Below are 141,854 nucleotides of genomic sequence, written 5' to 3' on the forward strand. Positions count from 1 at the left end.
TTCAACATATTTGTGAGCTATTCCCTCTAAGTTTTATTGAAAACAGTGTGGTGGAAATTGAATTTTAAAAAATAATATTTATAACAGCAATCCCTTGCCATTTTACCACCTTGAACCCAAATTCTGGAATTTCCAAAACCAATTAAAAGTTAGTTCTAGTCAAGTAGAAACTTTGTACTTGAGGCAATAAACTCAATCCTTCCTCTTTAAACCAATCTAGACTCCCATGTGTCATCTCTTGCCACCTGTCAAGAAACAGATATAATCCTTGTTTTCATATGGCTTTCTCCATCCTGCTCCTCCCTCCCTCTTTTTCTTCCTCCAATAACTTAGGCTTATGATCATTAATGGGGTTAGATACAGTTTACTCCCATTGGAAGACCCATGACCTCCTACTTTCTGGAGCCCTTTGGAATCTCTGATTAACCAATCCCAGGCACCAGGCTTCCAGGGCTCTGCCTCGTTGCCCCATTCCAGGTCCAAACCTCCAGCCCCACTGGCCACGTACCACCTACAGATACCCAGCAAGGCAGTGTGGTGTTAGCGAAAAGCATCTACACCAGAGAGACCAGTCCAAGCACCTGTAGATGGTGCCCCTCACAGCCCAATGCTGAAGGAGGGGTGGTCCTTGAGGAGGGACTGAGGAAGTATATGAGTTTGAAGATAAAAGGAGATGGGCTCTGTCAGGGGAGCAGCCAGGATGGTTGCACAGCCACAGGCCCAGGTTCCCTGATGCTGACATGGGTGACCCAGCCTCAGTGCCTCTTCTGGGTAGCTCACAGGGTCAGAAGATATTTGTTGTTTTGGTTATTCTTATTACTGTAGGCAGCTGACAAAAAGTAAAATTTAAAACTTCAGAGGGACCTCATATGATCATGCACTACAACAGACAATTTTGGATCCAGGGTTTCTAGTTTTTTAAAAACAGACATGTGCTGCCTGACCTATGGAATCTGTGAGGAAACCACTCTGTGCTGCTTGGAGGAAGGGCCCAGAACAAGCAAGGCTTCCTGTCTGCCAAGTATTAGCATTTGTTTTACTGCCTCCTTCCCCTCTTCCCCCCTCCCCAAAAAAATTGGAGGTAGGAAATCAAAAACCTTTCTCAGATGAAATCATTCAAGCTAAACTTTCCTGATGGCATTAAATAATTGAGGCTTGTTCTGCATCTGCAACACATTGTCCCCAACGTCCTAGGAGCCATCTGCCCACAAATGATCCCCTTCCTCCCACCTACAGACACGTTGAGTGTAACCACCTCTTACTTTGTTTTTCCAGCACTAATAATAAGCTACAGCAGCCAGAGGCAGCTGCTGGGGTGTTAGAAAATGACTTGAAACACTTTGGAGAGTTGGTAAGTGCCTCCTTGCTTAGAAAAGCAAGAGGTGGGTGAACAGCTGGCAAGGAAGACACTTGGCCCCTACCTCAAAAAAATTATTTCCTTTTCTGGTTTTTAATAATCACTCACAGTCTGGCTCTTATAATCTATATCATCTCTCTCTCTCTCTCCCTCTCTCTCTCTCTCTTGCTCTCTCTATCTTTGGACAGAAAAATCATGCACAATTACAGAGTTCCCATATATCCCCTCACACAAATAGTTTTCCTTATAACACTTTTTATTAGTATGGTAGCTTTGTTAACAATTGATGAAACATTATTTTAATTGTACTATTAACCATAGCCCATAGTTTACATTAGGGTTCACTCTTTGTGTTGTACAATTCTATGGCTTTTTAAAAGTTGAGTTCTGATAACATATATACAACAGAAAATATCCCTTTTTAACCACATTCAAATATATAATTCAGTGGTGTTAATTACTTTCACAATATTATGCTACCATCACCACCATCCATGACCAAAACATTTCTGTCACCCCAAACAGAAACTCTGTACTCATGAAGCATTAACTCCACATTCCATACTCACCCCAGCCCCTGATACCATGTAAACTTCATTGTCTCTATTAATTTGCATATTCTAGTTATTTCATATCAGTGAGATCCTATGATATTTCTTCTTTTGTGTCTGGGTTATTTCACTCAACATGAGGTCTTCAGGATTCTTCTATGTTGTCACGTGTTTCAGAACTTCACTTCTTTTTATGGCTGAATAATATTACATTGTACGTATTTACCATATTTCATCCTGTTGATAGAAGCTTGGGTTCCTTCCATCTTTTGACAATTATGAATAATGTCAGTATAAGCATTGGTGTGTAAGTCAGTGTGAAAGTCCCTGCTTTCAATTCTTTGGGGTAATTCTATACTTAACTTTCTGAGGAGCCTCCAAACTGTTTCCAACTACAGTGTACTATTTTCAATTCCCAACAATAAAGAATGACTGTTCCTATTTCTCCACGTCTTCTCCAAAAATTGTCATTTTCTTTCTTTCTTTTTTTTTTTAATATTAGCCATTCTAGTGTGGGTGAAATGGTATGTCTTGATTTTTATTTGCATTTCCCTAATGACTAATGATGCTAAGCATCTTTTCATTCACTTATAGACTATTCGTATTTCTTCTTTGGAGAAGTGTCAATTCAAGTCTTTTGCCATTTTTAAATAGGGTTGTTTTTTTTGTTGTTGTGGAATTGTAGGATTTCTTTATATACTCTGGATATTAAACCCTTACCAGTATGTGGTTTCCAAAGATTTTCTCCGATTCTATAGGTTATCTTTTTACTTTCATGATGAAGTCCCTTGATACACAAAAGATTTTAATTTTGATAAAGTCCCATTTATCTATTTTTTCTTTTGTTATTCATGCTTTACATGCCTAAGAAACCATTGCCTAACACAAGGTCCTGATGATGCTTCCCTATGTTTTCTTCTATGAGTTTTATAGTTTTGGTTCTTATATTTAGATCTTTGATCCATTTTGAGTTAATTTTTGAATATTTTATGAGGCAAGGATCCACCTTCATTCTTTTGCATGTGGATATCCAGTTTTCTCAGCAGAATTTTTTGAAGAGACTAGTCTTTCTCCATTGCGTGGACTTGGCACTGTTGTCAAAATCATTGGCTATGAATTCACTGCCTTCCCTCCTACATGGGACCTGATTCCCAGGTGTGTAAATCTCCCTGGCAATGCAAGGTATGACTCAAGGGGATGAAACTGGACCCAGCATCGTGGGACTGAAAACATCTTCTTGACCAAAAGGGGGAAGCAAAATGAATCAAAATAAAGTTTAAATTGTTGAGAGATTTTAAATGGAGTCGAGTCATCACTCTGGTGGGCATTCTTATGCACTATATAGATATCCCTTTCTAGGTTTTAGTGAAGTAGAATAGCTAGAAATAAATACCTGAAACTATCAAACTCCAACGCAGTGGCCTTGACTCTTGAAGATGATTGTTTAACTATGTAGCTTACAAGGGGTGACAGTGTGATGGTGAAAACTCACACACTCCCTTTACCCAGTGTATGAATAGAAGAGTAGAAAAATGGGGACAGGGACTAAATGAAGATTGGGGTGGGATGGGGGGGATGATTTGGGTGTTCTTTTTTACTTTTGTTTTTTATTCTTATTTTTATTCTTTATGGTGTAAAGAAAATGTTCTAAATGGATTGGGGTGATGAAGGCACAACTATATGATGGTACTGTGAACAGCTGATTGTACACCATGGATGATTGTATGGTATGTGAATATATCTCAATAAAACTGAATTTTAAAAAATCAATTGGCTGTTGATTCTTGAAGATGACTGCATAACTATGTAGCTTACTTGATGTGACTGTGTGATTGTGAAACCTTGTGGCTGACACTCCCTTTATCTAGTATATGGACAGATGAGTAGAAAAATGGGGACAAAAATAAATGAAAAATGGGGGGGTGGATGGAGGGGATGGAATCCTTTGGGTATACTTTTTTACTTTTATTTTTATTCTTATTTTTATTTTTATTTTTATTTTGGAGTAGGGAAAATGTTCAAAAATGGATTGTGTTGAATGCACAACTATATGATGGTACTGTGAATAGTTGATTGTACACTGGGGATGATTGTAGGGTTTGTGGATATATCTCAATAAAACTGAATTTTAAAAACAATAGTAAAAAAAAAATCAATTGGCTGCTTGTGCACTACTGAAGTTTTGTCCTTTGAGAAAAACTATACACCTACAAAAATTGCCTTGACAAAAACAGTTCTGGTTTTACTAATCATTTTATTTTATTAAGTAATGTGTGTATGCAAGGTGGACCCTTGAAGAGCCAACATTCCACTGTGGATACATACTGATGTTTATGCCCTATTAGAACAGAAGGCGCTGTATATAGAAAACGTTGCTTTGAAGCAATATTTTAGAAACATGCAAACTTCTGTATATGAATTTGGAAAAGATAAAACAGGTTTTCATTGTGAAAACAAAGTCAATTGACTGTAGTTGTGTGGGTTTATTTCTGGACTCTCAATTCAATTCCATTGGTCTGTCTGTCCTTGTGCCAGTACCATACTGTTTTGGTTACTATAGCTTTCTAATATGTTTAAAAATTGAACATTGTGGGTCCTCCAATTTTTTTTTTCAAGATGTTTTTTGCTATTTGGGGCCCCTTACTATTTCATATAAGTTTGATGATGGGCTTTTATATTTCTGCAAAGAAAACTGTTAGAATTTTGATCAATTGTGTTGAATCTGTCAATCGCTTTAGGTAGAATTGATATATTAACAATATTAGTGTCTCAATGCATGCACATGGGATTCCTTCCATTTATTTATGTCCTCTTTGAATTATTCCAGCCATATTTTCTAGTTTTCTGGGTACAGATACTTTACATCCTTGGTTAGAGTAATTCCTATATATGTGATTTATTAAGTTGCTATTGCAAATGGAATTTTTTTAATATCCTCTTCCGATTGGTCATTTCTAGTGTACAGAAATACTTCTGTTTCCTGTATATAATTTTGTACCCTGCCAACTGGGTACTTTGCTGAATTTGTTTTTTAGCATGGGTATCTTTCTTGTGGATTTCTCAGGATTTTCTATATATGGGATCCTGTCATTTACATATAGGGAAAGCTTTACTTCTTTTCCAATTTGGGTGCCTTTTTTTTTCTTGCCTAATTGCTCTGGCTAGCAATTCCAGTACAATGTTGAGTAACAGTGGTGACAGTGGGCAGCCTTGTCTTGTTCCTGATCTGAGAGAGTAAGCTTTCAGTCTTTCACCATTGAGTATGATGCTAGCTGTGGGTTTTTCAAATATGCCCTTTGTCATGTTGAGGAAGTTTCCTTCTAGTCTTAGTTTTCTAAGTGTTTTTTTTCAAGAAGGGTTGCTGAATTTTGCCAAATGCCTTTACTGTGTCAATTGAGAGGATGATGGGTTTTTTCCCCTTCGTTCAATTAATGTGATGTACTACATTAATTGATTTTCTTTTGTTGCACCATCCTTGCACACCAAGGACTAACCTCACTTGATTGTATTGTATAATTCTTTTAATGTGGTGTTGGATTTGGCTTGGTGGTATTTTGTTGAGGATTTTGTATGAGTAATATTCATAAGGGATATTACTCTGTAATTTTCTCATGGCATCTTTATTGGGCATTGGTTTTTAGGTGAGGTGGACCTCATAGAATGAATTTTGAAAGTGTTCCCATTTCTTTGATTTCTGTGGAAGTTAATTCTTCTCGGATTGTTTGGTAAAATTCACCAGGAAGCCATCTGGTCCTGGTCTTTTCTTTTCTGGGGAGGTTTCTGATGACATATTCAATCTCCTTACTTGTTATTTATCTATTGAGGTCTTCTATTTCTTCTTGAGTTGGGATAGGTAGTTTCTGTGTTTCTAGGAATGTGTCCATTGCATCTAAGTTATCTAATCTGTTGGCAAAAGTTATTCTTCATATTTTCTTATAATGCTTTTGATTTCTGTGGTATCTATAGTAATGACCCCCTTTCATTTGTGATTTCAGTTATTTGCATCCTCTCTTTTTTCTTTGTCAGTCTAGCTAAAGGTTTGTCAATTTTATTGACCTTTTCAAAAAATCTTTGAATTTTTAATTCTATTTATTTTAGTTCTCTGTTTCATTTATCTCCACTCTAATCTTTGTTATATACTTCCTTCCGCTCACTTTGGGTTTAGTCTGCTCTTCTTTTCCTAGTTCCTACAGTAATGATGTTAGGTCTGTGATTTGAGACCTATCTTTTTTAATGTAGGCATTGAGAGCTATAAATGTCCTTCCCAGCACTGCCTTTGATACACCCCACAAGTTTTGGGATGTGTGTTTTTGTTTTGATTCCCCTGAAGATATTTCCTAATTTCCCTTTTGATTTCTTCTTTGATCCATTTATTGTTTAGGAGTGCATTGTTGTTAGAAAGCGGGACATTTGGCTTCCGAGCGGGGTCCTTCATGATGTGCATGAGAAGAGAGCGGATTCATACTGGGTGATGTTGAGAAGGACAAGAAGATTTTTGTTCAGAAGGGTGCCCAGGGCCACACCATGGAAAAGGGAGGCAGGCACAAGACTGGGCAAAACCTGCATGGTCTGTCAGGCTGAAGACAGGTTAGGCCCCTGGATGCTCTTACGCAGATGCCAACATGAACAAAGGCATCACTTATGAACAGGAGACACTGAGTATTTGGAGAATCCCAAGAAGTACATTCCTGGAACAAGAATGATCTCTGCTGGCATTAAGAAGAAGGCAGAAAGGGCAGACTTGATAGTGTATCTCAAAAAAGATACTAATGAGTAATAGTTGGCCACTCTGTTATTTATTACAAAATAGAAATACCTTGTGACTTTTTTACATGTACCATTTTTAATGCATTTCTTTATTGTGAACTTTATCATGTATACATAACAGTGATAACTTTCAAAGTATGATTTAACAAGTAGTTAGAGGGCAAATTTCAAAGAATGTCATGGATCACAGTTCCACAACTTCGGCTATTTCCATTATTGTAAAATATATCATACATACAGAAAGGTGTTAACTTTCGATGTACAGCTCAACAAGCAGTTATATAGGTAATTTCAAAAATTGTTAAGGATTATAGTTCCACAGTTTCAATTCTTTCCTTATTATGCAATATAAGGTATATACAGAAAGGTGAAGACCTTCAAGGCACAATTCAATGAGCAGCTATAGAGCAAATGTCAAAGAATGTTATAGGTTACTGTTCCACCATGTCATTTACCTCCTTCTAGCTATTCCAGCACCCCAGCATCTAAAAAATATATATAAAGTTTCAGTATTCATAGGCCTTTGTTAAATCTTACCTTGTTTGTTACTACCCCTTGCTCTCAATCTTTCTCCATCTTCACAGATGTCTAGGCAGTGAGCACCCTAACTTGTTCATATTGAAAGGGGGTGTTGACAGTATGGGGAAGGGAACTGCATCTGGTTGTTTTTCTTTTTCTTTTAATTAAATTCAGTTTTATTGAAATATATTCACATACCATATGATCATCCATAGTGTACAATCAACTGTTCACAGTACCATCATATAGTTATGCATTCATCACCCCAATCTATTTTTGAACATTTTCCTTACACCAGAAAGAATCAGAATCAGAATAAAAAATAAAAGTAAAAAAGAACACCCAAATCATCGTCCCCATCTCATCCTATTTTTCATTTAGTTTTTGTCCCCATTTTTCTACTCATCCATCCATATAGTAAATAAAGGGAGTGTGATCCACAAGGCTTTCACAATCACACTGTCACCACTTGTAATCTACATTGTTATACAGTCATCTTCAGGAGTCCAGACTACTGGGTTGGAGTTTGATAGTTTCAGGTATTTACTTCTAGTTATTCCAGTAGATTAAAACCTAAGAGGTGTTATCTATACAGTGCATAAGAATGTCCACCAGAGTGACCTCTTGACTCCATTTGAAATCTGTCAGCCACTGAAACTTTATTTCACTTCATTTTGCATCCCCCTTTTGGTCAAGAAGATATTCTCAATCCCATGATGCTGGGTCCAGATTCATCCCCGGGAGTCATATCCTGTGTTGTCAGGGAGATTTACACCCCTGGGAGTCAGGTCCCATGTAGTGGGGAGAGCAGTGAGTTCACCTGCTGAGGTGGCTCAGTTAGAGAGAGAGAGAAGGCCACATCTGAGCAAAAAAAGAGGTACTCAGGGGGAGACTCTTAGGCACAATTACATGCAAGTTTAGCCTCTCCTTTACACTAATGAGCTTCATAAGGGCAAGCCCCATGATAGAGGGCTCGGCACATCAAACTGCCAGCCTCAATGTTTGTGACAACATCAGCATCAGTCCAGGTGAGGAAGTCCAACACTTCTGCATTTTCCCCCAGCACCTCAGGGAAGCCCTGCAAATATATTTTTATTCTCTGCCCAACATCTACCATTTTTAAATGTTCTCATACACCAGAATTCAGATCATGAATGGCTGACAGGATATTTTTGTTGGGCAGTCCTGAGTTAAATAAGATTAGCTTATAGTTAAATGAATATGATCAAGCTTTTCAAATTTTGGTAGTAATTCTGGTTCAGCAAGTGCTATCACCATTTCCCCTTTCTAAAAGTTTAATTGGACTTCAGGCTAGGTTAAATTGGTAATGTTCAACTTTTCTTAAACCTATAAGAGATTGGTTTTATATTTAGATTTATATAAGTGGTTTTATGAATATATTTAAATACTAGGAAATCCCTTCACTATCTCATAGAACAGAGTAAGACTCACTTGGTTTCACTTGGCGTTCATCAGCCTGTTTAAAATCAGGTGCTAAAAATAAGCTAGCTTTGTCCACTTTATCTTTCTGAACTTAACAGTGTCAATCTAATTAAAATTCCCTGTATCTGACCTGTTGCCTTTTAAATAACAAAAGGCATTTTGGTGTCATTCGTGTACAATACCAAATAAAGAATGCTGAACACTTCTCATTTAAAAAAAAAGAGTGCATTGTTTCATTTCCACATATTTGTGAATATTCTAGTTCTCCCTCTGTTACTGATTTCTAACTTCATGCAATTGTGGTCAAAGAAGATACATGCTATGATTTCAATACTTTTAAATTTATTTAAACTTGTTTTTGTGACCTAACATATGGCCTGTTCTGGAGAATGATCCATGTGCACTTGAGAAGAATGTGTATTCTGCTGCTGTTTGGGTCAAGTGTTCTATCTGTCTGTTAGTGCTAGTTGTGTATATTGGGACTCTTGATGGTGCGCCATGGGTTTCATAGGCTCTGTTCACTTTTTTTCAAGTTTTTTTTTTTCTTTCTGTTCCTCTGCCTGAATCATTTCCATGTCTTGCCTTTGGGTTCACTATTCTTTTCTTTGCAGTTCCAATCTGCTATTGAAACCCTCTAGGGAATTTTTCATTTCAGTGATTGTGATCCTCACCTCCAGTGTTTTCACTTGATTCCTTTCTAATGTTTCTCTTTATTGAAATTCTCATATTGTTCATGCATTGTTTTCTTGATGTCCTCAAGTTCTTTCTCTGTGTTTTCCTTTATCTCCTTGAGCCTATTAAGGATCATTTTTTTAAAGTGTTTGTCTAGTATGTCCAAATTCTTGTATTTTTCTTTGATGGTTTCTGGATTTTATCTTGTTCCTTTGGATGGAACATCATTTCCTGTTTGTTTGTCTTGAAATTTTTTGTTGCACATTGTATATTTTAATATATTTAAATGTTAACTTTGGGACTTAGTCCCTGAGCTGTGTATTCTATAAGTTTGTATCCAGCTAGTGATATGACATAGATGTCCATGAGTGCCAGGACTAACAAAAACAAACCAACCAATGCAAAATATACCACTCAGCATTTGAGCAAATTACTCAGAAGGACTGATACACCAGTGATATCGGTGACATATTGCTTGAGGGTTCTCACCAATAAACTGCATTCCAAGATGCCAAGCAGACTGCATGTCTGCTAGGAAAAACAAAACAAACCAACTAGAATCCCGAGGTGGCCTTGGGCAGTCAAGGATATCTTCCTGTGGGAGGCAGTGCCGCAGGGTAAGCCTTGAAGATAGGAAGGCTCGGTCTGGATAGAGAAGATGAATCATGTGATTCTGTCTTTTTTCATAGCAAACAACAGAACTGATGGATCTAATCTGAGTTGTTCCATATGACCATCTGCCAAGTTCTCCAGAGCTGCCTTCCTACTCCCCAGGGACTGGCCTATGTCAGCGGCCCATACTTCCAGGGCTTCCAGGTAGCTCTGCCTCCTCACCCCCTGCTCCCCCCCAAAAAAATATATTGCCAGGCCCTGCCACGGTCCTCTACCTCATTGAGTCAAACAGAAGAAGGGGATTGCGGCACAGAGAGATCAGCAATTCACAGCTACATTTTGGAAATGTTTAATAATTCAATGCCAGAGTTGGCTCAAAGCTGTTCCCAGTTAACCCATGGGAAATCCTCTAGAAGGAAGCAGTAGTGGCATTTGCAACAGCAGCAAATGCTGCTCTGAGCGGGCTGTGGACTGGCGCTGGGTTGGAGACTTTGAATTATATAATGTCATTTAACCCTCCTAACAGTGACTCCCAGGAAGGTACTACTATGAGAGAGAGGTTAAGTGACATGTCTAGTGTCATACACCTATCAAGAGGGAGCTGGGATTTTAACTCTGGCTGTTTCACACAATGTCAAAGTCCAGGAGTTGGGGGGATGGGGGCAAGGAGCAGCAACAATCCTGGAGGGACCAGACATTCTTTGCCCCTTCATATAAGTTGAGCCAGAAGCAAGTTTCCACCTCGTTCTAATGTGGCATCCTGAATGGCAGAGGCCATACAACTAAAGAGCATATTTCCCAGACTCCCTTGCAGCTAGGGTTCTGAGAGCACTTGAGTGAGATCTGGAAGCCGGTGAGGCAGAGCTCAGCTTCCAGCCACCTTTGGCTGATTCTGCCAGCAACAAGGCTGTGGGGACACTGTGTGTGTGTCAGCCAGTATGCCCTGTGCTGAGGTTCCAGCTTTGGGAGGCATTGCAGTGGTAACTTCCTTCTCCTTGGGTAGGAACTATAGCACCACTTCCTTGAACTTGACAGTGGGAGTGAAAGCAGCTCCCTGGGATTAGGCACCATCTCTGGACAGGTCATCACATTTGGGGATGTGGGTATGTCACATATAGTTCTCACACCCTCCTCCCTGCAAGGTGGCTGGTTTCCTCACAGAGTGATGCCCAGAGGGGCACAGCTGGTGAGCAGTGGACACCAGAGATGAACCCAGACTTGATGGCCCCACATTGCCTCTCCATGGGGCATACCGGGGGCTCAGGGAGCCTGTGCAGAGATGCAGGCTCCTTGGCACAAGAGAACTCATGGCTTCATCCCTCCCTAAGCCAATATCAAATGGGGACCCCCAACTCACTGCCCTCTGACATTGCAGATTCCTGACTGGAAGTCAGGGTCCCGCCTCTGACCACTGGTTATGTCTCAATCTCTGCCCCAGTCCAGCCTCCTATTGATTCATCTGGCAGGCCCTGCTGTTCGAGTCACAGCCATCAGGCCGAGGGAGACTGGCCCTTCCTGGGAGAGGGTACAGAGCATGGTGGGACTCTACCCACCAGGCCTAAGGAAACTATTACACTTGCACTTCATTTGGAGTTGAGACAACTGCTGCTGTGGGCTGAAGACACACCAACTGATTACCAGAAACACATGTGTGTGAGAGGAATCACTCATTAGCAGGAGTTGCAACTCCTGTTCATTGAATGCAGACATCCAGGCAGCTGTTGGTGGGTGCACTCCATCTTCTTGCCTTTTGGAGTTGGGGTTGCTGCCCAGAAGTCATTGCTTAGGAAAATGAGTCTCCAGGGTGGGGCTAAGGGACTCAGGTCACTCCTTTCTCAACTTTGCTTTCCTTCTCTGTAATGGGGGCAATAGAACCCATCTCATAGGGCCAGCTGAGTTCACCAACAGTAAGTCAACAAACACTCAGTGAGCACCCACTGAGAGCAAGATGCTGGGTCTGAAGATGCCAGCAGGAAGTCTTGCACAAAAGGCTTGCCTAATGTGCTGTTTCGAAAGAAGTGGAATTTTCTAACATTCACTAGCTATTAGGGAGATGCAAATTAAGACCCCAAAGAAATATCCTCTCACACCAATAAAAATGGCTGCCATCAAACAAACAGGAAATTCCAAATGCTAGAGAGGATGCAGAGAAATTGGAATTCTTATTTATTGCTGGCGGGACTGTATAATGGTACAGCCAGTCTGGAAGACAGTTTGGGGGTTTCTCAGAAAACTAGACATTAAATTACTCTATGATCTAGCAATTCCTCTTCTCGGTATATACCCAGAAGATTGAAAGCAGTGACACAAACAGACATTTAATACTGGTCTTCATGGCAGCATTATTCATAATTGCCAAGAGTTGAAAACAATCCAAGTGTCCTTCAGCAGACCAGATGATAAACAAAATGTGGTGTATATAAATGATGGATTACTAACAGGGTCCTGAAACGTATGGCAACATGGATGAAACCTGAAGACATAATTCTGACTGAAACAAGTCAGACACGAAAGTAAATGTATTGTATGTTACCATTTCTATGAACTCTCTGAATAATGTAAAATCAATGTCTTATTAATATAGAATATTAGGCAGCTAATGATAGCAGCTTGTGATGGGGGATGATAAACTAATATGTTCAAATACATTAATGATGGTGAATTCAAATGTATGATAATGGATAGGGGTGACGATTGTTTGTTAATTAGATTATAAGTACCAGAGCTGTACTAAAGGCAAATAGGATTGAAAGGGGTCATTTAAAGGCATGTTTCCCACAGATCAGCATCACAAATACAGATAGGGGCTTGCATGATATACTTCTAAGGTATGACACTAGCGAGTTGACAACAGAAGGGTATATAGGAAAAATCTACATATTGCATACTAGGGACTATACTTAATAGGAATACCATATTAGCATTACACAATTACTAGGGACAAATAAAATGAGCACTGACAAGAGCTACAAGATGTTTTTGTTCATAGGATTGTTTAAAATGGAGAGTGATGAGAATTGTACCATTAAGCAATGATGTGAGATGTGGATGGATGATCGTGGACATAACATATGCTCTGTGCATTTAGGAACCCCCTACTTTATAAGTAAAGCCCTCGACATTGAGGCTTGCTCAGATGAAACTTATGGTTGTAAAGGGAAGGCTCAGCCAACCTATAACTATGCCTAGGAGTTACCTCCAGAGAACCTCTTTTGATGCTCAAATGTGGACTTTCTCTCTCTAAGCCTAATTCTGCAAGTAAATTCATCACCCTCCCCTCAAAGTGGGACAGGACCCTCAAGATGAATGAGCATCCCTGGTGATGTGGGACATAGATTCTGGGAATGAGCCTGTCCCTGGCATTGAGAGATCGAGAATGCCTTTTTGACCAAAAGGGGGAAAAGAAAGGCAACAAAATAAGGTTGTAGTGGCTAAGAGAGTTCAAATAGAGTTAAGAGGCTGTCCTGCAGGTTACCCCTAAGCAAGCTTCACCAAGATATGCCAAATGGCCAATAGTATGATAAGCCCAACTCAACAATAGTCCCGAAAACCTTAAAGAATATCCGGATCCCTATCTGGGACTCTATGAAAGTTTCACTCACTTAGTTTACTCCTCAGAAACTTAAATCCTTCAGAGAGCTCCTATGTGAGCTAAGTCCCAAAACCCAGAGGCAATAGCCTCCTCTTTGCTCATAAAGTTGACACCCCTTTTCAATATGAACAGGTTAGGGTGGTCACTGTCTAGACATCCCTGGAGATCAGGAAAGTGATTAAATGAGAGGAAGGGGTAGCAACAGACAAGATGGGATTTAACAAAGGATTATGAACACTGAATCTTTATATAATTTTCCTTTTCTTAGTTGCTAGGGTATTAGAATAGCTAGAAGGAAAGAATTGAAATGGTGGAACTGTAACCCATAGCATCCTTTGAAATTCCTTCTATAGCCACTTGTTAAATTGTAATTTGAAAATACACATTTTGTGTATTTGTTGTCTTTCACAATAAGGAAATAACTGAAACTTTGGTACTATAACTCATAACAGCTTTGGAAATTTCCTATATATCTGCTTGTTAAATCACACTTTGAAAGATATTACCTTTTTGTACACATTATATTATAATAAGGAAATAACAGAAGCTGTGGAACTGTAACCTATCATATTCTTTGAAATTTGCTAACTACTTTTTAAATTGCACTTGGAAGTTTATCCCTTCAATGTATATGTTTTATTCTTAAAAAAAAAATAAAAAATAAAAAAAAAAGCTGTGGTTCCCATTTCTATACTGAGACACACAAAATCCAAGCCATGACTGTTACCAATATGTAAACACATTTGACATAGAAATAAAGCCTATTGAACTATAATTTCAGCCATTCCCCATTTCCCATCATGTTCTTGAATGCCTTGCTGAAATCCAAACATACTATATCTACAACCAGCTCTTGATCTATCACCACATTGACTCCATTAAGTCAAAAGAGAAAATGAAAGAAGGTGCCCAGAACTGCATCCAGCCCTCCACGTGGGGTCTGCCAGCGCTGGGATGGGCAGGACTTCTGCCTTCCTTGTCCTGGACACTGCCCTGTAAATTCCACCTCAGCTCACATTAACCTTTGAGTGGTCAGAGCCCAGAACTACCACAAAGTGAACTTTGGACCAAGTCACAGGCACAGATTTTTGTGGATATTTGAATACTGGTGTGATGGAAGGGTTAGTGCGACAATTCACGACTTGCTGGCATCTTGTTTCCTCACCCCACTCCAGGAGAGGCAAGTATTGAGCTTCAAAGGCCCCTGGGTGGGATTCTGTGCAAAGGTCCTGCAATGGGAGGGAAGGAGGGAAGTGCTCTGAGTAGACCAAGGTAGACAATGGAGAGAATGGACACCCCTCAGCCTGGAGTGGAGATGGGGCTGGGGTGGCAGGGATGGGTGCCCTGCAGGATGCCACATCTGTGAACAGCAGGGAGGGCTGCTATCAGGGGAACTTTGAACTCTCCCAGGGCAGCAGGGCCAGAGCCCAGCATCCAGTAGCAGAGAAGTGACCATAGAAATGGAGAATGAGTGGAGCAAGCGCCCAGCCACACCATGGCTCCTGGATGATCTGAGACGGAGGGTAAGGAGCTCCCAAGATGACTGAGATTCAATTTCCAGCCACCCACTGGGGAGCAGAATAAATCTGACTTTGAGAACTAAAGGCATGTGATGTTGAATGCCAGAATCATGGATAAAATTCATTCCCACCCCATCTACTGCAGTCTCTGTGGCCATCCTCCTCCCCGCTGTTATACAGTTGATGTGGGGGATCTGAGGATGTTACTTTACATTTATTCATACTGACTCCTTCCTTTAACTCATCAAAGCAGCCTTTTGATGTATGAGGATCTTAATTGTCATTTTATAACCTCTTCTCTGAAGTTCATGAAACCTGTAATTCTGGCCACCACACCATCAGAGGCCTCATTTCAGTCACTGATTCGTGGTGAACACTGCCAAGCCGAGTGTGGGGTTCTTGCTTCCGGAGCCTTCCTTCCCAGTTGACTCTGACACTGCCAAGCAGTTCGCTCTCTCTGGCAGCTCGTTCAGCCTCTTAGAAATTCATCTAACTATTCTATTTCCCATTCCACATCTCTCGGCCTTGTTCATAGGATATATTGTCAAATGCCTAGCTGAAACCCAAATGGACTTGTTCTACAACATGTTCTCAGTCTATCAGCACAGCGACCCTATCAAGAGAAAGGAAAAATGAAAGGAGAGGACAGAAAGAAACAAGGTTCACCTGGGCTGACTGGCTCTTGGCGAGTCTACGCCAGCTCTAAGAGGTCCCGACCACCTTTTCTAAGGGCTCTTCAAATCTGGTCTAGAAGACATAAATCTAACCTTATGCAAATTCCATATCCTGGTCCCCCAGAGGTTTATGAGAGTTTACAATCAGACAAGAGAAGCAGGAGGAAAGCAAAGAAGAACTGGAAGCCGGACCACTGAAGAATTTTCATTCCTTTTATTTACTGTTTTATTAACAAGTCTAAAGAAAAGGTTCACTGCATCAGAGGATGTAATACCAATTGTGGTGATCTGTGTATAAAACCTGGCACCAACTCTGGCCTTTTGGAAATGTGTATATAAATAAATGTACATTAAAATCTGCACCAGAACCGAGCAGCGGCTGAACAGGCAAGTCTGTCTGTGGACTCAGGGTGCCCTCGGTCCTACAGGCTCAGGGGTAAGCCCTGCTTGAGCTGGAACCAGGAGAGCTTGTATTTGCAGGTGGGACCCTGTGAGCACTGAAATGCCACAAGCATGTCATAAAACAAAAATGGTGCTGGGAGGAAGGGCAGGGGAGAGAAGGGTCCTCTCCCTTCCCTACTCCTTGACACTGACTGCTACTGAAAGATCCTGGGTCTCTGGTTGGTAGACAACACACCTGAAACTTACAAGAACTTCTCCAATTTCCAAATATGTGTTTTCCAAGTAAGCTGACCAAATCTCAAGTAGCCAAATCATAATTATTCTGATTTGAAGGATTAACAACTAGCTCTGATGTCATTTTCCACAGGCCAAGACCTTGAAACACCTACCAGAATGGCTATAACCTCCCGGAAAGAATGCCGATGGTGCTCGCAACCTAGTCCAGCCTGGGATCCAGTGCGACTGGGCAGTTCCAGCCCAGAAATCAGGCTTCCCGGGCAGTGACAGGAAAACCAGCGATGATCAATGCTGGACGTCCCCCTGTGCGTAGTGTGACCTCACCAAAGCCCTCAGTCTCAGTCTCTCTGCACAGGCAGCAGAAGCCACCAGGAAAGGCAGAGTCAATATCATACATTCGTCTTCAAGGATGAAAACAAAGCTCCTCCCAGGCCAGGCCTGCTGTTCAGGCTGAACGGGGCTCAGGGCCATGTGTCCGGTGGCTTATACGTTCATCAGGGGAGCGGATGTCCCTGGTCTGCCATCTTGCGGCTGTGGAAAGTGACAATCACACAACTCAGCCCCAGGGTCTGGCTCCACTATGGGGGTCAAACAAATGGGGACATGACAAAAATAGAGGGTTGAGGCAGGGGAGCATTAGGAGAGGTGAGCAGGAGGAAAAAGCCACGTGGGCTTTGAATAGCCCAAGAGGGTGATGGTGCTTCTATAATCCTGGGGTTCCCAACAGTTACTGAAAGGGCTGGGAGTCCTTGCTGTCATTCTAGTGGATTCTACAAAGGGAAAACAATTTCTATCCAAAACCAGAGTGATTTTCTTGGCTGCCTCCAGGGTGTGTTTTTTTAATTTTCCTTCCTAGTCCCAGGCTTGACTGTCTTGCTGCAGGGGGATCTGACACTTTTCCTTAACTGTGGCAATAAGTGAGAGGCAAGATGAAGGACAAGAGCTTCTGAATGGCACTTGAAGCATAAAGCTGGGAGCCACTCTAGGCTGTTATGAGGGACTGTCTCTCTCAAGCAACATGTTTTAGGACCTGGGTGCCAAGAGTAAGAGACAGGTGCCCCCGTGTTATTGGGGCCTGGCACCCATCACAACACACACTATAAGGTCCAGATAACAGAAGGACACTTCCCCTAGCTACTCTGGCTCCTTCAGGATAAGGGGCTGAGAGGGCAGCTCCTTCACAAAGTCTTAGGACATTTTGTGTGGAAGAGGAGGGGGAAAATCTCTGCCCATTTTGAAGCGAACTGACAACACCCTTTAGTGGAAATTATAAATAAAAAAGGACTGTGCATCCAATTCACCTTCTTCCAATACAGAGTGGTTTCAAGATTCCCCATAAAATGGAAAACATTTTAAAGCAGACATCTTTAAAACCAGAATGCTAAAAAACACGTGGGTTCACATTCCATCCTTAGAAACCTTACTCAAAGCACATTCCCTTCTTTGGAACTCTGACTTCAACACCTCCCAAGAAGGGAGGCACATTGTGGAGGGAGCTACTTGTCCCCTCAAAGCTTGGGCAGACTGCCTGCTGGGCCAGGATGATGCCAAAGACATAGAGAATTCCCAGGAGGAGGTTGAACTTGGCAGTCCTCAGGGGCAGTTTGCGGAAAGTCTGGCTTCGGAACTGTCTCTCAAGGGAAAAGGCCATGGGAATGGTGAGCAGAGGGAGCACCAGGCTGATGCTGCAGCGCGTGGCCAGGATGCTGGAGATCAGGTAGGGCAGGAAGAGCAGCGTGTTGTAGAGCACGTGGGAGAGGGTGGGCCCGATGAGGATGGCGAGCGTGACGATGCCAGCCTCCTGGTCAACTCCATGTCCCTGGTATTGTTGGAATGGAGGATGGCCTCGGTGCTAAGGGCCAGGGGTACGGCGTAGAGGAGCGGGAAGACCGCCAGGGACCCCACCTGGACAGCGTAGGCAAACATCACAGCCAGGGGGCCAAAGGTGATGAGGATGACAAGGTCTCCCAGAGCCACATACTTGAAGCCAATTCCTACAGCCAGAAAACCAGAGAACTGCGGTGAGACTATGGGCTGGAAGCGTAAGGACTGTTCCTCAGTGAAACGGCAGGCCCCCATGGTCCGGAAACAGCAAATTCAAGACTGTGGGTTCGGGAAGTCACTCAGCTCCCTGCCCCACAGAGGGAAGCCTGGTTGACTGCCTGCCCCACCAGGTGTCCAGCTCTGTCTCCACTACCTGCCTTCTGGAAGCTTATGGTCTGTGGTATGGCTGTTCTGACTCGCTGGGGCCAATAGTTAAATTTTTCAGAATTTTGTGAGCCAGTCCATTAAACACAGCTATTAATAAAAAGTAATTTATGCAAACCTCCAATTAAATAAACAATAAAGGTAACAAATACTCAAAACCCATTACTTCCTAATTATTTCGCTAATTTTTTTTTTTTTTTTTTTTTACCACTTATACTCTTCAGGTTCTTTACATCCATTGTAACCATATGATGGAAACACTTATAAGGATGTGCTACTGCACATCTTTTCTCTCCTATTCATCCAGTGACATCCATCAGTGGCTTGAAATCTGCCATGGTGGGAATACTTACCACCACACAAATCAGCAAATGCTTGATAAATGTTTTGTTGATTATATAGATTTAAGAAAGTGGTGGAGAAAATGTAAATAATGTCTGTTAAACTTACAGGTATCAATTCTGTAGTAATTACATAATGAAAACCACTGTGTTAGTTTCCCATCTGTTAAAACAAATTGGCTCCACATTGCATAGGCTAGAAGGCTTGCTTCTTCCTGGGTTGGTACTTTCAGACTGGCAGGCAATCTTTGGGGTTCCTTGGCTTTTCTGTTGCATGGCAGTGCACAGGGTAGCCTTGTCTTCTGGGTACTGATGACTTCCAGCTTCTGGCTGCTTACGGTGGCCTCTTGTTCTGTGTGCAATTTCTTTATAAGGGCGTCAGCCCTGTTTGATGAAGGCCCACCCTCATCCAGTCTGGGCACACCTTAGCTAAGAACATCTCCAGAGGTCCTGTTTACAAATAGGTTCACACCCACAGGACCAGGGGCTGGGACCTGAACACGGCTTGTGTGGGGGATAGGATTCAATCCCCAACAACCACCAAAAATTTGAGGAAATAGTCTTCCAGTATTGGAAGGCTGTTATCTGATTCAGCAAAAAATTACTCATGTCACTGACAAAGGAGTGAAGGTCCAATATATTTCCTGATTGTTTCACATTCTTCTTGTTAACATAAAAGGAAACATTGACCAACATTCATGTCAGAGCTACACTCATTCATCAAATTCAGCCATAAGTAGGCTACAGTATATCAAGGAAATCCATCTGTGGGAATCAATTGGCTATATGGAATTTACAATAGAGAGTTCTGTATATTTTATTATTTTCAAATTATGCATGTTTTTTATATCAGTAAAATTTATAATACACATAATGTATATGCACCAGGACAGATTACATAATTTGCAGCACCCAGTGTTCAAAAGGTGAGGCCCCTTGTTAAAAATCATTAAGAATTTCAAGTCAGTGCATTATGACATCACAGGTCCTATGCCCACGAAGCTGGCTTTATAGATGCATACATCGCCCCCACCCCCACGAACCCTCACACAGACACAAACACATACACACACATACCAAAAACCAAAAAAACAAGTGTTAAACATTTACAAGTTCTCCTCTGACAAATCTTAGTGTCTGATGCAGTGCACTGCTGCATCAGACAAGGGAAAGAAGCTGATATATTCAAATCCTGTCTCCGTCACTTATGAACTCTATGACTCAATCTCTCTATATTTCAGACTACTAATGTATAAAGTAGGAACATAGTCATGTTCAGGGATAACAATCCAGCATTTGTGAACTGCTAACATGACCAGATACTGTTGTAGGCAGTTTTCAGGTATTATCTCTAACCCCGATGACACTGTCTACAGAGGTAGGAAATATAATCATCCCTATTTTACAGACAAAGAAGTAGGCACTTAGGGAGTATTTGTGCCTAGCTTCAAATAGTAGGTTTTGGAGCCAAGTTGCAGATTCAGTTTGACTCCAAGCCCCTTTCAACCACTGTCCTATAATGCCTACATCTTAAGTGCTCAATAAATATTAGTTATTATTTTACATAATATATGAGAAAGTTCCTTGTAAACTGAGCAGAAATCTACAAATGTGCAAATACTGTTACTATAAAACCATCTTTGTTAATTAAAAAACAGACTTGTCACATCTTAAGAGTGGCAAAAATCTCAAATAGTGCTGGTGGGAGTGACAATTTGTACAAATCTGGCAATATCCATCGAAATTACACATGCATGTACCCTGTGACCCTGCAATCACATTTCTGAGAATTTATCTTGGTACACCTGCTCAGGAAGAAAATGATATATGTACAAGGGCATTCACTGCAGCTTCATTTGTAAGAGCAAAAAATTGGAACAACAGAAACATCTATCAATAGAAGACTGAGAAAATAAATCATGGTACATTCATGTAATAGAATAGTATGTGGCTAAAAACAAACAGGGAAGCTTTCTGTATACTGACATGGTAAGACTTCCATGATATAAAGTGCAGAACAATGTATATAGTGTAAGAAAGGAGTAAAATAAAAAATATATTCATTCTGGCTTGTATTTGTATAAAGATACTCTAGAAAGATACACAAGAAATTGCGAGAATAAATAGTAAAGGGACAGGAGTGAGTGAATGACTTTTCATGATACATTTGACTTTTGTTTATTTTGATATTTGAACAGTGAATATCTTTTTTACTTAAAATGTTTTATTGTGATATATATATTATATATATAACAAAATCTGCCATTTTGGGCATTTTTAAGCATGCAATTCAGTGACATTCGTTATCTACAATGTTGTCTCACCATCACTACCATCCATGAGCAAAACTTTTTCATCACCCCAAACAGAAACTCTGCACCTATTAAGCATTAACTCCCACTTCCCCCACAAGCAGCCCCTGGTAACCTTTAATCTACTTTCTGTCTCCATGAATTTTATTCTTGATACAGATATTTGCTTATCTCATATAAGATATTTCAGTAAGTGAAAGCATACGATATTTGTGTCTGGCTATTTCACTTAGCATAATGTTTTCAAAGTTCATCCATCTCATAGCATGTATCACAAATTCTTTCCTTTTGATGGCAGAATAATATCCCATTGCATGCATACACAGAGACTATATTACCTACTCGGAAATGTTTAATGATTAAAAATGTAGTCAAATTCCATTTTTACTGCTGAATTTTGAAAGGATCTTTAAACGATAAAGCTGCTTTGACATTACGAGTAGCTCATTTAATTAGAAAGTGGTTATGATTTCTCCAGAATGATCTTGTGAGCGCAAAAATATTTGAACGCTGAGAAAACTCTAACTCTAAAAATACTTTCAAACGCAAATTAAATTTAACAAAAGAGAATTCGCGGGGACAAAAGTAGAGCCAGCCGAAGATACCCAGTGAGATTGCTGCGCTCGGATTTCTCCCAGCCGCGGTCTCGAACCTTTATCTACCGCAGCTCCCTCTGGTCCTGCAGAACCGAAGAAAACTGATTCAGCGCCGCCGCATCCCCAATGCAGAGGGGAATTTTAGCAGTGACACAGGATGTGTGAGTGAGAAGGCCTGAAGTCGACCCGCGTGGACCGCAGACTCCTTTCGCCTGCCAATGGCCGCCTGGTTTGTCTATTTGAACAGTCCCCGCCCCTGGAGAAGCCGGGTCCTGAGGCTTCATTTCTCCTTCATTACTATTGGACAGTGTTCCAGCCTATCTTCTTCTTCCACCTGTCGATTGGTCTTCAGGGCTGGGAGCTCACCCACCCACCCCCCACCCGCCCGGCTTAGAGGACCGCGGGGAAGGCGGGTGGCGGGTTCGGGGCGTGAAGCGGCGGGAGTGGCGCTGGCGGCGGCAACTGAGGCCGTGGCCGAAGCCGTGCGGTGAGTCTGGGGCCCGGCACCGACCCCTTCAGGGCCGCAGAATGTCCGGACCCACGGCCAGCCTGGTCCGTGTGGGGTCCCGGGAAGCCGCCTGTCGGGGACGCAGGAACCCCTTAGTACCGGCGACTCGCCTCTGGGCGCCCCCTGGGCCCTTGACCGCCCCCGGCGGGGCAGCGCCCACCTCCCGCGCGACCCCCAGCGCCCTCTGTCCCGCTGTGACTCCCAGGCGCCCGCCAGGCCTGCCGTCAACCCCGGTCCCGCTGAGGCGTCTGCGGGGCTCCTTGCCCTGTCACAGGCTCCCCTGCGGAGCCACCTACAAATCCGGGACCCTCCGCCTCGGAGAGGACGCCCTCAGTGTCAGCCGCTTGTCCCCACCCTGGGGTCTTCTCAGGGACTCGGACCCGGAGCTGAGCTCGGTTCCTCCTGGGGTTTCATCCCCTCTGCCTTTACCCCCTGCATCCCTAGTTTCATCCACCCAACTTTGACGGGCTTCTTTAAGCCCACACCAAGACCCTTGGGACATTTGACTTCAAGTAGTTTAACAATTCCGCCTGGAGCCGACGGACTGTGGGCCTTAGACCTTATAAAGAAACACTGGTCCTTTCCTGAGAATGGGAAATCTTTGCCAACCACCACTGCCACATGGGCGCGCGCACACATACTGTGCCGTACTTTCTCTGGAGGGATCCTTGGGGTTTCTTTCCTATAAAAGTTGGCGTTTCCTTCTGCAGTCTTCTTGGCACTGGAGTATTTGAAAGCTTTCCTATGCAATTATTCTCTTTTTTTTACCCCTCGTGTCACAAATGGGCTCAAAAATAAGACTTTTGAGTAATTGGTTTTATAGCATAATCTGGACATAACAAGATAGGTATATGTGTTATTCCCAAAGCAGTCTGTACTGAGTCCCACTGTGGCCCCTCTGTTTGGTTGCCTGATCATTTGTCTGTATTTGCCACTGGATAGTAGGCCCATTGAGGGAAGGGGCAGTAAATAATTAAGGAATGAATGAATGATCTCAAGAATTAATCACTCTTTTAGCTTACATCTGAAAGGCTGGTGTTCCATAGAACTGAACTGTCCTGTACAATAGCCACCAGCCACAGGTGACTTCTGAAATCTTGAAATAGGCTAGTAAAAATTAAGATCACTGTAAGTGTAAAATCCGGCTAGAATTTGAAGACTTACTACAGAAAAGAATGGAAAACATATCAATTATTTTTTATAATGATAAATTGTTGAAGTGAAATTTGGGGTATATTGAGTTAAATAAAATGTATTAATAAAATTAATTTCATTGGTTTCTTTTCACATTTTTTAAATATGCTGCTAGGAAATTTATAATTACATTTGTGAATCATATTATCTTTCTGTTGCACAATGCTGCTATAGAATAATAATCTCTCACTTTAGATTAAACTCCTTGAGGAAAGGGGCAGTCAGTCATTTTTTATTCTCTCCCATCCTCCCGACCTCTAGTACCTGGCACTGTGCCAAGTATTTGGTGGTACTAGTAAAAGTACCTAACACTAGTGGAGAACTCACTGTGTTTGGCACTGTTTTAAGAACTTTTTTTTTTTTTTTAACATATTAACTAACCTGATCTTCACATCAACCATATGAGTTAAGTACTATTAGCCTCATATTGTGGTTGAAGAAACAGATGCAGAAATTTTAAGTGTTTTCCTCAAGGTATATAACTTTGGAACTGGATTCAAATCCAAGTAGTCTGGCTCCACAGCCCACACTTTGATTCACTTGCTATGCTCCTTCGTTTAAACATCAATCACTGTTAAGTGAATGTTTTCTAGGTTTTCTGCAGTTTCCTCAGTGAAGTCTCCCAATCTTCTTAAACTCCCCAACCTGACCTGGGTATGGTGGAGATCTCTGTTGTGGAACCAGGGCCAGTAAATTCATTGCCATAGTTCATTCTTCAGAAAACTAAAGGAGTCTTACTTCCAAAGAACCTCAGGGCAAGATGCTTGGAACCAGTCCTGCTGCCACCACAGCTACCACCACATCCAGCAATGTGAGCATTTTGCAGCAGTTTGCCAGTGGCCTGAAGAGCCAGAATGAGGAGACCAGGGCTAAAGCTGCCAAGGAGCTCCAACCCTCTGTCACCATGGAGCTCTGAGAGGTTGGAGACTTCTGTGATTAGGGGCAAGTGAGCCTGGGGTGTTTGGGCTAAACTGCCATCACTGTTTTAGATTCCTTTTGATAGCTAAGGAGGATTTGGAAAATGCCAAGATTCTGTTTTGGAAAAACTACCAACTTTGAAAGTCCATAGAGTGTGCAGGTTCCTTTGCAGTGGTTGCACATTTCTGTGGCATTTCTTGTCTTTGTGGTAACATTTTTGGAGTCAGAGTAGAGGCTGTTTCTTTTAATTTCTTCTTTTTCCCACCACATAGCAGACCCTCACTTCTTTCCTCCTGATTACAGTGGTTGGGATGGGTTGAGGAAGTTGATAGTCTGGGGCTGTCTAAGTAGAGACTTTACGTGAAGTCAAGGACAATGTCCTTGTACCCCAAGCACTAGGTAAAACCTAGGACAGGATGTTTCCTACCATAAAGTAGATACTTAGTAAAGATTTGTTAAATGATTGGATCAATTATGAGTTCCGTTGTTGCAGTTTAAAGTTGTAGAAATGGGCAGTAGCTTTGTCTTCTTTGCCTTGAACTGTACCTGCCGACAACCTCTCAGGTCCTACTCTTTGGAAGAGCTCACCCCTTACCAGGGAGACATTAGAAATAGTTCTTCTGCAAATGAGTCAGGAGGAGTCTACTCGCTTCTGTGATCAGCTGAACCATCCCATTTTGAATTGGTCTCCAGCTCAGACAACAATGAGAGGAAAGGTGGCATCTTGGCCATAGGTAAGCATGGAGCCTCTGGGAACAGTCACGACCAGGAATAAAGGTCTCCTCGTCTGTGTCTACTGCACCCTGTGCCTGCCACTTAATACATGCTAGTTCCTATTTGTTTAATGAACATTACGGAACCATGTGACTTTCAGTGCTCTTATGGTATATGTGTCTTCATTCTAGCAACAGTCCTGAGACATAGGCAAAGCAGGTATTTTCAGATCTGAAAACTGAGTCTCAGGACTGTTAAGTCGCTTTTCTAGGACAAGACAATTTGCCAGAACTGGGCTTAGTAGCCAGCTTCCTTTCCACTCCTCCATGTTGCTTTTCACGGACTCTCGTTTCTTTGTAGAGCAGGGTTTAGCAGAGTGAGGCTCTCAAATGGAGAGCTATCAGAATGGCTCTCTTTGTGAAGTTAGGGGCATAGTTAATCAAGGTAGGTAATTTTCAACTTCCAAGGACAGCTAGTCCATTCTGTGACCTAGTTTGTATTCCTATTTTATTGGGAAAATAAATTATACTAAAATGAGGCCTCTTTGTTTCATGAAAGTAGTTCTGACACAGACATCAAATCTGTTGGTTAAAATGAAAATTTGCTGCTTCTTTACTATGTGGAAATTGAAGTCTGTACTCAAAGGAAAATGAAAGTATAACTCACCAACTTTCATTTCTAGGCAGTGTGCTTTTCTGGAGATCATGTGCCCCATCCTCACCTTTGCCTTCCTCTCTTTTCTAACCAGCCTCCTAGGAGTGGAAGGAGGGAATGCCACCCGAATCGGCAGGTTCACTAACTACCTTTGGAACTTCTTCCTCTCCAATGACCCTGTTGTCATGGAAATGACATCCAAGGCTATTGGCCACCTCACCATGGCAGGGGACACTTTCACTGCTGAGTAGGTGAAGTGTGAGGTGAAGCAAGCCCTGGAGTGGCTGGGTGCTGACCACAACGAGGGCCGGAGACATGCAGCCGTGAGTGCCTGCAAGGAAGGGGTACAGCTAGGCCTGGGGACCAATGTAGAGATGTTGGGGTCCCTCATGCATGTGCTTAGGTCCCTGAAAGGCAAAGAATGGGAAGGGGCACTTCAGGCAAAGGCACTGTGTTTCTTGGTGGATTTAGGTTCTGTTGTGAATCCAGGTCTCTCTTTTAACCTGAGCTTAGTACCTTAAGAGGAAACTTATAAGTTCTCTTCTTTATTGTCATTTGAGAGGCAGCCTTAAATTCAGTGCTTATTCTGACCTCTAGTTTTCTGAACTCAAAATTGCCTCCGAAGCAGAAGGTACCCTCAGCCGTAGGGGAGAGAAATCACAAACCAAATTGTTTACAAATCCCCAGAACACTGTATCTTTTTTTTTTTAAGTTTTTTACTTGAGATGGTTCACATGCTATACAATTATCCAAAGAACAAAGTGTACAGTTGCCCATGGTACCATCATGCAGTGTGCACACATCACCACAATTATTTTTTTTTAATTCTTAGAACATTTTCATTACTCCAGAAAATAAATAAAGACAATAAAAAAGGAAACTCAAATCCTCCCATACCCCTAACTACCCCCATATCCATTATTGGCTCATAGTATTAGTATAGTACATTTGTTACTGTTGATGAAAGAATGTTAAAGTACTACTAACTATAGTACATAGTTTGCAATAGGTATACTTTTTCCCTATATGCCCTGCTGTTATTACCTTCTAGTTATAGTGTCACACATTTGTTCTAGTTCATGAGAGGGATTTCTAGTATTTGTATAGTTAATCACGGACATTGCCCACCACAGGATTCACCATTTTATACATTCCCATCTTTAACTTCCAACTTTCCTTCTGGTGACATACGTGACTCTGAGCTTCCCCTTTCCACCACATTCACACACCATTCAACACTGTTGGTTATTCTCGCAGCGTGCTACCGTCACCTCTGTCCATTTCTAAACACTTAAGTTCAACTTAGTTGAACATTCTGCTCATAATAACCAACCACTCCCCATTATTTAGCCTTGTTTTGTATCCTGGTAACTGGTATTTCATGTCTATAAGTTTACATTTTATAATTAGTTCATATCAGTGAGACACTGCAATATTTGTCTTATGTGTCTGACTTATTTCACTCAATATAGTGTCCTCAAGTCTTCTTCATCAATCCATTTTTTTTAAGATGGTTCTGCTTACCCACCATACATTCTGTCCTAAGTAAATGATAGATGGTTCCCTGTATAGTCATGTATTTATGTATTCACCACCATCACCACCATAAGGACCTCTCCACTGCTTCCACAAAGAAAGAGGAAGAGTCAAAGAAAGTAGAGAGACAAAAGAAAGAGAAAAAAAATGAAAAAAAAAAAATAAACGACAGCTCGGAAGCACCAAAAGGAAAGATAGCATTAAGCTAAAGTAGAATAAAGAGTCAGACAATATCACCAATGCTAAGAGTCTATACCCCTCCCTTATGTCTCTCTCTTATAGGCATTTAGCTTTGATATATTGCATTTGTTACATTAAAGGAAGCATAATACAATGTTTCTGTTATAGTCTCTAGTTTGCATTCATTATATTTTTCCCCCAATACCACCTTATTTTTTAACACCTTGCAAGGTTGACATTCATTTGTTCTCCCTCATGTAAAAACATATTTGTACATTTTATCACAATTTTTGAGCACTGTAGGTTTCATTGCGTTATACAATCACAGTCTTTATCTTTCCTTGTTCCTTCTGGTGTCTGACATGCTCCAAACCTTCCTCTTTCAACCATACTCACAGTCATCTTTGTTCAGTGTACGTACATTGCTGTACTACCATCACCCAAAATTGTGCTCCAAACCTCTCACTCCTCTCTTTTCCTATCTGTCTGTCGTGCTCCGTGCAGTATTTTCTGTAGGACAGGTATCTTGTTCACAAACTCTCTCACTGTCTGTTTGTCAGAGAATATTTTAAACTCTTCCTCATATTTGAAGGACAGTTTTGCCAGATATAGGATTCTTGATTGGTGGTTTTACTCTTTTAGTGTCTTAAATATATCACACTATTTCTTCTTGCCTCCATGGTTTCTACTGAGAAATCTGCACATAATTTATCAGGCTTCCTTTGAATGTGATGGATTGCTTTTCTCTTGCTGCTTTCAGGATTCTCTCTTTGTCTCTGACGTTTGATAATCTGATTATTAAGTGTCTTGGCATAGGCCTATTCAGACCTATTCTGTTTGGGGTAGGCTGCACTTCTTGGATCTGTAATTTTATGTCTTTCATAAGAGATTGGAAATTTTCATTGATTATTTCCTCTATTATTGCTTCTGCCCCTTTTCCCTGCTCTTTTCCTTCTCAGACACCCATGACACATACATTCATGGGTTTCATGTTGTCATTCAATTCCCTGAGACGTTGCTTGTATTTTTCCATACTTTTCCTTGTTTTTTTCTGTGTGTAGGATTTCAGGTGTCGTGTTCTCCAGTTCCTGAGGTTTTCTTCTGCCTCTTGAGATCTGCTGTTGTATGTCTCCATTGTATCTTTCATCTCTTGTGTTGTGCCTTTCATTTCCATAGATTCTGCCAGTTGTTTTTTTGAACTTTCGATTTCTACCTTATGTACACCAGCATTTTCATTATATGCTTCATCTCTTTTGCCATATCTTCCCTAAGCTTTTTGATTTGATTTAGTGTTAGTTGTTTCAATTCCTGTTTTTCAGTTGAAGTGTTAGTTTGTTCCTTTTACTGGGCCATAACTTCATTTTTCTTAGTGTAGGTTGTAGTTTTCTGTTGTCTAGGCATCTTGGTTTCCTTGGTTACGCCAATCAGGTTTTCTTAGAGGAGAACAGGCTCAGATCTCAGAAGGGGGTAATACTCAGTATCAGGTTTCCCTGAATGTGTGTCTTAGAAGATTGACACACCCTGTGAAGCCTCAATCTACTGTGCTTTTCCTAACCTGCCCAGCAGGTATCATCTGTCAGCCTGTTGCTCCTGACTGGTGTAAGGAGGTGTGTCCCGCAGTTTCTATTTGGCCATTTTCCCTCAGGCTCTGGGGTCTGGTTCTGAATGGGAGGCTGGTAGTAGGGCTGGGCAACATCTCCTTTCTCTTAGGGAAGACACACCCCTTAGGGAGTGATCATCAGCATTTAAATAGGTTCTTTGTCTCTCTGACTCTGCTGTCTCCACCCTTGTCTGGGTCAGAGTGCTATGAACTGAAAATGACTGTGCTTTCTCCACTGAGCCGCCCAGGTTGAGAGAGAGAAAAGAGGACAGAAATCCCCCCTTTAGGGCCAATCCACAGCCTCCCCCCCCCCCAGCTTCACCTGCCAGCCAGAGATAGTACCTGGTCCTCTAGGCTCCCAGTCCCGGTACAGAGAAGTGTTCCAGTTCTTTAAGGTCAGTCATCACTAGAAGCCTCCCTCTACTTGTTGGGGATTTGTAGCGTGTATTGAGCAGTCCACGTTTCTTAATTAAAACCCCAGTTGGAGCTGGACTGAGGTATATTCACTTGTTCAGAGAGTGCTGCTCTCTATCATAGCAAGGTTTTGCAGTTTGAGCTGCCATGGGGGTGGTGGTTCCTGGCTTGGGTCCACAGTTTTTATTTACAGATTTTATACTGCAATCTCAGGCATTCCTCCCAATCCAGGTTGTTGTATGATATCTGGACAGTCACAGTTGTCCCCCAGCAGTTATTCCAGATTATTTACTACTTTTTCCTGGTTGTTTATTAGTTGTTCCAGGGGGACTAACTAACTTCCACTCCTCTCTATGCTACCATCTTCTTCCGTCTCCTAGACAGCTGTATCTTTATCTTTCCCAAGATGTTTATCAGAGTTCCTCACATATACTGTGATGGGAATATGAAAGTACTAGGAGCAGGAGAAGTGGGTACCTTCCCTGTCCCCACTAGCAGACTTGGTGTCCCTTTCTTCCAGCCTTTTCTGTTTATTTTTGATCAGTTCGTACTTGCCAGATCCTCCTCTTTCTCCTTTGGCTGCTCTGCATTTGAGGGAGTGGGGGCTTCTTATCCCCTTCTTTCAGTGGCACATCCTTGCCTCTTTTAGGGGCTCATCCATGCAAAGGGCTGGTTTGTTGGGCTAGGATTCCAGACCAAGACATGGGGTAGAGTTTATCCTTAAGAGAGAGAATCTAGTAGTGAGTGTGGTGGGGTTAGGAACTTTGATCAGATCCTGTCCTCTCAGCTTCCTTTTCAGGGGGTAGAATATGAGGAAGGAGCATGGTTCAGGGGAAGGACACACTTGGACTTGGGTTCAAGTTTTGTTTTGTCACTTACTAACTCTGTACTCAGGGCAACATCTCTGATAGCAGGATTAACATTGAACAGGATTATTCATTCATTCAACAAATATTGATTAAACACTTGCTGTATTCCAGGCAAAGCTCTAGGATGTCATCATAGCAGTATACGAAACTCAAAAGCTGTCTGCATTTCCAGAGTTTATGTTCTAATATTACAAGCATTCGATATTTGTAAATCACCTAGGATAATGAACATGAGACGTTTGATCAATTTTACTTTCCTTTCTCTGTCCCAAGAACTTCCCTCGCAAGAGATTAAGCTCTGACTTTATTAGGTGGGCAAGTCTTCTCTTTTCCTAGTGTATAAAGGCTCTAGGATGAAAAGAGACTGTTCTCCTGAGAGAGCAAAAGTCTCTAATATGGATGACAATCCTTAGTTTGCCTTTCTCTTCCAGGTTCTGGTTCTCTGTGAGCTGGTCATCAGTGTCCCCACCTCCTTCTTCCAGCAAGTGCAGCCCTCCTTTTATAATGTTATCTTGGCTGTGTGGGACCCCAAACAGGCTGTCCATGAGGGAGCTGTAGCTGCCCTTCATGCCTGTCTGATTCTCACCACCCATCGTGAGCCGAAGGAGATGCAGAAGCCTCAGTGGTACAGGGTGAGGAGAGAGTTACCTTCCAACCACCTGGAAAGCACATTTACATAGATTGTCACCTAGTCTATAGAGGCAGAATAGGCCCCTAGCCATGGAGCAAGTATAACATTTGTTTTAGCCTCAACAGTTAATTTTACTGTATTTCATCAAGCCAAAGCCCATTCATAGGTACATCATTATTTTGTGTACACCTAAGAATGAAAATATGATGCCAGTTGAACTGTGACTTAGTGCTTTCTTATCAGCAATTCTTACAATACATCTCTTTCTTCAGAGATGCTAAAATATAGAAACATGGATGTCTTAGAATCAATGAAATACAGTTGCTGCTAGTTTAAGGAAGTGCCAGTTCCCTCTCCCCTAGGATTATGAGTCCTGTGTTGACTGTTGCTGCCAAGGGAACTTACTAATGACCCTTGTGTTGCAAAAGGAGCCCCCACCATGGGAACTGGAGTCCTAGGTTCCATCTTCGCTTGCAGCGTGACCTTGGATAAGTTACCTAATATCTTTGAGCCTCTGTTTTAATATGTCAAATAGGGGATGGTAATGGTATCTGCCTCATGGTGTTGGTTGTTTTGAGAACTGAAGCTAAACTAAATGAGAGAGAAAGCTACAAAAATTAGTTTGATTGATGACACTGATGAAAAGTGCCCATATGATAGGAGAAGGCACAGGCTTGTGGTAACTCCACCACTGAGCAGGCACTGCCCCTTCTCAGCACCCCCAATGGAGGGTCGGGCCTATGCTCTTCCTAACTTTGGACACCGGGTCATTATGGCGTCGTGACATTTCTACACAGCACACATTTGAAGAAGCAGAGAGAGAATTTGATGAGCTCTTGGACGAGGAGAAGGGCATGAATCGGGATGATCGGATCCACAGAGCCTTGCTGATCCTCAGCGAGCTGGTCTGAATCAGCAGCATGGAGGGAGAGGTGAGACGCGACTCCGGAGGGGAGTCCAGAATGCTGCAGCTGGGTCCATCCACACGTCATTCTGTGTGCCAGGCCCTTGTTAGAAGTGAGCAAGACAAAGCAAGGTCCTTGTCCTCATGCAGCTGACATTTTGTAGGAGGAAAAAAACAGTAAACAAGTAAATAAGATAATTTTAGAGAGCAACAATTTCTATGAAAGAGAATAAAACAGTAATGGGATAGAGGGAACCGGGAGCCAGGGGTCTCTGGGTAATTAGGGAAGACCCTCCCTTAGATGGTACCATTGAGCTCAGACCCACATGACATGAAGGAGCCAGCCCTGCAGAGGGTTGGGGCAGTGTTTGGGCTGCAGCTTTGGGATGGGAGAGAATGTGATAAGCTGCAGGAACAGAAAGAAGGGAAGTGCTGCTGGTGCAGAGTGACCAGGGGAGAGGGAGGGAGGTAAAGTCAGAGGGAGGATGGGGCCAAATGAATAGGCCTCTGAGGCCCAGGTAAGCACTGCCATCTATTCCAGTTGCAGAGGAAGCATTGAAATTAGCACACAGGGCAATGCTGTGACACCTTGTGGTTTGAACCGTTTCCTGTGAAATGGAAGTATCTGTATCTGTGCCAGGGGTAGTTTGGAACGCTTTTATTTCCTCAAATGGGACTTTTGGAGGATGAATTGTTAAGGAGCCCTTTGTAAAAGGAATAGATGTGAGTTCTCACTGGTCAGTTTATTCCGTGCCTCCTGTGGAGTTCTAGAGTCTGAGAAAATTCCCTAAGTATTGTTTCTTCCCAGTTTTCTGGGGAGAAGAAAGAGACCAGTATATCCTTAGCAAGATGCCGGCATGTGGCTGCCCATGACCATCACTGCTGTGATCTTAGATGTCCTCTAGTCCCAGCAATTTGCCTGTTAGCTTTCCTGGGCCAAGCAGGGAAAAGGAGCCCTGGGCAGCCAGTCCCTTGCTGTTTCTTGTTTCAGTAAGTGGTGCTCTTCTACCTCAATTAGAACAAAACCAGGCCTCCCCCAACCCCTGCAAGGTCCTAGGAAACCATGATCCTAGAGATGAAGAGTGACCACCCTCCACTTTGAAATTGTTGCATTTCAGGGTTGGACAAATTCATTGCTCTAGAGACTCCACAGAGCCCAGATTGAAGGTGCTCGTAAGTAAAGGTGTTTTCCCCCCATTTATGTAGCGTCTGAGGGAAGAAATGGAAGAAATCAAACAGCAGCAGCTGGTACATGACAAGTACTGCAAGGACTCATGGGCTTCAGGGTGAAACTTCGTCACATTACCCCCTTCACCAGTTTCCAGGCTGTACAGCCCCAGCAGTCAGATGCCTTGGTGGAGCTGCTGGGGTACACCTCCCATCAAGGCATCTGGGGATTTGCAACCTCCCCCAGCCCAGCTAAACCTACCCTGGTGGAGAGCCAGTGTTGCAGAGACTTGATGGTGGAGAAATTTGATCAGGTAAATGGTGAGAGGACCTCCTCCTCTGCTCCCAGGCTCTAAACCTCAGTTTCCTCTGCCAACCCGTTTTCTTTCATCTCAGGTGTGCCAGTGAGTGCTGAGATACAGGAATAGCAAGAATTCGCTGATCCAAATGACAATTCTTAATTTGTTGCCCCACTTGGCTGCATTCCGACCTTCTGCCTTCACAGGTGATGATATCCATGGAAGACACCTTTACCATTTAAGTATACACTTAAATGGAGAAGAGGTGATTTCAGAAAGTTATGTCTGCTGATTTGAAGCAATGTCAACTAAGAGATTATTCTCTAATTTCTTTGCCTCATGCTGAATTGCAGTGGTACCTAGCTCAGGTTTTCTGTTAATGTCTGAGGCAGCTGACACAGGAACGATCTGAATGTGTGGACAGAGTGGCAGTTCTCAGCCGAGCAAGTTCTCATGTATCTAAGCCAACAGGCTCATGTACGGATTTAAAGGAGATGAAAGAGAGGACGGTTAGGAGACTGTGCCGCATCCTCTGTGATAAAGTTCCTCATCTTTCTTTCTCCTAGTTGTTTTAGGGTCCATTCATGACACTTTCCAAGATTCATTATTTCATTAGGGACTATAACATCATGATGTTCTAATTCTCTCATAGCTTCTGGATTTATTAGCTAGAAAGCATGTATAACAACCTTTGTGTCATCAACTAGTTAACTTGAAGTACAGTTCATGCAGGAAAAGCAGAACAAATGCATGGTTCTTTCCCTTTATCAGCTTTTGAAAGTAGGGAGTCATAACTCTAGCAACCTCTCAAAGGTGACGAAGGCACACACACACTCCCCCCCCCTTTTTTTTTATCATTATTAACTCATGGACTTATGTATGTCTGGTATGTTTCACTTTGTTGCAGGTATGTTCACTTTATTCTTTTTCACAGCCTAATGACCACTACCAATCTAACTTATTATGCCCTCTCTAAAGAGCACAGTAATCTTAGTCTTCGATTACTTTCTTTCTTACTGTCAAGAAAAAAGATATTCCAAGCTTATCAAATACATGTCACTTAAACATGGGCACAGCCACTTCTCCAATGAGCTCTGGTTTCTTTTAGTGAGTGATGGTATTTTGAGTTCACAATTTTTGTTGGGGTGTTCATTGCTATTGGGGAATCATTATTTCTAGATCTTTTCAGTGCAGAATGAGAAAGATAAATCACAATAATATTGATATTTCTAATTCAAATTTAAGACTAAAGAATTTTTACTTCTTTGATTTTAACTTGTATCTCTTTTCTGTTACACTAAAAATTTGGTTCCTTGGTTCTGACATTTCAAACTTTCTTATTTGCTTTCACGAAAGTCCCACATTTAACTTGTATCTCTTTTATGTTACACTAAAAATTTGGTTCCTTGGATCGGACATTTCCATAATTTCTTACATAAGCTTCGCCTTATAACCTGTGCTCCCAGATTCAATTCTCAGTGTTTGGACATTACTATTAATCCATATTAGTGTATTTATAATGTTCGTCTTTTCATTTCTGGCTTATTTCACTCAACCTACTCTCCTCAACCTGCGTTCACTTTGTTGCATACCTCACAACTTCATTCCTTCTTGCTGCTCCCTCATGCAAAAACATTCTTATATTTGTACATTTAATCACACTCATTGACCACTTTAGGTTTCCCTAAGTTACACAGTCTCAGTCTTTATTTTCTTTCTTTCTTTCTGGTGTCATACATACCCCTAACCTTCCTTTTACAGTTGTATTCACAGCCATCTTTTTTCAGTGTACTTACAGTATTGTGCTACCATCTCACAATATTGTGTTATCCATTTCTAGATCTACACAATCAGTCCTCTATAACATTCTATACTCCTTCAACATCAAATGACCAATCTCTATCCTCTTTCTATCTCCTGATATCTTCATTTCTACACTCTTCTCCAAACCTCTCTCTCCTGTCTTTTCCTATCTGATTGTAGCATACCCTTTAGTATTTCCTGTAGAGGAGGTCTCCTGTTCACAAACTATGTCTGTTTATCTGTAAATATTTTAAGCTCTCCCTAATTTTTGAAGAACAGTTTTGCTGGATATAGGATTCTTGGTTGGCAGTTTTTCTCTTTCAGTATCTTGAATATATCATACCACTGCCTTCTCACCTGCATGGTTTCTGCTGAGAGATTTGCACTTAGTCTTATCAGAATTCCCTTGTGTTCTAAAGAATTGGGGTGGCTGGTGGTGGATACCTGAAACTATCAAACTACAACCCAGAACCCGTGAATCTCGAAGACAATTGTATAAAAATGTAGCTTATGAGGGGTGACAATGGGATTGGGAAAGCCATAAGGACCACACTCCACTTTGTCTAGTTTATGGATGGATGAGTAGAAAAATAGGGGAAGGAAACAAACAGACAAAGGTACCCAGTGTTCTTTTTTACTTCAATTGCTCTTTTTCACTCTAATTATTATTATTGTTATTTTTGTGTGTGTGCTAATGAAGGTGTCAGGGATTGATTTAGGTGATGAATGTACAACTATGTAATGGTACTGTAAACAATCGAAAGTACGATTTGTTTTGTATGACTGCGTGGTATGTGAATATATCTCAATAAAATGAAGATAAAAAAAAATTCCCTTGTATGTGATGGATTGCTGTTCTCTTGCTGCTTTCTGAATTCTCTCTTTGTCTTTGACATTTGAAAATCTGATTAGTAAGTGTCTTGGAGTAGGTCTATTTGGATCAGTTCTGTTGGGGTATGCTGTGCTTCTTGGACCTGTAATTTTATGCCTTTCATAAGAGTTGGTAAATTTTCATTGATTATTTCCTCTGTTATTCTTTCTGCTGCTTTTCCCTTCTCTTCTCCTTCTGGGACACATATAACACACATATTCATGTGCTTCATGTTGTCATTGAGTTCCCTGAGACCCTGCTCATATTTTTCCATTCTTTTCCCTATCTGTTCTTTTGTGTGCAGGATTTCAGATTTCTTGTCTTCCAGCTCACTGATCCTTTCTTCTGCCTCTCCACGTCTGCTAGTGTATGTCTCCAGTGTGTTTTTTCATCTCTTCTATTGTGCCTTTCATTCTGGTAAGTTCTGCCATTTGTTTTTTCAAGCCTACAAATTCTTCCTTATGATCACCCAGTGTCTTCATTATATCTTTCATCTCTTTTGTCACATTCTCTCTCACTTTGTTTATTTGATTTAAAAGATTTGTTTGAACATCTATAGTTAGTTGTTTCAACTCCTGAAACTCAGTTGAGATATTAGTTTCTTCCTTTGACTGGGCCATATCTTCCCATTTCCTGATGTGGCTCTTGATTTTTTGCTGTCTAGGCATCTTATTTTTTTGACTGGTTTATTCTGGATGTTGTTTTCTCTCTTTTGCCTAAGGTTTACTTGTTGGTTTACTTTGATCTCTGTCTTTTCTTTGTTTCTCTTCCTGGCCAGTAGTCAGATTGGCTCTGCCTCCAGTCTTTCCCCCACAATGAGACTCCCACTGTGGCCTGCCACAGGGGTGGAAGGTAGGCACTGGGCACCCTAGCAAGTTCACTGTGTTTGGTAATACAAATCTGTTGACTTCCGGTGGTGCTCCATTTTCCACTGACTAGCAAGACCTGGGTTTGTTTCAGAGCTCTGCTTTAACAGTTGGGTCTTCCCCATTTCTCAGCCAAAAAACAGGGCTGGGTTTCCTTATAGGGCATGTGCTCCTAAGAAAGGAGCATCTTTTAAAGTCTTTTCTTCCCTTGCACTTTCTGGAATGTCCAGCAGATTGCAGTGTTCGGTAAGTTAATTGTCCTCAGGCTGCTTTTCCTCCAAGCACAGGCTGTGTCTTTCCCAGCCTGGTGAAACTGTGGGATTCCTATGCCCTCACTTTGCCAGCCAAAATCTGGCTTAATGTGGGGCTTCACCTGTGGCAAAGTACTCCTTCAGCTGACCCAGCACTCCAGCTGTCTCCCAGGCAAGGAAACGGCCACCAACTGCTGCTTCACTCAAGGATGGGGGCAGGGCTTTCGGACCCAGGGCTGGAAACAGACTCTGCCCACATTTTTTCTGTCTCTGTGTCCCTCACTGATCTGTGCCTTGAAATGTCCTCCACTGTCTACCGGGTCTTCAAACAGTGGAGGTATTTTTCACTGCTGTGATACCTTAAAATCTTTATCCCTGGTGGGAGGGTTCTGGTCTGCTGATTCTGTGCCTTTCCCAGGTGAGACCAAGTGAGGGGGAGGGGAGGGGACCAACTGGTCTGGGACAGAAGATTCCTACCTGATACTTGTTCGCTTTCTTCAATTCAGTATTTGCAGGGTCTTTCTCCAGTCTATATCCTCCTCCAGAGTTTCAAACAATTCAGAATTGTCCTTTTTTTCATTGAATCTCTGGATAGAAGTTTTCAGTAGCTATTTACATCGCCATGTTGATGACGTCACTCAACATATTGTTCTTTATCCATAGTTTTTATTTCCACTTTTATTTCTTTATGCATTTTAAACAAATTTATATTTATCCATTAATTCCAATATGTGTAAAATCCTTGGTGGGTCTAATTCTGTTGTTTATTGTTTCTGTTGAGTCACACTTGCAGTTGTGTATTTCCTCATGTTTTTTTAATTATAGATTGTGTAAATTATATTCAGTTGGGCTTTACCTCTGACAGTAGTAGAAAATCTGCTATGAAATTGTATCCCTACAGAGACGATTTCCTTTTACTTCTGCTTGGTGATCCAGGGTATTTTTAAAGAAAGCTTTAATTTAATTTCTTGGCCATACAAACAGTTAAAATAAACCCCTAAACCCATAGGAGGGTAGGCCTGAGATGACAAACATTTATGGGAAACTTTTGTTTCTACCTATTACCATCATCAAGGCTGACAGATTTGTCCCCTTTTGCCTGTAAACAGATTTTTCTTTTCTTTTTTTCTTTTTAATCACCGTTTCTCAAGATGTAGCTATGTGAAGGTCTGGCTTTATGTGAGAAGTTCAGTTTGAATAACATTTGTTGCTTTTAGGTTTTTCATAGCAAGAGGGTTTGGTAGGGTATCTGGTCCAACATAGTTACAGAAACAAAACTATGTGTTTTTTTAGTATATTAATGCTAATGGGGAAGAAAAGAGAGAAAAGCTCTAAGGGAGAAGAAGTGCAGTGGATACTTGAACTATTCACATATGAATGAAGCACTGGCCTGTCTGTCCCCACTGTGTTGCCAGGTCTTCTGAAATTAGCCACCACCACCAGAGAGGCCTCCCTGATTGTGTCTGTTGAAATGACAGCGAGGATCAGCTGACTCTTTTCCTCTTTCTGCCTTGTAGTTTTCTCCGACCTCCCTGCTATCCAATGACCTGCTTTTTTATCCAGCCAAAATTTTCTACTTTCTTTCAAATTCATTTTTATTGAGATATATTCACATACCATGCAGTCATACAAAACAAAGCATACATTCAGTTGTTCACAGTACCATAAAATAGTTGTGCATTCATCACCAAAATTGATTTTTGACATTTTCATTACCACACACACAAAAATAATATGATTAACAATTAAAGTGAAAAGGCACAATTAAAGTAAAAAGGAACACTGGGTGCTTTTTTTTTTCTTCCTCCATTTTTCTACTCATCCATCCATAAACTAGACAAAGGGGAGTGTGGTCCATATGGCTTTCCCAACCACATTGTCACCCCTCATAAGCTACATTTTTATACAATCGTCTTCAAGATTCATGGGTTCTGGGTTATATTTGATAGTTTCAGGTATTTACTGCTAGCTATTCCAATTCATCAGAACCTAAAAAGGGTTGTGTATATTGTGCATAAGAGTGCCCAACAGAGTGACCTCTTGGTTCCTTTTGGAATCTCTCTGCCACTGAAGCTTATTTCATTTCCTTTCACATCACCCTTTTGGTCAAGATGTTCTCCATCCCACGATGTCGGGTCTAGATTCCTCCCCAGGGGTCATATTCCATGTTGCCAGGAAGATTCACTCCCCTGGGTGTCAGAACCCACATGAGGGGAGGGCAGTGATTTCACCTGCCAAGTTGGCGTAGCTAGAGAGAGAGGGCGACATCTGAGCAACAAAGAGACATTCAGGAGGAGGCTCTTGGGCACAATTATAGGGAGGCCTACCCTCTCCTTTGCAGCAACAGTCTTCCCAAGGAAAAGTCCTGTGGTAGAGGGCTCAGCCCATCAAATCACGAGTCCCCTGTGTCTGTGAGCACATCAGCGACCATCAAGGTGGGGAAGCCCAACACCCTTGCATTCTCGACCAGCTCCTCAAGGGGGCTCTGCATATTTTTTTCATTGTTTTTTTGTTGTTCTTAATTAACTTTTTTTTTTAATCAACTATATAAAAAATTTTTTTAAATACAATAAAAAAATTTTCAAACAAACCATAACAAGGGAGTAAGAAAAAGACAAATAACCTAAGATAACTACTTTACTTCCAACATGTTCCTAGTCTACCCCAAGAAAATAACCTAGTATAGCAACACTTCTGTGAACTTGTTCCTACTATACCCATCAGAAATTAACAGACCATAGTCATTTCTGGGCATTCCCAGAACGTTAAATTTACCCATGATAGCATATCTGTGACACCCCCCTTTTCTTGGGAAGTTGTGGTGTTTAGTGAATTTTCTCAGCCACTGGATTATTGCCTTTTGTCTCAGAGCTCTCTTAGTTCTGCTCTTGACTTGACCTGCCCAAATTGCAAGTCTTTGAAGCTTTCTGTATTGGGCTTCTTAGAGTAATTGTTTTAGAAAAAGAAAAAAGGATTAAAAAAAAAAAAAAAGGGCCATCCTCAGAGATCTAATGGGTTATTGAAATGCTAAGAGACAAAGCAACCAGGGCCATTAAGGAAAGGTCCACAGGGCAGAGAGATCAGCTTTTCTTCGGGATTTGCATATGCACCTCAGGGCCTGAACTCTGCCCTTCCCCTTTCTATGTTCACCAGAACTCCAAAAATCCTCCGCTTTTATTTTGGAGTTTTTCGTGTTGTTTTTTTTTTCTATGCCTGTCTCCTCTCTGCTGGGCTGGCTGCTCTCAGACTCTCTGGTGTCTGGTCTCAGTCTATCTATGGTTGGAGTTTGGATCAGTAGAATGAGTTTCCGATAAGGGCTGCCACTGCAGTTCTCCCTTCTCCTTCCCGGAGCTGACAGCCCCTCCTCCCACGGGACTGAGCCTGGCAGGGAGGGGCGTGGGTCCCCTGGCCGCAAAAACTTACAGATTTCGCTGATCTCAGCAGTTCCACGTTTTCATGAGTGTTGTATGAAGTATGCCCAAAGTCAGATTGCTCTGTGGTGTCCAGTCCACGCAGTTCCTGGCTTTCTACCTACTTTCCTGGAGGAGTAACTAAAACATACAGCTCACCAGTCCGCCATCTTGCCCCGCCTCTGCTCCTTCAATTTGCTTGCTATTTTGGTTCATAATTTCTTAGAGATGCAGAGTTAATTAAATATTTGTTTTTTTAAATAGCAATCTCAAACCTCTAAAAAGAAATGTTTAATGATATTAAAAAAGAGGAAATTGTACTGTCATTAAAGTTGAAAAGCAATATTATTATAAATGAGCTACAATACCCAGTATAGAGAGTTAGCTATATTTATATTAGAAAGTAAGTGCTAATGAATTAGGGAAGAATAAGCTAAAGAAACATTTACAGTTGGTTAAAAATTTAATGTCCATTTTTAAGTCCAGAAATCCTTTTGAAGTCCTGTGAATAATAGATAGCAGTTGATAACGATAGCACTTAGAGGAGTCGTATCCCTGTTCTAGTGCTTTACATGTATTATCCTATTTAATCCTTACAACCAGTCAATGAGTTAACTAGTATCTCCATTTTCCTGAAGAAGAGGCTAAACACAGAGATGTTAATGAAGGTCACTAAGCTAGTTGGAGGTGACACAGTGGCTCAGAACAGCTCATCTGGCTCCAGAGCCCCTGCTATACTGCTGGTGGCCCACCTGGCAGCTGTTTTTAACCCCCACTGCCATCAACACCACAGGTTTTAAGTCTGATTCTTTGAAACATATTCTCAGTAGTTGGAGTGATGCAGAAACCCAATTCTGTAATTCTCTTTATTCCCATAGACTTAGGATAAGCCTGGGAGTTTCACATCCTTCATGGTGCCAACTTACTGCTCTTTTCTCTGTTTTGGTTCCTGTTCTCAGCAGCTGGGAATGTTGGTGTCCTTTGTGAAGAGCCACATCAGACCTTATATGGATGAAATAGTCACCCTCGTGAGAGTCAGTAGAAGTCAGGGCTTTGGCTTATTCAACAGTATTTGGTTCTAGGAAAGCCAGGAGCAAGTGTGAGCAACATAGACATTTTTTTCACGGATCAATGTCAAGCTGTTAGAATCCAAGTATACAAAATGGAGCAAGTTATCCCACTGGATTACGAAATGGTGGAGTACAATGTGTGAAGTCTGAAGAAGAGTCCTGAAATAATTGTTCTGCCAGAAATAGATTCTTGAGTTATTTGCCTCACACACAGCAAAGCAATTTTACTTTAATATTACAACAGTGCTTTATTATTCCTCCCTAAAGCACACTTCCTTACTGCCCATAAAACCATGGCCTTAAGAGGACTTTCAATATTGGATTTCCCAGGGCTTATATTAAATGCAATGGACTCCTGCAGACACTGAGAAAGAAGGTGATGTTCTATCCTGCTACCTTCAAAAATGTAAATGTCACCTTCTGACTGCAGTGGCATAGGAGAAAAAACTCTCTTCCCAGAATTTGGTAACATGAATTAAGCAGGTGCTGGAGGATTCCCCATTGACGGCAATACTGTTTTTCTGTTTTCGGGGAAGGGCTTACTTCCTACTCTTCTGTATAATTTAAATGTCTCTTAAGAAGGTGCTTTGCAGAGGTGGCTGTGTCCTCAAACCTTTTATCAAAGGTTTGCTAAAGCTTCCAGAATGCAGTATACCAGAAATGGGTTGTATTTTACAATGGGGATTTATTAGCTTATAAATTTACAGTATTAGGCCATGAAAATGTCCAAATTAAGGCATCAACAGGATGATATCTTCTCTGAAGAAAGGCCACCAGCATCTAGGACATCTCTGACACATGGGAAGGCACATGGCAGGCGTCTGCTGGTCCTACTCTCCTGGCTTTCGTTGCTTTCAGCTTCTGGCTTCAGTGGCTCCCTCTCTCAGCAACTCCAGGGGCTTTTTCTCTAAGCTCTTTGGGCTTTTCCTGTCTTTTACCCTCTTATAAGCAAAAGGATAAAGACCCACCTTGAATGGGCTGGATCACATCTCAACTGAAATTACCTAACCAAAAGGCCCCACCCACAATAGGTCTGCACCCACAGGAATGGATTAAAGGAACGTGGCCTTTTCTGGGGTACATAACAGCTCCAAACTACCACAAGGTGGAAGGTGATTTCTGTTCTTCTACGCTAGACCTTTGTGGTTAGCTTGGAGGAGGCAGCAGGACCAAAATCAAAATAGCTGACTTTAGAAATGTAACTTCCCAGCATCTGGGTCTCAGAACTGAAAAACTCATACATATATAAGCAACTGAAAGCTTCTCTATTTCCTGACTCCTCCCACAGAGGCCTCTGTACAAGGAACTTTTAGGCAGAATGTGACAGAGCCCAGAGAATGCTGTTGGAGGGGACGGGCTAGGAAGGAGAACAGTGTCCTTGTGGTCTGAAGCTAAAGTAATCTATGAGTTACTCCCCCAAAAGAGAACACAGAGGGTTTTTTTATTGTAGAAATTGTAGGTTTGCAGAAAAATCATGCAGAAAATTTAGAGTTCCTATACCTCCTCTCATACACATGGTTTTCTCTATCATAGCACTTTGCTTTGATGTGATAGCTTTCCTGTAACAGATGAAACATTATTATAATTATACTGTTAACCATAATCTGTAGTTTACATTAGTGTCCACTGTTTTTATTATACAGTCCTATGGTTACTTTTTAAATTTTATTCTAGTAACATATATATAACCTAAAATTTTCCCTTTTAACCACATTCAAATATATAATTCAGTGGTGTTAATTACACTCACAATAATGTGCTACCATCCCCACCATCTGTTACTAAAACATTTCCATCTCCCCAAACAGAAGCTCTGCACCAATTAAGCATTAATTCCCCATGCCCTCCTGAATTCTAGTTTCTAACTATGGATTTGCTTGTTCTAATTATTTCATATTGGTGAGACCATAAAATATTTGTCCTTTGTGTCTGACTTATTTCACTCAATATGATGCCTTTAAAGTTCATCCATGCTATCCCATGTATCTGAACTTCATTCCTTTTTATGGCTGAACAATATTCTATCACATGTATACATACCATGTTTTGTTTCTCCATTCAGTCTATTGATGGACACTTGGGAAGCTTCCATCTTTTGGCAATTGTGAATAATGCCGCTGTGAGCTTTGGTGTGCAAATATCTGAGCCCTTGCTTTGAGTCCTTGCTTTGAGTTCTTTGGGGTATATACCTAGGAGTGAGATTGCTGGGTCATTTGGTAACTCTTTGTTTAATTTTCTGTGGAACTAACTGTCAAACTGTTTTCCACAGCGGCTGCACCATTTTACATTTCCACCAATAACGTACACGTTTTCCTACTTCTCCACATCCTTTCCAACACTTGTATTCCTTATTATTTTTTTTTCTTTAATAGTAGCCATTCTGGTGGGTGTGAAATGGTATCTCATTGTGGTTGTGATTTGCATTTTCCTAATGGCTAATGATTTGTGCATGTTTTCATGTGTTTATTAGTCCTTTATACATCTTCTTTGGAGAAATGTCTATTCAAGTCTTTTGCTCATTTTTAAATGCAATTTTATTGAGATATATTCACATAACATACAGTCCTTCAAAGTGTACAGTCAGTTGTTCACAGTATCATATAGTTGTGCATTCATCATCACAATCAATCTGAACATTTTCATTACTCCAAAAAATAAAATAAAAAAAGAACATCCAAAACATTCCATTCCCCCCCTCCCCATTGTTGATTTACTTTTTTTTAAATTAAATTCAGTTTTATTGAGATATATTCACATACCATACAATCATCTATGGTGTACAATCAGCTGTTCACAGTGCCATCATATAGTTACGCATTCATCACCCCAATCTATTTTTGACCACTTTCCTTACACCAGAAAGAATCAGAATAAGAATAAGAAATAAAAGTAAAAGAGAACACCCAAATCATCCCCCCCAACCCACCCGATTTTTCATTCAGTCTTTGTCCCCATTCTTCTACTCATCCATCCATACATTGGTTAAAGGGAGTGTGATCAACAAGGTTTTCGTAATCACACTGTCACTCCTTGTAAGCTACCCTGATATACAATCATCTTCGAGAGTCAAGGCTACTGGGTTGGAGTTTGATAATTTTAGGTATTTACTTCTAGCTATTCCAATACATTAAAACCTAAAAAGTGTTACCTATATAGTGCGTAAGAGTGTCCATCAGAGTGACCTCTCAACTCCATCTGAAATCTCTCAGCCACTGAAGTTTTATTTTGTTTCATTTCACATCCCCTTTTTGGTCAAGAAGATGTTCTTAATCCCATGATGCTGGGTCCAGATTCATCCCCGGGAGTCATATCCTGTGTTGCCAGGGAGATTTATGCCCCTGGGAGTCAGGTCCCACGTAGGGGGGAGAGCAAGGAGATCACCCACTGAGTTGGCTTAGCTAGAGAGAGAGGGCCACATCTGTTTTGCTCATTTTTCAATTGGATTGCTTGTCTTTATAGCATTAAGTTGTAGGAGTTTTTTATGTATTCTGATTATTAAACCCTTGTTGGATATGTGGTTTCCAGAGATTTTCTCCCATTCTACAGGTTGTCTTTTTATTTTCATGATGAAGTCCTTTGATGCACAGAAGCTTTTAATTTTGATGAAATCCCATTTATCAGAAGGTCATTACTTGTGCTTTTGGTGTATAGTCTTAAGAAACTATTGCCTAACAGAAGGTATGGAAGTTGCTTCCCTTTGTTTTCTTCTAGAAGTTTTATAGTTCTGGATCTTATATTTAGGCCTTTGATCCATTTTGAGTTAATTTTTGTATATAGTGTGAAGTAGGAGTCCACTTTTGTTCTTTTGCTTATGAATATCCAGTTTTCCCGGCATCATTTGTTGAAGAGGCTGAACCCACGGATTTGAGGCATGGAGCCTCATGGCTTCAAGATACAGTTTTCATTTCATCTAACATAGAGAATGTGCAGTGGGGGGAATCTTTATCTGTTGATCCTGGGCATTTTAATGAGCTCTTGTGAGCCTGGGAAGAGAACAGTCTTTGTGAACAGTGATCTGACTGACATCCCTGGGCAGGCCACCTGGCTTCTTTGAGGTAGAGAAACCCCTGTGAGAGCAAATGGTAACAGAGCTGGGAAGACTAGCCTTTCTCTAAAGAAAGCAGAGTGTGGTCCAAGTGAATGAACATCAGAGAATCTTTGGAGGCCATAAAATCTGTGGTTTTCTTTGGCAAAGCTTTTTTTACTAGAGAAAATAGATTTTTTTGGAGGGAATATTTCCCTCCAAGGAGAGAGAAAGAAGTGTTTACCAGCAGTCCCTAGTATGATTTTTTACTTTCTAAACAATTAGGCTTCTTTAAAAAAAAAAAATAGGAATACCTTATACTTCTGCAAGGCCTTTCATCTGAGAATTTCCTTTTCTCATTGACTTCCACTCAGAATTATTTAGGGGTCTCAAGAGTATGAATGCCCAGTTATTGCCATCCTTATTAGAGTTTCTATTATCATCAAATCTCCTACTTTGGAAATTTTAAAGAACGTGGTAGTGCAATAGTATCAAGGCAGGATCAGTGGCCAGTTGGCCAACTTATTTATTTTAGTAATTTATGTGGCATTTTGTGGCCCTATCCACAGCTGAAAATGGATTTTCAAAAATCATTGACTGATTAAAGACATAGAAGAGGCTCTAGTAGGCTTTCTTTTTTTTTTTTTTTTTAGGTAGCATCATTTAATTAATAATTCCTCTATGTTGAACATTTTGGTTTTTGCTGTGATATATATATATATAGGACTGCAGTAAACATCTTCCTACATTCAATCTTTTCTTTCACTGATTTTTTTAAACTGTGGTAACATATATGCAATACAAATTTTCCCATTTCTACAATTTTCAAGCATAACAATTTAGTTGCATTAATTATATTTACAATGTTATGCTACCATCACTGCCATCCATTACTAAAACTTTTCCATCACCCCAAACAGAAACTCTGCACCCAGTAACCATTGACTTCCCATTTTCCCTACACACACACATACCCGTAACATGTAATCTACTTTTCCAGTAGACTTTTAACATCCTCTCCTGTGTATTATACAGTACATATTTCATTATCTGCATTAACCTAAAGTGTAGTCATTCAGCCACATCTTCCATTATATTAAACAGTATCTTTCTTATAATATTTTTCATTTATAAATTACTTTGTAGTTTTCTAAATTCTTTCCCATTCCATATCTCATTTGTTGCCCACAGCAGTCCTGTGAAATTAGGAAGTCAAATGTCAGCCCTGTTTTGCAGATGAGGAAAGGAGAGCCCAGAATAAAGTCACTTACCCCTGGCTTATTATTCACCTATAGAAAGTAGAGCCAGATCTACAACTCCAGGCATTTGATTCAGTCTGTTGATGTGGTTAAGTACTATGGCATGTCTAGTTTTTCTTCTGGGACTGTACCAGTGAGTGCCTAGCACAGCATCCCCACCCCACCCCAAGATAGACACTTGGTGGATGTTTGTTGATGGAAAGACTATATTCACTTAAAACCCATGTTCCAGTCCTGCTAATATAGTTGAGCAGTGATAGATGATGACCAGGAATGTTACATATTGTGTTCCATTTTTGTAGCTCATTTAGCATGGCTTCGGTCTTCTTAACCAATTGGGACAGATATCAGATGCTATCTAGCAAAGCCTAAATCCAGAAAAGACAAGAAATCTTGATAGCTTTGGAGTTACACTCTAATAGAGGTCAGGTGGCACCCAAAGAGAAGCATCCACTTTGGACAAGTTCAGAACTCTTAGACTGATTAAGTTAGTCATTTTTTTTTCATTCTGTAAACATTTGTTTGGATGGCTAGAGTGTGCCAGGTGCTTTGATAGATTCTGGGGATTCAGAGCTGAGTCAGAGGGGTTTCTTGCCCTTAAATAGCTTACAATCTAGTAGAGGAAGGGTGGCAAAGAAAATTAAGTCTCACCGATGCTAGAAAAGAGGAATGTAAAAGGACCCAAAGTGGGTGATTTATAAGGAGAATATGAAAGTCTTCATAAAAGAAGTGAGGCTTGAACCCGGTCTAGAAAGACAGATAGGGCTTAGCTGAGGGGAAAATGGGATTCCAGGCAAAGGAAGCAAATGGCATGAGCAAAGCTCATGGAAGTGAGGTAACCTGGGATATTTGGGGGAGTGCAGTTTAATTTGTTCAATATGGCTGTTACATAGGATACAAGAAGGGGCACAGTGAGAGATGAGGACAGTGAGAGAAGATGGCTTTTTCCAAGGATGTTCCTCTCTAGGCTGCAGTTCCTCAAAAATGTCACTCTTAGTTGCATTTGGGGTATTTGTCCTCTCTTAGCTTCTCTGGAGCAAGAGTCTGCTTTCAACAGCCGGAGTTCAGCTTGGGGCAATCCACTGCATTTTACTTCTTTTTGGTCCTCCCAGTTCCTTGGTTCATGTTTCAGCAGAAATATGTGCTCCCCTATCTCTACCCTCCTTCTGGGAATTCTGGGTCATGAACACCTCAGTCCAGAGCACAATCATTTTTCTGAGTGAGCAAATTGTGGTGGCTCTTGGGGGTGACTTTAAACTCTACCTGCCCCAGCTGATCCTGCACATGCTGCACATTTTCATGCATGACAACAGCCCAGGCCGCATTGTCTCTATCAAGGTAAGTAGCCTAGGGCATTGTTCTAGTTTGCTAATGCTGCCGGAATGCAAAACACCAGATATGGATTGGCTTTTGTAAAAGGGGGTTATTTGGTTACACAGTTACAGTTTTAAGGCCATAAATGTCCAAGGTAACACATCAGCAATCGAGTAGCTTCACTGGAGGATGGCTAATGGTGTCCAGAAAACCTCTGTTAGCTGGGAAGGCATGTGGCTGGTGTCTGTTCCAAAGTTCTGGTTTCAAAATGGCTTTCTCCCAGGACATTCCTCTCTAGGCTGCAGTTCCTCAAAAATGTCTCTATTATTTGCACTTGGGTATTTGTCCTATCTTAGCTTCTCTGGAGCAAGAGTCTGGTTTCAACAGCCATCTTCAAGCTGTCTCTCATTTGCAGCTCCTGTGCTTTCTTCATAGTGTCCCTCTTGGCTGTTGCAGCTTGCTCCTTCTGTCTGATCTTATATAGTGCTCCAGTAATTTAACTCAGACCCACCCTGAATGGGCAGGCCAACACCTCCTTGGAAATTATCCAATTAGAGTCATCACCCACAGTTGGGTGGGGTGCATTTCCATGCAAACAACCTAATCCAAACGTTCCAACTTAATCCCCACAAATATGTCTGCCCTACAAGATTGCATCAAAGAATACAGCTTTTTCTGGGGGACATAATACATTCAAACCAGCACAGGCATCCTCTAGAGAGGTTTCTGGCTCAAATCAGAGTTCCCGGATGAATAGCTAGAGATGGGACTGTGTTCTGAATCACAGGTTAATGCCCAGTAGCTATGTACTACAGTTAGTAGTATTTTAACATTCTTTCATCAACAGTAACAAATATACTATGAGTCAACAATGGAGGTGGGGTGGTTAGGGATACAGGAAGTGTTCTTTTTTTTTTTTTTTTTGTCTTTATCTCTTTTCTGGAGCAATGAAAGTGTTCTAAAAATTGAAAAAAAATTAGTTGTGGTAATGGATGCACAGCTGTATGATGGTACTGTGGGTAATTGATTGTACACTTTGGATCTTTGGATAATTGTATGGTATGTGAACAATCTCAATAACATTAAATTTATATAAAAAAATGAATTAGCCATAAGTGGGAAATGCTTGAAGCTGTCAAACTGCAACCCAGTGACCTTGATTCTTGAAGACAATTGTAAAGCTATGTAGATTTCATAGTGTGACTGTGTGACTGTGAAAAGCTTTTGGCTCGCACTCCCTTTATCCAGTGAATGGACAGATTAGTGCGAAAATGGAGACAAAAATTAGATGAAGAATAGGGTGGGATGGAGGGGATAGAAAGATTTTGGTGTTCTTTTTTGCTTTTATTTTTATTTTGGAGTAAGGAAAAGGTTCAAAAATTAATTCTGGTGATGAACGTACAACTATATGATGGTGCTGTGAATAATTTACACTGTGGATGACTGTAGGGTGTGTGAATATATCTCAATTAAACTGTATTTTTTAAAAAAGTAAATGAACAATGAGGGAAGGAGGGGAATGGGATGTTTTGGGTGTTCTTTTTATTTTAAATTTATTTTATCTTTTGGAGCAATGAAAATGTTCAAAGTTTGATTGTGGTGATGAAAGCACAGCTATATGATGACATTCTGAACAACTAATTGTACACTTTGAATGATTGTATGTTGTGTGATTATATCTCAGTAAAATTGCATTAAAAAAAGAAATAATTTTGGAACAAAAAAATACATGAATTAGCCATAGATGTGAGGGTTTATTTCTGAACTCTCAATTTGATTCCGTTGGTCTGTATATGTCTTTGTACCAATTCCATGTTGTTTCAATTAATGTAGCTTTGTAATACATTTTAAAACTGGAAATTGTTCTTCTTTGCCAAGTTGGTTTTGGCTATTTGGGGCCACTTACCCTTCCACATAAACTTGATGATTGGCTTTTCCATTTCAGCAAAGAGGGCTATTGGAATTTTGACTTGGATTGTATCACTTTGGGTAGAATTGACATCTTAACAATATTTAGTCTTCCACCCATGAACATGGAGTGTCCTTCCAGTTATTTAGGTCCTCTTTGATTTCTTTCAGCAATATTTTGTAGTTTTTCCATGTACAGTTTCTTTATATACTTGACCAAATTTATTCCTCGATATGTGATTCTTTAGTTGCTGTTGTAAGTGAAATTTTTTTCTTGATTTCATCTTCAGATTGTTCATTACTAGTGCATATAAATACATCTGTTTTCTGCATGTAGATCTTTTACCTGGCCACTTTGCTGAATTTATTAGCTCTGGTGTCTTTCTTATGAATTTTTCAGGATTTTCTATATATAGGATCATGTCATCTGCATATAGGGAAAGCGTCGCTTCTTCTTTTCCAATTTTGAAGCATTTTCTTTCTTTTTCTTGCCTAATTGCTTTGACTAGAACTTCCAGTACAATGTTGAATAACAGGGGTGACAGTGGGCAGCCTTGTCTTGTTCCTAATCTAGAGAAAGCTTTCAGTCTTTCACCATTAAGTACCATGTTAGCCTTGGGTTTTTTATATATGCCGTTTGTCATGTTGAGGAAATTCCCTCTATTCATAGTTTTCTACATGTTTTTATCAAGAAGGGGTGCTGAGTTTTGTCAAATGCCTTTTCTGTGTCAATTGAGATGATCATTTTGTTTCCCTTGTACTACTAATATGGTATATTACATTAATGTTCTTCTCTTGAACCACTCTTGCATTCCTGGGATAAATCTCACTTGATCATGGTGTATAATTCTTTTAATGTGCTGTTGATTCAGTTTGCTGGTATTTTGTTGAGGATTTTTGCCTCTATATTCATAAGAGGTATTAGTCTGTAATTTTTTTTCTCATGATATCTTTATCTGGCTTTGGTTTTTGTGTGGCATTGGCCTCAGAGAGTGTTTTCCTTGACTTCGATTTTTTGGAAGATTTTGAGCAAGATTGGTGTTCTTTCTTCCTAAAATGTTTGGTAAAATTCAACAGTGAAGCCATCTGGTCCTGGGCTTTTCTTTTGGGGAGGTTTTTCATGACTGATTAAATCTCTTTACTTGTTGGTCTGTTTGGATCTTCTATTTCTTCTTGAGTCCGTGTAGATAGTTTTCTTGTTTCTAAGAATTTGTCCATTTCATCTAAGGTATTTAAATTTGTTGGCATACAGTTGTTCTTATAATACTTTTTATTTCTGTGGTATTGGTAGTAATTTTCCCCTCCCCCCTCCAATTGCAAAATTAGTTATTTGCATCCTCTCTTTTTTCTATTTGTCCATCTAGCTAAAGCTTGTTGGTATTTATTGACTTTTTTAAAGCAACAACTTTTGGTTTGGTTGATTCTGTTCATTTTTTATTCTCTATTTCATTTACCTCTGTTCTAATCTTTGTTATTTCCTTCTGCTCACCTTTGGTTTAATTTGCTCTTCTTTTTCTAGTTCTTCCAGTTCTGAGGTTAGGTCTATGATTTGAAATCCTTCTTTTTGAATATAGGAATTTAAAGCTATAAATTTTACTCTCAGCACAGTTTTTGCTGCATCCCACAGATTTTGGTGTTTTCTAATTTTGATATTTCTTAATTTCTGCTTTGGTTTACTCTTTGACCTGCTGGTTGTTTAAGAGTGCATTGTGTTAATTCCACATATTTGTGAGTTTTCCAGTTCTCCCTGTGTTACTGATTTCTAGCTTCATCCAGCTGTGGTCACAGAAGAATCATGGTATGATTTAATATTTTAAAATTTATTGAAACTTTTGTTTTGTGACCTAACACATGGTCTATCCTGGGGGATGATCCCATGTGTACTTGAGAAGAATGTGTATTGTGCTGCTGTTGGGTGAAGTGTTCTATCTATGTATGTTAGATCTAGTTGGTTTATAGTATTGCACAAGTCTTCTAGTCCTTATTGATCTTCTGTCTAGATGTTCTATCTATTGTTGAAAGTAGACATTTTGAAATCTCCTCCTATTCATGTCTATTTCTCCTTTCAATCTGTCGATATTTGCTTCATATTTTCTGGGGCTCTACCATTATGTGCATATATATTTATAATTGTTAAATCTTCTTGTTGAATTGACAACTTATTAGTATATAGTGTCCATCTTTGTCCCTTGTAACAGTTTTTCACTTAAAATCTATTGTATCTGATATTTAGTATAGCTACCACAGCTCACTTTTTGTTACTATTTGCATACATTTTTTCCATCCTTTCACTTTCAACCTACTTACATCGTTGAATCTAATTTGAGTCTCTTGTCAGCAGCATTTAGTTGAGTCATACTTTTTTTTATCAATTCTGCCAATCTCTACTTTTTTATCACATTTTCATTATAAAATATAACATATATACGTAGAAGTGATAACTTTCCAAGTGCAATTTAACAAGTAGTTAGCAAATTTCAAAGAATATTAAAGGTTACAGTTCCATAGTTTCAGTTATTTCCTTATTATGAAATATATATACAAAAAGGTAATATCTTTCAAAGTATCATTGAACAAGTAGATATATAGGAAATTTCCAAAGTTGTTATGAGTTAAAGTACCATAGTTTCAGTTATTTCCTTACTGTGAAATATAACATATATACAAGAAGGTGATAGCTTTCAAGTTACAGTAGCTATAGAACAAATTTCAAAGGATGCTATGTGTTACAGTTTCACCATTTCATTTCTTTCCTTCTAGCCATTCTAATACCCTAGCAACTAAGAAAAAGAAAATTATATAAAGATTCAGTATTCATAATCCTTTGTTAAATTCCATCGTGTCTGTTGCTACCCCTTCCCCTCATTTAATCACTTTCCCGATCTTTGGGGATATCTACACAGTGACCACCCTAACCTGTTCATGTTGAAATGGGGTGTCAGTGTTATGAGCAAAAGGGACACATCTAGTTGATGTTCTTGAAGAGGCTGCTGCCTCTGGGTTTGGAACTTATCTGACATAGGAGCTCTCTGAAGAGTTTAAGTTTCTGAAGAAAAATCTTAGTGAGTGAAACTTTTATAAAGTCTGATAGGGATCTGGATATTCTTTAAGGTTTTCGGGATTACCATTGACTTGGGCTTATCATATTGTGGTCATTTGGCATATCTAAGTGAAGCTTGCATAGGAGTAACCTCCAGGACAGCCTCTTGACTCTATGTGAATTCTCTCCGCTGCTAGAACCTTATTTTGTTGCCTTTCTTTTCCTCCCTTTGGTCAAAAAGGCATTCTCCGTCCTTCAATGCCAAGTCAGGCTTATTCCCAGAATCCATGTCCCATGTCATCAGGAAGGCTCATTCTTCTTGGGGGTCTTGTCCCGTGTTGGGGGCAGGTAGGTAATGAATTTATTTGCAGAGTTATGCTTAGAGAAAGAAAGTCCACATTTGAGCAACAAAAGAGGTTCTCTGGAGGTGACTCCTAGGCATAATTATAGGTGGGCAGCCTCCCCTTTACAACCATAAGTTTCACCCAAGCAAGCCTCAATGTCAAGGGCTTGACTTATAAAGTAGGGGGTTCCTAAGTTTACATAGCCTGTGTTATGCCCGCGATAATCCATCCATATCTCACATTATCATCACTTAGTTATACAATCCTTATCACTCTCCATTTTAAACAATTCTCATGACCCAAAACATGTCATAGCTCTTGTCGGCCCTTAATTATTTGTCCTTAGTATTTGTGTAATACTAGTATGGTATTCCTATTAATTGCAGTCCCTAGTATGCAATATGTGGATTTTTTCCCATATACCCTTCTGTTGTCAACTCTCTGTGCTAGTGTCATACCTTAGAAGTATATCAGGCAAGAACTTGGCTATATTTGTGGTGCTTATCTGTGGGAAACATACCTTTAAACAACCTTTTCAATCCTATTTGCCTTCAGTATAGCTCTGATGCTTATAATTCCATTAACAAACAGTTGTCACCCCTATCCATTACCATACCTTTGAATTCACCGTATCTGAACATATTAGCTTATCATTCCCCATCGCTAGCTGTTATCTATCACTAGGTCCCCAATATTCTTACATTTTCAGACATTGATTTTACATTGTTCAGATAGTTCATAGAAGTGGTAACATACAATATCTCTCCTTTTGTGTCTGAGTTATTTCACTCAGAATTATATCTTCAAGGTTCATCCATGTTGCCTTTAAGTTTCAGGACCTTGTTGCTTTCTACTGCTGTGTTGTATTCCATCATTTGTATATACTACATTTTGTTTATCCGCTCGGTCTGCTGAAGATCACTTGGCAATTGTGAACAATGCTGCTATGAACATTGGTGTACAAATGTCTGTTCGTGTCACTGCTTTCAAATCTTCTGGGTATATACCAAGAAGTGGAATTGCCAGATCATAGGGTAATTCAATATCTAGTTTTCTGAGAAACTGCCCAAGTGTCTTCCAGCTGTAACATTGTACTATCCCACCAGCAATGAATAAGAGTTCCAGTTTCTCCAAATCCTCTCCAGCATTTGTAGTTTCCTATTTGTTTAATGGCAGTGATTCTTATTGGTGTGAGATGATACCTCATTGTGGTCTTGATTTGCATCTCCCTAATAGCTAGTGAAGATGAACATTTTTTCATGTGTTTCTTGGCCATTTGTATTTCCTCTTCAGAGAACTGTCTTTCATATCTTTTGCCCATTTTCTAATTGGGCTGTTTGTACTATGGTCATTGAGTTGTAGGATTTCTTTATATATGCAAGATATCAGTCTCTTATCAGATACATGCTTTCCAAATATTTTCTCCCATTGCATTGGCTGCCTCTTCACCTTTTTGACAAATTCCTTTGAGGTACAGAAGCTTTTTGTTTTGAGGAGTTCCCAGTTATCTGTTTTTTCTTTCATTGCTTGTGCTTTGGGTGTAAGGTCTAAGAAGCAAGCTACTAATACTAGGTCTTGAAGATGTTTCCCTGCACTATCTTATAGGAGTTTATGGTACTGTCTCTTCTATTGCGGACTTTGATCCACTTTGAGTTAATTTTTATATAGGGTGTGAGGTAGGGATCCTCTTTCATTCTTTTTGTTATGGCTATCCAGTTCCCCCAGCCACATTTGTTGAAGAGACTGTTCTTTCCCTGTTCAGTGCATTTGGGGGCCTTATCAAAAATCAGTCAACAGTATATCTAGGGGTCTATTTCCAAACTTTCAATTAGATTCCATTGATCAATATGTCTATCTTTATGCCAATATCATGCTATTTTAACCACTGTAGCTTTATAGTAGGCTTCAGAATCTGGAAGTATAAGTCTTCCCACTTTGTTCTTCTTCTTTAGGATGTTTTTGTCAATTTGAGGCCCCTTACCCTTCCAAATAAATTTGATAACTAGCTTTTCCAAGTATGCAAAGTAGGTTGTTGGAATTCTGATTGAAATTGCATTGAATCTGTAGATTAGTTTCTGTAGAATTGACATCTTAACAATGTTTAGTCTTCCCATCCATGAACATGGAATATTTTTCCACCTCTTTAGGTCCTTTTTTATTTCTTTTAGTAAAACTTTGTAATTTTCTGTGTAGAGATCTTTTACATCCTTGGTTATGTTTATTCTTCAGCAGTTGATTTTTTTAGTTGCGATCATGAATGGAATTTTTTTTGATTCCTCTTCAGTTAGGTCATTATTAGTATATAGGAATATTAGTGACTTATGTTCCTTAATTTTATATCCCACCACTCTGCTGAATTTGTTAACTCAAATAGTTTTGTGGTCGAATTCTCAGGATTTTTCAAATATAAGATCATTTCTTCTGCAAATAATGACAGTTTTACTTTTTCCTTTCCAATTTGGCTACACTTTATATCTTTGTCTTGGCGAATTGCTCTGGCTAGAACTTCTAGTACCATGTTGAACAATAGAGGTGACAGTGGGCATCCTTATCCTGTTCCTGGTCTTAGGGGGAAGGCTTTTAGCCTCTCTCTGTTGAGTACTATGCTGGCTGTGGGTTTTTCGTATATGCCCTTTTATCATATTGAGGAAGTTTCCTTCAATTCCTACCTTTGAAGTGTTTTTATCAAAAAGGGATGTCGAATTTTGTCAAATGCTTTTTCAGCATCTATCAAGATGATCGTTTGATTTTTCCCTTTTGATTTGTTAATGTGTTGAATTACATTAATTGATTTTCTTGTGTTGAACCACTCTTGCATGCCATGAATGAACCTCATTTGGTCGTGGTGTATAATTCTTCTAATGTGCATTTGCATTCGATTTGCAAGTGTTTTGTTTAGGATTTTTGCATCTCTGTTCATTAAGGAGATTGGCCAATAGTTTGCCTTTTTTGTAGTGTGCTTATTCTTTTGAAGATCTTCAAGTTCCAATTTTTAAGACTTAAATAGGTCCCCAACAATCAAAAGACTATAGCTATAGTAGAAAACATTGAGGAAGAATAATGATTTATCATACACTGACTGGCTCAAGGGGATGCTACTTTTATGCGGGGAAAATTGATTTCTTAACACTCAAAAGTTTGATACCAGTTATGATTAAAGATATTTTTGTTCTCCATATGTTATAGTTTGTTCAAGCAGGAAGTAGGAGCGTTTGTTTGCAAAGTACTTTGAAACCCCTGATTAACATGTGACAGTGGCCTTGCGGGGTTAGGTAGGTGGGCCAGGATCTGATCTCTTATCAGAGTCTGCTGCCCTTTTTGTCCCTCACCTTTTCTTTTTTGGATTCTTGTTCCTCCTTTGGTTTCCCTGAACACTGAAGTAAACTCATGAGTCTCTTTCTTACTGCTCATTCTGATTTTTTTACTTAAAACTTTGCCATGCTCTAAGTGGTAATGGTAAGAATTAAAGAAGAAACCAACAAATTCAATAAGAGTTTATTGCAAAAGGAAAAGAAAATTTAATTGTTCAAAACACAAACTACAACATTTTATTTTTATAAAGCAAGGTGCTTTCATACAGCATGAATTAATAACTATAGCACTATCTACCTTCATTTTTCAGACATTTTTAATAGACAAGGTATAAAATGAAGCTCTTTGAGACCCTTTCTTACAACTAGTAATTAAAAGTAGATTGGTCTCTACTGATGGTGAATCTTTTCAGGTGGTTTTGTGCACGCTTCATGGGGGCTTCCCCTCCCCTGCCCCCCGTGGGTACTCCTCTGACACTGCTGGGCCCCGTCATTCCCGGGAGGGCTCTGCCCTGAGGGAGGCCAAGCACAGGGCCTGGGTCCCTGGAGCCTCCTCCAAGCAGCGCCAACCTGGGCCAGCTCAGCTCCAGCAGAAGTTTTTGCGTTTTAAAAACAAAGTGTATAGATGGAAGAACATTTCATTAGACTTAAAAATGGAAATTCCTTCCTCCTCCTCTTTTATACCTTTTCCTAACACCCAAGGCCTCTCCCTTGAGAATCAAAGTAATGTAGTTCTTTTAAGCAAAATGATTGGTTTTCTGCCCTCACATAATCTAGGCCTTAGTGGAAATGGATTAAGTGACCTCACAATTTTTTTTTTTTCCACAGAAGAATCATGTGGAAAAGACAGGCTGCTGCTATGTCAGGGATCACAGGCAGAGCCCACCCAGTGCAGCCCCTGAGAAGTGTCTCTCAGGACCCATTATGATTAAATACCTCAACCCATTAGCTTCAACGTCTTTTGTTGTCCTCCGCAGAGATGCATTCTCTCATTGGTGATTATAGGCCATTTTCCATCCCTATCATTTCTATCCTCTCTTCCTCCCCTTCTCTGCCCTTGCCCAACCTCCGTTTCTCTCTATTTCTGCATCCCTGTTCCACAGCAGCTCTCTTTTTAGGGCCTGAAGTCTTCTGGGCGGATTTTCATCTCCACCCGTTTTAGGGAGTAGGTAGTCCCATGCCAGCCGATCCAGGTGAGGCCATTCAGGTGCTTGTATTGCTCTTCAGGGTTGTAGTACACCCCGTTGAGGTTTGAGGTTGCGCAGCATTTGTACCAGTATCCACCTGACACGAGAAACAGAACAGTGGCAGTAAGCTGAGTATGCCCCTCCTTGGAAAATAGACGGTAGTCCAAGATGTCAGGAATTTGAAAATAAATCATCAGAGCCCATTTCAAAAAAAATAACAGAAATAATGTAGATATTTTAGGTTATTTCTTTCTTCTTATTCCTTTGTTTTGGTTTTGTTTGAAATGTTGTTGTTTTGTTTATTTTTTAATTTCTTGATAAAGTTAAAAAAAAAGATACCAAAACCAGAACACCAGTAGTACAGTGATAAATTTACTCTCTCTTCTTAAGTGGGATTACAGGCTTATACCCAATCCCCACTCCCCACTGTCACCCCAACACGCACCCATCTTACCTTTAAGTAACTTGGCACAATTTTCCAAACAGCTGTCGTTGTCCTTGTCCTTGGTGGTGAAGGCTGTGTCATTATGATGGAAGAGGGCGTCATCCTCCACATTGCCACTGTAGTTCCCCAGGAAGAGGCGGTAGCTGCTCACTTCATTGCCCAGAGCAAAGTGACTGTACTCAGCATAGCGCACGTTGCCCTCCCAGTCCTGTCAGGAAGAGTCAGAGCCTTAGAGAAACCGCCCAGGGCTTCATTTCATCTCACAGAGAAGACCCAGCCCTGTATCTCTTCTCCCTCTGCAGGCCCATAGCCAGGCATCTTTTATCATAGCTCTGGGTCTAGTTTACTCCCGTTCCATAGCAACCTGGAAATCAGAAAGCATGAGTCCTAGGCCAAACCTCTCTCTTGATTCATCATATGACCTTGATTATTGTCTCTTTCTGTACTTCCTCACTTCCCTGGTGTGAGTTGTAAATTTGCAATTTCACTCTATCTCACTCAGATATGTTAAGAAAAAAAAAAAAGTAGTGTGGAATATAAAGCGCTTTGAGGCCTTTGTGAAGGGGCACTCACAAGTATTGGTAAGCCTTGCACATAAAGAACCTCATTCCCAGGCCAGGTCGGAGTTAGCCTGTTGGACTTGCTCTGCTCTGGCCTGGGCTGGCCACCTCCTCATGCCACTGTAGCCCTCCTTTTGAGCAAAATAGGGAAAAAACTATTCTTCCTCAGCTGTCCTGCCACCTGAAGGAAAACCATCATAGTAAATATTCACATCTTAGTGACTAAGCCTAGGAACCGTGCCCCAGAGTGATGCACAGACATGTGTGGTGGCCCTGGAACAGTCCCAGGGACCCAGGCCCAGCGGTCACCTCCATTTCCACACGTAGCTGAGTTGGCCGTCTGGTGAGCCTGTGGATGTGTTCATTCCCCAGCCAGAAGTCCCCATGGATGTTGCCAAAACCTTTCTTGTACTGCTTCCAGTCCTGGTAGAAGGAGACAAGGCCATTCTTTCGTCTCTGAATGACGGTCCAGCCACCGCCTGAAGTCTCCATGTCACAGAACACCTAGCAGAGAGAATTGCTCTGGTCAGGGCCTAGCAGAAGCAGGTGGCAGGAGTGTGTGGGCAGGAGTCACAATCTTTTCCCAGCCTCACAGCCAGTGGGTGCATGCACTTCCATAGTCATGCTGGCTCACTGGTAGTAATGGTTCTACCCCAGCGTTGGTGAGTTGGAGCAGGGTAGTGGTTTACTGGGGAAGCTTTATCAGAACTGGGGCTGTGGGGAGTGCATATACTTCAAAGAGAGAAACTCAGGAGCTTCTGATATGCCCCCTTCATGTTCTGTCTTTTCTTCTCCCCACGAAAATAACTACTCTGGGACATGGAAGAGATCTAAACTAGCTAGGTGTTCGTAATCAGAACAATCTAATGTATGTTAGAGGGTCTGGTTTTAGTCGATACTGATCTAAAGGGGAAAAATAGATGCCTGTGTTTTTTTGGGGGTTCTTTTGGCCCATAAATTGAGTGTTTAGTATCTCTGGTATTTGGCATGTTTGCATCTCTGTTTTGTGTTTCCCTTTCATTAGACTAGAAATAATCCCTTTTGTCTCCATCCCTTTGCATGGGGTGGAGGACAAGAGGTAGAACATCAACCGTGGACTTATTGGACCTCACCTCTGCCTTAGGGCGGCCCAGGAAGTCGTTGGGAGGAAGCTTATACAGTCCAGAGATGCGGTAGTTCTTCTGATAGAGGGAAGAGCAGTCATAGATGGCATCTAGGAAAGGAGCAAACCACAGGGTGAGCATCCAGATTCAGGGCTCCAGGGCAGGCGGGACATTCCTGCTGCATCTAAACTGGATGTGTCGAAACCGAGACTTCATTTCAACCATGGAATTGACATTGCTCATAACTGCTGGGCAGTGTCTAGATTCAGAAGAGGTGTGGATAGAGAGAGCAAAAAAGGTGTTTTTTGCCCTCACTACTGGTAGGGCAGGAGGGTGGGGAAGCCCTTCACCTGGATGGCAGCAACAGAGCACTCAAACAGGCATTTGCAGGATAACTATGAAATGGATTATCGTGCTATCATCCTGGCCATGAATTCTAGAAATGTTACATTGTGTGAAGACCATGGATTCTGAAATTTATTGTAACTGATGCTCCTATTTGATAGATTCAGACTTGTCAGACAGCTCGCTTGTTCCCAGACAAGTCATGAGGATCTCACAGAGTCTGGTTTTGGTGTTGGTTGGTTGGTTGTTGGTTTGTTGGTTGGTTGGTTGGTTTTTGTTGTAATTGTTGTTTACAGGGTAATGGTTACTGCCAACCAGGACCCTAATTAAGGGGGATAGATTTTGCAATCTTATCTTTCCCTCCTTAATCTAAGAATGCCAGAATGACATGAAAACACCCTGAAGAACCCTTTGAAGTCTTTCCCTGACAGTGTTATTAAAACAAGAAAATGAGCACATTGGACAGACTGATTTTCACTCTGGGGTTGATGTAAATGCTTTCTTGGATGCCCGTTGGCCATCTGCTTTCTGATGGATTTTGTATCCCTATTCTGAATGTCAAAGAGCTCTGTGAGAGAGCCAGCCTTCCCTGATAGGATCCGGAGCATGGGAAATCATACTCTCCAGGGGACGCTTCCTGCTTCTGTGTCTTGGGATCTTTGTCTTGGTGGCCACTCCTGTGGGCTCTGGGAGAAGAACACAACAATGGCAACTGGATCCCTCCTGCCCCAGGAGTTGTCAGAGGCTGCCTGGCTCCCTTGCAGAGCACGCTGGGGCAGGGGAATTGGGGTGCATGTGTCTTTTTCCTCAGAGTTCTACATTTCCTGTTACTGATGAAAGCATCTCAACTTACTGCTTTTCCAAGGGCACCTCCTTACAGAGTATAAAGGCGGCCAGCAGCTGGTAATGCAGAAGAATAAGGAATGACCCCCAGAGCAAAAGAGGAAGAGGCAGGCTGGGGAGTTGCCTTTGGTCCCCCAAGAAATTCCCCCTGGGTGGTGAGAAAATCACCTGTTGGGAGGAGCAGGAAGTGGCCTGGCAGATTCCTCTCTCTGACCTGATCTGCTGCATATCTAGTTTCATCTCCCAGGCCCAATCAGGACTCATTTCTCTGGAAAATTGCCCAAGAATAACTTTCTACCCTAAACCGAGAGTCTGGAAGTAAATGCTTAGTAAATGGTTTATACACTTTAGTTTATATAACAGAATTTTCAAGCTTATTTCATGTTAAAACTGTGTCTTTGTCTGAACTGAGGATAAACAGAACCTACTAGTTACAGCCATTGCCTTTTCCAAGAAGCTAAGGCTTTCTTTGTTCGCGATTTGGTTTATAATGTGACTAATGATTTTTGTGTCAGCAAGAAATGATCTATCTACAGAATATGTTTCTGACACCTAATCTTTTCCTGATAGTTTTGAAAGCCTAAATTAATCTCTAAACAATAAATTTACCCCTGAACATTTCTAAGCCAAGTGAACCAGAAACTGAAAGTTACTTTTCAACAGAAAATATTTTAAAATGTATCTTGTTTTTGACCTTTGAAAATCCAAATTTCAGCATAGCGTTTTTGTATTTCCTGTATTATCTGCGAATTTTATCTGAGACCCTGGGGGAAAACCCTAAAATTGAGGAGCCTTGAAGAGCCCATCATGTCCTGAACACAAAGGGGTTCTTCAGATGGCTATGGGCAGCATCTAACACTTAATTTTGCGAGAGTAAGGAAAAACAGAGTTTCAGATTCGACACAAAACTTCAGTAATGCCCATCTGCACTAAATCATAGGGGCACCAGGGAAGCATTTGGCAAAACTTTGCTCCCAGAGCAACAGATGTTGACATTTGGGTGTTTGTTTCTGCTTCCTCATGATTGAAGGTTCAGCCTGACAGCTCTTGGTCTGGATGTGGCAAGGCTAGACCAACCCGGGAAAACTTGAACTCTGTTCTGAGACTTGCTCTGTGACATGGAGCAAACCATGTAATCTCCCTATGCTCCAAGACAGGAATTCACACCTTTCTTATTTTGAAGCATTTTATGAATAAAAGAGACCTAGGCAGGTACAGGGTAAGCTTACAGAACTTTAGAAATCAAAGCAAGTTTTCCTGAAGCCCCTACCAAATGGAAAATAGAGCCAGTGGAACATCCCCAAGAAATTAGACCCTAGAAGGAACCCCCTCCCCCCATAGTTGTTTAGAAGCAACGCTATAGATGGAGGAAACACTTGGCTTTTTTTGGGGTGGGGAGGGGAGGTGGACACGTTCTCCTTACCTGCCGAAGTCTGTGCTGCCTGTGTAATGTCGATCTCATTGTTCATTTCAGGGAACTTGGTGTCCTCGTTTGTGAGCCACAATGATATGTGCCTGTTACTGCCCTCTGGTCCTGTCACCTGCATGGTAAAGCTGGGCCAGTCTCTGTCCTTCATCAGTTCACTCAGTAGATCGCTTTGGTTGGCAATTTGGGCCTCAAGTTCCTTCACCTCCTCACAGCAGGAAGCCGGTTGGAGTGGTATGGGCATCCTGTGACTAGGGGGCTTCTGTGGCCACACTGGGCAGCTGGCAAAGGCCACAATGAGAATGCAGAGCCAGGTCATGGGTGAGAGAGTCTTTTCCAGCATCTTCCTTGGGCTTGCTGAGGAAGGATCTTCCTTTAAGGGAATCTGGATGTACCAGTTGACGTTTGAGAAGCGGCAGCAAATTATCACCTTTTACCTTTGCTCCTGATGGTCTCACCACTTCCTTGTTTTCTTCCTTTCCCTGCTCTTTCTTAGTCCTCCTCAGAGCATTCAGAGTTTCTGAAAGTGGAGCTTAATTGGGTATCTCAGAGCCCTCCTTCCCAAGCCTGAATGCTCTGCAAACTGAGCATCTTAAATATTGTTTGCTTCCTTAACCTCCATCCCCACCAGGGCCATGCACTGTGCTTCAGGCCCTCCCAGCTCCTCGGGGAGGGTCAGGTGCCTGCTGGGTGAAGTCAGCGTCATCTTAGGCCAGAACAGGGGAGGCGGGGAGGGATACAGGGGCGAGTCTCTCTTTTCTTGCCTGCACAGTGTCTGGGCTGAGACAGGAGGACTGTGACTTTGTATATTTCCACTACGTTTTGTCTGTTAGATTATGACTCTGCCAGCCACAGGCTTCATTCTGTCAGCAAGCAGGGCAGCATCAGAAGAATTTCCAAATCCCATTCTAAAGGTTATATGACCATCAGGTGAGGGGTAGGATAGGGAAAGAGAGTTGGGAATAGGAGTTTCTACTCACCCAGGGAGACCTATCGATAGAATCCCTGCTGTTTATGCAAGGATATTTAGGCATCCTCTGTGGGTACTTTAACTATGCTGGTTATTCCTTTCTCTAATTATCATTCAGTATTTTACAAAATATTCATTCTACCTGGATCTATTGTTAGCTCATGTTTGAAATTTCCAGCTTAGAAAATTCCTCAAAAGAGAAGGATAGGGTAAATCTCACAGGAAGGAAAAAAATAATTTGTAGATGTAAACAAATCTTAGAACATCCATTAAGATTTGTTATGCTGTCCTTTTTTCCTTTTACATACTTTCTCCTTCAACAAAACATTGGCCAGTGTGAACTTCGGACACCTGGTATGTTCCAAGGGGTTGTCAGAAGATTTTGGCAGAGATGAAAACTCGGAAGTGCCAGGTGTGGTCTTGGGATGGATCCCCACACTTCCCTCAGTCTGTAGGCAGAACAGAGAACAGTCTCTTCTTTCAGACAAGGGAGCATATTAGCTTTTTTTTTTCTGTTTATATAAATAATATATGCCCATGGTTCAAAACTTGAAAATATATTAAACTATAGAGAAAAGAATCCCCATTAACTAATAAATACATGTCCAGAATCTAATTTCCCTCCCCCCATGCAATATGATTTGCAATTTGAAATTGTATTTCCTCCCTCTCTGCCTCTGTCTCTCTCTGACTTTCTGTCTCTCCCTCTCCCTCTCTCTCTATATTTATGATTTTGTTTCAAAATAGGGATATTTTAATTTTTCACATACAATATATGAAGAATACTCTTGCTCTAAAAACAAATGTAAAAACCTGAAATTTTAGCAAATACCTTTGGAATAAGCTTTTCACTAAGAATATACACTTTTTGTTCTTAAAACAGTACTTTTTCCTTGGAACATACTATTGCTGTATCCCATGTTATGGAGCCAGTGAAGCAGCGTTTACTTATAATGTGGAATTTCAGTGTGGGTTTTTCACACACGAGCCTGATGCTTGACAACTATCCTCCATGCCATAATCCACCCCAGAGCCCTTTTCCAGTCAGGGCTTCTAGCTTCTCAGAAAGTAATTTCTGTTTAGGCAGCTAGAGTCACTAAACAGTTTTTTTCCCTCTGAATCAAAGCGCATCCCTAGTCACATCCCTAATCTCCTTTACCTACTGAGGAGTGAGGGATTTGCAGACTCTGTACAGCAACTTGTCATTCCGCTCAAAAGATTCCATTTAGAGTTGGCACTGTCTGCCAGTCCCTGCTCTTTTTTGCAAATATCTCACCCATCTGGGCACTCCAGTTTTAGCTCCATTTCATTATTGAGAACCTTGCCCCAAGTTGTCAGCATCTGACAGGATCTGCTATACTCCATGAGGATCTCCAAAGTTATCTGGCCATCAGTAAGACTGAGCCTAAACCATGACCACTGTACATCTAGAGAAGCCTAGAGGTGGTTTCTCCCTTTCAACCCAAGTAGAAGTGGTGTCTCATTTTCTTTAAAAGTCCCCAATTGAGAGACTTCTCCTCTGTTGCTAGTGTCTTCCTGCTCTGGTCTCCCCTTAAACCATCATTTTCAGAATTGGTGAGAAGGAGAAGCAGCTCCCTTAGCACCAGACTCACAGAGTTTTTGAATGAATAAATCTCAGAAAAACCTGCTTTGTTGTTTGTTTTATTGTGTACTTCATATGAATGTTTTACTTCTTCTCAAGTCTTTTAATGAGTCACAGCTTGCCTTAGTATATAGCCTTTCAGTAGCTGACCCTTGTTTCACTTGATCTCATTTCCATCTCATCTGAAAGCCCAAGTCTGTCACAGAAGTTTCCCCTCTCTTCCCTAAGCCTTCTGATTTGCTGCTTCTACCAAAGTGTGTGCCCTGGACCTCTCAGAAATCATTTCTCTTAGACTTCCTCTCAGAGACTCTGAATTAATTATAGCACATGGCTAAGTAAGTCTCTCTGATTTCCCCAGGACTTCGTAGCAAACGTGTTCTGTTAGCCACCAGGCCAGGTGCAAAACACGGCGACAATGCCAGCCCAGCCTGAAGTGCCTCGTGGTCCAGTAGGAGCGCCCGATGCCCAGAACAGACGGGGGCTGAGAGCAGGAGGAGTGCCCACCCCAGATGAGGTCCTCAAAGGCCTCCTGAAGCTTTAAAGGCAAAGGAGAAGCCAGAGTGGGACAGGGCACTCAGAGCAGAGGTGCAGATACGTGAAAGGTCTTGGCTTGTAGAAGAACGTGAGCAGTTGAGAATGGCTCCCAAGGAAAGAAGGGAGAGGTGTGGCCGCGGGCATTGGAGCTGGGGAGGTGAGGAGGGGCCTTGTCATTCTGCTGACGGAGGGGCTGTGGAAGGAACACAGAGACGCTTTTATCTCTTGGTGGCTTTGTTTTCCTGCATCTTACCAGGAAAGTGAATTTTTGCAGCTGCCAAACAAGATCTTAACTGCAAAAAGGGTGAGTTAGAACGTTTGAATTTCTTAATACATTTGTATGAAATTCCCTGGGGACAGCTGGCTTTAGGATTAAGGAGGCAGTATAGGGCTAGAATCAGACAAATCTGGATTATAATCCCTCCTCACTACCTGCTAGCTGTATAACTGTGGGCAAATTACTTAACTTCTCTGAGTTTCTGTTTATCTGGAGATAAAATGTGTAACTACCTCATATCACTGGATTGTTGTGAGGAGTAAGTTAAATAAAGCAAAGGCATTTTTTAATAAAAACAAATTTAGAGGAAGTACACTAATAGATATCAAGATTTATCATAAAGTACAGTAATTAATTAAGGCAGTGTAGCATTCACACAAGGATAAACAAATAGAATAGAATAGACTATCCAGAAATAGACCCACACATATACGCACACTTGATTTACGACAGAGTAACACTGCAGGACAGTGAGGAAAGGACAGTCTTTTCAGTAAGTGCTGCTGGGTCAACTTGATACCCATAAAGGAAAACAAGATCCTTGACCCATTTCTCACACCACACTCAAAAATAAAATCCAGGAAAATTTAACTTCTAAATGTGAAAATAAAACAATACAGCTTCTAGAAGATAGCAGAGGAGATTATCTTCAGTATTTTGGGATAAGCAAAGATTTCTTAAACAAGATATTAAAAACACCAACCCTAGCATCATTAAATGAAGTAAAAATAGTCATTTCTGTTCATCAGAAAATACCATTAAGAGAGTAAAGAGGCAAGAAGATATTTCCTATACATACTCTTATATGTATTATATCCAGGGTAAAGAACTTTTGTCTAACAATAAGATAAAGAAAGGTAGCTGAATTAAAAATTGACAAAAGATCTGAACAGGCACTTATTTCTCAAAAGCGGATATCCCAAAGGCCAAGAAACATGAGAGTCTGCTCAGTGTCGTAGAGAAATTCAAATTAAAAACAAAAGATACCACTACACACCAACCAGAATGACTGAAATTTTAAACACTGAAAATACCAGTGTTGACAAAGATGTTGACCAATCAGGACTTTTATATGCTGCTGGTGGAAAACCACTTTGGAAAACAATTTGGCTGTATCCTCTAAAGCTAAACATACCCCATAATCCAGCAATTCCACTTCTAGGTGTATTCCCAACAAAAATGCGAGTACATGTGCACCAAAGGTATGTACAAGAATATTCACAGCACCATTCACAATAGCCAAAAACCAACATTAACCCAAATGTCCATCGAGTGTGAAATAGATAAACAGTGGAATATTCACACAGAAAGACACTATTCAGCAATAGAAAGAAAAAAACTGCTGTGACTTGCAGCAACATTGATGCATCTCCCAAGCCTAATGTTGGGGTTTAAAACTGGGAAACTAACCAGTTGTGTTAGAACTCAGAACAACGGTCACCTCTGGGGGTGAGGAAGGGAGCAGGGATTGGGAAGAGGCTCAGGTACTTCTGGGGTGTTGGTGTCTGTGTTGTATTATGGTTCTTGGTCTGGGGGGTAGTTACACGACTGTTTTCATTTTTTGATAATTCATCAAGCTGTACACATAGTTGTATATTTGGCTCTATGTGTTATACTTCAAGTAGGAAGTTCGTTTTAAAAATACATGATGTACATAAAACATATGAAATATTCTGACACATAGTCAATGTCTAGCAAATATTAAAATATTATTTGTTATGGTATGCAATTGCCATGCCATCTCATTGTCACCCTCATCTAAGTCCCTTATGTTATTCTTAGTCCAAGCATTCTCAATAGATATTCATGATATTTACCTCCACAGTACTTATTTAAGTTGTTTGTTTTGTCTATCTACAATTCCTTACATGTAAGCTCTGTGAAAGCAGAGACCTGGTCTGTCTTATTTACCAGATAACTCTAGCATCCAGCACTTAGCACAAGACCCAAGACAAAACAGATACTTAGTTGGAACTTGAATGAATGAATGAATGAATTCCTGCCCACTAAATAAACATCATCTGTTACAGACACCAGCAGTCTCTCTCCATGGTCATTTTCAGTATTTTACCTTGGAAAGTTCTTCATTGCGCATCACATTCTCTTCTGCTTTGATTTAAATCCATTTTTCTTCCTTAGGTCTTAATCATAGAACAAAAGAAAGTGAGGACTCGAAGAGCAGAGATCATTTGATTCAACCCTCTTGTTTTTATCAGTCAACCAAGATAGCATCCTCATTGTATAATCACTTTACTTCATATCCCTGGAAACCACCTGTTTGTGTCTTACCTCTTTCTTCACGAATGATGAAGATCAGCAGGAGGACAATGGAGCATTTGAGGGTGGGGTTTTTTCCACTCCTCTTTACACCCAGGCTTGTAAATGGCCTGTCTGATTACTTCTACCTGCATCAGCCTGTCAGTTAACCTTTATCACAGCCTGAGGGGCCACAGGCAGCCACTGTTGCAGACAGAACAAAGAAAAGAACATGTCCCCCTAAAAACAGCCTATCTTTGGGTAGCCATATTCCCCATAGTTTATCCAGGAACCTGAAAAATCTTGTCTGTCCCCAAAGGGAAATCAAATGCCCATTACATTGCATTTTCAGCGTGTCACTCTTAGCCAGAGACAAGACCCTGTTGGGAGTTACAGGACGAGACCACGAGTCCACGCCCCAAGTTGCCTCTTCTCTCTAAGAAATCTCCAAGCAGCAAAATACAGAAGGACAAAGGAAACCCCTTGTGTAGTGCACGCACAGGCACAGAAGTGTGGTTAGAGTTTGTAGTCTCATCTTTCCTTTCATGCCCTTTTGTTTTCAGTCATACCCCAGAAGTCAAGTCTCTCACAGTGATCAGTAAAGTATATATTTACTTCTTCCTGCTCTAAGGATGTCCTGTAGGTTCTTTGTATAGCAGCTTGCCTTTGTAAAGCAGGATACAAGCCCCAAGGAAGGTTGTTTTTCATTGTAGAAAGCTGGCTAACAATGAGGAACTGTACAAAGGGAAGAGTTCCGTGGTTTTTATAAAGCTGGATAAAACTCCAAGGGTCTTTCATTACAGCCCAAGGCCATTCTAGAGGGAGAAGCTTGCTGTGTTTCATTGGTAAACCACACTGTCCCACAGCATTGAGTTCATCCTCAGGAATACCTTGGGACTACCCTTATGGTGAGTTAGAAAAGTTTGTTTTCTGATTATTATATACGACTATGAGGAAAGAAGACCTGCTGGCAAATAAACAGTATCATATTGCTCTGAAACCTTGACTTGCAAACTGTATCCCAATTTCAGAGATGGTAACTTATGAAAAACTGTGTGTTTTAGAGTTGATAAAATACAAAGGTTCTGGACTCTTGCCCTTGGCCACTTCTGACACAGCCTGTCCCAGTAAAGATAGAATATGTCAGGGGTGACACCACTGCCCTCTCCAAACTTATTTTGGACATCTCACTGGCTATGAATCTTAGCAATTCAGTAAAAGTGTGTCTTGGTCCTCTTGTATAAGGTTTTCTTTACCAAGAAGTTTGGCATAGTTTTTCTTTTCATTTAAAAAAAAATTCTAGCTCCCCCACCAATCTTGAAAAGATAGAATTTTGCCCTCCTTCTACCTAATATAGGCAGTTGTTAGCCCATACTTTCTCATATAGAGATTTAACGTATCATCTAGATATTATGACAGACTTACCATTTAAACTGTGGTCACCCAAAGGAAGGGCTGAAGAGGAAGTAAGAATTATTTACTCTCAGGCCATTCTGGGATGAAACAGTGCATAAGGAATCTGGTTTGATTGTCTGAGGTGGCCAATGCTGTTGCTCCAGATCTTTTTTATATTGGTGCCTTAGCTCCCTGAGAATTCCAAGGACACTGATGTCCCAGTTTTGATGCTTTCTAATGGGGCCAACCTTCTCTTAATATGTGGAAATGGAGTAGTTATTTTTCCTAAATTCTTGAAGAAAGAATGAAGAGGTTTGACACTGCCAGACTAGAAGTGCTCTTTTCACTTGGCCCTTGCTTTAAGCTACAGAACTCTTAAGGTCTTCCAGTCTCCCTTCCCCTTCCTACTGTCTGCATTTAAATTGCCCCTCACTAACTTCCTCCACCTTCACTGCTTTACTGCTGTCCTTTAGCTTTTTTTAACATTACCCTATTCATAAAGAAACTCTTACATCCTTGAGTTCCCCAGACCCTGCTGCTGCTTCCACAGTGCAGGGTAGCTGCCTGATAAAAACACTAGAGCCCAACCAACCCCAAATTCCCCAGACACCATAAGGGAGATGAGCTGTTTTGCTTTTAATCATGTGTTGATACGGTGTTTTCTCAGTGCTGGGAGAAGCGACATGGTCTGATCTAAAGCAATTATCACTCTGTAGAAACAAGAAAAACTGTTTACTCTAGTGGTTAGGACCAAACACAGTGTCCAGTTTGGCCTCATCTTGGTCAGAAGCTCCTCAGTCAGACCTGCCGCAGACCCCCATCAGCTGTGTGGCATGTGTCACCAGCCCAGCGCCAAGGGAATTCAGAGAATTCTTACTTGACAGGGAACCAAATGAAACACGACCATGGTCTGGGCTAGGAATAGACACGAGAGGGAAGGTCCAGAGCCATTTGGGAAGCAAATAGGTGACGTTTTCATAAATTCCTAATGGACACACCAAGAAAACCTGAGCATCCCTCAGAATTGACTGCAGATGCTCCGCATTTGACCGAGGACTTGCCACAGGGTTGGGGTTTGTGTTGAATCTTCTTTTACCACTTTGCTCTAATAGCTTGTGGGTCACTGAGGCACCAAGGCTGAGAGGTGGGGTTGACAAACCAGTGGGCCCTGCAAGAAGGAAGTACTAAGCCAAGTTACTTTGGATTTGCTATCAACCTGGAAGCCTGTGGAACAGTGACATAGAAATGCCTTTAGCAAATAGCAGTGTTCTTCCGGTTTCTCTTCTCAGGTGGTAGGAATGGCATGTGAACGTCAAGTCCCTGTTATTGGCTTGAGAGACCTTGAGCAGGTAATGACCAACCCTTTCTGTCAGTCTCATCTTCCTCTGGGAAACTGCTCAAGACCTGCCCATGGAAAGCCCTGAGGGAAAGCTTTCTGGAAAGGGAAAGGTCCTGGGGGAGTAAACACGCTCTGCTCCCAGCATTAGCTTCCCTGGATCACTGTTGACAGAGAACTGCCAAGGCCATGAGAAACTCCTTCCCATCCGAACCACTTCCTCAGCTTCCCTGCTGCCCCTGCTTGGGTATGCCTACCTCTGCAAAGAGGTTTTTGGATACTGGGAGAAAAGATGCTTGGTGTAACCCATACAAAGGCATTGAGGGAATTTCTTATCTTTTTTGTTAATTCCAATCAAGTCTTGAAAGCGTTTTTCCCCAAATGTCAATTTTTCCCATATTCAAGCTCTTCCACAGGGCCTCCTTCAATGAAAATTAAATCATGGAATGAGGAAAGGGAAGATGGTGAATGAGTGAGAATGAGTATGTCTGTATAATTGCCTCTTCCTCTGATACCCTACTTAGTCACTGTGTTCTCTCCATTTCTGTTCAGTATCCGTTTGTGGCTCTGGGTTTTATGATGCAGATGGGCAGTTTGTGTTTGTTTTCTACAGATTTGCAACCATATAAGATCACAACTGGATGTTCTCACTGGATAACAGAACAGGGTGCAGATATACCCCTCACACCCATGTTAAGGCAACACTGGGAATCACTAACTTAGAAATCCTTTTGACGCAGTTCTCCTTTCCTTTGAGCCTCAGTGTACCTCCAGAGGAGATGGGAAATTCAGCTGGCCAGTCATCTCTGCACACTGCCTACGTGACCATGGTGCTGCCTGAGCCTGTGTCCCTCTAAACTTGTTTTCTTGCAGACCTCTCAGCTGAACCAGAGTTCACAGGGTCTGGTTTGTGTTGTCAAACACTCCCCTGCTGTTGGGCTGGGCTTCAAACAGTTTGTCCTTTAGAAGCCTCCAGCATTAATAGGGTAAGACACAAGGAGCACACAAGGAAGCATTTCTAGACTGGGCTTTGTGAAACTCCCAGGTGCCCCATCAAATGAGAGTTCCTCATTAAGGGGACTCTTGAGCAAAGGTGATTTCTTACCATGAGCCAATCATACAATCTCTCCTCCATTCAGTCTCATAAAACCACATCTGAATTTCAAACGGGAATATTTAAAAGGATAGCCTTGTGTCACCCAATTAGGCAGGAGAACTGGGGGCTTTGACGCCAGGAACTCCTGAGTTTTCATAGAGACTTATCTCACAGCCTTGCAATACGAACATTGTCTGTAAGCCCAGCAGCCTCCGACAAGCAACTTCAGGGAAGCCTGCTATGGCAGCATGGCTGACTGATTTTGGAAAGCCCTAAGGTACATTAGTAGCTTTTGAAAAGAAATAAGAAAGGGAAGGGGTCAGAGGGGAGTATATTACAGTGTCAGTAAGGAGGTTGAAATGAAGGCACCATAGGGCTCTCTTCTCCCTCACAGCAAATAACATAGGGTTAGCTGATTGACAACATCCTACTCATTGCTTTCATTCATTCACTCATTCATTCATTCTACAAGTATTTACTAGGCACTTACTGATGCTGAAGATAGAAACCTAAGAGCACATTCTTACCCATCACAAACTTATAACATATCCTCTATTTTAAGATCATTTTAAATGCTACGTTTTTTAAGGGAAAGGTTGACATTCTAGAGCCTATGACCTACTTGGGCACATTTTCTTCATCTGTAAAATGTGATTATTATTAATAATAGTGCTTACCTTAGAGGGCTGAGATAGTGCAGATAAACAGTTAACACAGTGCCTGGCACATATAGTGAATGCTCAATAAATTTTGGTATCTTTTCATTGTTGTTGTCAGTATAATACATTGCCTCCCATGGTCATGTGCCAGAAGTCATGAAGGAAGAAAAAATTCAGATACCAAATAAGGTGCCAGACCCTGTTGCTCAGGCCTTTTGATCCCTTTAACTCCCCAGAACCTCTACAACATCCACAGTTAGCTTTCTCCAGCAACCTTGTAGGCAAGACCCACAGAAGGCAAGAGAGAAGTGCAGACTAAGGAGAACTTCTGTAGGAAATTAACATGTTAAAACGGGAGGAAGATGGAATAAACAGGGTGATAACAGCTGGTTAGTTTAAAACCTTTTTGACTCTCCGAACCAAAGAGAATGAGTGTGTGAACTCTCCTTCTTACCCTCAGGCCCTTAAATCAGAGACCAAGAAATTAAATTTTTAAAATCTCATAGGTATTTTTCAGTCCATTTAGTCAAAGCTGTAATTTTTCAGTGATTGTCCTTTCAGCTGGGCAAAAGCTTATTGTGAACCTCAGGGTACATCCCCAGGGCGGGTGCAAAGGGTCCTGGTGGATATTCCCCTTCAACAAGTCCAGTCTCTCCCCTCCCCACTGAGCTGTGTCTGGATCCTCAGCTGTCCCCAGTTAAGTAGGAAGTATTATGTGGATAAGTCATTTATACATTGGGAGGTTTGGACTTTGTCTATAAGGAGTTGGGTTATTTGATGGTTTTCTTTTTCAATCTGTAAATCTGTGCTGGCCTGTATTTAGAGGAGATTTATCAATGTGTATTTCTCCTGTCAGGTTTCTACTCACTACTTCCTGACTTTGGTCAGTTTGTTTAAAACTCCTTTTTATGCGTAATGAATGGGAGAGTGGCATGGGAAGAGGTGTTTTTATGTTTTTAGTTTTGTGTTGTTTTATCCCCAGAATAAGGCAAACTTTATTAATGTTTATAATTTTTTTCAATTCAGATTTATTGAGATATATTCACATACAATACAATATTCTGTGGTTCACAGTACCACCATTTTTGTGCGTTCATCACCCCAATCAATTTTTGAACATTTCCTTACACCAAAAAGAATCAGAATAAGAATAAAAAAGAACAGTAAAAAAGAACACCCAAATCATCCCTCCTCCCAAGCTATATTTCATTTAGTTTTTGTCCCCATTGTTTTACGCATCAATTCATACACTGGATAAAGGGAGTGTGGTTTTCACAATCACACTGTCATCCCATGTAAGCTACATAGTTACACAATTGTCTTCAAGAATCACGACTACTGGGTTGCAGTTTGATAGTTTCAGGTATTTCCTTCTAGCTATTCCAATACACTAAAACATAAAAAGGGATATCTATATAGTGCATAAGAGTGCCCTCCAGAGTGACTTCTCGACTCCATTTGAAATCTCTGAGCCACTGAAAGTCTATTTTGTTCAAGTGCTGACTGTGGTGATAAATACATAACCATATGATGATACTGTGAACAATTGATTGTACACTGTGGATGATTATCTCTGAAAAATTTAGGAAAAATATAATTTGTTTTTGAAAATAGAATATGTTCCAGCTTAGAAACTTAGAAGACAAGATTAGAACAAGACAAGGCAAGATTAGAACTCCTGGAATTTTATGTCTGATTCTTAGTTAGCTTCTGGTTCAGGCAAAGAACCACTTCATTGTCCTCATCAGAACAATTAATGACTCTGACCAGGGCCATCCCAATAGTCCCTGTTAGGGCTAATGTATTGAGAAAGGATTCCCTGCTGGCATTCTTTTTTCTGGCTTTTATGCTTCCAAAATCTATTTGGGTTCAAGGAACTAGATAATTAGAAATCAAAAACTTTTCTCAGATAAAATCATTCAAGCTAAACTTTCCATATGGCATTAAATAATTGATGCTTGCTCTGCACCTGCCAGACATTGTCCCAGCATCCTACGACCCATCTGCCCACAAATGATCCCCTTCCTCCCACCCACCAATACGTTGAGTGTAACCACCTCTTTCTTTCATTTTTTCAGCATTAATAATAAGCTACAGCAGCCAGAGTCATCTGCTGGGGTGTCAGAATATGCCATGAAGCACTCTGGAGAACTGGTAAGTGCCTCATTTACTTAGAAAAGCAGAAAAGTTATTTTCATTTTCTGGTTTTTTACTAGTCACTCACAGTCTGGCTCTGATTACCTTTATCATGTTCATTTTCCTTCTCTATTTTTTTTTTGTATTAGAGAAGTGGTAGGTAGACAGAAAACTCATGCACAATTACCATGTTCCTGTATATCCCCCTAACATGCACAGTTTTCCTTATAACAGTTTGTATTAGTGTGGTACCTTTGTTACAATTGATGAAACAATATTATAATTGTGCTATTAACTATAGCCCATAGTTTACATTAGGGTTCACTGACTGTGTTGAACAATTCTATGGATATTTTTAATGTTTAATTCTAATAACATATGTTCAATCTAAAATGTCCCCTTTTAAGCACATTCAAATATATAATTCATTGGTGTTAATTACATTCACAATATTATGCTACCATCACCACCATCCATGACCAAGACATTTCTGTCACCCCAAACAGAAACTCTGTACTCATGAAGCATTAAGTCCACATTCCCTACCCCCATCCCGGCCCCTGGTACCATGTAATCTTCATTGTCTCTATTAATCTGCATACTCTAGTTATTGCATATCATTGGAGCTCATATAACATTTGTTCTTTTGTGTCTGGCTTATTTCACTCAGTATGAGGTCTTCATGGTTCTTCCATGTTGTCACTTGTTTCAGAACTTTACTTCCTTTTATGGTTCAATAATATTCCATTGTATGTATTTACCATATTTTGTCCATTAATCTGTTGATAGAAGCTTGGGTTCCTTCCATCTTCTGACAATTATGAATAATGTCACTATGAGCATCAGTGTCTAAATAGCTGTTTGAGTCCCTGCTTTCAATTCTTTGGGTTAATTCTATACTTAACTTTCTGAGGAACCGCCAAACTTTTCCACAGTACTGCACCATTTTACATTCCTACCAAAAAAGAATGAGTGTTCCTATTTCTCCACTTCCTCTCTAAAAATTGTCATTGTCGTTTTTCTTTTCTCTCTCTCCTTTTTTAATATTAGCCATTCTAGTGTGGGTGAAATAAGTATCTCGTGATTTTTGTTTGCATTTCCCTAATGACTAATGATGCTAAACATCTTTTCATTTGCTGAGATTATTTGTATTTCTTCTTTGGAGAAATGTCTATTCAAGTCTTTTGCCATTTTTAAATAAGGTTGTGTGTCTTTTTCTTGTAGAATTGTAGGATTTATTCATATACTCTGGATATTAATCCCTGACCAGATATGTGCTTTCCAAAGATTTTCTCCCATTCTATAGGTTGTCTTTTTCCTTTCATGATGAATTCCTTTAATACAAAAAATTTTTAAATTTTGATAAAAATCTCTTTTATCTGTTTTTTTTCTTTTGTTATTTGTTCTTTTTATGCATAAGAAACCATTGCCTAACACAAGGTACTAAATATGCTTCCCTATGTTTCTCTTAGGGGTTTTATAGTTTGGTTTCTTATATTTAGGTCTTTGATCCACTTTTGAGTTAATTTTTGTATATGTTATGAGGTAGGGATCCACCTTCGTTCTTTTGCATGCAGATATCCAGTTTTCCCAGCACCATTTTTTGAAGAGACTAGTCTTTCTCCATTGAGTGGACTTGGCACTGTTGTCAAAAATCAGTTGGCTGGGAGAGGTGGCAAGATGGTGGCCTAGAGAGGAGTGGAATTTAGTTAGTCCCCTGGAGCAACTAATGAATAACCAGGAACAACTAGCAAATAATTTGGAATAACTGCTGGGGGACAACTGTGACTGTCCACACATCAAACACTAACCTCAGTTGGGAGGAATGCGTGAGATCTCAGCATAAAATCTGTCAGTAAAAGCTGTGGAACCATGCCAGGAGCCTTCTCCCCCCATGGCAGGATGAGCTGGAAAGCCTCGCTGTGATAGAAAGCAGCACTCTCTGAGCAAGCGAATGTAGCACAGGCCAACTCCAACTGGGGTTTTAATTAACAAATGTGGACTGCTGAATTCAAGCTACAAACTCCTAATGAGCAGACAGATGCTTTTAGTGATGACTGACCTTAAAGAACCAGAGGACTCATCTGTCCTGGGAAGGGCAGCCCAGAAGACTGGGTGTTACCTCTGGCTGATGAGAGAATTTAGGGGGCTTTTTTTTCCCTTTTCTCCCCCTCAAACTGAGGGGCTCAGTGGAGAGACCCTCAGCCATTTTCAGTTCACAGCACTCTGTCCCAGACAGGGGTGGAGATAACAGAGTCAGAGAGACAAAGGAGCTATTGAAATGCAGATGAAAACCCCCTAGGGGGTGTATCTTCCCTAAGAGAAAGGAGGTGGGGCCCAGTTCTACTACCAGTCTACCCTTCAAAACCAGACCCCAGAGCCTGGGGGAAAACAGCCAAACAGAAACTAAAGGGGCCACACCTACTTACACCAGTGGGGAGTGACAGGCTGACAGGAGCCACCTTCTGGGAAGATTAGGAAAAGCACAGTGGCTACAGACCTCACAGGAAAGTCTGTCAATATGCAGGGAGACCATGTGTATATACCACAGTTTGTTTTTCCACTCATTCCTTGATGGACATTTGGGCTGTTTCCATCTCTTGGCAATCGTGAATAATGCCACAATAAACATCGGTTTACAAATGTCCATTTGTGTCTTAACTTTCAGTTCCTCTGAGTATATACCAGGACTAGAGTCCAGATTTCCTGACCCAACTCCAGTACTTGTCCCCCAAACCATGCAGCCTCCCTCAATCTAGACAGGGAGTATCAGAACAGGAAAGAATCTAAACCCTGGCAGATTTCCCAATTTTCCTCCTTGCCTCCCTCTCCCTCCCTTTCTTTTTTCAATCGTATTCATTGGAACCTGTCCCGGCCCGCGGGACGATCAACGGAAGCTCCAAGTCCTGTGAAGGAAGAATGGTATGGGACAAGAGACACGAAGAATGACAGCAAGACAGGTGTTCTGATCAAGCTGCAAAATTTTATTGAGGAGGTTGAGCATATATACTCTAGGGAAGGGCGGGGGTGGCTAGTAAGGACAGGTGGCGATCTAAGATTGGCGGCTGCTGTTGCTAGGGTGGAAGGCAGATGTATGGTTAGTGCTTTTGGCGCGAACCACTTCCGTAAAGAAGGCGGAGGGCAACCCAAGCTGTTGTTGCATCAGTCCTGGTAGCCATGTTTCCGGTATTGCTGAAAAGTGGACTTCATGCATGCTACCTTAATCGCCCACAACAGGAACCACAGTGGACCCACCTGCTCACTGCATGTTAAGCTCATGGAAATGTATATGACAAGAAATGCTTTGATCAGCAGACACAAAGAGTAATGATTGTCTCTGTGACAAAAATCATGAAAGTACGCACAGTGACTTACAATATAAGCCCAGTCTGTTCCAAGCACTTTGTCTGTGCTAATTCATTTGAAGCTTGCAATCACCTGTAAGGTGGATGCTGGCAATATGCTTATTTTGCAGATACTGCACCCAAGGCTCAGGAAGGTGAAGAGACCTTTCCAAGGCCACGCAGTTGGGAAGTGGCAAAGCAGGGATTTGAACCCAGGCTGCAGGAGACTCAGGCCTGTACTCTCGATGCCTCCTGACCTCTGTTCTCATGCCGGGCCGGCCTGACGGACGTCTGTGTACAGGAACAGGGCATGGAAGTGTTCTAGGATGATCTTGAAGCCCACATTTAAAACAAAAATAAGGCAGCTATAAAGTACATTTTTGGATGATTAGTGTTATTTGAATATGGATTCTATATTAGATGATATTTTAACAATATTAAGTGTGTTTGGTGTGACAATGAGATTGTGGTTCAATTGTGGAAGAATGTCCTTGTTCTTAGGAGACAGGTGGACATGTTTTGATGTCTGAAACTTTCAGATGGTTCAAGGGAAGAAGTATAAAAGGAGTGACAAAGCAATTACAGACAAATGTTAGCAATAGAAAATCTAGCCAAAGAAGAACTGGGTCATGTTTATTGTTGTATCAATATTTCTGTTTATACCCACAAACTGCCCCCAAATTTAAAAAGAAAACAACTGTTTACTATTTCCTGCAAGCCCACAGGTCAGCTGGTCAGTTCTACTGATCTGGGCTGACTTGCTGTACTGAGTCCGACACCAGCTGGTGGGAGGCTGGGGTCTGGCTGGCCTGGGGTGGCCGCAACTTGACAGCTGAGTTCCCCTCCATGTGTCTCCCACATCCATCAGGCAGGCTGGCTTATGGACAGAGAGTGCCCTGGCCCACCCAGATAATTTTTATGAAAAAAGAGAGGACTCAGATTTTGGATCAGGGAGGAGCAGAGAGACACCCTGTTCCCACCCACCCCCTTCACCTGCCAGCATTAAGGACCTAATTAACTGGGGAGGTGCCCATCAGGCAGAGATGCCCTTTTTAACCTCGTACTGCTTAATATTCAGAACCTATTTCACCTCCTTGTAGCAGAAGATCTAAAAAAGTCACATAATAAAGCACATTAGAATTCATCTTAAGTGGTTTCCATAAAGACAATTATTATTATCTAGTGATAATTTGGGGTGGGTGCGGGGTCTCACCGAATGCAGGCGGCTGGGGGGAGGTCGGGGTCAGCCTTCCAGCCAATGCCGCCCCCCACCCCGTGCCCACGCACTTGTCCCTGCTCTAGGAAATGCTCAGGAAGGGTCTGCTGAAGGTCCCCTAGCGCCAGTGCTTCTCCCTGCCCTCCCACCCCATCACTCTCCCCGCTGCATCCCCACCAGCTCTTCTGCTCCCATACCAGCCCTGACACAGCACCCAGCAACCTGCCCTGCACCCCCATATGACAAGGAGCTGGATGAGGAACGTCATCCAGGAGAAAATGAAAGGAAACTGGCTAGAACCCCCTGAGGTTTTTGCTTACCTCTGCTGGCCTTTTTCTCCCTCTCTCCCTCTTCCACCTCCTTGCCTACCCCTGCTCCCATGCCCAGGTCAGGGGTGGCAAAAAAGGAGCTCTCTGCAGCAAAGGGTTTCTGCCCTGTGGAGGGGACTTAGGGTGGGGAAGAGCCCTCCAAGCAGGGGCTGCTGATGCAATGGGCTTGAGGGCAGTGAATGTGCCTTCATCATCCTGTACATCTGGGACTGGGCTGGGCAGGTGGGGACATCACGGCCTCCTTAAAGCAGGCTCCCTGCACATGCACAATCTGCAAAACTATTCTGTGGTATCAGATGTCAGAAGACTGTCTTATGGGGAGGTGGGTTTGGGGATGATTCTGGGTGCTGAAAAATAGGTGTATTCACTTTGAGGAAATTCATTGAACTGCACACTTGTCGCTTGTGCACTTTTCTGAGTATGTATTACACCTCAATGAAAATTTACCAAAAAGCCCTTTGTCAAGTATAATTATTACTTCCATAATTATGCCATCAAAGTAAAATTATCTGTTAGGGCAGCATGGCCCAGATATTAGAAAATGGTGGATAATCCAAAATTGTCTTCTCGTTAGGCTTGGGATGAGTGCATCACATTGTTGTAATTGCTCATGCTCTTGGTAATATTGAAATTGATTGGCAATTTCTGAAGACAACCTACTCAGCCTTGGGGTTGAGATGGCCCAGAAGCATTCCGAGTAGCAGGGATGTCAGATGGAGGCAGGACCAAGCAGCTGACTTTGATCTCTCCTCCCCCCACCTCCCAGCCCTCAGCTCAGCGCTGGACGCCATAGTCGCTGTGCAGGTCACCAGAATGCACGTTTCTCTCCTGCTTTGATGAGTACCAAAGATGGGTCTTGAAGAAGGAGAGCTGCTTCATCCTAGCATGAGAGATCAGCAAGAAACTTCCTACCGGAAGAGGGTCTGAGAATCTGATCCCGGAAGTGTTTTGTAGGATTTCCCAGCCGCTTGTTTGGGGAACTTTGCTTTCTTGCTCCTGTTCGGAGCTGATGCAGGTTCTGACCCAGCCTGGTGTACATGGATGGAAAATACAGTCATTCAGGCTCAGAGAAAGTCCTCCTGAGCCTGCTTTGAGGGGACTAGATAGACCCCCAGGGGCTCACCCCTTTCCGGGCACCTCCAAGCCCGGCAGCCTCAAATTTGGCCTTACCTGGGCTGACTCGTTATCTGCAAAGGACTCAGGAAAGCAGTTTTCTGGAAGGTGTTTCTGTGACAGAAAGAAACCAAAGCAGCAGCAGCAGGAAAACAGACAGAGTGGGGCACCCTCTCTGGTCTGGGGTCTCCCTCACCTTCCCTCCAGGTAACTACACACACGGCTTCCTGCTCCAGCTGGGGGTGAGAGGAGCAAGATTCAGGCTGGGGAGGCAGAGGGACAGTGGGGGACATAGTCCTCAGGTGGTCAGGTTCCACCTGCTTGGAGAGGAGGAAGCGGGAGGGGTTCGGGGCACCCGTGGGCACTAGCAATTCTGCCTGCAAAATACCCTGAATCTGCAGAGCCTTTCCTTCCCCACCACCCGCACCGCTCAGCTCCTTGTCACCTGTCGCATCCACAACCCCCACTGCATCTCGTGCTAAGTGGACAATAATGCACCTTTGCTCCAGCTATTTGTTTCAGAAGATAAGGGAGTATATGCTAAATGTCCTCAGGCATGGGAGAGCCCACCAGATACCTATGTTTACATCCTGTTGCATATCAAAAGGAACAATCTAGGTTTAGGACAATGGTAAATGTTGTCATCATAGTCACAAGACACATATCTTTACAGGGTGGGCCTGCACGGCGTTCCATGCAGGCCTGCAGCTTAGCATTCCAAGCCACCACCCTAGATACGGCTCAGGCAACATGGAAGACTCAGTTTCCCACATGTCCCCCTTTTTGTTTCTTCAATTCAGACAGGATGGACCAAGCAGCTTCTTTTTGCTTTAGGTCTGAGAGGATTTTTCTCTTGCATCTGAGGACTAAACAAAGACAAAGCAAAATTATTAAGATAACCCATATAAGGGGATTTAATCATTCAAGGCCTTTAGCGATGTCTTGCATAGTTTCAGTTTCAGTAAGGGAATCTAAGTTAGCACTTTGTATATCATTTACTGTTTCCTGCAGTTTTAGAATATCCAATGTAAGATTCTTATAGTGTCCAAGTAAATGTTTTTTAATTTTACTCCAATTAAAAAATGTGTGATTATATTCATGAGGGGTCACACAAAACGTGGATGTATTCCAGTCACATTTTAACTTAAATTGATACCGTACATTTTCAACTTCTTCTCCTAGAAGGAGAACAGCATTTTCTAGGTCTACAAGGTGAGCATTAATTTCCTTGTCAATCTGTAATTGCTCATCTCAAGCCTCACTTGCATTCTTATGCCATTTATGGACAAATTCAGTGGTCCAAATAGATTGATGTAAAGCTGTTCCTTCAACAGCAGCAGTTGCAGCGATGGCTATTATACCTATAATAAAAGCTATTAATAATCCAAGAAATCTTTTTATTCTTTTATATACCTTTTCTAAAATTTGTAGTAACATATGCATATCAGATGATGACTCCCAAGGTCTATGCTGTGAAACAGGGAGCCATAGACCCTTTCATTGTCTAAGAACTACAACAGTGATGTTGCTAGAATTTATGGTGATATTTAAACAAGTATATAATAAGCAACTCCAATTGGCCAGACAAGTAATTTCTTTAGTAGTAGTGTTAATAGTTAAGTTTCCTACCCAGAACACATAGGGGTCTCTGACACAGGCTTGTATTCCATAAGTATCTATTTTTGTGAAATTTAAAGTATAATTAGTCTTGTGTGTATAATTTCCATTCTATCGGGAAATATTATGTAAACTAATAGGAAGCCTCCAAAGTGTATCTTGAACATAAGAATGATTTAGAGTAGGTCTAGGTGGAGACCAGCCAACACCGTGCCAAATAACAGGATATTTAGCCTGAGCATAGAGAGAATTATTAAGTGTGGAATGGTTGTAGCTATGCACTCTCCATCTTAATTTTTTATGATCTGAGCAATTTGCATTGGTGCAATTCTGAACTGCATACCCCTTAGGGGACCAGTCAGTTACAATTCCATAGGAACCATTCTGCACCAGCACTCCACTAGTTGCTCTACAATTACTCCAATGTACCCTCTGCATTTCTGGCAACCAATACCGTGGGATGAGGCAAATAGGCCATTGGGGGGCGTGGTCAATAATAGTAATATTTTCATTGTAAGCAAAACTATATCCAGATATTAAAAATAAAGAGGATTTTGAAATACTGTCATGTTTAGGTATGATTGATAACCATGCCTGCTAAGTTAACTTTAAGCACCAATCAGCTTGTCCCATATATAAGGGCAAGTGTGAAAAAGCCAGTGGTTTGAATAATGTTTTCCTTCATCCTCAGGAAACAGAGGAAGTCACTCGTCTATTGGAGGAGGCAAACAAGAACCGTTGCTAAAATACACAGTAGGTGAGGGATAATCCCACTCTACTGGTTGTAGCAATGGGGGGTTAGGAATATAAGCCCAATAGGTATAATTTCCAGAGTGAGCACATGCTGGAGATATACTCACAGCAACAGCGATAAGAGCCAACATTGCTGCAGTCAGGTTAGGACCTGTTACTGGCAGCGTGGCTTGCTGGACTTGTTTTTCTGCATCCTGACACAGCTCTTTTATCTGACCCCAAGTTGGATGTCAGGCTTCCCTAGTTCGGGGTGTTGCCCGATCACTGTCGTCTTCAGCATCAGACCCTGGAACTGCATCACTGGTGGCTCGACGTCCCACAGGAATTTTCTTTTCTTTGCTGGGTTCATGGTACAGCTTCAGTCGTCGGGCCGGTATCCAAAGTGGTGCTCATCCGTCACCTGGGGAAACACAAACATAACCTCTTCCCCATGTTAATAAAGTACCCATTGTCCATTCATTAGTTAGCATGTCCTTGCACCATATAGGAGGTGCTTTCTGGAAATAATGTTTCAGTGTTGTCTTTTCAACTGGAAAATGTCATTCTGCGGCAGTGCCACCCAGTTTTTCATAAAAATTTAGAAAATTTAAAGTAAATAAAGCTTTTGATAATCGTTCATGGGGAGTTCCATCATTTCCCCCTTTTTGTTTTATTAACATAGTTTTTAAAGTATGATGGGCACGCTCAACAATAGCTTGTCCTCAGGGATTATAAGGAATACCAGTGGTATGACGAATGCCCCAAGTTGTAGTAAAAGTAGCAAATTTTGCAGATGTATAGGCTGGGCCATTATCGGTTTTTAAAGCATGGGGCAAGCCCATAGAGGCAAAAGAGGCAAAAAGGTGAGTACGAACATACTGAAATGTTTCACCGGTTTGTGCTGTGGCCCAAAGAAAGCCAGAGTACGTGTCAATGCTGACATGAACAGTGGCTAAGCGGCCAAAGGAAGGGATATGAGTAACATCCATTTGCCATAAATCATTGGGGGCTAGACCACAAGAGTTAACACCAGGATCCTGCAAAGGTGGAGCAGTAAGGAGTTGACAATTAGGACAAGAAGAAACAATATCTTTAGCTTGTGTTCTAGTAAGGGAAAATCGAGTCATGAGTCCTTGCACATTAAGATGAGTAAGCAAGTGAAAATGAGAAGCTTCTGAAATAACAGGCAGTAATAATTTATCCGCAGCGGCATTGCCAGCTGCTAAAGGGCCTGGGAGGTTGGTATGGGAACAAATATGGGTAATATAAGAAGGGGGCTACACGAGCACTAATAGCTGATTGTAGCTCAAGGAAAAGGTTAAATAAACAAGGAGGCAACTGTTGCTTAATGGATGCTGTTTCAATTTTACTAGCTACATGAACAACATAATAGCCTCAGGAAAATCTGTTAAGACGGCTATTTCAGCAGCCAGTTCAGCATGCTGGGCAGAGAAATGAGGAAGATCTAAAACTTTGGACTTAGGGCCAGTATAGGCAGCTCGACCTTTAGATGACCCATAAGTAAAAACAATGGGAGTATTGATTAAAGGCTCACAAGAAGTATACTTAGGCAGTATCCATTGTGTACATCGAATGAACTGGAAAAGATCATTTTTTGGATAATGGTTATCCAGTTGGCCAACATAATCAGCTAGAGCAATTTGCCAAGCTAGATGTTGTTGCAAAGTAACTGAGAGTTCTTTAGCAGTTACTGGGAGCACAATTAAACAAAGGTCAAAACCATTGAGTTGTTTTGCCCTTTTTCTGGCTTGAGCAACTAAAGTAGCTAAGAGATCTAGATAAGGGGAAATGGATTTTATGGAAGAATTGGGCAAGAAGATCCATTCTACAAGCTTATTGTTTTGCAAAAGCAAGCCTGTGGGGGATTTGGGAGTGGAAAAGATAAGTAGAGATAAAGGTTGTTTAGGATCAACACGGGATATCTGAGCTTGTTGAACTTTAGCTTCCACTAATTGTAATTCCTTCTCTGCAGCTGAAGTTAAAGATCTAGGGCTGTTTAATTTAGAATCCCCACAAAGGAGAGAAAATAGGTTGGAGAGCTCATAGTTAACTATACCTACTTCGGGGCGAAGCCAATTAATATCTCCTAGTAATTTTTGTAAATCATTTAAGGTAGTGACTGCATCTCTGCGGAGTTGCACTTTTTGGGGTTGAATTGTAAGTCTATTGATACTAGAACCCAAATACTGCACAGGCAAAATGCATTGCACTTTGTCAGTAGCAATATGCAATCCTACATCCTGTAAAGGTTTTTGAACATCATAGAAAAAAGCTTCTACTTCAGTCTCCTGAGGTGCAGAGCACAAAATATCATCCATATAATGGATTATATAAGCTTTAGGAAAATTTAAATAGGCTGTAAGGCACAGTCGACATAATATTGACATATTGTAGGACTATTTAGCATACCTTGTGGTAAAACCTTCCACTGATATCGTTTAGAAGGGGTTTTATTGTTAAGGGATAAAATAGTAAAAGCAAATTTTTCCTTATCTTGATCAGCTAAAGGGATGGAAAAGAAACAGTCTTTAATATCAATGACCACTAAAGCCCAGTTTTCAGGAATCATGCTAGGACTGGGGAGCCCAGGTTGTAAAGGTCCCATGGGCTGAATGACAGCATTAACACCTCTTAGGTCAGTTAACATTCTTCATTTTCCTGATTTTTTCTTTATTGGGAACACAGGAGAATTCCAAGGACTAAAAGACTCTTCAATATGCTGCAAGGACAATTGTTCTTGAACCAATTCATGTAAAGCCTCTAATTTTTCTTTTGTCAGCGGCCACTGCTCTACCCATACCGGTTTTGTTGTAGTCCATGCTAATGGGACAGGTTGGGGAGGCGAATGAACAGTGGCTGCCACTAAAAAGGTTTATATCCTAAACCAAATTGATCATGTTTTGGTGAGACTTGTATGGGTGAAGGGGTACCTTGCAACCTATGCCAAGCCCACAGCTAGGGACATACCCTATATTTGCCATCATGTTGTGGCTTTGAATACTGTACACTCCACTAGGAGGAGGGATGTGTACAGTAGCACCCCATTGTTCAAGTAGGTCTATGCCCCAAAGATTAAGAGGCAGAGCAGCCACATAAGGTTGTAAAGTGGCCTTCTGTCCCTCAGGGCCAAGGCAAGGCAAAATATGAATACTTTGCTTAAGTCCCTGAGGGGAGCCTAGGCCCACAACAGTAATTCATGCCTCTTGCAACGGCCAATGTCGGGGCCAATGTTGTTGACTAATAATAGAGACATCTGTGCCCGTATCTATAAGCCCAGTAAAGCTATGTCCATGAATTGTAAGAGTACACATAGGGCGTGGCTCCTGCAGAGCCTCTGTGAGAAAAATTCCTGCCTTGCCTGTGCTACCAAAACTTCCATTTTCCCAATTTTTAGAGGAGGAACCAACAGGTATATAAGGTAATAATAAGAGTTGAGCAATTTTTCCACCTTTATGGGCAGTCCATGAAATAGAAGAAGAGATGACCACCTGAATTTCCCCAGTATAGTCAGTCAATGACTCCAGTGTGCACATGAACACCCTTAAGATTGAGAGAACTGCGTCCAAGCAAAAGACCCACCGTCCCTTTAGGTAAGGGGCCATAATAGCCGGTGGGGACCTTAACGGGATTCCTGGGGAGAAGACATACCTCAGCATTGGCAGCGAGGTCTACTGCTGCACTCCCTGCTGTAGCTGGGGAAAGCTCCAAGACGGAGGGCTTGGAGTTGGTGGAGGGACAGCACATGGCCTCCAGAACTCCACACCGCCTGGCTTCTGCCAGACCCTGCTGTACGCCAGAGAGGTGGGCAGGTTTAACTACCAGGGTACAGCTATGCACAGGAAGAGGCAGCAGAGGAGGCGGGGGCCATTCCTTCCAGCAAGGCGCAGAAGAGCAGTGGGCCCCCTGCTCCCTTAATTCTTAACATTGTGTCTGTGTCTCATTCCTGCGCCACCCTGTCAGCAACAGACTCAGATTTTGGATCTGGGAGGAGCGGAGAGACACCCTGTTCCCACCCACCCCCTTCACCTGCCGGCATTAGGGAGCTAATTAACTGAGGAGGTGCTCATCAGGCAGAGATGCCCTTTTTAACCTCGTACTGCTTAATATTCAGAACCTATTTCACCTCCTCGTAGCAGAAGATCTAAAAAAGTTGCATAATTAAGCATATTAGAATTCATCTTAAGTGGTTTCCATAAAGACAATTATTATTAACTAGTGATAATTTGGGGTGGGTGCAGGGTCTCACCGAATGCAGGCGGCTGGGGGGAGGTCGGGGTCAGCCTTCCAGCCAATGCCGCCCCCCGCACCGGGCCCATGTACTTGTTCCTGCTCTAGGAAATGCTCAGGAAGGGTCTGCTGAAGGTCCCCTAGCGCCAGTGCTTCTCCCTGCCCTCCCACCCCATCACTCTCCCCGCTGCATCCCCGCCAGCTCTTCTGCTCCCATACCAGCCCTGACACAGCACCCAGCAACCTGCCCTGCACCCCATATGACAAGGAGCTGGATGAGGAACGTCATCCGGGAGAAAATGGAAGGAAACTGGCTAGAACCCCCTGAGGTTTTTGCTTACCTCTGGTGGCCCTTTTCTCCCTCTCTCCCTCTTCCACCTCCTTGCCTACCCCTGCTCTCATGCCCAGGTCAGGTGTGGCAAAAAAGGAGCTCTCTGCAGCAAAGGGCTTCTGCCGTGTGAAGGGGACTTAGGGTGGGGAAGAGCCCTCCAAGCAGGAGCTGCTGGTCCAATGGGCTTGAGGGCAGTGAATGTGCCTTCATCATCCTGTACGTCTGGGACTGGGCTGGGCAGGTGGGGACATCACAGGCTCCTTAAAGCAGGCTCCCTGCACAGGCACAATCTGCAAAACTATTCTGTGGTGTCAGATGTCAGAAGACTGTCTTTCTGGGGAGGTGGGTTTGGGGATGATTCTGGGTGCTGAAAAATAGGTGTATTCACTTTGAGGAAATTCATTGAACTGCACACTTGTCGCTTGTGCACTTTTCTGAGTGTGTATTACACCTCAATGAAAATTTACCAAAAAGCCCTTTGTCAAGTATAATTATTACTTCCATAATTATGCCATCAAAGTAAAATTATCTGTTAGGGCAGCATGGCCCAGATATTAGAAAATGGTGGATAATCCAAAATTGTCTTCTCATTAGGCTTGGGATGAGTGCATCACATTGTTGTAATTGCTCATGCTCTTGGTAATATTGAAATTGATTGGCAATTTCTGAAGACAACCTACTCAGCCTTGGGGTTGAGACGGCCCAGAAGCATTCCGAGTAGCAGGGATGTCAGATGGAGGCAGGACCAAGCAGCTGACTTTGATCTCTCCTCCCCTCACCTCCCAGCCCTCAGCTCAGCGCTGGACGCCATAGTCGCTGTGCAGGTCACCAGAATGCACATTTCTCTCCTGCTTTGATGAGTACCAAAGATGGGTCTTGAAGGAGAGCTGCTTCGTCCTGGCATGAGAGATCAGCAAGAAACTTCCTACTGGAGGAGGGTCCGAGAGTCTGAGCCCGGAAGTGTTTTGTAGGATTTCCCAGCCACTTGTTTGGGGAGCTTTGCTTTCTTGCTCCTGTTCGGAGCTGATGCAGGTTCTGACCCAGCCTGGTGTACCTGGATGGAAAATACAGTCATTCAGGCTCAGAGAAAGGCCTCCTGAGCCTGCTTTGAGGGGACTAGATAGACCCCCAGGGGCTCACCCCTTTCCGGGCACCTCCAAGCCTGGCGGCCTCAAATTTGGCCTTACCTGGGCTGACTCATTATCTGCAAAAAACTCAAGAAAACAGTTTTCTGGAAGGTGTTTCTGTGACAGAAAGAAACCAAAGCATCAGCAGCAGCAGGAGGACAGACAGAGAGGGGCACCCTTTCTAGTCTGGGGTCTCCCTCACCTTCCCTCCAGGTAACCACACACACGGCTTCCTGCTCCAGCTGGGGGTGAGGAGGCAGAGGGACAGTGGGGGACACAGTCCTCAGGTGGTCAGTTTCTGCCTGCTTGGAGAGGAGGAAGCAGGAGGGTCCAGAGCACCCGTGGGCACTAGCGATTCTGCCTGCAAAATACCCTGAATCTGCAGCGCCTCTCCTTCCCCACTACCCGCACCACTCAGCTCCCTGACACCTGTCACGTCCGGAACCCAATAGCCTCCCCCGGGCTCCTCTCTCCACCCTTGCCCCCTACAGGGTGTTCTCCCCCGGCAGCCAGAGGGATTTTTAAAAGGACAAACCAGACTCCATCACCACCCTCCTGGACACTTGCAGTGGCTTCCAATTGCGCACAGGGCAAACCACACATCCCATCATTCCCACATGGGCTGCTCATCCCGCTGACCCCCCAACACCACTCTGGCTGTGATGGCTCTTGAACCCGGTTCTGCCCACACTCACCCCCCTCTGTCCACTGCCCCGGCCACTCTCTCAGCCTCTTCCCTCAGACCTTCTCAATGCTGGCTTCTCTGAATCATTTGGGGCCACCACGGAAGCCCCTCCTCAGAGATCCGACCCCTGACCCCTGTGTCCAAGGAGCCCCAGGTGCTCTCTACCTGCTCTACCTGTCATACTTGCTTCATCGCACCTAAGACTACACCTGTAACATCTGAAATTATCTCATTTCCTCATTTCATGTGCATCTCCCCCCTTGGAACATCACTCCATGAGGGTGGGACCCGTGTTCTGTCCACTGGTCTGATCCTGGGGCCGAGAACAGCAGGTGCCACCCGCAGGTGCTTCATAAATGTTTGGCCGAAGGAATGAATGAACCTTTCACCTCCTCCAGAGGATGGTGCTCCCAGCTTGGGGCATCTCTGCTGGGCAGCTCAGCATGTGGGAAGGACAGCCCAGCCCGGCCACCAGGCAGGTCACAGCTCACTCAGCCTCATTTCCTCTGTCTGTGACATGGGATGGGAAGGGCTGATGAGTTGAATGAGGAAACCAAGGTCTCCTCCTAGGGGCACCCATCATTTACACCCCAAGACAGTAACGCATGGAGCCAGGCATACTCCCGACCCCCCATGGGGTGCCCTGTGCTTGATGGGGGCGCTGGCACCTGAGTCCGGCTCCCTGCAGCTGTGAGAACTGTGGGGTCTCAGCAGGCAAGAGGCCAGAAGGATAACTGACTCCGGCCGTGGGGGAGCCGGCCCCTTCATCAGTGTGCAGTGCTTGTGTGGAGCGCTTAAGGAAAAACTTACTAATTTCCCCTCCACAAAGACTGAGTGTCCGACAGTAATCACAGTATCAAGTTGTAATAATAATAAAAAAAAATCCCTCCATTGAACATAGCGGTTGGGACTCTGGAGAGTTCAACAGGAAAAGATTGTGTTAAGATAAAGGAGATTATAAGAGAGTGGACATTAAAGGTTGTCACTGTCTGGTAAATCACATCAGGGAAGCCCCAGAAGTGCTGTACCCCCACGAGGGAGTGAGGAAACCAAACCTGCCCTGGCGACATTTACAGGTGTTATGTGGACTGGTCTCTCTGGTTTAGAGATGCTTTTCACTAACACCACACTGCCTTGCTGGGTATCTGTAGGCTGTATGCGGCCAGTGGGGCTGGAGGTTTGGACCTGGAATGGGGCAACGAGGCAGAGACCTGGAAAACCTGGTGCCTGGGATTGGTTAATCAGAGACTGCAAAGAGCTCCAGAAAGCAGGAGGTCATGGGCCTTAGACTCTTCTTCCAAAGGGAGCAAACCGTATCGAACCCCGATACTAACCATAAGCCTAAGTAATGGGAGGAAGGACAAGAGGGAGGGAGGAGCAGGTTGGAGAAAGCCATATGAAAACAAGGATTATATCTGTTTCTTGATAGGGAGCAAGAGAAGACACATTAACTTGGGAGTCTAGAGTGCTTTAAAGAGCAAGGATTGAGTTTATTGCCTCAAGTAAAGACTGTCTACTTGACTAGAACTAACTTTTAAGTGGTTTTGGGAAATTACTGGATTTTGATTCAATGTGGTAATATGGTTTAAGGAATTTCTGTTATAAATTATTATTTTTTAATTCAATTTCTACCACATTTCTTCCAATAAAACTGAGACAGAGCTGCCCAGAAATATGATGAACTAGAGAAGTTAACATCTGTAAAACTTGATAATCTAATGCCTCAAGTTTACAAGGCATATTTCAAACAATCTTTCTAACCAGTCACTTCTTTGGTGTCACATCTCCCTGGGCAAGCAGGAGGAGAAAGGAATTATCAGCCCTAAGGCCCACAGGGAGGTGGGGGGATACACGCAGTGACTTCCCCAAAGCCCCACAATGAATCTGCACAGTGCACAGGTTATCTGAAGAAAACTTATGTCTCTTCTTTGTTGAGGGGAGGAAGGGAATGAAGTAACTCTGGATTTGAAGTCAGAAGACAAGGGTTTAAAACTCTGCAGGTCCAATTTTGCCACCTGTAAGTTGTGTGACCTTTAGCAAGTCACCTGCTTTGAGTTTTAAATTCCTCATCTATAACTGCGGATAATACTACCTCCCTCACAGGGTTCCTCAGGTACTTAAATGAAATAATGGGTATGAAATTTTTGTCCAAGGATAAAAGTTACTAGATACATAGTTATTTAGCTGCTTGTGAACAGGAGGAGGAACACACATCCACAGCTGAGACTTGAGCTAGCGTTAGGAAATCATCAGTGTTTGTGTTCCAAATGCTTCCCAAATAGCCCTGCTTGAGTTGGGTATCCAGGCACTGGGGAGGGCTACAACCAGAGGTGAATGTGGTGTCGCTGTCCTTCTGTGTCCACAGGACACAGGCCACCTGGTGCAGGATCTCCTGGGAGAGGCCACTGTGGCTCTACCATTGTCCTAAGGAAAGCAATGCGCCAGAATACTCCCTGAAAGGTGGTTTGCTGCAGAAGTCAGAAATGTTCTTATTTCAGAGTGAAACTGTAGCAGCCCTGATTCCTTCAAGAAGCTGTACATGAATTTTTCCCAGCTGAAGATGAAAAGCCAGCCCAAAGGGACTAACTCGACCACAGGATCTCGACGCCTCTTGGCCCTTAGGTCAGGGACTGTACTTGGTTGCCCACCTGCACAGGGCCAGGTGAACTGTAGAAATGATTAATATTATAGGGGATAGATTTGTAATTATCTAGTTCCTTGAACCCAAATTGATTTGGGAAGCATAAGAAGCCAGAAAAAAGTCATCAGGGAATTCTTTCTCGATACATTCTCTGGTCCAGCTGAAAGGTCTGCAAGCAAACAAGTTTAGAGGGACACAGGCTCGGGCAGCACTGTGGTCACTTAGGCAGTGTGCAGAGATGACTGGCCACTCAGATTTCCCATCTCCTCTGTAGGCACACTGAGGCTCAAAGGAAAGGAGAACTGCGTCAAAAGGATTTCTAGCTAGTGACTCCCAGTGTTGCCTTAACATGGGTGTGAGGGGTGTATCTGCAACCTGTTCTGTTATCCAGTGAGAACATCCAGTTGTGATCTTATATGGTTGCAAATCTGTAGAAAACGAACAGAAACTGCCTATCTGCATCATAAAACCCAGAGCCCACAAACGGACACTGAACAGAAATGGAGAGGACACAGTGACTAAGTAGGGTATCAGAGGAAGAGGCGATTATACAGACATACTCATTCTCACTTGTTCACCATCTTCCCTTTCCCCATTCCATGATTTAATTTTTATTGAAGGAGGCCATGTGGAAGAGCTTGAATATGGGGAAATTGACATTTGGGGAAAAATGCTTTCAAGACTTGATTGGAATTAACAAAAAAGATAAATTACCTCAATGCCTTTGTATGGGTTACACCAAGCATCTTTTCTCCCCAGTATCCAAAAACCTCTTTGCAGAGGTAGGCATACCCAAGCAGGGGCAGCAGGTAAGCTGAGGAAGTGGTTCAGGTGGGAAGGAGTTTCTCATGGCCTTGGCAGTTCTCTGTCAACAGTGATCCAGGGAAGCTGATGCTGGGAGCAGAGCGTGTTTACTCCCCCAGGACCTTTCCGTTTCCAGAAAGCTTTCCCTCAGGGCTTTCCATAGGCAGGTCCTGAGCAGTTTCCCAGAGGAAGATGAGACTGACAGAAAGGGTTGGTCATTACCTGCTCAAGGCCTCTCAAGCCAATAACAGGGACTTGGCATTTGAATGCCATTCCTACCACCTGAAGAGAGAAACCAGACGAACGCTTTTGTTTTCTAAAGGCATTTCTAAGTCACTGTTCCACACGCCTCTGGGTTAATAGAGACGCCTCCTCCAAGCGTGTCAACCAGTTAACTACTTCCAACGTTATCTTTCTTGTCAACACTTCTTGACAAGTTGGACATTATCTTTTTGTTCTGCTCATTTTCTGGTGATGCCTTGAGGTTTTTCTCCCCCTTTCCACTTCTTTATATCCAGAGCGAATGCAGAGCTCGAGAGAGACTGTTAGAAGAAGCTGTCAGGAAAACAAAGATGGTAGTGGTGGTGGGGTGGGTGGAGTGGTGGAGAATAGAATCCAATTTTTATCTACCTTGACTCAAAGTAGAGTTGATATTTTGGGTAAAATCCTGATTTCTTGGTTTATTAATGTCCAAAAGCTCTGACTTAGTCTATTGTGTGAATGAAGTTGGGAAATGTGTTAAATGATCCAGAACTTACTTAGAGCTAGCTGGAATCTAACTCTCCACATTTAATTGAATGAGCAGATGTGAGCTGGCCTTGTGCTTCACTAAGGAGTTAGCCACATTGTAGGAATACTGATGCCTATTCTGGGATCAGGGAAAGGAAAAACTATGCCAAACTTCTTGGTAAAGAAAAACTTATGCAAGTGGACCAAGACACACTTTAACTGGATTGCTAAGAATCATGCCCACTGAGATGTCCAAAATAAGTCTGGAGAGGGCAGTGGTGTCACCACTGAGATATTCCATCTTTACTGGGACAGTCTGTATCAGAGGTGGCCAAGGGCAAGAGTCCAGAACCTTTGTATTTCATCAAGACACCCACTTTTTCACAGTTCAACATCTCTGAAATCAGATGTGGTTTACAAGACAAGGTTTCAGAGCATTGTGATACTGTTTATTTGCCAGCAGGTATTCTTTCCCCATAGTGGTATATAAAAATCAGAAACAGCTATTTTAACTCACCGTAAGAATAGCCCCATTAAATCTCAAGGTATTCCCGGGGATGAACTCATTGCTGTAGGAGAGTAGCAGTTTACCACTGAAACACAGCAAGCTTCTCTCTTTACAATGCTCTTGAACTGTAATAAAAGACCCTCTGGACTTTCGTCTGGCTTTATAGGAACCAACGAACTCTTCCCTTCATACAGTTCCTCATCGTTTGCCAGCTTTCTGCACTGAACAACAACCTTCTTTGGGGCTTGTATGCTGCTTTATGAAGGCAAAATGCTATATAGGAGTTCCTTAGAGCAGCCAGAAGTAAATTTATACTCTACTCATCACTGGTGAGAGACATGACTTCTGAGGTACGGCTGAAAGCAAAAGGGCATGAAAGGAAAGATGGGGCCAGAAACTCTAACCACAAAGACACAATCTGTGCCTGTGCTTTCACTACAAAAGAGGTTTCCTTTGTCCTTCAATTTTTTGCTGTTTGGAGCTTCCCAGGAGGGTAGAGAGCACTAGCGGTACACTGGCACTTTTGAAGTTAGCATGAACCCAGAAGTTTGGAATGTGTTTTTGTTGAGAAGTGAGGAGCTTTGAGCAAATCCTCACTTCTCTGGACTAAGGGCTTTTTCTTCCAGCAGAGGTGCAGGAAGAGAACAGGACTATGTACCTTTTCTGGAAGCCAAGAAACAACTGTAAAAGCAGGACTCCTACTTCCAAGCAGCATAGCATCAGCACATGAGAACATGTGTTTAGAATTAAGACATGAGTGTGGGTTGTATTCACTCATTTAGCCCCTCCCTGTAGACTGTAAAGCCCCATCACCACTGCCATTAATTGTTTGCCATTAATTGTTTAATTGTTTGCTCAGGCACAACTGCCTGAAGTTCTCTAACATTCTTTAAGAAGCCTATTTTGCGGTTATTGCTGCCTAAGTCAGGGTGGCAGAGATCCAGCCCCGAAGGGAGGCTCTGCAGTTTAGCGGACAACTTGGGGCATGGACCTGTGGTCTTGTCCTGTAACCCCTGACAGGGTCTTGTCTCTGGCTAAGAGTGACATGAGGAAAATAGAATGTAATGGACATTTGATTTCCCTTTGGGGATAGACAAGATTTGTCAGGTTCCTGGATAAACTATGGGGAATATGGCTACCCAAAGATAGACTGTTTTTATCAGGACATGTTTCTTTCTTTGTTCTGTTGTCAACAGTGGCTGTGATAAAGGACAACTGACAGGCTGATGCAGGTAGAAGTAATCAGGCAAGCCTGGGTGAAAAGAAGAGTGGAAAAAACCCCACCGCCACATGCGCTGTCGTCCTCCTGCTGATCCTCATTCATGGAGAAAGAGAGGTGAGACACAAATGCATGATCTCCAGGGATATGAAGTAAAGTGATTACACAATGAGGATGCTATCTTGTTTGATTGATAAAAACATGAGGGTTGAAACAAATGATCTCTGCTCTTTGAGTCCTCACTTTCTTTTGTTCTTTGATTAAGACCTAAGGAAGAAAAATGGACTTAAATCAAAGCAGGAGAGAATGCGATGCGCAATGAAGAACTTACCGAGGTAAAATACTGAAAATGACCATGGAGAGAGACTGCTGGTGTCTGTAACAGACAATGTTTATTTAATGGGCAGGAATTCATTCATTCATTCATTCATTCATTCAATTCCAAATAAGCATCTGTTTTGTCTTGGGTCTTGTGCTAAGTGCTGGATGCTAGAGTCATCTGGTAATAAGACAGACCAGGTCTCTGCTTTCACAGAGTTTACATGTAACAAAGTGTAGATAGACAAAACAAACCAACAACTGAAATAAGTACTGTGGAGGTAAATATCATGAAGAAAACAAAGAATGCTTGGACTAAGAATAACATAAGGTACTTATTTTAGATTAGGTGACAATGACATGGTATGACAATCCCATATCTTAATAGATAATACTTTAATATTTGCTGGACATTGACCATGTGTGAGACTATTCCATATGTTTTAGTACATAATGTATTTTTACAATGAACTTCCTAATTTGAAATGTAACATGTAGAGGCAAGTACACAACTGTGTGTACAGCTTGATGAATTATCAAAAAATGAAAACAGCCTTGTAACTACCACCCAGACCAAGAACCATAACACACACACACACCAACACCCCAGAAGTACCTGAGCCTCTTCCCAATCCCTGCTCCCTTCCTCACCCCCAGAGGTGACCGTTGTTCTGAGTTCTAACACAACTGGTTAGTTTCCCAGTTTTAAACCCCAACATTAGGCTTGGGAGATGCATCAATGTTGCTGCAAGTCACAGCAGTTTTTTTCTTTCTATTCTGAATAGTGTCTTTCTGTGTGAATATTCCACTGTTTATCTATTTCACACTCGATGGACATTTGGGTTAATTTTGGTCTTTGGCTATTGTGAATGGTGCTACTGTGAATATTCTTGAACATACCTTTGGTGCACATGTGCACGCATTTTTCTTGGGAATACACCTGGAAGTGGAATTGCTGGATTATGGGGTATGTTTGGCTTTAGAAAATACAGCCAAATGTTTTCGAAAGTAGTTTTACCAATTTGCATTTTGACCAGCAATGTATGAAAGTTCCAATTACTCAACATCTTCGTCAATGCTGGTATTTTCAGTTTCTAAAATTTCAGCCATTCCAGTTGGTGTGTAGTGGTATCTTATGGCTTTAATTTGAATTTCCCTGTGACACTGAGCAGACTGTCATGTTTGTTGGCCTTTGGGATATCCTCTTTTGTGAAATAAGTGCCTATTCAGATTTTTGTCAATCTTTTAATTGGACTACCTTTCTTTTTCTTATTGTTGGACAAAAATTCTTTATATACCCTGGATACAATACATACAGGAGTATGTATGGGAAATATCTTCTTGTCTTTTTACTCTCATAATGGTATCTTCTAATGAACAGAATGACTATTTTTATTTCATTTTCTGATGCTATGGTTAGTGATTTTTCTATCGTTAAGAAATCTTTGCTTATCCCAAAATACTGAAGATAATCTCCTCTGCTATATTCTAGAAGCTTTATTGTTTTAGTTTCACATTTAGAAGTTAAATTTTCCTGGATTTTATTTTTTGAGTGTGGGGTGGGATAGGGATCAAGGATCTTTTTTTTCCTGTATGGGTACTGAGTTGACCCAGAAGCACTTATAGAAAAGACTGTTCTTTCCTCAGTGTCTTGCAGTGTTACTCTGTCATAAATCAAGTGTGCATATATGTATGGGTCTAATTCCGGATACTCTGTTCTATTCCATTTGTCTGCTTGTTTATCATTGTGCCAATGCTGCACTGCCTTAATTAATTAGTGTACTTCATGATATATCTCGATATCTAATACTGCAATTCCTCCAAATTTGTTTTTCTTATTCAAGAATGCCTTTGCTTTATTTATCTTACTCCTCACAGCAATCTAGTAATATGAAGTAGTTACAGTTTTTATCTCCAGATAAACAGAAACTCAGAGAAGTTAAGTAATTTGCCCACAGTCATACAGCTATCAAGTGGTAAGGAGGGATTAGAACCCAAATTTGTCTGATTCTAGACCTCCTTAATCCTAAAGCCAGCTGTCCCCAGGGCATTTAGTAAGAATGCATTAAGAAATTCAAATGTTCTAACTCATCCATTTTCCAGTTAAAAGTCTTGTTTGACAGTATCAAAACCCACTTTCCTGGTAAGACTCAGGAAAACAAAGCCACCAAGAGATAAAAGCGTCTCTGCGTTCCTTCCACATCCCCCTCCTTCAGCAGAGTGACAAGGCCCCTCCTCACCTCCCCAGCTCCAATTCCCGTGGCCACACCTCTCCCTTCTTTCCTTGGGAGCCATCCTCAACTGCTTACGTTCTTCTACAAGCCAAGGCCTTTCACTTATCTGCACCTCTGCTCAGAGTGCCCTGTCCCACTCTGGCTTCTCCTTTGCCTTTAAAGCTTCAGGAGGCCTTTGAGGACCTCATCTGGGGTGGGCACTGCTCCTGCTCTCAGCCCCCATCTGTCCTGGGCATCGGGCGCTCCTACTGGACCACGAGGCACTTCAGGCTGGGCTGGCATTGTCACCGTGTTCTGCAACTGGCCTGGTGGCTAACAGAACACATTTGCTATGAAGTCCTGGGGAAATTAGAGAGACTTTTTTAGCCATGTGCTATAATTAATTCAGAGTCTCTAAGAGGAAGTCTAAGAGAAATGATTTCTGAGAGGTCCAGGGCACACACTTTGGTAGAAGCAGCAAATCAGAAGGCTTAGGAATGAGAGGGGAAAGAAACTTCTGTGACAGACTTGGGCTTTCAGATGAGACTGAAATGAGATCAAGTGAAACAAGGGTCAGCTACTGAAAGGCTGCACAGTAAGGCAAGCTGTGACTCATTAAAAGACTTGAGAAGAAGTAAAACATTCATATGAAGGACACAATGAAATGAACAACAAAGCAGGCTCTTCTGAGATTTATTCATTCAACAAATTCTGAGAGTCTGGTGCTGAGGGAGCTGCTTCTGCCCCTCAGCAATTCTGAAAGTGACGGTTTAAGGGGAGGCCGGGGCAGGAAGACACTAGCAAACAGGAACACAGAGACGCTTTTATCTCTCGGTGGCTTTGTTTTCCTGGGTCTTACCAGGAAAATGGATTTTTGTAGCTACCAAAGGAAACTTTTAACTGGAAAATGGGTGACTTAGAACACTTGAATTTCTTAATGTGTTCTTACTAAATTCCTTGGGGACAGCTGGCTTTAGCATTAAGGAGGCAATATAGGGCTAGAATCAGACAAATCTGGGTTCTAATCCCTCCTCACCACTTCATAGCTCTACAACCCTAGGCAAATTACTTAACTTCTCTGAGGAGTGGTCTCTCAAAAAGGGACTTCTAAAGAAAATGAAACTCCTCTCCTATTTGGGGGAGAGGGAGAGACCACCTCTAGGCCTTTCTAGATGTGCAGTCCTGAGGCTGTTCTGCAGCTCCAGTCCTTGCTGCCAGCCTGAAGGCAGTCAGCTCAAACACCCTGACGCCTGAGAACTCCCCAACTAAGTGAAGGCTCACTGGCTTTTTTCATTGATAATATGAACTTTATTTTCATAAACATCTTTCCCAGAAGCACCAAGCTGACCCTCTTTCACCACCAGCAAAAGGGCAAAAGGAGAAACTGTAAAGTATCCAAAACAGGTGTTCCGTACTTGCTCAGTTAATTCACATTTTTTATGGTTACTCTGTTCAGTGAAAGGCAGAAGAAGGGATTAAAAGCCCCCCAGAGAAGGGGGAAAGCACTCTAGTCCTCCACATTCTTCACTGTGTTCTCTGTGGGCTTAGCAATGCTCAAAAAAGGACTTACTTTTCCTTATTTTGGAAATGCAGAATCTAGACATCACGGGGCTGTGGCTGCTTTAGGGAGTAGATAATCCAGCATGGGAAATACCCTTCATTAGCTATTTTTCTTTCGGTGTGATTAATGACATTTAGGCAGCTTAGGCAACTTAAGAAAATTGCGAACAACTTAAGGCTTCATCTCCAAATTATGCCTCATGTTAGAAGTAAATTTCCAGGAAATATATCTCAGAAAATAGGTACTCAAACTAAAAGCTAGATGCTTTCTGTCCATATTTATCTAAAATCTCTCTTACCTTCCCTAGAAAGGATTGTTTCATGGGTTGCAGATAAGAATGACTGGTTAATTTTCTGTCCAGAAATGAAAGTTTATTCATGACCCTTGGGTGAGAAGTTAGGGGGTGGCTATGGGGAAGAGAAAGCAAAGAGCTCTGTTGGGAATCCACAGAGCTGCAATGTTCCCTTATGCTTTCTCTTCTGAGTCGCTCGATGGAGCACCAAGGCAGCAGGGTCGCATGGCAGGTCCAGGTGGTGCACGGCCCTTCTGTGGTCATGGTGTAGGCTCAGTCTTAGTTGATGGTCAGATAACTTTGAAGATCCTCATGGAGTTTAGCAAATCCTGTCAGATGCTGACAACTTGGGACTAGGTTCTCAGCTGGGCAAGATATTTGCCAAAAGAGAGCAGGGACTGGCAGACAGTGTCAATTCTAAAGGGAATCTTTTGAGTGAAATGATAAGTTGCTGCTGGGTGTCTGCAAATTCCTCACTCCTTAGTAGGTAAAGGAGACTAGGGATGTGAGAAACCAAACCCTGGCCCATCTTGATCTTCCATTGCTCTTTGATTTAGAGGAAAAAATATTGTTTGGTAACTCTAGCTGCCTAAACAGAAATTACTCACAAAGGAGAATTGCCAAGCATCAGGTTTGTGTGTGAAAAACCCACACTGAAATTCAACATTATAAGTAAACTCTGCTCCAGTGACTCCATAACATGGGATACAGCAATTGTTTGTTCCATAGACAAAGGACTGTTTTTAAGGACAGAATGTTTACATTCTTAGAGAAAAGCTTATTCCAAGGGTATTTGAATTCCAGGTTTTTACATTTGTTTTCAGAGCAAGAGTATTCTTCATATATGATACATGAAAAATTAAGGTATTCCTATTTATGAGATACAAAATCATAAATAGAGAGAGAGAGGGAGAGAGAGAAAGTCAGAGAGGGAGGAAATACATTTTCAAATTGCAAATCATATTGCATGGGAGGAGGGAAATTAGGCTCTGGATATGCATTTTTAGGCAATGGGGATTCTTTTCTATATAGTTTAATATACTTTCCAAGTTTTGAACCATGGGCATATATTATTTATATAAACAGAACAAGAAAGATAATATATTCCCTTGTCTCAGAGATGAGCTTATTCTCTGTTCTGCCTACAGACTGAGTGAAATGTAGGGGATCAATCCCAGGACCAGGCCTGGCACGTCCGAGTTTTCATCTCTCCCATATTCCTTTAGAATGGAGTTTGGAAATTCTTCTGACGCTGCCCTGCTTGCTGACAGAGTGGAGCCTGTGGCTGGCAGGGTCATAATCTAACAGACAAAAAACAGTGGAAATACACAAAGTCACAGTCCTCCTGTCTCAGCCCAGACACTGTGCAGGCAAGAAAAGAGAGACTCGCCCCTGTATCCCTCCCCACCTCCCCTGCTCTGGCCTAAGATGACGCTGACTTCACCCAGCAGGCACCTGACCCTCCCCGAGGAGCTGGGAGGGCCTGAAGCACAGTGCATGGCCCTGGTGGGGATGGAGGTTAAGGAAGCAAACAACATTTAAGATGCTCAGTTTGCAGAGCATTCAGGCTTGGGAAGGAGGGCTCTGAGATACCCAATGAAGCTCCACTTTCAGAAACTCTGACAGCTCTGAGGAGGACTAAGAAAGAGCAGGGAAAGGAAGAAAACAAGGAAGTGGTGAGACCATCAGGAGCAAAGGTAAAAGGTGATACTTTGCTGCTGTTCCGCAAACAACAACTGGCAAATCCAGATTTCCCTTAAAGGAAGATCCTTCCTCAGCAAGGCCTAAGGAGGATGCTGAAAAAGACTCTCAGCCGTGACCTGGCTCTGGGTTATCATTGCGGCCTTTGCCAGTCACCCAGTGTGGCCACAGAAGCTCCCTCAGCACAAGACACCCACACAGCTCAATGTAGCAACCTGCTGTGAGGAGATGAAGGAGCTCAAGGCCCAAACTGCCAACCTAAGGAGTCTGCTGAGTGAACTGAGCCAGGAGAAGGAGAGAGACTGAGAAGTGAGGGAGTACAGAAAGAGAGACTAATCAAGGTCACATGACAAATCAAGAGAAAGTCTGATCTAGGACTCGTGCTTTCTGATTTCCAGGTTGCTGTGGAACAGGAGTAAACTAGACCCAGAGCTATGATAAAAGATGCCTGGCTATGGGCATGCAGAGGGAGAAGAGATACAGGGCTGGGTCTTCTCTGTGAGATGAAATGAAGCCCTGGGCGGTTTCTCTAAGGCTCTGACTTCCTGACAGGACTGGGAGGGCAACGTGCGCTATGCTGAGTACAGCCACTTTGTTCTGGGCGATGAAATGAGCAGCTACCGCCTCTTCCTGGGGCACTACAGTGGCAGTGTGGAGAATGACGCCCTCCTCTGTAACAACACGGCCTTCAGCACCAAGGACAAGGACAACTGCGGGGGAGGGGAATGTGTGGAGATCCTTAAAGGCAAAATGCGTGGGTGTGGAGGTAGGGGTGGGGAGTGGAGATTAGGTATAAACCTTTAATCCCACTTAAGAAGAAAGAATAAATAATTTATCACTGTACTATTGGTGTTCTGGCTTTGGGACTATATATATATAGGCTCGAAAGGGCTTATCTTCAAATCCCTGATACCTGGTCTACCATCTATTTTCCAAGGGGTGGGCATACTCAGTTACTGGCACTGTTCTATTTCTTGTGTCAGGTGGATACTGGTACCAATGCTGCACAGACTCCAACCTCAACAGAGTGCACTACCGCCTCAGAGAGCAGAAGATGTATGGCATCTTCTGGAATGACTGGCATAAGTCTAGCTGCTTCCTCAAATGGGTGGAGATGAAAATCCATCCAGAAGACTTCAAGCCCTAAAAGGAGACCTGGAATGCAGAAATAGAGACAGTGAAGGTTGGGAAAGGGCAGAGATGGAGAGGAAGAGAGGCTAGAAATGGTAGGGATGGAAAATGGCCTATAATCTCCAATGAGAGAATGCATCTCTAAGAAGGACAACAAAAGATGTTGAAGCTAGTGGGATGAGGCACTTAATCATAATGGGTCCTGAGAGACACTTCTCAGTGGACTACACTCTGTGGGCTCTCTCCCTGTGATCCCTGACATAGCAGCAGCCTGTCTTTTCCACTTGATTTTTCTGTGGAAAAAAAAAAAGTGAAATTGCTGGATTGAAGGGTAACTTGATATCTGGTTTTCTAAGGAAATGCCAGAATGTCTTCCAGACTGGCTGTACTATTATACAGTCCCACCAGCAATGAATAAGAGTTCCAATTTCTCTAAATCCTCTCCAGCATTTCTAGTTTCCTGTTTGTTTAGTGCCATTCTAATTGGTGTGAGATGATATCTCATTGTGGTGTTAACTTGCATCTCCCTAATAGCTAGTGAAGATGAAAATTTTTTCATGTGTTTTTTGGCCATTTGAATTTCCTCTTCCGAGAAATATCTTTTCATGTCTTTTGCCCATTTTATAGTTGGGCTGTTTGTACTAGCCTTTGAGCTGTAGGATTTTTTTATATATGCAACATATCAGTCTCTTGTCAGATACATGGTTTCCAAATATTTTTCCCATTGAGTTGGCTGCCTCTTCACCTTTTTGACAAATTTCTTTGAGGTACAGAAGATTTTAAGTTTGAGGAGTTCCCATTTATCTATCTTTTCTTTCATGGCTTGTGCTTTGGGTATAAGATCTAAGAAGCAACCTCCTAATACAAGATCTTGAAGATGTTTCCCTACATTATCTTCTAGGAGTTTTGTGGTATTGTCTCTTATATTGAGGTCTTTAATCCACTTTCAGTTAATTTTTGTGTAGGGTGTGAGGTAGGGGTCCTCTTTCATTCTTTTGGATATGGATATCCAGCTCTCCCAGCCCCATTTGCTAAAGAGATGGTTATGTCCCAGTTCAGTGGTTTTGGGGGCCTTATGAAAGATCAGTCGACTGTAAATCTGGGGGTCTGTCTCAAAATTCTCATTTAGATTCCATTGATCAATATGTCTATCTTTCTGCCAGTACCATGCTGTTTTGACTACGGTGGCTTTGTTTTTGTTTTTGTTTTTGTTTTTTTAAGAATGTTTTTAGCAACTGAAGGCGTCTTTCCCTTCAAAATAAATTTAATAACTACCTTTCCTTGTCTGCAAAGTAGGTTGTTGGAATTTTGATTGGAATTGCATTGAATCTGTAGATCAGTTTGGATAGAGTTGACATCTTAATGACACTTAGCCTTCCTATCCATGAACATGGAATATTTTTCCATCTTTTTAGGTCCCTTTCTATTTCTTTTATTAAAGATATGTAATTTTCCATGTATAGGTCTTTTAGTCTTGGTTAAGTTTATTCCTAGGTACTTGATTTCTTTAGTTGCTATTGAGAATGGAATCTTTTTCTTGAGTATCTCTTCAGTTAAGTCATTTCTGGTGTATAGGAACATTACTGACTCATGTGGATTAATCTTGTGTACTACCATTTTGCTAAATTTGCTTATTAGCTCATATAGCTTTGTCATTGATTTCTCAGGGTTTTCCAAATATAAGATCATATCAGATGCAAATAATGACAGTTTTACTTTTTCCTTTCCAATTTGGTTGCCTTTTATTTCTTTGTCTTGTCAGATTGCTCTGGCTAGCTCTTCTAGCACAATGTTGAACAACAGTGGTGACAGTGGGCATCCTTGTCTCATTCCTGACCTTAGAGGGAAGGTTTTCAGTCTCTCACCATTGAGTACTATACTGGCTGTGGGTTTTTCATATATGCCCTTTATTATATTGAGGAAGTTTCCTTCAATTCCTACCTTTTGAAGTGCTTTTATCAAAAAAGTATGCTAGATTTTGTCAAATGCTTTTTCAGCATCAATCAAAATGATCATTTGGTTTTTCCCTTTTGATTTGTTAATGTGTTGTATTACATTTATTGGTTTTCTTATGTTGAACCATCCTTGAATGCCTGGAATATGCCCCACTTGGTCATGATGTATGATTTTTTTAATGTGTCTTTGGATTCAATTTGTAAGTATTTTGATGATAATTTTTGCATCTGTTTTCATGAGGGAGATTGACCTGTAGTTTTCCTTTCTTGTAGCATCTTTTTCTGGTTTTGGTATTAGATTGATGTTAGCTTCATAAAATGAGTTAGGTAGTGACAGGTGCATTTCTAAGATTACTAAGACTATTTTAAGTCACTACAGGATCACAGGGGTAGCCAAAATTTGTTATCCATGATGTGAATTTTAATCCTACTGCTCCTTTTTTGGTGAGGTGGGGGAGTGCATGGTGGAGAGTGGGGGTGGGTGTTGGAAACACTAGGATATGCCTATAATATATGGGTTTAGCATTCAATGCCTGTCCATCCACTTTCTGTTATATATGACAAAGGATCAGTCAGACCAATATCTGTATAATTTTGGAATCTGTTGGAAAGAGTCAGTTTGGAATTCAAAGGATAACCTGAAGACTGAAAGACATCATACGTAAATTAAGAAATAAGCCTCCCTTAATGAGTTCAGAGGCTACATCAGTTCCCAGATGAACATATTTGGACTTAAGGGCATAAATATGTATATGCACATTTATTGCAAGCCTATTTTGGGTGGCATTGTGCTTAGAAGTGTCTTGGAGTAGAAAAGAGGTATATTACAGTACTCTAGCTGAGTATATGAGAACTGCATGCTATGGAATCAGGGAAGTCCTAGAAACTATTTTTTTAAATTCAGTTTTATTGAGATACATTCACATACCATGCAGTCATCCATGGTGTACAATCAACTGTTCACAGTACCATCATATAGTTGTGCATTCATCACTGCAATCAATTTTTGAACATTTTCTTTACACTAAAAAGAATAAAAATTAGAATAAAAAATAAAAGTAAAAAACACACAAATCACTCCATCCCCCCATCCCTCCCATTTTTCAGTTTTTATCCCATTTTTCTACTCATCCATCCATACACTGGATAAAGGGAGTGTGACCTACAAGGTTTTCACAATCACACAGGCACACCACATAAGCTACATAGTTATACGATTGTCTTCAAGAGTCAAAGCTACTGGGTTGCAATTCAAAAGTTTCAGGTATTTCCTTCTAGCTATTCCAATACACTGAAACCTAAAAAGAGATATCTACATATATTGCATAAGAATGCCCTCCAGAGTGACCTCATGACTCCATTTGAAATCTCTCAGCCACTGAAACTTTATTTTGTTTCATTTCACTTCCCCCTTTTGGTCAAGAAGATGTTCTCCTTCCCATGATGCCAGGTCTGGGTTCATCCCCTGGAGCCATGTCTTGTGTTGCCAGGGAGATTTACACTCTTGGGAGTCAGGTCCTACATAGGGGGTAGGGCAATGAGTTCACCTGCCAAGTAGACTTACTTAGAGAGGGCCCCATCTGAGAAACAAAGAGGTTCTCTGGGGGAGGAAACTATTTTTAAAGCATTAAAAATATACTTGAGAGAAATTACATGAGCCAAGGCATGGCACTGATTCAACTGTCTCGGGCACCACCATTATTCCTGCCAAACACAAGCCACAGAGCAAACCAAATGTGCTGAAATGTGTGAAATGTAATGCCTTGCTTTTTGCTTTTGGCTAGTGAGAAGAGTCATTTGTTAATTAAATCATAATTTTATTCTTCATATAACTAATAAATGTTCACTGTAGAAAAATCTGGAAAATACGGAAAAGAATAAAGAAGAAAATAATAATTACCCCTTCCACCTTCCTACTTAGATAACCACTGTTGTATTATTTTCTAATCTTTGTTCTATGCACATGTATTTTTTTTAATTCAATTTTATTGAGATATAGTCACATGCCATACAATTATCCATGGTGCACAGTCAGTTGTTCACAGTACCATTATATAGTTGTGCATTCATCAACACAATCAATTTTTAACATTTTTATTACCACAAACAAAAAAGAATAAGAATTAAAGTAAAAAAAAAAAAAAAACACCCAAATATCCCATACCTTCTCTCCCTCCCTATTATTCATCTACTTTTTGTCCTCATTTTTCTATTCATCTGTCCATAGACTGTATAAAGGGAGTGGGAGCCACAATGTTTTCACAATCACACAGTCACACAGTGTAATCTATATAGGTATATGATTGTCTACAAGAATAATGGCTACTGGGTGCAGTTCAAAAGTTTCAGGTATTTCCCTCCAGCTATTCAAATACACTAAAACCTAAAAAGGGACATCTATTTAATGTGTAAGAATAACTCCAGAATGACCTCTTGACTCTATTTCAGATCTCTCAGCCATTGAAACTTTATTTTGTTTCATTTCTCTTTCCCCTTTTGGTCCAAGAAGGCTTTCTCAATCCCATGATGCCAGAGCCAAGCTCAACCCTGGGAGTCATGTCGCACATTGCCAGGGAGAACTACACCCCTGTAAGTCATGTCCCGCCTAGGGGGGGAATGCAGTGAGTTTACCTGTAGAGTTAGCTTAGAGAGAGAGGCCACATCTGAGCAACAAAAGAAGTTTTCTGGGGGTGACTCAGGCACCATTTTAAGTAGGTTTAGCCTCTCCTTTGCAGCAACAAACTTCATAAGGGCACACTCCAAGATTGAGGGCCCGGCCTTCCAAATTGGTAGTCCCAATGCTTATGAGAATATCATCAATTCCCCAGGTGGGTAAATTTAATATTTCCACATTTAACCCCATTCCTTCAAGGGGGCTTTGCAAATACATTTTTATTCTCTGCCCAAATTACTCTGGTATATATTTGGGCCTCACACTAGACTATACAAACCAACCAGATTTCACTCCCTATTCAACGTTGCATGTAATTATGTTGTTTGAATAAACTGACCATAAAAGTTAAATCATATAGTGTGTTACAAACAATACAGATTTTACACCTAATAAACATCTCTTCCTTGCGAGGTGGTTTCTTAGACCTCACACCCAAGGCACGAGCAACCAAAGAACAAATAGACAAATGGGATCTCCTCAAAATTAAACATTTTTGTACATCAAAGGACTTTGTCAGAAAAGTAAAAAGGCAACCTACACAATGGGAGATGATATTTGGAAACCATGTATCAGATAAGGGTTTAATATCCCGAATATATAAAGGAATCCAGCATCTCAATAACAGAAAGACAAACAATCCAATTAAAAAATGGGCAAAAGACATGAACAGACATTTTTCTGAAGAGGAAATACAAATGGCTCAAAAGCATATGAAAAAATGCTCAACTTCACTGGCTATTAAGGAAATGCAAATCAAAACCACAATGAGATATCATCTCACACCTACCAGAATGGCCATTATCCAAAAAACAGAAAACGACAAGTGCTGGAGAGGATGTGGAGAAAGAGGCACACTTATTCATTGTTGGTGGGAATGTAGAATGGTGCAACCACTCTGGAAGACAGTATGGAGGTTCCTTAGGAAGCTAAATATAGATTTGCCATATGACCCTGCTATTCCATTGCTGGGTATATACTCAGAGGAACTGAAACTTAAGACACAAACAGACATTTGTAAACCAATGTTTATTGCAGCATTATTCACAATTGCCAAGAGATGGAAACAGCCCAAATGTCCATCAAAGGACGAGTGGATAAACAAACTGTGGTATATACACATGATGGAATATTATGCAGCTGTAAGACAGAACAAAGACATGGATTATGTAATAACGTGGATGAACCTTGAGGACATTATGTTGAGTGAAGTTAGCCAGAAACAAGAGGACAGATTCTGTATGGTCTCACTAATATGAACAGACATTAATGAACAAACTTTGGGAGTTAAAAGCTGACAAACAGGCGACCAGGAGATAGAAAGAGGGCAGAGATCAGCCATTTGATGCTGAAGGACTACAGAATGTTTAGGATTGATTGCATAGATCCAGAAATAGATAGCATAATACTGTGTGATGGTAGCACGGTATTGTAAGTACACTGAACAAAGATGTCTGTGAGTAAAGCTGAAAGAGGTGGGATAGGAGAATGTATGACACCAGAGGTAAAGATAGATGATAAAGACTGGGACTGTATAACGTGGCAGAAACTGGAGTGGCCAATGACTGTTACTAAATATACAAATATAAAAATGTTTTTGCATGTGGGAAAGCAAATGAATGTCAACCATGTAGAAATTTGAAAAAGGGATGGTATTCAGGAAAAAACATAATCAAAGCAAACTGGAGTCTATGGTCAACAGTAACATTGTAATATACCTCCATTAAATGTAACAAAGGCAATACACCAATGCTAAATGTATATGAGAGGGGGATATAGGGGAGTAATATGGGATTCTTGGTAGTGGTGTTATTTGCTGTCCTTAGTAGTATATTGTATTGTATGACATGTTATTTTTCTTTTTATCATTTCCTCTTATTGCTAAAAAAAAAAAAACAATTTTTCTTGTAGTAATCAGTATGTTCAAGTGCTGATTGTGGTGATAAATGTACAACTTTATGATGATACCATGAACAACTGATTGTACACTGTGGATAAATGTATGGTATGTGAATATAACTCTATAAAATTGTAGGAAAATATATATATATAGGAGTAAAAGTGTTGGAGAAAACATGGTGAGAGGGATGATGCCTCACCAATATGGACTAACTACAATGTGTAAACTCAGAATTGAATCTTAGAACAGCCTAACGTGGACACAATAATTGTAATAGTCCCTAGATTGTAAGCTCTTACAGCAGTTAACTCTATCCCTGAATTGTAAGGCCTATCTCTAAACTTTGAGATGCTGATCCCCTAGCGTATAACCTGATTGGTCTCTGGAACAATGCATATCTCTGAGACACCTGAAACTCAGAGCTAGAGCTCGGCAGATATGAATGTCAGTATTACTGCATACAGCCACTGTCAAAAAAAAAAAAAAAAAAAGCTGAAAAAGAGCCCAGACTTCAATTAGTGATATGAATGAAGCAGGTCTGGTTAAGACCAGGGCAAGCCAGGCCAAAGGATAAAGGTTGAAACTGATTGTGTTTTAAAACTTCAACTTTCATATGAGACCAAGGGAATAGATATCTATTTGGTACAGGTTCTAAATTTTCTAAACGGTACAACTCTACAGTCGATTTGTTCAAACACCACAATTGCATGGAACTTTGAATAGGAAGTGAGATACGGTAGGTTAGTATAGGCTGGAGTGAAATAGTGACACATCCTAGAGTAATTTGGGCAGATAATAAAAAACATATTTACAGCCTCCCCCTCCCCAGCCCCGAGGATCTGGGGGAAGGTGCGGATGTGTTGGACATCCTCACCTGGACTGGTGTTGATGTTGTCACAAACATTGGGACTGGTGGTTTGATGTGCTGAGCCCTCAAGCATGGGACTTGCCCTTATGAAGCTCATTACCGCAAAGGAGAGTCTAAACTTGCATGTAGTTGTGCCTAAGAGTCTCCCCCTGAGTACCTCTTTGTTGCTCAGATGTGGCCCTCTCTCTCTCTAACTGAGCCATCTCGACAGGTGAACTTGCTGCCCTCCCCCCTACGTGGGACCCGACCCCCAGGGGTGTAAATCTCCCTGGCAACGCAGAGTATGACTCCCGGGGATGAATGTGGACCCGGCATCGTGGGACTGAGAGTATCTTCTTGACCAAAAGGGGGATGCAAAATGAGACAAAATAGTTTCAGTGGCTGAGAGATTCCAAATGGAGTTGAGAGGTCACTCTGGTGGACATTCTTATGTACTATATAGATAACACCTCTTAGGCTTTAATGTACTGGAATAGCTAGAAGTAAATACCTGAAACTACCAAACTCCAACCCAGCAGTCTGGACTCCTGAAGACGATTATATAATAATGTAGATTACAAGGGGTGACAGTGTGATTGTGAAGACCTTGTGGATCACACCCCCTTTATCTAGTGTATGGATGAGTGGAGGAATGGGGATAAAAACTAAAGGACAAATGGGGTGGGATGGGGGGATGATTTGGGTGTTCTTTTTTCACTTTTATTTTTTATTCTTGTTCTAGTTCTTTCTGATGTAAGGAAAATGTTCAGAGATAGACTGTGGTGATGAATGCATAACTAGGTTATCATACTGTGGACATTGGATTGTATATCATGGATGATTGTATGGTGTGTGAATGTATTTCAATAAAACTGAATTTAATAAAATAATATATATATTCATTTAAACAATTCCTCCAGCCACCTCCAGCCAATTTCCTCCAGTTACCCCCGGCTGCTGACTGCCTCATCTGGTGATACTGGTGCATGTTTAGGCAATGTCAGCTTATTCTGAAGGTAAGCCCAAAGAGATTATTATAAGGTGATAAAGGTGTTGAAAATTATGGAAGGTATTCTAGAGATATATAAAAATGTTTTGACATTTCCTGTACCATATAACTCCCCTATTAACATGGCTAATAGAAAAGTGACTGAGGTGGCAAATTGTTATTTTGAAAGCTGGTTAAAACCAGTAAATATGCCAGTCCCTAATTATCATCGCATGAATGTTTGGAAGAATGATGCATTTTTCAATAAAATAGATCTGAAAGTCTGTTGTGCTGGAGGATCTGTGAACTTGACCTGTTCTCTTAGGTAGGATAAACTAGAGATTCTTTTTTCCCTTTAGCAAGGCCTATGCTTATCTTTCTAAGTCCTGAGTAGAAAGCAAAACTTACTGGAAACAAACTAGACTACTGGAAAATTTCCTAAAATAGACATAACAAAGCTTACAGCTGCCTGGTTGGAAGCACATTCTGATCTCAGGCAGGCTGAAAACATCTGGGTGGAAATGTACATCTGGCCTCCTTGCCTGGTCCCTCCCCTGAGTGTCAGTTGTCATCAGAGTGGCCTCAAAAACTGATGACCTTTTTCTGCCTTTCTCACTACCGGGGATAATTTATCACTTCCGGGGATAATTTCTCACTTCCATCTGACATCACCACACACTTCTCAGCAGTGGTTGCTTTAGAGATGTCTATGCAGGTAAAGACTCTGACATGGTTGTCAATAATAAACCTCCAAAGTTCTAAAGCTGTGTGTGAGCACACAGGCACACACAGATGTGTGTGCAAGTCTTCATGACCTTGGGCGATAGAAGAGAATGAGTCAGCTGGGACAGTCCTTGCCGAATTCTTTAGTTCTAGCTGCTCCAACACATTTAGTACAGCTGCCATGCTCCTTTGCTAATAAAGGAAAATTGATACCATATTGAAATCCAAACTTGGGACTGTTTACAGTTGTCAGAAGCACTGAAAACTAATGCAAAATGTGGAAAATAGGCAACATGGTATATTTATTTAGAATCATTGAAGTAACTGTAGTTATTCCAAGGAGATTCACCAGAGAAGCTTCAAAACTGCCTGTTTTTAAGTAGATGGCTAGTGGCTTACAGGTAAAGAACTATTCATGTCCCAGGCTGGGATCAGCACAGAAAATTCAGTACTTATCTTTAAAGATCTAAAATGTAACAACTCACTGTGTATCAGCATTACCTGGGAGCTTGTTAGAAATGCAGAATCTCAGGCCCCACCTCAGACTGTCTCATCAGAATAAGCACTTTAATAGGATTCCCAGTAACTGGTTAAGCCCGACAAAGTCTGAGAAACACTGCTTTAACAAGCCCACATCAGTCTCAGAACTAGTTTTAGGAGTCTCACCAGTTTTGCTCTTTTCAAGTAAAAAAGGAGAACAGTATTTGCAACAAAGAATTCTACTGTCAAAGCTTCAAGGGAGCACCAAACAACACTTAGCTCTCTACTTACTGCTATTTAAAAAAAAAAAAAAATTATACCAGTTAACCAAGATGGAGGCAAAAGATGCTACAGGGTCTTGTTCTCCACAGAATCTTTGAACAGCTAGCAAAAAACTGGCAGAGCTAATTTCCTCAAAACTCCTAAAAACAAATAAAGGGTTGCAGGAACTGGCCCAGTGCCGAATCAAGAAAACAGCTTCAAAATGGTAGCAGCTCGTGGTGCCCTTGCCGGCCCCTCAGCTACCTGAGTCCTCGGGGTGGGGAAGTGGATTCTCTTCTCCTGCTGCCACCAAATGTCCCCGCCCCGGCCGCGAGATCCAAGCCCCTCCCCCAGGACTGGCACGTCCTTCCCTGACTCCCATCTCTCGGCTCTAGGAAGTGTCATCAGGAAACTTCCAGGGACCCGTCCCCCAAGCCCCCAGCTCCCAGCCCATCCATCTTCCAGCTTAAAAGTGGGCTGAGCCCCGAGTGGCTGAGAGATTTCCAATGGAGTCGAAAGGTCACTCTGGAGGGTATTCCTATGCGCTATATAGATATCACTTTTTAGTCTTTAGTGTGTTGGAATCGCTGGAGGGAAATACCTGAAGCTGTCAGACTGCAACCCAGTGGCCTTGATTCTTGACGACAACTGTATAACTACATAGATTACACAGCGTGAATGTGTGACTGTGAACATTTGTGGCTTGCACTTCCTTTATCCAGCGTATGGACAGATGAGTGGAAAAGTGGGGACAAAAATTAGATCAAGAATAGGGCGGGATGGAGGGGATGGAAAAATTTAGGGGTTCTTTTTTGCTTTTATTTTTATTTTGGAGTAAGGAAAAGGTTCAAAAATTGATTCTGGTGATGAATCCACAACTGTATGATGGTGCTGTGAATAATTGATTGCACATTGTGGATGACTTTCGGGTGTGTGAATGTATCTCAGTTAAACTGTATTAAAAAAGTAAATGAACAATAGGGGTAGGAGGAGAGTGCAGTTTTGGGGATATTCTTTTTTATTTTAATTTTCATTTTATTTTTTGGAGTAATGAAAATGTTCAAAGTTTGTGGTGATGAAAGCACAACTATATGATGATACTGTGAACAACTGTATACTTTCAAAGATTGTATGTTATGTGAATATATCTCAATAAAATTGCTTTTAAAAAAGAAAAGTGGGCTGAGCCTGTTCCCCATCTGGCTGATCCCTCGTCTCCACCAGAGACCAGAGGGCTCAGTGGTCAGCGCTGGCAACGCGGCCGAGATGGAGCGCGGTTACCAGCGCCCCGCGTGGTTATTAATGACCCCTCTGGGCTCCAAAGGACTCTAATTCCTCTGCTTAAGCCACTCTGGAATCCATAACACTTCCTCCTTCGCCTGTGGTGATTCTACTCTCTTAATGGCCGCGACATGTCTCTCACCATCTGTCATCTTCATTTTGCTTTTGTCTTCAGAATAAAGAGAATCGGAAAGTACTGAGGTGGATTTTTACACCACTGACTTGCACTCTCTCTCCCTCCCTCCTTTGCTCTCCTTGTTATTCTGTGCCTCAGTCTTTTCCCCCAGCTACTGGCCCTGGCCCAGGCAGGGGGCCTGTCTGACCTGCTGGCTGAGGTCTCTGTCCCATCTCTGTTGGCACTGTCACCTGGAGTGCCTGGGTGTCTCACCTCTGTACCCCCCACCTCCACCGCCTTGCTTCTGTGAGCCCCCGGCCCCTCTCCAGGCCTCCCCTCTCCGGGCCTCCCTTCCCCCGGCCCTCGGCCTGATGGTGGCTGCTCCCAGCTCCTGCTATTCTCCAGCTGTCTCGCAGCTCAGCCTGCAGATTGACAGGGGCCATAAATCACCGTGGCCAGGCAGTCCCCGAAAAGGAGCATAGGGCAAAGTGCTGACACAGCGTCGGCCTTGGGGCCGGGTTCTCAGGTTCACGGCGCATTGCTGGGGCTCCGAGCCCCGTGGCCTCTCTCCCTTCCCAGTTCAATGAAGCATCTGGGTTATGGTGTGTGTGCTGGAAACACTCGAGCTCGCCTTGTCCAGCTCCATGCAAGCTAAGACGAGAAGAAATAGGTCGAACGCGATGTGCATGGGATTTAGGTTAGACTGAAAGAAGAACTTACTGTGGTGAGGATCAACAATGGAAAGGGGAGACATGGGAAATGAGCAGGCAGAAGATGGATTCCAGGATCTGAAAGGCCCTAGAGCAAAGAGGTTACCAGTGAGGGCTTGGGAGGCAGGTGGCCAATCCCAGCTCCACCTCTGACCTGCTGTGCAGCCTTGAGCGAGTTCTCAGTCTCCCTGATTGTCACCTATAACATGGGGACAGCCTCCCTTCACAGGGTTGCTGTGAGGTTTGACAATGTACCTGAAGGATGCTGCCCAGTGCCTCGAACAGGGCAACCCCCTCCCCCAAAGCTATTATTATTGGGCAAGTCTCTCAGCCGTTTTCAATCTCGGTTACCTCATCCACGGAGTTAAATGCCTAGTGTTCACTCACCCATTCAACACACTTTTATTGAGACCTTACCATGTGCCACAGTATGTTTTCTAGGCCCTGTCCTCATGGAGCTGACATTCTAATTGGGGGCAGGGAGCAGGGGATAATGAATGAATGAATGAAATGAGTGAATGAATGAATGTGCTATGAGAAACTGAGGCAAGAAAAGGGTGACAGTAATGGGGTGGGAGAGGCTATTTTATTCAAGGGGGTCAGGACAGGCAGCCCCCCTGATAAAGTAACAGGTGAGCTGAGGCCTGCAGAAAGCAAAGCCACCTGGGGGAGAAGCACGCAGGCAGAGGGACAGCAGAATGCAGAGGCCGGCCGGCCGGAGCATGTGTGGGGAGTTGAGAACAGCAAGATGCTGAGTGTGGTGGAGCGGTGGAGTGGAGAGGACAGAGGGGCTCCTCCACTGGAAGGACTCCATCCATTGCCCTGAGGAGATGCGGTGCTCTTGCAGAATTTTGAGACAGGAGTTTACCTGCCTCAGGTGTCTTTTGGTTCCCAGCATCCCAGGGGAATTGAATCCTCGGCTGCCCCTATGGGGACCTGGAGACCAGCCAGCCTGAGGGTCCATCTCCTGGCTACCGTGGTCTCTTTCTGTTCTGTTACTGCTCTGTGGCATGCAGTATGGCTTTTTAATTAAAAAAAAAAAAAGAAAATTAGCCTTCATTGCCACAACTGGAGGGAGGAGTTTAACACATACAACCTTGTCCAACTGGCAGCTTCGTCTTCACTTTGTAAATGAAGCAATGAGGTTCTGGGAGGTTCTGTGCTGGCTGGAGGTCATATATGCCATATGGTGTGGGAGAAAGGGATTTAGCTGACCATCAACTTATGAGCAGCTTTGTCAATTTATATCTTTCAAAATTATACACACTCATGCACACAGAATCCCAGTCTCAGCATGACACAGTCACAAGGTCCTTCTCAAAGGGCTACTGTCAGGGGTCATGAGTGTTGGGAAAGTGAATGCTTAGCATCCGCGCCACCATTCTGCAGGCTGCAACCTCAGCAGACATCCCTAATCAATCACAGAGCTCGGCGCCCTGCGCTCAGAGGCAACCTCAGTACTGGAGAGTCACATGGGATTGGTTCAGGAGAGGAAACATATTTGCCATTTCTGCTGCAAGGCAGGCTGTCCTGGGGTGGGGGGAGGAATAGCAGTGGACTTGGTACTCCATTCCTTGAACTCTTGGCAGCTCTCGCTGCCTGATTTAGAAACAAACTCAACTCTTACACACGAGATAAAATCAGTGCAGCTCCAGAGGGAGCTTCCCTGAGATTCGCCTTTCCAGCCACTGGGTCCCCTGCTGTCCCCCAGGTGTCAGAGCAGCAGGACGTGTGAGCCTCTGGTGGGATTTGTTCCAGCTGCCAGATGTGGATCCGACTTGTGAACCAGACAAAGGAGCCAGCTGTTTAATGAGCTGGAGATGAAAGTGGCTCCCAAAAGCAGAATCTTTCTTTGGCTCCGGAGTACGGATCAGATACGGACCCAGGAAAGCTGCCGCACCAAGCAGGGTGACCAGAGGGAAATGAAGGAAAAAGGACAGCAGGGGGCAGAGAGGAGGGGACCCCAGGGCTCTGCAGCAGGCCCTCCAACCCCTAAACATCTTTTCGGGTAGGATTCATTTTGCCACAGGCTCCTGGAGGCCCTGAGCCCTCGCTACTGGGGTCTGTCGGGAACAAGGAAGGCAGAGTGATGTAGCAGAGGGGACAGACCTGGGTTCAATCTCTTGTCCTGTGCTCACCTGCCGAGTGACCTTAGGTGAGTGATGTCCCTTCTTAGAGCCTCAGTTCCCTCATCTACAAAAGGGACCTCCTGTTTCCACAAGGAGGGATCTAAGGCTCCCGGCCACTCCCCACCCAGTCACATTCTGCTACTGAGCTTTGGCAAGTACTGAAGCTGGCATCTGACCTCCATCTGCTGGATTCCAGCATCTCTCTCTAAATTGGATCTGAAATCAGGGTGGGTATTGAGCTTATTAGCACCCATTAAACCTTAACAGTACTCACCCGTGGGTTTGACGTGAGGATTTAACAGGTGCTGGCACGTTCTCCAGATGTCCTTCTACACCCAGACCATCTGTACAGCCCGGGACCCAGCACAGGTTGGCACTCAGTTTAATTTCACTTGCTACCGTGGGGAGGGGGCCAGGAGAGGCCTGAGAGGAGTCACCTGCCTTCCTGGGAGACTCTGCTTGCCCTGGGGCCCTATGGGGTCACCCCCGGCAGGGGCAGGGCACGGGCATCCTGGCCAGCTCAGCTGTGACTTGGATGGGTAGTCAGCTCACCGTGCAAAACCAGCCCTCGGAGAGGCCCAGGCAAGGTTTTCAGCCGGCTCTGCACCGACATCTGGGGGTGACCTTGGGGAGCCGGTGAGCTGGGCGTGGGGCTCAGGCCTCAGGGGATGGGGGCAGGACACACTCACTGCGTGGTCAAGGAAGCAGGGCAGGAGCCCAGCCTCCAGGGCCATCCAGTCATCGCCCAGTCTTTAGGAGGGTTGCGCTGGGCCAGGCACAGCGCCGGACAAGGCAGCACCTCCTGGCTCCCAGGGGGCTTCATGTTAATATACCGTGGATAAAAGGCTCTAGAACATGGCAGGTCCACAGCCCCTCATAGAAACCTTGGGGCCAGTGCACTTCAGATTTCAGCAGTTTTCAGAGTTTAGAAAGGTAATGTTCTAGGGAACACTCCAACATTTTAATATTTCTGTAGCAAAATATGAATATGTATAGTCCCAGTAAGTGGAACAAATAAAGACACTAAGTACCTCCAAGGTCAGTTCAGTTCAGGTTTTGCTGCCAAGTGTTTTGAAAAGCTTTTTGGATTTCAGAGCCGTGGGGATGTTGGGATTGTGGGGAAGGGATTGTGGCCTGTCTGTTTATTGCACTCTGGGCAGGTGCTGGATTATTATATTAAATCTTCCTAACAGACTTATTACTATTCTAATTTTACGGAAGAGGAAATCAAGGCACAGAGAGGTTAAGTAATTTGCCTGAGGACACACAGCTAGTAAGAGGCAGAGCTTGGATTCAGAGAGGTCTGTCGTGGGCCAAAGCCCCCACCATCACCCGGTTTGCAATCTGGTGTGTCTGCCTGGGGGCGGGGGAGGCGTTAGCAAGGAGACCCTCAGGACACGGTGGAATGAGTGCGGAACAGGGGACTTCGGGCCCCAGGATCCCAGAGGGGCCTCACCCAGCTCAGGGGTGGGAAAGACCACCCAGAGGAGGTGGGCTCTGTGCCGGCACCTGAGGGGCGAGCTGGCCTTGGCCAAGCAAAGATGGGGAAGGGAGGGTTGTTTCCAGCCTGAACAGCAGGTGCAAGGGCCCTGGGGCCCAGAGAAAGCCCCCGAAAGGCAGGAGAACAAAGGGGAGTTGCAGCGGGAATGGGAGGCAGAGTGGGGTCCGGAGAGGGAAGTCAGGGGGCCATGCTGTTGGCATCAGGCGCCTCCGCCCCTGCCCCCTGCAGAGTTTCACCATGGGACGGGGTCGGATCCTACTGTTCTCTGGACCGGGCAGGGAGGAGAGCAGTGCACACCTGCTCCTGAGAGTTCTGAGTCTGCAGCATCAGCTGAGCTGCCCCTGGGAGGGCCGGGCAGGCAGGGGGGTCCCAGAAGCTGCAGCCCAAGGATTATTGATCCTTGACCAGGAGGGGCCTGGTTAAACGCTGGGACTGAGAAGCCCGTCAGTTCTGCATGGGGACCTGGCTCCCTCACTATGGGGGGACCGTCTCGCCACCCATCCCCCTCGTATCCCCCACCCCCTCCCTGTCAGCCGGGTGCCTGGCTCCGGACATTACCAGACAAGCGAACCCCTGAGTGAGGAGAATGCAGAAGCTGCCTCTATCCTAACTCTGGGAGACGAGGCCCCAGCCTGACAGAGAAAATCTTTATTAGGATGATTTTTATTTGGGGGTGCATGTGCGTGCGTACACCCATGCCCATCTGGAGCCAGGCTCGGCAGCTGAAATTGCCACAAACGTGGCTCATGAATATTCCACGGTGGTGCCAGACACACTTTGCAGTCATCAATTATTTATACGTGAAATAATGAAAGCTTCATAAATAATGAAAGTGCCTCCATCCCAGCTGCATCTTCCGCTCCCCCCGCCTGGCCCAGGTGAGGAGGTGGCTCTGGGGGAGGGGTTGGCATGGATGGGGGGAGACTCCCTCGCTATCAAAAACTACTTTCTCGGGTCAGAATCCAAGTTCTAGGTAGAAAGGGAGCGTTGCTGCGGCACAGAAGAGTGTGTGTGTGTGTGTGTGTGTGTGTGTGTGTGTGTGCATGAACTCGCACACTCAGGGAGGGGCCCACAGACACAGGGGTGGACAGCCGGGCTTGTCTACTGGTAGACTCTACAGGAAGGCTCCAGAGGACGGAGAGAAACACCTTGTGTTATGTGTTAATCGTGGGCTGGGGAAACATCCGCAGCCTGGTTAAATCCGATTCCAGCGCCACCACTGGGGCTGTTGACTCGAGTCTAGGAGTATCGGATGCAGGAAGCGAAAACTGTTTTACGACGTTCTTTCCTGTGTTGCCCCTTTACAGGGCAGGTCTTACTGAGGGGGAGAAAGCTTGGCTCCACCTTGTCCCCCCGGAGCCTGTACCACTCAGGCTCCTTCCAAGTCATTAAAAAGGACTTTGGGGGTTCAGGGAGGTGAAACATCTATTTTCCAGGATTGCCATATCCATGATCTCTAACCCTTACTGTCACCCTATAAAGCAGGTGTGATTAATGTGTCATTTTACAGAGAGACTTAGTGAGGCCACGTAACTTGCTCTAAGTTGCAGAGCTTAGGGGGAGGAGGGCTTGTGCCTGTTCCAAAGTCTTCCCCCTTTCCATTGCTTCACAACCAAGGAGTCGTCTACTGTATAGTTTGCACGGACCCCCAGATCTGAAGAGGTACATATTCCCTCCTTGATCATTGGATGCATGTGGACTGTATTGACTGAGATATTGAATTATTTATAGGAAATAAAGCTGAGTTAAAAAAAAAAAAAAGTTAAATAGGCAGAAGATGGTGGAGTAGGTGAGGCGGACAGGCTTCTCCTCTGTCAGAGTAACTGGAAAAGGGGTGGAATGGACACCCGACAAAAACGAGGAGAGACGGGGGCTCAAGGAAGGGGGTGAGTTGGTTCCTGACCGGACCCCCCACCCCCCAAGGCCGGCAGCAAAACCACCGGGCAAGGGAGTGAGCTGCAGCTCTCCGCTCCCATCCACCTGCCTTGTCAGTTTGCTGGGGGGTGGGGGTGGGAATGATACGCCACAGCCAGAGGGCAGGGAGCTCCCGGGAGGGAACCCTGCAGGCTGCGATTGCTCTCCCCCCACAGAAGGCCAGGGGGGTGCGGCAGTGAGAAGCGGGGAAGGGAGGGGTGCCATATTGGCGATCAGGAGCCCCTCCCACACACCAGAGCCTCCTGAGTGCAGAGCAGGCAGAGAAGGGGCAGGCAGGGCGCACGTCGCACTGGTGGGATGCCCTCGATCAGGCCACGCCTACCTGCTTGGGCCCACATTGTAGCCCCGGGACAGGCATTCCCCAGAGCATACGAAGATCTGGTGCATTGATTGGTTCCCCACCGGGTTTGGACTCCCCACCGCACAGAAGTTTGCGGAAGCCCTACTTGAGGGCGCCACCTGCTGGTAGACAGGGAAACTGCACTACAGCAAGCTGTGCCTCATAAGCGCCACCTACTGATAGGCAGGGAAACTGCACTCCAGCTAGCTGCTAGCTGTACCTCAAGATCACCATCTGCTGGTAGGTCAGGGAAACTACACTCCAGCAAGGTGCTCCTCAGGAGCGCCACCTGCTGGTAGGTTTGGAAAACTGCACTCCAGCAAGCTGTGCCTTGGGAGTGCCACCTGCTGTTAGGTTAGGGAAACTGCACTCCAGCAAGCTGTGCTTCAGGAGCACCACCTGCTGGTAGGTTATGGGAACTGCAGTCCAGCAAGCTGTACCTCAAGAATGTTAGCAAGCTGTGCCTCAAGAGGGCCACCTGCTGGTAGACTTGGGAAACTGCACTCCAGCAAGCCAAATCATACATAATCAGTTAATTCTGCACTTCCTAAAATAACCCTATCAAGATAAGCAAATGCCACGAAGCCGGCAGAAAATTACAAAGCACTTGAAGGTTATTCTGATGGTTAGGTTCATGAGTCAACTTAGCCAGGTGATGGTACCCAGCTGTCTGATCAAGCAAGCACTGGCCTGTTGCTGTGAGGATGTTTGTGGCTGGTTAATAAACCAACAGGCTGGTTTATTAAATCATCAGTCAATTGGCTGCAGCTGTGACTGATGACATCAATGAAGGGCATGTCTTCCACAATGAGAGAATGCAGTCAGCTGGATTGAATCCAATCATTTGAAGACTTTTAAGTGAGACAGATAGAGGACCTTCATTTCTTCTTTGGCTGACCAGCAAAGTGTTTCCTGAGGAGTTCATTGAAGTTGCCAGTTCATTTCCTTAGGAGTTCATCAAACATCTTCATTGGAGTTGCCAGTTTGCCACCTGCCCTACAGAATTTGGACTTGTGCATACCCACAGTGCATGAGACATTTTTATAAATCTTATATTTATAGATATCTCCCATTGATTCTGTTTCCCTAAAGAACACTAACAAATACAAATTGGTACCAGGAATGGTTCTTGAGAAACAGAATCTTAAAATGGGCTTTTACAATTTGTTATCTACTCTGATTAGATTCAAAGACACTAATGACTCCATTTCCAATAATCAAGATGGCACTGACAGTCCATGGTGTGAGTTGGCAATGGAGATACGCAAAATAGCACCCTTTGATTCTCCTTGTAAGAAGCAAGGCTCTGGGTGACAGTGTTTTTGACACCTTCACACAGTTTTGCAGAATTAAGAGGTTTAATGATGTTGGCTGCCTGCTCTTAGATACATTGGATAAAGTTATAAGGGAAAGGGACTAGCTAAAGGCTTCAATTTAAAAATTAAGTGTCGTATGACAGATGTAAAGGTTTCTATGTGTGCCCTGAAAGAAAATCTAATTTCCTGTGGCTGCAGACTTGAGATTTCTGAAAACCAGATGCAGACTCTCATTGTGCAAATAGCAGATTTACAACGTAAACTAAAATTTCAACCTCTCAGGGTGTCTGCTTTTAAAGTAAAGGCATTAATTGGAAAAGAATGGGATCCTGAACATGGGATGGGGATATATGGATTGATATTAATGGCAATGAGGACATTGGAACTTGGATTCTGCTAAGTCTTTGTTAGATATACCTGTAGCATATACTGCCCCCCACCCCCAGCCTGCCCTGAGGAGCCTGCCATCCAACTCCACCTAAAGAGATTAACCCTTCAGTGCCTGCTAATCCTGTAATCACCTCCCCTGAGGAAGCAGCCCGCACTCCTCTGTCTGGAGAGATTAATTCTGTTTTACAAGATGAAAATGCAACAGAATGTCCTGAGGTAAATGACTGAGGGATACTTCTAATTCTTTTCATGACGTACCCCCACCAACAGTCTTTGCTTCAAGACCTATAATGAGACTGAAGTCCCAACAGGCCCTGAAGGGTGAGGTATAAAGTGTGACCCATGAGGAAGCATGCTATACTCCAAAAGAACTGTATGAGTTTTCCAACTTATACAGACAGAAACCAGGAGAATATGTGTGGGAATGGATATTAATGGGTGGGATAATGGTGGAAGGAATATAAGGTTAGATCAGGCTGAATTATCTGATATGGGCCCACTAAGCAGAGATTCTGCATTCAATCTTGTAGCTCGAGGGGTTAGAAAGGATGTGAACAGTTTGGGTGGTTGGCTGAAACATGGATCAAAAGGTGGCCAGCATTTTCAGAGGTTTAAATGCCAGAACTGCCCTGGTATTATGTGGAGGAGGGAATTCAAAGGCTTAGAGAGATTGGAATGTTAGAGTGGATTTATCTTGGAAGACCTGCTCACACACCCCTGGAATGTCCAGAGGACACACCTTTTACCAGGACTGTGAGGAATAAATTTGTGACACTAGCTCCATCATCCCTGAAGAGCTCTGTAATCGCCCTTCTCTGTAGGTCAGATATTACTGTAGGAACTGCTGTCACTGAGCTGGAATCCTTAAACACAATGGGAATACTCGGATCCCGAGTCAGCAGAAGCCAAGTGGCTACAGTTAATCACAACAGACGAGGTGGGCGTGGCTACCATAATGGAAAACAGACTCAAAGCAGCAATCAAAATAATATGACTCATAGAGATTTATGGCATTGGCTAGTAGATCATGGAGCACCAAGTAGTAAAATAGATGGGCAATCGATTAAATTCTTGTTTGAACTATATAAGCAGAAGAATTCTAAGTCAAGTGAACAAAAGTCTCCTTTGAATTACAAAAACAGAGAGTCATGGCCCCTTAATCAATTCCCAGACTTGAGACAGTTTACAGATCCAGAGACCCTTGATTGAGGAGAAGGCCAGGTACCCTTGGGGAAGGACCCTATTATGCTGTCAAAAATTTATACAGTTAATATTCCTCCCAGCCTGCCCCAGGGGGACCTATGGCCCTTTACCAGGGTAACTGTGCATTGGGGAAAAGGAAATGATCAGATATTTTGTGGATTATTAGACACTGGTTTAGAAGTGACATTTATTCCAGGAGACCAAAAATGTCACTATGGTCCACCAGTCAGAGTTTGGCCTTATAAAGGTCAGGTGATTGATGGAGTTTTAGCTTAGGTCTGTCTCACAGTGGGTCCAGTGGGTCCCCAGACCCATTCTGTGGTTATTTCCCCAGTGCCAGAATGCATAATTAGAATAGACATACTCAGCAACTGGCAGAATCCTCACACTGGTGTCCTGATGCTTGGAGTGAGGGCTATTATGGTTGGAAAGGCCAAGTGGAAGCCACTAGAACTGCCCCTGCCTAGCAAAATAGTAAACCAGAAGCAATGCTGGATTCCTGGAGGAATTGCAGGGATTAATGCCACTCTTAAGGACTTGAAGGATGCAGGCGTGGTGATTCCCACCACATCCCCATTCAACTCTCCTATTTGGCCTATGCAGAAAACAGATGGGTCTTGGAGAATGACAGTGGATTACTGTAAGCTTAAGCAGGTGGTGACTCCAACTGAAGCCACTGTTTCAGATGTGGTAACATTGCTTGAGCAAATCAACACATCCCCTGGTACCTGGTATGCAGCTATTGATCTGACAAATGCTTTTTTCTCAATAGCTGTTATTAAGGACCACCAGAAACAGTTTGCATTCACCTGGCAAGGCCAGCAGCATACATTCACTGGGCTACCTCAGGGATATATCAACTCTCCAGCCCTATATCATAATATCATCTGCAGGGATCTTGATCATTTCTCCCTCCCACAAAATATCACACTCGTCCATTATATTGATGATATCATTTTGACTGGACCTAGTGAGCAAGAAATAGCAACTACTCTAGATTTGTTGGCAAGGTATTTGTGTGGCAGAGGATGGGAGATAAATCCAACAAAAATACAGGGGCCTTCAACCTCAGTAAAATTTCTAGGTGTCCAGTGGTGTGGGGCCTGTCACAATATCCCTTCAAAGGTGAAAGATAAGCTGTTGCATCTGGCCCCTCCTACAACCAAAAAAGAGGCACAATGCTTAGTTGGCCTCTTTGGATTTTGGAGACAACATATTCCTCAATGGATGTGCTACTCTGGCCCATTTACCTAGTGACCAGAAAAGCTTCTAGTTTTGAGTGCAGACCAGAACAAGATGAGGCTCTGCAACAGGTCTACCTGTGCAAACTGCTCTACCACTTGGACAATATGGCCCAGCTGACCCAATGGTGCTGGAAGTGTCAGTGGCAAATAGAGATGCTGTCTGGAGCCTTTAGCAGGCCCTTAGGATTTTGGAGTAAAGCTTTACCATCCTCTGCAGATAACTACTCTCCATTTAGGAAACATCTGTTGGCCTGCTACTGGGCCTTGGTAGAGACAGAACGCTTAACCATGGGCCACCAAGTTACCATAAGACCCGAGTTACCTATCATGAGCTGGATGTTGTCCAACCTGCCAAACCATAAATTTGAGCTTGCACAGCAGCACTGCAACATAAAATGGAAGTGGTATTTTGCCGGCTTGAATGTATTATGTCCCCTAAAAATGCCTTTATGGTGATGTAATCTTGTGTGGGCAGATGTATCAGCATTGATTAGATTGTAATCCTTTGAGTGTTTCCATGGAGATGTGACCCACCCAACTGTGGGTGATGACTTTCACTGGATAGTTTACATGGCAGGGTGGCCCCACCCATTTAGCACGGGCCTTGATTAGTTTACCAGAGCACTATATAAGCTCACACAGGAGAGAGCTTGCTACAGCCAAGAGGGACACTTTGAAGAATGCCCAGGAGCTAATTGAGGAGCTGAAAATGAGAGAGAGTTTGAAGACAGCTGTTGAAAGCAGACTCTTGCTCCAGAGAAGCTAAGATAGGACAAATGCCCCAAGAGCAACTGAGAGTGACATTTTGAAGAGGAGCTGTGGCCTAGAGAGGAATGTCCTGGGAGAAAACCATTTTGAAACCAGAACTTGGAGCAGACACCAGCCACATGCCTTCCCAGCTAACAGAGGTTTTCCAGATGCCATTGGCCATCCTCCAGCGAAGGTACCCAATTGTTGATGCATTACCTTGGACACTTTATGGCCTTAAGACTGTAACTGTGTAACCAAATAAACCCCCTTTATAAAAGCCAATCCATTTCTGGTGTTTTGCCTCATGGCAGCATTTGCAAACTACAGCAGGTATATACAAGATAAAGCTTGAGCAGGTCCTGAAGTCACAAGTAAGTTACATGAGGAAGTGGCCCAAATACTCATGGCCCCCACTCCTGCCACCTTACCTTTTCTTTCCCAGCCCACAGCTATGGCATATTGGGGAGGTCCTTATGATCAGTTGACTGAGGAAGAGAAAACTCTGGCCTGGTTTACAGATGGTTCTGCACGATATGCAGGCACCACCCAAAAGTGCAGCCCCTTTCTGGGGTGTCCCTGAAGGACAGTGGTGAGGGGAAATCTTCCCAGTGAGCAGAACTTCAAGCAGTGCACCTGGTTGTTCACTTTGCTTGGAAGGAGAACTAGCCAGAGGTGCATTTGTATACTGATTCATGGGCTCTTGCTAATGGTTTGGCTGGATGGTCAGGGACTTGGAAGGAACATGATTGGAAGACTGGTGACAAAGAAGTCTGGGAAGGGGTATGTGGATAGACCTTTCTGAGTGGGCAAAAACATGAAGATATTTGTGTCCCATGTGAATGCTCACTAGAGGGTGACTTCAGCAGAAGAAGATTTTAATAACCAAGTGGATAAAATGACCCATTTGGTGGATACCAATCAGCCTCTTTCCCCAGCCACTTCTGTCATTGCCCAATGGGCTCATGAACAAAGTGGTTATGGTGGTAGAGATGGAGGTTATGCATGGGATCAGCAACATGGACTTCCACTCACCAAGGCTGACCTGGCCATAGTCACTGCTGATTGCCCAACTGCAAGCAACAAAGACTCACACACAGCCACCAATATGGCACCATTCCCTGAGTTGATCAGCCTGCTACCTGGTGGCAGGTTTATTACATTGGACCACTTCCATCATGGAAGGGGCAGCAATTTGTTCTTACTCCAATAGACACATACTCCGGATATGGGTTTGCATTCCTTGCATGAAATGCTTCTGCCAAAACTACCATCCATGGACTTACAGAATGCCTTATCCACCATCACAGCATTCCACACAGCATTGCTTCTGACCAAGGAACCCACTTCACAGAAAATGAAGTGAGGGAATGGGCACATGCTCATGGAATTCTCTGGTCTTACCATGTTCCCCATCAGCTGGGTTGATAGAATGGTGGAATGGCCTGTTGAAGACTTAATTATGGTGCCAACTAGGTGGCAATACCTTGCAGGGCTGGGATGGTATTCTCCAGGAGGCCATGTATGCTCTGAATCAGTGTCCGCTCTACGGTGGTGTTTCTCCCATAGCCAGGATTCATGGGTCCAGGAATCAAGGGGTGGAAACAGGAGTGGCACCACTCACTATCACTCCTAGTGATCCACTAGGTAAATTTTTGCTTCCTGTCCCTGTAAGCTTAAGCTCTGCTGGTCTACAAGTCTATGTTCCAAAAGGAGGAGTGCTTCCACCAGGAAACACAAGAATAATCCCATTGAACTAGAAGTTAAGACTAACACCTGGCCACTTTCGGCTTCTTATGCCTCTGAATCAACAGGCAAGGAAGGGGATTACTGTACTGACTGGGGTGATTGATCCTGACTATCAGGGGGAAATAGCACTGCAACTACACAATGGAAGTAAAGAAGAGTTTTCCTGGAATACAGGAGATCCCCTAGGGCATCTCTTAGTACTACCATGCCCTGTGATTGAAGTCCATGGAAAACTGCAACAACCCAATCCAGGCAGGGCTACCAATGGCCAAGAAACTTCAGGAATGAAGGTTTGGGTCACCCCACCAGGCAAAGAACCACAGCCAGCTGAAGTGCTTGCTGAGGGTAAAGGGAATATGGAATGGGTAATGGAAGAAGGTAGTGATAAATTGAACTATGGCCATGTGACCAGTTACAGAAATGAGGACTATGAGGGCATGAATATTTCCTCCTTGTTTTGTTATAATTATGTTTGTATTTGTCTGTAAAGCAAATTTCTTTGCTTTCTTCTCTATCTTATCCCCTTATCATACGACATAAGCTGTGTTGTTCATTTTGCTATATTTAAGCTAAAGGAAATCAATTTTAAGAGTTAATGTCACCCAAGGACTTGCACCCTATTCTGGAGAGATTTAGTGCATTTCTCGTATGCTGCACAGCAGAGTATTGTTAGGCAAAATATATGTCTGTTATTGTTCTCTACTTAGAGATAAAGTACAGTTTTAGGTGATGTGTATAACTGCCAAGTTGACAAGGGGTGGACTGTGATGGTTAAGTTCATGTGTTAACTTGGCCAGGTGATGGTACCCAGCTGTCTGGTCAAGCAAGCACTGGCCTAACTGTTGCTGTGAGAACATTTGTGGCTGGTTAATAAACCAACAGGCTGGTTTATTAAATCATCAGTCAATTGGCTGCAGCTGTGACTGATGACATCAATGAAGGACGTGTCTTCCACAATGAGAGAATGCAGTCAGCTGGATTTAATCCAATCAGTTGAAGACTTTTAAGTGAGACAGATAGAGGACCTTCACTTCTTCAGCTGACCAGCAGAGTGTTTCCTTAGGAGTTCATCAAAGTTGCCAGTTCATTTCCTGAGGAGTTCATTGAACATCTTCATTGGAGTTGCCAGTTTGCTGCCTGCCCTACATAATTTGGACTGGTGCATTCCCACAGCTGTGTGAGACAGTTTTATAAATCTTATATTTATAGATATCTCTCATTGACTCTGTTTCTCTAGAGAACCCTAACTAATGCAGTTATAGAAGATATGGACAATCCAAATGAACACATTAAAAAGCTGGAAGAGACACAAAATTTGGAGCAACTAATCAAAGAAGTACTCACAAATATCAATATTATGCCTCAGGGTATAAAGGACATGAAGAATACCCTAGAAGAGCATAAAGAAGAATTTGCAAGAGTAAACAAAAAAAAAAAAATAATGAATCTTATGGAAATAAAAGATACTGTTAATCAAATTAAAAATATTCTTGAGTCACATAACACCAGATTTGAAGAAGTAGAGGAATGACTTAGCAACCTCAAAGACTGGTGATGGAAAGTGAAAGCACAAAAGAATGAATGGTGAAGAAAAAAAAAATTGAAATGAAGCTCAGGGAAATGATCGACAACATGAAGCTCACAAATATAAGAATCATTGGTGTTCCAGAAGGGGAAGAGAAGAGTAAAGAGCTAGGAAGACTAAGCAAAGAAATTGTTGGAGAAAACTTCACAACCCTTCTAAACAACAGAAATATGCAAATAAAAGATGCCCAACAAATTCCAAAAAGAATAAATCCAAATAAACCTATTCCAAGGCATCAAATGCTGAAGAGAAGGAGAGACTTATGAAAGCAGCCAAAGAGAAGCAATTCACCACATAAAAGGGAAACAACATAAGATTAAGTACTGACAACTCAGTGGGCACCATAGTATGACATATTTCAGATACTGAAAGAGAAAAATTGTCAGCAAAGAATTCTTTATCCAGCAAAGGTCTCCTTCAAAATTGAGGGAGAGTTTAAAATTTTCACAGACAAGCAAATGCTGAGAGAATTTGTTAACAAGAGACCTGCCCTGAAAGAAATACCAAAGGGAGCTGTACCAGCTGGAAAAAAAAAACAAAAAAACAAAAAAAAAAAAACAGAGAGAGGTCTGGAGAAGAGCACAGAACTGAAGAGTTATTAGTAAGGGTAACAAGAGAAAAAAAGAGAGAGGGGGGAAAAATATATCTCACAGCTAAAAACCAAAGGATAGGATGTCTGGTTCAAGAACTCCCTTCACAGTAATAACTTTGAATGTGAATGGAATTAAACTCTCCAATTAAAAGATACAGACTGGTAGAATGGATTTAAAAATATAACCTAGTGATATGCTGTTTACCAGAGACACATCTTAGACCCTTGGTGACACAAAGAGACTGAAAGTGAAAGGATGGGAAAAAAAATTCCAAGCAAACTGCAATTAAAAGGAAACTGGGGTAGCTTTACTAATATTGGACAAAATAGACTTTAAATGCAAAGATGTCATAAGAGATAAAGAAGGACACTATATATTAATTAAAAGGATAATTCACCAAGAATTATAAATTCTTATTATAATTATAAATGTTCAAGCACCCAATCAGGGAGCTCCAAACTACATGAGACAAACATTGGCTAAACTGAAGAGCACAATAGACACATCTACAATAATACTGGGAGACTTCAATACACCACTCTCTTCTACAGATAGAACAATTAGTAAAGCTACCCCAGTTTCCTTTTGATTGCAGCTTGCTTGGAATATTTTTTTCCATCCTTTCACTTTCAGGCTCTTTGTGTCACCAGAGGACCAATAAGGAAATTGAGAAACTAAACAATAAGATAAATGAATTAGACCTAATTGACATATATAGATTGTTACATCCCAAATTACCAGTATATACATTCTTCTCTACTGTCCATGGAACATTTTCCAGGATAGATCATATGTTGGGGCATGTATTAGTTAGGGTTCTCTAGGGAAACAGAATCAATGAGAGGTATCTATGACTATAAAATTTACAAAAGTGACTCACACAACTGTGGGTATGCATGAGTCCAAATTCTGTAGGGCAGTCAGCAAACTGTCAACTCCAAGGAAGATGTCCGATGAACTCCTCAGGAAACAAACTGGCAACTTCGACGAACTCTCAGGGAATGAACTGGGATCTTCGGCAAACGTGTTCGATGAACTCCTCAGGAAATGAACCAGCAAGTTCGACGAACTCCTCAGGAAACGCTTTGCTGGGCAGCTGAAGAAGAAGTGAAGATCCTCTATCTGTATCGCTTATAAGTCTTCAACTGACTAATTGGATTAAATCTAGACAATTGCATTCTCTCATTGTGGAAGACACACCCTTCGGTGAGTCATCAGTCACAGCTGCAGTCAATTGGGTGATGATTTAATAAACCAGCCTGTTGGTTTATTAACCAGCCACAAACATCCTTGTAGCAATTGTTAGGCCAGTGCTTGCTTAACCAGACAGCTGGGTACTATCACCTGGCCAAGTTGACACATGAACCTAACCATCACAGGGCACAAAACAAGTCTTAATAAATTTAAAAAGATTGAAGTTACTCAAAGCATATTCTGTGATCACAATGCAATGCAACTAGAAATCAACAACCACCAAGGAACCAGATCTTCCACAAATATTTGGAGGTTAAGCAACACACTCCTAAAAACCAGTGGGTCAAAGAAGAAATTGCAAGAGAAATTGGTAAATATCTAGAGATTTCAACATATTGAAATCTGTGGGATGTAGCAAAGACAATGCTGAGAGGGAAATTTATAGCTCTAATGCATAAATCAGAAAGCAAGAAAGAGCTAAAACTAAAGACCTAACTGAACAACTGAAGAGGCTAGAGAATGATCAGCAAACTAACCCTAAAGAAAGTAAACAGGAAGAAATATCAAAGATTAAAGCAGAAATAAATGGGCTGGAGAACAAAAAAACAATAGAGAGAATAAATAAAACCAAAAGTTGGTTCTTTGAAATCAACAAGACTGACAGACTGACAAAGTCAGAAAGAGAGAAAACCCAAATAAATAGAATCAGAAATGAGAAGGGTGTTCTGTTTTGCTAATGCTGCCCTTTTGCAAAACACCAGACATGGATTGGCTTTTATAAAGGGGGGTTATTTGGTTACACAGTTACAGTCTTAAGGCAATAAAGTGTCCAAGATAATACATCAACAATCAGGTACCTTCACTGGAGGATGGCCATGGCATACGGAAAACTTCTGTTAGCTGGGAAGGCACATGGCTGGTGTCTGCTTGCTTCCAGGTTGTGTTTCAAAATGGCATTCTCCAAAATGTCAGTGTCAGCTTCCAACGGTCATCTCTGAAAAAGCTCTGTAAGCTGCAGCTCCTCTCTCAGCTCCTGTGCAGTCTTCAAAGTGTCCCTCTCAGCTGTAGCAAGTTCGCTTCTTCTGTCTGAGCTTTTATAGGGCTCCAGTGAACTCATCAAGGCCCACACTCAATGGGTGGGGCCACACCTCCATGGAAATGATCTAATCAGAGTTATCACCTACAGTTGAGTGGGTCACATCTTCATGGAAACACTCAATCAAAGAATTGCAATCTAATCAACACTAATATGTGTGCTCCCACAAGATTGCATCAGAGATAATGTCATTTTGGGGGATATAATACAATCAAACTGGCACATTCCATCCCCTGGACCCCAAAATGACATGATCTTTCCATATACAAAATACATTCATCCCATAACAATATCACGGAAACTTAAATCATGTCAGTAACACTAGGTAAGTACAAGATCCCATCAAAATCAGTTACAGGCATGGTCTGTCCTAATGCAAAATTCCCCTCTAGCTATGGACCTGTGAAACAGAACAAGTTATGTACTGCCAATATACAAAGGAAGGACAGTCATAGGATAAACATTCCCATTGCCATAAGGAAAAACTGAAAGGAAAACAGGGTTAACAGGACCAAAACAGTTCCTAAAAGCCAAGGGCAAGCTCCATTAGATTTCAAAGTCTGAGATTCATTTATCCTTGGGGCTTGAGAGAGCAGGAGTCTAACCCTTCCTAAGGGCCTTTGCAACAGCCCTTTTCTCTCCAAACACTGGGGTGAGTGCTCCAACATATCCACACATTGGGGAGACCACCTTCTTCTCGGCCTCACCCTCCTCAAACATTGGGGCAGCACCCAGATTCTCTTCCATCTCTGGGGCACATGCTCAACCTCTTCAGAACAGTGGGGTGGTGGCCAAGGCGCTCCCCAATCCCCAGGGAATTTACTCCACCCTCTCTGAGGCCTAAGGTGACAGCACTCTTCCTGAACATCAAGGTGGAGGACCCACCCTCGACCTCCGGGGCAAATTCACACTTTCCTTGCGTGTAGGCCACTCTGCTGTCCCAACCTGAGACTTCTTGACTCCAGACCTCAACTTCCATGGCTCTGTCTTTGAAGAAATTTTTCCTTCAATTTGTTCCTTGTCTGTCTCAAGTCAAGACTGGCAGCAGCTCCATCTATAAAGATCTCACAAAAATTCTGTTGACTTCGCATGAAGCACACAGGGGTCAAAGCCTTCAGACAATAGAACGTCCCACAAATCCTTTCTGGATAACTCCATCTCCAATCTTGGCTTGTGCTGAAATGGCAGTCAGGTTCCATGTTTGGTTAAATCCTCACAGGGCTGAAGCTTCTGGGGTTCCACCCCCTGGAAGCCCATAATTTTCCAAGCCATCAGCTTATGGTTTCTTTGAACCCAAGAGTTCATTTCTAAGTTTATCTCTCTTCACTCACATTTTCCTATAAGCTGCAAGGAGAAGCCATGCCATATACACAACTTTCAGTTTCAAAATCTCATCAGCCAAGTATCCCAGCTCGTCGCTCTCAAATTCTTCCTTCCGTCTGATGCCAGGACTCAATTTTGGCAAGTTCTCTGCCACTTTAAAACAAGGATCACCTTTCTTCCAGTTTGCAATAACACATTCATCGTTTCCTCTCAAGGCCTCATTAAAAGTATCTTTAGAGTCCACATTTCTACCAACAGTCTCTTCAAAGCAGTTTAGGCCTTTTCTAACAAGCTCCTCACAGTTCTTCCAGACTCTTCCCCTTATCCATTTAAAAAACCATTCCAACATGTTTGGTATTTGCAATCTCAGCAGCACCTCGCTTCCGGTACCAAAAGCTGGGATACTTGGCCGATGAGAGTTTGCTAATGCTGCCATCATGCAAAATACCAGAAATGGATTGGCTTTTATAAAGGGATTTATTTGGTTACAAAATTACAGTCATAAGGCCATAAAGTATCCAAGGTAAGGTATCAACAAAGGGTACCTTTACTGGAGAAAGGCCATTGGCATCCGGAAAACCCATTAACTGGGAAGGCACATGGCTGGTGTCTGCTTGCTCCCAGGTTGCATTTCAAAATGGCATTCTCCAAAGTGCTGCTCTTGGGATGTTTTGTCCTCTCTTAGCTGCAGCTGCTCTTCAGAATGTCACTCACAGTTGCTGTTGGGGCATTTGTCCTCTTTTAGCTTCTCCAGAGCAAAAGTCTGCTTTCAATGGCCGTCTTCAAACTGTCTGTCATCTGCAGCGCCTCTCTCAGCTCCTGTGTATTCTTCAAAGCGTCCCTCTTGGTTATGGCAAGCTCACTCCTTCTGTCTGAGCTTTTATAGTGCTCCAGAGACTAATCAAGGCCCACACTGAATGGGCAGGGCCACGCCTCCATGGAAATTATCTAATCAGAGTTATCACCTACAGTTGGGTGGGTCACATCTCCATGGAAACACTCAATCAAAGAATTACAATCTAATCAACACTAATACATGTGTCCCCACAAGATTGCATCAAAGATAAAGGCGTTTGGGGGGACATAGTACATTCAAACTGGCACAAAGGGGATAATTACTACAGATTCTGAAGAAATAAAAAAAAAATCATAAGAGGATACTAGGAACAACTGTATGACAACAAGCTAGACAATTTAGAGGAAATGGACAATTTCCTGCAAACACATGAACAATCTAGACTGACCAAGAAGAAATAGAAGACCTCAACAAACCAATCGAAAGCAAAGAGATCCAATCAGTCATCATAAATCTACCTACAAATAAAAGCCCAGGGCCAGATGGCTTCACAGGGGAATTTTATCAAACTTTCCAAAAGGAATTGACATCATTCCTGCTCAAACGCTTTCAAAACAATTGAAGAAAATGGAACACCAACTAACCCATTTTATGAAGCTAATCTCACTCTGATACCAAAACCAGATAAAGACACTACAAAAAAGGGAAAATATAGGCCAATCTCCCTAAAGAATATAGATGCAAAAATTCTCAACAAAATACATGCATATCAAATCCAAAGGTGCATTAAAAGAATTACACACCATGACCAAGTGGGGTTCATTCCTGGCATGCAAGGGTGGTTCATCATAAGAAAATCAATTAATGTAATTCAACACATTAACAAATCAAAAGGGAAAAATCAAATAATCATCTTGATAGACACTGAAGAGGTATTTGACAAAATCCAACATCCCTTTTTGATAAAAACACTTCAAAGGGTAGGAATTGAAGGAAACTTCCTCAATATGATAAAAGGGCACATATGAAAAGCCCACAACCAGCATAGTACTCAATGGTGAGAGACTGAAAGCCTTCCCTCTGTGATAGGGAATGAGACAAGGATGCCACTGTCACCTCTATTATTCAACATTGTGCTAGAAGTTCTAGCCAGAGCAATTCACCAAAATAAAGACATAAAAGGTATCCAAATTGGAAAGGAATAAGTAAAACTGTCATTATTTGCAGATGATATGATTTTATATTTGAAAAAATCCTGAGGATTCAACCACAAAGCTACTTGGGCAAATAAATTCAGCAGAGTTCTGGGATATAAGATTAATGCACATAGGTTGGTAATGTTCCTATACGCTAGTAATGACCTAAATGAAGAGGCAATGAAAAAAAAATTCCATTCACAATAGCAACTAAAAAAAATCAAGTTCCTAGGAATAAACTTAACCAAGGACATAAAATACCTCTGCACAGAAAATTACAAAATTTTGCTAAGAGAAATTTAAAAAGGACTTAAACAGGTGGAAAAATATTCCATGCTCATGGATGAGAAGACTAAACATTGTTAAGATGCCAGTTCTACCCAAACTGATCTACAGATTCAATGCAATCCCAATCCAAATTCCAACAACCTACTTTGCAGACTTGGAAAAGCTAGTTATCAAATTTATTTGGAAGGGAAAGATGACTTGAATTGCCAAAAACATACTAAAAAGAAGAATGAAGTGTGAGGGCTTTCACTTCCGTACTTTGAAGACTACAGTGGTCAAAACAGCATGGTATTGGCATGTGCCGGTTTGAATGTATTGTGTCCCCCAAATGCCATTATCTTTGTAGTTTTGTGGGGCAGAAGTTTCGGTGCTGGTTAGATTTGCTTGGAATGTGCCCCACCCAGCTGTGGGAGATGATTCTGATGAGATGTTCCCATGGAGGCGTGGCCCTGCCCATTCGGGGTGGGCCTTGATCAGTGGAGCCATATAAATGAGCTGACTCAGAGAGAGGGAACTCAGTGTGTGCAGCTGTGAGTGATGTTTTGGGGAGGAGCAAGCTTGCTGGAGAGGAACGTCCTGGGAGAAGGCCATTTTGAGGCCAGAGCTTTGGAGCTGACGCCAGCTGCCTTCCTAGCTAGCAGGGGTTTTCCGGATGTCATTGGCCATCCTCCGGTGAAGGTGCCCGGTTGCTGATGTGTTGCCTTGGACGCTTTGTGGCCTTAAGACTGTAACTGTGTAGCGAAATAAACCCCCGTTTTATAAAAGCCTATCCATCTCTGGTGTTTTGCATTCTGCAGCATTAGCAAACTAGGACATGGCACAAAGGTAAACATATTGATCAATGGACTGGAATTGAGAGTTTGGAAATAGAATCCCAGATATAAGGTCAACTGATTTTTGAAAAGGCCCCCAAATATATTGGGCTGGGAGAAATGGATAGCCATAACAAAAAGAATGAAAGAGGACCCTTACCTCACAACCTATACAAAAATTAACTCAAAGTGGATCAAAGACCTCAATATAAGAGACAGTACCATAAAACTCCTAGAAGATAGTATAGGGAAACATCTTCAAGACCTAGTATTAGGAGGTCGCTTCTTAGACCTTACAACCAAAGCACAAGCAATGAAAGAAAAAATAGATAAATGGGAACTCCTCAAAATCAAAAGCTTCTGTGTGTCAAAGGAATTTGTCAAAAAGTTGAAGAGGCAGCCAGTGCAGTGGGAGAAAATATTTGGAAACCATGTATCTGATAAGAGACTGATATCTTGCATATATAAAGAAATCCTACAACTCAATAACAATAGTACAAACAGCCCAATTATAGAATGGACAAAAAAATACGAAAAGACATTTCTCTGTAGAGAAAATACAAATGGCTAAAAATCAAATGAAAAAATGTTCATCTTCACTAGCTATTAGGGAGATGCAAATCAAGACCACAATGAGATATCATCTCACACCAGTAAGAATGGCTGCCATCAAACAAACAGTATTCTACAAATGCTGGAGAGGATATGGAGAAATTGGAACTCTTATTCATTGCTGGTGGGACTGTATAATGGTACAGCCACTCTGGAAGAAAGTTTTGTGGTTTCTCAGAAAACTGGATATTGAATTACCTTATGATCCAGCAATTTCACTACTCAGTATATACCCAGAAGATTTGAAAGCAGTGACACGAACAGACATTTGTACACCAATGCTCATAGTGGCATTGATTACAATTGCCAAGAGATGGAAACAACCCAAGTGTCCTTCAACAGACGAGTGGATAAACAAAATGTGGTATATACATATGATGGAACACTATGCAGCAATAAGAAGCAACAAGGTCTTGAAACATATGACAACATGGATGAACCTTGAATATATAATTCTGTGTGAAATAACTCTGATGCAAAAGGAGAGATAGTGTATGTTACCTCTTCTATGAACTATCTGAACAAGGTAAATTCAATGTCTTATAATGTAAGAATATTGGGGACCTAGTGACAGACAGTAGCTAGTGAGGGGGAGTGATAGTCTAATATGTTCAGATATGTTAACGATGGTAAATTCAAAGGTGTGGTAATGGATAGGGGTGAAGATTGTTTGTTAATGGGATTATAAGTATCAGAGCTGTATTGAAGTCAAATAGGAATGAAAGGGGTTCTTTAAAGGCATGTTTCTCACAGATCAGCACCACAAATGTAGACAGGTGCTTGCATGATGTACTTCTAAGGTATGACACTGGCACAGAGAGTTGACAACAGAAGGGTACATGAGAAAAATCTACATATTGCATACTAGAAACCGTAATTAATAGGAATACCATACTCTATAAAAATTTCACTAAGTTTATTTGTCAGAAACTTAAATCCTTCAGAGTGCCCCTATGACAGCTGAGTCCCAAAACCCGGAGGCAATAGCCTCTTCAAGAATGTCAACCAGATGTGCCCCTTTTGCTCATAAAGTTGACACCTCTTTTCTACATGAACAGGTTAGGATGGTCATTGCCGAGACATCCCTGAAGATTGAGGAAGTGATTAAAAGAGAGTAAGAGGCAGCAACAGACAATACGGAATTTAACAAAGGATTATGAGTGCTGAATCTTTATATAATTGTCTTTTCCTTAGTTGCTAGGGTATTAGATAGATAGGAAGAAAAAATTGAAATGATGTAACTGTAACCCATAGCATCCTTTGAAATTTGTTATATAGCTACTTATTAAATTGTAATTTGAAAGCTATACCTTTTTGTATATAAGTTAGATTTCACAATAAGGAACTGACTGAAACTATGGTACTATAATTCATAATATCTACTAGTTAAATCATACTTTGAAAGGTATTACCTTTTTGTATATATGTTATATTTCATAATAAGGAAATAACTGAAGCTGTGGAATTGTAACATAATATTCTTTGAAATTTGCTCTCTAACTACTTGTTAAATTGCAGTTGGAAAGTTATCACTTCTATGTATATGTTATATTCTACAATAAAAAAATATGATTTAAAAATAAGTTAAATAGAGCAGGTGACCCCATGCCTGATTGAACAGAAACTCAAGGGAAGTGTTTGCTTGTTTGTTTAAATTAAGCTTTATTTTCCTTTTTTACTGTAGGTTCACATGCAGTTGGGGAGGGAACAATCTGCAAGGTGGGAACAGTGCCCCCTCCCGTAGCTCTCTATGATCGAGAAAAGCAGTGGTGGCTGTGAGGGTCTCAGATTCCTCCAGGACAGAGACCTGGATTCCTGTGCAGGAGGCAACAAGCCCCTGCCTCGTGGCTGCCTGCACATTGGAGAGCGGGGGGCAGTCCGGGAGCAGCTGGTCCCTGCGGCCTGTCTCCCGCTGCAGGTGGCCCAGGCGGCCGCGGCGGCTCAGGCGGGAGGTGCCACCTGCAGCTCAGCCCCAGACCCGGTGCTCCAGGGTGACCAAGGAGGCCAAACTACACACCACCTCCCCCTCCACCCCTGGCCTCCCCCCGCTGCCCCCGATGGCCCTGCCCCCCACTTCCCTCACTCCCCTTGACTCTCTCTTGGGAAGGGAAGTGGGACCCCCTCTCTGCCTCCAGTCCAAGGCTGGGATTATTTAATGCCAAATCAGTAAAAGTGTCAGCAACTCGCTGCTTAGCTGCTGAGAGGAGTGATTCATAACCCCACGCCGGGCGCAGAGTAGTTCCTCCCCGTCCCTGTGCACGCGCGCGCACACGCACACACACGCACACACACGTGAGAGAAAGGTGAAAAATTACTGACATTGCTTTTTATGGTACATATAATCGGGTGGCAACATGGAGACTCAACTCATCCCAAAGTCATTTACGATGAATTATTCATTTGGCTGGAAAAGGCTTCAGTTGGAGGAGGAACAGCTCTTCTACTCCCTGGCTCCCGGCTGCCCTCTCCATGGTAGGGGGGTAACCCTGGGCCTGGCAGGCGCAGACTCCCCTTGACAACTTCTGGGACTTGGAATCCTGGAGGTGTGTGTACTGGGGTAGGGGGTGCCTGAGCTGCAGGAACCCTCTTCTCTAATACCGCTGGGGTCTCAGGTATCCGTCTCTCCCACTGGCCTGCTCAGAGGGGACCACAGAGGGTGCTGCCTCCAGGTCCTTGTCCACATCAGCAAACATGAAGTCTCTCCTCCTGTGTGCCAGGCTGTATCAGTCAGGATATGGTTGGTTATGCTGCTATAACAAACATCCCCCTGATTTCAGGGCCGTAAGATAATGTCACATTGTTTCTCACTCAAGTGGCCTGTCATCACGGGCTGCCCAGAGTTCTCTGTGTCATCCTCACTCTGGGAAGCAGGCTGGCGGAGCAGCCACCACCTCGACTGTTGCTGTCACGAGTGCCTCCTCTTAAAGCTTCCACTTGGAGGTGACACCTGTCCCTTCTGCTTCTGTTTCGTGGGTGAAAGTGAGTTGAATGGCCACACCTAACTTCAAGCAGGTAGGAAAGTGCACTCCCGAAGAGGTGAGAAAAGGAATATTTGCAAATGTCATTGATGACTGTCTCACAGGCTCTGCACCAGGCCCTGAAAGACAATGAAAGAGACGGCAAGCTTGTGGTCTAGTGCAAGAGGCAGAAGGAAGAGGCAGATACACAGATGATGGGAAGCAGGGCCAGGAAAGACGTCTTCCAGGAACTCATACAGAGGCAGGGTGATGTGGGAGCTGCCACCCCAGGTTCTGATCCCTTGGGGCCCTTCAATCTCTGGCAAGTAAGTTCATTTCTTCAAACACCTTCGATTTCTTCCTCCTTCACCTGGGGTGACGATGGTGAAACAGTAATACCCACTCACAGGGTGTTCGTGAGAAACGCATGAGGTAAGGGCTGTAAAAGCCTTTGGAAGGTGAGGCACCAGCACCATTGGCTGTGAATTCATTGACACTTGGCTTTTTTTAAGAATAACAATGCAGAGGTGTTTCCCACAGATACAGTGGGTTCCTGAGAATGGCCCCAGCCCTCTGCGCCTCTGACCCAGGCTCTACCTGCGAGGCTGAGCTTGCTGGGAGGAGCCCTCCAAGTGGCTGCCTTTAGCTCTGTGACCACAGTACCCATTCCCCTGGGAAACTCTAGTGTGGGCTGGGGGCTCCCTCCTGCAGGAGGGGCTTTCGGCTGGGGGGTGGCATGGGGAGGACGAGCTGGAGCTCACCTGTAGGGCTCAAGCCAGAGCCACAGCTCCCACTAAGCCCCCCGGCCCTGTAGCATTCATTCATTTATTCAGCACGTGTTTACCAAGTGCCCACAAGTTCAGGCACTGGGCTGGGGCTGCGGAAGCAGCAAATGAACAAGGCAGCCCAGGTCGCTGTTCCCAGGGTGCTTGCAATGCAGCAGGGGGCAGATGGTCACCTAAACAGGAGGTGTCCTTGGTGGATACTGCTGACTGCCCAGATGACCCTGAAATTCCTTTGACCCACATGCCCATCTTGCAGCTTCTGTGCGCTTCGTGCCCGTGACTCTCTCTGGGGGCCTGTCCTCGAGCTAACAGAGCCCTGAGCCCTCGTGTATAGAGAACCCACATGCAGAGTTTGTTTCCCCAGAGGTAGCCCTTAGCCCATGACCAATGGTGTGGGAAGATGAAAACCCTGCTCCTTCACCTGGAGCTGGGACAGCCCCTAAGGTGGAATGACGACTCCAGAGCTCTCCCAAAGGTGAGGCTGGGGCTTTGCTTGAAGTTGCCCCTTTGCTTGGCCTTTCCTCTTTCTCTGTCAGCTTCCCATGCTCCCTTACCAATTTCTCCTGGAAGCACTTCTGAAAATCAGCAGCAAATCCTCATCTCAAGGTCAGCTTCTGGGTATCCCAACCTAAGACACCTACCCAAAATCTGCCTCCTTCCTTCCTCATTGTGGGCCAAGCTGCACTTTTGTTCTAGGGTTCATCCCCCTCCCCATGTGACTCTATGAATCCAGGTTAATCTGACTTATGCTCATTTTATTCTCCCTTGTTGGTTTGGTTTAGCAGCGAGCAGATGACCCAGTTGTGGCCAACAACGCACAAGGGGGCTTCGGGAAAGGCTTTCTTTAAAAAGAGACACAGAAGATGAGTCCACTTCCTCTACTGGACGTGGCAGTGTGTGGTGGCTGGAACTCTGCCCACCACACCAAAGAAAGCTAAACCAACACAGCAGGGATGGACCAGAACAAAGTTGAAAGGCACCAGGGTCCTGGATGACATCAACGAGGCTCAGAATTAGCCAGCCCAGAGCCACCCTGCCTCAGGTTGCTGTGTTCTGTGGAATGATAAATCCCCCATTGGGTGAAGCCATTTTGAGTCAGGTCTGCTGTTTGCAGCCAAAATCATTCCAATGGCTATGACTTTAGATGGTGATAAGTTGCCATACAAGGTGAATCCCGTCCATGCCTCTACTTACCGTGCCAGGTGGGTTCCATCTGGGTCTCCATCATGCCCTGGGTTGG

The 141,854-nt window shown here is 42.6% G+C and overlaps 1 protein-coding gene and 1 long non-coding RNA gene across 2 annotated transcripts; one reads left to right on the forward strand and one right to left on the reverse strand.

The window, feature by feature from the left end:
• The first annotated feature begins 22,189 nt into the window (after positions 1-22,189).
• LOC119527962 lies at positions 22,190-102,520 on the forward strand. Its single transcript, XR_005215513.1, has 5 exons — positions 22,190-22,290; positions 74,976-75,051; positions 95,654-95,793; positions 95,942-96,011; positions 101,209-102,520. It is a non-coding gene; the product is annotated as an uncharacterized LOC119527962 (long non-coding RNA).
• LOC119527960 (angiopoietin-related protein 7-like) lies at positions 57,935-63,114 on the reverse strand. The gene is made up of 5 exons (XM_037828529.1): positions 62,769-63,114; positions 60,167-60,267; positions 59,364-59,558; positions 58,504-58,702; positions 57,935-58,146 (listed from the first exon to the last, which is right to left on the reverse strand). Exons 1-5 carry the CDS (start codon positions 63,112-63,114, stop codon positions 57,977-57,979), a joined length of 1,011 nt encoding a protein of 336 aa, XP_037684457.1. The 3' UTR covers positions 57,935-57,976.
• Positions 102,521-141,854: the final 39,334 nt, after the last annotated feature.

The sequence above is a fragment of the Choloepus didactylus genome, chromosome 2, assembly GCF_015220235.1.
Source record: "Choloepus didactylus isolate mChoDid1 chromosome 2, mChoDid1.pri, whole genome shotgun sequence".
NCBI classification, from domain to species: domain Eukaryota; kingdom Metazoa; phylum Chordata; class Mammalia; order Pilosa; family Megalonychidae; genus Choloepus; species Choloepus didactylus.

Excerpts from the sequence above, each read along its gene's own strand:
- LOC119527960 (XM_037828529.1), bottom strand. The coding sequence starts at position 63,114 with ATGCTGGAAAAGACTCTCTCACCCATGACCTGGCTCTGCATTCTCATT. Across the intron at positions 60,268-62,768 it reads GGCAGCACAGACTTCGGCAG|ATGCCATCTATGACTGCTCT; the intron begins GTAAGGAGAACG and ends CTCCTTTCCTAG. Across the intron at positions 58,703-59,363 it reads AGCTACGTGTGGAAATGGAG|GACTGGGAGGGCAACGTGCG; the intron begins GTGACCGCTGGG and ends TCTTCCTGACAG.